This window comes from Heterocephalus glaber, unplaced genomic scaffold (genome assembly GCF_053883595.1).
Source record: "Heterocephalus glaber isolate CG9 unplaced genomic scaffold, H.glaber_assembly_v1.0 deba00000331, whole genome shotgun sequence".
NCBI classification, from domain to species: domain Eukaryota; kingdom Metazoa; phylum Chordata; class Mammalia; order Rodentia; family Bathyergidae; genus Heterocephalus; species Heterocephalus glaber.
The window spans coordinates 12520048-12664226 of NW_028258142.1; the positions used below are offsets into that span (position 1 = coordinate 12520048).

Here is a 144179-nt window from a genome sequence, read left to right on the forward strand (position 1 = left end):
ACCATGAGCTGAGCAGCTTTGCTTTGCCATGAGCTTCTGCCATGATTACTGCCTTCCAACAGGCCTGTGAGCTACTGAGCCAAATGACTATGGGCTGACATCTCTGAAACTTCAAGCCAAAATAAACTTTTCCCCTCTTATGTTAATATTTCTCAGATATTTTATCACAGCGATGGAAATCTGCCTAACACAGTATTTGAAATAGTTGAATTTTATATTCTATAAAAGTTTGGGAGTAAAATTTTTATTGTAGAGGTAGTTGTAAAATATCATGCATACATCTTGGGTTGCCAGATAAAATACTGGAGCCCTAATAATGATAAATGAATTACACAAATGTAAGATGTCTTAAATTAAGTTCTACCTGAGCATTCTGTATTTTCATTTACTAACTGTGGCAACTTTACTTACCATTCCTATTATTTGTGATTTGTAGACTAGTCCTTGTTGATCTTCTAAATGATCTTTTAAATTTTCCGTGAATATTTGTAAGGAAATTGAATTCTCAAATCTTGGCTTTAAAATTTGATTTATATCCATCAATACACTTTTGTTACTAATAGTTTTCAAATGTTTTTGTGTTAAATCATCATGGATCAATTACACTGATATGTTACATCTTCCATTTCAGGCACTTTTCTGAAAATTTTGTTGGTTCTTGCTTTGCACATTTCATATAATGTTAAGCAAAATCAAAAAGGTTACTTTTCAATTTGTATTTTACATTGCAATTTTTGTAAATATAAAGCATCTCTATTCTATTTCCTACAATGAAAGTATTGCAGAGGAAAACAAGTTTCTTTCACATTTATAAAGAGGAAAAAAAGAATTTTTTCACTTGAAGTATGTAATATTTCAGATTCTACATTGTTGTGTTTATGTTATTATTATTCAGAGCTTCCAGAGACTTCCATGAAGCTCTGCTCACACCAGGTACAGAGGGATCTCTTTGGCCTCCAAGTCCAGAGGTTCTTGAATGAGAGCAGTTTTGATTCTTTCTTCATCTCTAGGTTCTGTGATTGTGTCTTTCAGTTACTTGCATTTTGAGATGAATCCAGGTCAAAGAATGGAAAAGAAACCTGAAGTAGTTGACTTGATACAGTGTATTTGGGTTCCTATAACAGAACACCATACATTGGTTAGCTTCTGAATAACATAAATTTGTTTCTTACACTTCGAGTGGCTAGAAGTTCAAGATTAAGGGCACTGGCAGATTCAGTGTCTCTTTAGGGGCTACCTCCTATGTTATAGACTTTCACCTGCTCCCTGCATCTTCACATGGCAAAAGAGGACTAAAGACTCTTGTGCATCTTTTATGAAGCATAATCCCATGAACAAAGACTCTTTCCTCATGACCAAACCATGTATCAGAAGCTCTATTTTCTAATACCATCATATTATAATTGACAGTGGGGCATTCAGTCTGTTATAATCTCTGTAGCCCATCTCGGCTTCTATATTTTTCCCCCCATATCTTGATTATTCACAGTATACACCCACCACTTCCATCTGCACATACTTAGCAAAGAGAAAGGGATTTTTCACTGAAATTTTATACAGCCTTATTCAACTAGGTTAAATCCACACTAAATTTAGCAGAAGTTCCTCTGGTCCCCTAAAATGAAAATTATATCAACTTTTCACTAATATTCTAGTGAACATCTAGAGCTCTCTTTTCTTTCGTAATCTGCTGAATGTTTGATTAGGACTACAAAAGACAGAGAAAGTTACTTGTGTTTGTTCCATTTTGCCAAGTTTTGCTTTTATTGTCATTGTCATTTTGGTCATAAACCTCCTTAAATTCTTTCTAGAATAAATAATTTATAACCAAGTGAACAATACATGGTAAAATCGCTTTAAGATAATAAATATTTTTATGCTCTCTAGAGGATGAAACTGCCACACAGCAATATTAAAAGATTTGTCTATAATCACAATGATTTAAGCAAGACAGGAGGGAATTCAGTTTTAAGCAATTTGAGTTTTAAGCAAGGTTTTCTTACAACTCATTCCTAGTACTTAAAACATAGACAGAATATTGGAATAATGTTTTATAATTTTAAAAAGAACAAGGAATTCATTTGTTTTTATAAAACTCTGGGGTGCACATATTTATATTACCCATACTTAAAGAGACTTATGTAATTCTTTGTGCATGTGTGTGTGTGTGCTTGTATGTATGCCTATGTGTGTAGGGATGTCATTGAGACTATCTGTAATAAGATGATTAACTGACACTTCCCTTCTTATCCGCTAGACAGAAAAATCCTAGAATCTAGATGACATTAACTGAAGACATCACTTTTGCTTTAGCTGGACAAGCACACCCCAAAGCCCAAAGGCTATCCAGTCATATTATTTAAGAAAATTATTTTATATACAAAAAGTATAAGTATTGATATAATGAATACCCTAGTACTCACAAATCATTTAAGAAATTAAGACTAAAGAAAAATATTATGAAGCTATGTGTATTCCCCAATGTTATTTCATCATCCTTCCTGGATGCTTTTCTCTTTCCATCACACTGATACTTGTAATGTTTGTAACATGTAAACTTACTTTGAGGAAGAACTTTGGAGCAGATTAGTAAATCACAGTTCGGGGTTTGTCTGTAGATGACTCACATATGTGCCCAAAACTAAGCGGGCCAGACCCATCCCAGATGAGCATGGCACCCACCAGGCTTGTATCCTGGATAGAATAAAAAAGGAAATATGGAGTTGTTCCCTCTTTGGAGAAGCTTCAGTCTTCGCTACTGCCTTGGAAGATTGGTCTCTAGTTTTTTCAGCTGCTGATCACAGACTCTTCAGCCTTTCAATGTGGACTCTTCCACTTCCCCCTCCCCCTATTAAGTTTATTGGTACATTTTAGGTATAAAATACAGTTACATTCATCATTAGGATCATGTACCTTTACATGATGTATCTTGGTTCTTATTTTTTCCCCTTCCTCTGCCCTCCCTTCACCCCCTCCACCCTTCTCTATTTGCAAAGACTTTGTTTCCATTTTTTCCTTTTCTCATATTTTTTCTTTTCCTTTTCTTCCTTTCCCCTACCCCTCCCACTTCCCCTACTCCTTTAAACCTTCTCTTCTTATTACACAATATCAATTATACATTTTTAAAATTACAATATCAAGATTTAGAGGACATTACCACAGATTTTACAGAATTTAAAAGGATAAAGAAAGCATATTACAAAAATATTTTTTGAAATAAATTTGACAACTTCTATGAAGTACATTGGAAGACAAATTAATGAAACTAACTCTGGAGGAAATACAAAATTTGAATAGCACCTATTTAAAGAAAGCATATTCCTAGCTGGAATACCTACCTATATGACAACTGCAGGCTCATATACATTTTAACTGATAAATTATATCAAACATTTAAAGCAGAAAAAAGAAGGAACACTTCTCCCCTCATTTTAGGAAATCAACATTGTGCTAATACTAAAACTGGATAAAGATAATAGAAGAAAAAAGTATGAACATAGATAGAAACTTGTTTAACAAAACAAACTATTAGAAGTCAGATCTGGCAGGATGTAGAAAGTGGTTTTATTATAGGGATGGCAGTGTTGGTTCAGCATTGGAAGATCCACCCCTAAAAGTCATCATTTTAACAGAGGAAAAGAAAAAGCCATATGATCCTATCACTAGTTGGAGAAAAAGTATTGTACTAAATTCTACAGCTGTTCATGGTAAAAGCTATCAGGAGACTAGAAGTAGAACAGAACCTTCTCAACAGATCAAAGACATGTACTCCATACTTCCAGCAAAAATGCCTTATATGAATGGAGAAGATAAAATGCTTTCTCCCTAAGGTGGGGAACAAGGCCAGATATGCCTACTCTTCATCTGTCCATTAAACTTTGAAACATAGTTCTAAACCAAAATATTCTGGCAATAAAATGGCACATTAGGATTGTATTGGCACAGCAAAAGCAAAATCTTTATATGTGGATGAAATGATCATCTACAGAGAAAATACTAAGAAATCTCTAGGAGCCCCTAGAACTTGTATTTGAATTTAGCAGGATTAGAAAACACAAGGTATATATAAAAATTCAGGTCTATATATACTTGCTGTAAATGAAGAATTGGCTATTGAAATTTGAAAGTTATGTGGGAGTACAAAGGACCTAGAAAAGTAAAAAGGAAAAAAAAAAACAGTGTTGATTGGAAGACATTTAGTACCTAATTTTAAGGCTTCCTCTAAATCTACAGTAATCAAGGCAGGGTTGGTGTAAGGAAAGACATATATAAAACAGAGAATTTAGAAATAGAACAACACATATATTGTCCACTGAGTTTTGAAAGATTATTTAACAGTAACATTTTATAGAACATAAACTCAATTCAAGAGCAGAGGAAAAAATAGTGTTTTCAGGAAATGGCACTAGAACACCTGGTATCTGTATATAAAAAATTAACCTCAACCCTTTATTTCCATACATACAAATAACTTGAAAGGATCTATGAACCTAAATATGAAAGACTAAAACTATAAAACTTTAAGAAGAAATTATAAGGGAAAATGTTTATGAACTTAGGGTAGGCAAGAATTTCCTAAGATATAGAAAACATGATGTATAAAAGAAAAAAATTGATAAATGAGATTCCATCAAAATTTAGAACTTTAAATGACATCATTAAGAAAATGAAAATTAGTCCTTAAACAGACCATATTTATAATGCATATAACCTATGACCAGAATATGTAAAGAACTCTTATAGCTCATTAATAGACAACCTAATTAAAAAGTAGACACAAGAAGATGATAAATAGCCAGTACAGCACAAGAAAAGGTGTGGAACAATAGAATCAGAAAAATACTAATCAGTACAATAACAAGATTGAGTTATACACTCACTAGGGAGATGAAGTTAAAAATTTTAAAAGAATAAATGTCAGCTTAGGTGTGAACCACTTAAAACTTTCTAATACTGCTAATGTGAATGTAAAATGACAAAACTATTCTGGAAAACAATATAGAAATTTCTTGTATTACTGTTAAGAATCAACATTCCTGTTCTTAAGTTTTTACTTGAGAGGAAAACACATGTTCACAATAGATTTGTACATACAAGTTGACTATCCCTTATCTGAAATTCTTGGGTCCAGAGTGTTTCAGACTTTTGTTTGAAATCCACTTCATCTGCAAAGTGGTTAGCTACTCCTGCTTTTTTGGGGGGGAGGGGGGAGCGGGGGGGTTCCTGTCACACGGCGTATTGTTTTCCACCCTTTAACTTTCAGACTATGAGTTTCTTTTTGAATTAAATGTGTTTCTTGTACGCAGGCTATTGTTGGATCTTGCTTCTTGACCCATTCTGCCAGTCTATTTCTTTTGATTGGTGAATTGAGACCATTATTAACATTGATGGTTATAACTCATACATACTGACCTACCATTGTCATGACTTTTTCTGTTTGTTGGATTCTCCCCCTTTGCTTTTTTTTTTTTTTTCGTACCTGGGAAACCACTGAGCTAAATCCCCGGCCCGCTCCCCTTTTGCTTTATTTTTATTTTTTATTTTTTTGGTACCGGGGATCAAACTCGGGTCCTTACGCTTGCTCAGCAGGTGGCGAAACCACTGAGCAAAATACCTGGCCTCCTTTGCTTTTAATTTGTCCCACCTGACGGATTCATTCTGCTGTGCTTCCTGGGGTTGTGGTACTCGTTGTCTTTTCCTAGGATATTGTCTAAAATTTTTTGGAGTGTTGGTTTGATATTCATGAAGTTCCTAAGGTGCTCTTTGTCATGAAAGTACCTTACTTCTCTATCAGTTTTGAAAGATAATTTTGCAGGGTACATCAGTCTGGGTTGGAGGTTGTTTTCTTTTAGGGCTTGAAATACATCACTCCAAGTTATTCTTGCCTTGAGGGTTTGCACTGAGAAGTCTACTGTGATTCTGATGAGCTTTCCTTTGTATGTGATTTGTTTCTTTTCTCTAACTGCTTGTAGAATTTTGTTCTTCTGTTGGGTTTCTGGAATCTTAACTATTATATGCCTATGTGTAGATTTTTTTTTATCACAGCTACTTGGAGTCCTATATGCTTCACTTATCTGTATGTCAAGTTCTTTTCCCCTGCTTGGGAAGTTTTCTGTAAACAGTTGTTTTACATTATCTGCACTTTCTCCTGTTTCTTCATTGACTCCAATCATTCTTATGTTACTCCTCTTTGCATCGTCTATCAGCTGCTGGATTGATTTCTCATGGTCCCTTACAATTTTAAAGAAATTTTTCTTTTCCTGTTCACTAATTGGAATCTTATCTTCTATATCTAAAATTCTGTCCTCACATTTGTTCATTCTGCTGCATAGACTTTCAGTGGAGTTTTTAATCTCCTGGAAATCTGTTTGCATCTGTTTTAGGGATTCCATTTGTTTTCTGTGTTGGGATTCCATCATGTTCCTCAGCTCCTCTATTTTTTTTTTATCTGTGTCCTCTCTAGATTTATTAATCATGTCTTGCACTATGGGTACAATCTCTGTTGTTATCTGAGAAATTATTTCTGATTTCATTTTTTCCAGATCCTCTTCTGCTGCCAGTTCAGGGAGTCCAGGTGGTTGAGTATCAGAGTGTTTCATCTCTTTTCCCTTTGGGGTTGTTTTAGGTGATCTGGAAGTCTGGTTTTGAAACTTGTTTACATGCCTTCTCATTTCAATGGGGAGAGCAGTGATGCTGGCACACGTGCGACTCACCTCCTCTGTGCTCACAGTGGGGGGAGGGGTACAGTGGCCTTGAGACCTCCTCTTGTGCACTAGGAGTGGCTCACCTCCTGTGTGCTCATGGGGGTCCTCTTCCACTTTCTGGCAAATCGGTACTGGTGACTGAAGTGAGCTTCCAGGCCTTCAGTCTTTGATTACTACTGCATCCTCTGGCTCTGCAGCATAGAGATGGCCATTTTGTGTTTCTCATTGGGCAGATGGTCACTGGGACTCCTCCAATTCTGATGCTGTCAGTCTACCTAATAAATCCCTTTGTACAGTGACATATATTTTATGTCGATTATGTTTCTCTAGAGAACTGTAATACAGATTTTGATACCAAGAGTTGATCTAGAAAAGCAAAATTGTATAGAATAATTAGGTACTCAGTTTCATAGTTCCTGGTTTAAGTTCTAATTCAAGGAAACATATAGTTGCCATGACCTCTCCTTCTGATAATGAAGAGAATACTAATAGTTCATGGTGTGAACTATTTAAAGTAAAAGAAAACATAGATCCATTTGATTACCATAATTCTCCACTTGAGAAATGCAAGAAATTTATTGGCTCTATATATAATACTTTTTAACTTTTTTGGAAGAGTAGGATATACAATGATGCTGACTGGTTGTGCTTACCATCTCTGGAAAAATTATTAAAGGGAAATCAAGCTTCAGACATGCACAAGCAATCTAAAGACTTCTAAGTGTGAAGATAGATTAATAAAGGCAAATGAGGACCTCAAAGATTCAAATTCCCAGCTTTGGAAATGTGTAAACAATCTAAGGGTTTCTAAGTGTGTCCTGAAGAAGAACCTTCTCTCCTTTGGCTACAAGACTGAAATTGCTAAAACCCAAACACAAGACCTCTGATTCTTTTTCTTTTATAAATTTTGTGAAAAAATAAAACAAAATTTTATAACAAAATAAGAGAATGCCAATAGTTAATATACTGTGTATCATTACCTTCAAAGTAGTTTCTCAGACTGCAAGATATAAACAAAAAGTATAAATTAGTGTGTTTCTGTTTGTATGCAAAATAGTTTTAATATATTACATAGGTGTAATTATAAATTTAATCATATATTTCGAGCTCTGGGTCTCTAGTGTGCAGATGGCCATTTTGGACTCTTTCCCCCTCTGCTCACAAAGATGGCTATTGTGAGTCTTCTGCTTCTGATCCTGTTAGCCCACCTAATTAATGAATCCTTTTATAATATTATATATATTTTACATCAATCATATATATATGTATACACACACACACACACACACACACACACATATATATATATATATATATAAAACATCAATTCTATTCCTCTTAGAGAAACCTAGCTAATACACCAGGGAAACCACTATCCTGAGTTGGAATTTATTATTCCTACATGTGTTTTTATGCTTTCACTACATACAGAATTTACCAGTTAGGGTTCCATTACAGAAATCACATACCCTTCCTATGTTCTTGCTAGGTTAAAGGTATTTACTACTATTCATTTTATAGCTTTTATTCATTTTATAAGCTATGCCTCTCTAACCTTTGGTTATCTGCTGTCACTGTTGCCAGTAGCTGCTGATACAGGGACTCCTACCACTGCTACTGATAAAAGAACTCAATTATTCAGTGGAGAAAACAGTTGTATGAAGTTGCCAAATTAGGAAATTCTGGTCTCCATTGTTGACTACAGAACTCCCGGTCACTAAAATGGATGCCTACCACATGCCCCAGTTCTCATGCTTAAGCTTCAGTGTTAAACTACAGTCTCATTTAGATACACACAAGTGGAAAACAGTCTTATCTGAATCTTTACTTCAGGGACACAAATAAGCAGTTAATATCCAAAATATAATTTTACAATTGAATAACAAACACCCTAAGTAACCTAATTTTTAAAATGTGTAATTTACTTAAACATTTCTCCAAAACATAAAAATGGCTATCAGATATAAGAAAAGGTGCTCAATATCATAAATCATCAATGAAATGCAAACTTTAACTACAGTGAAATATTGTCTCATGTTTTTGGAGTACTATCAAACACAAAAAAGATAAGTTTTGATGAAGATTTGGTGAAATTAGAACCCCTATATAATGTTGCTGTAAATGTAACATGGTAAAAACATTATGAAAAATACCATAAAATCTCTTCAAAAAAGAAAAGTAGAACTACCTACCATGTTGTCTAACAATCCCACCTCTACTTATAAATACAACAGAATTTAAATTGGGACTTTGAAAAGTTATCTGCATTCTCATGGTCATTTCCGTAATGTCCATCAATAGTTAAAGGGATAAAGAAAATGTGATATAATATATAATTGTAGTTAGGATCTTGACTATCCTCAAGGGTCAATGTGTGAGACTTGATGCCAAGCTGTGGCACCACCAGGGAGTGGTAGAACTATTAAGATACGGGCCTTCCTGGAAGAAGGTTACATCACTGAGTGTGTATACTTGAAGGGAATATTGGGCCCATGGTCCCTTTCCACATCCCTCATTGTTTCCCATTTGCCACGAAGTGAGCAATTTCCTCTACCACATATTCCCACCACTATGTCCTGCCTTGCAACAGGCTCAAAAGCAACAGGACCAACTGACCATGACCCAAAAACTCAGAAACTGTCAGCCAAAATAAATTTTCCTCCTTATAAGTTAATTATTTCAGGTATTACATCACTGTGAAGAAAGTAGCCTAAAACATACAATGGAATTTTATTTGGTGTTGATAAAGAAGAAACCCTGTCATATGTGACAACTTTAACCCTGAGGACATTATGTCAAGTAAAATAAGCTCATCAGAGATCAAATGCTGCATTAATTCCACTTATATTCTGCACTTAAAATAGTCAAAATCATAGAAGTGGAGAATAGAATGGTGGTTACCAGGAGCTGGAGGAAAAAGGAGAAATGGAAAGTTTCTCTATGGGTATAAATTGTCAGTTAGCCAAGATAAATATGTTCTAAAGACCCTCTGTACAACCCAAAGCTTACAGTTATGAATAGGGTATTTACCTGAAAATTTTGTTGAGAGAGTAGCTAGCACATTTAGTGTACCTTAAAAGGGAAGAGGGGAGTGTGAGGTAATGGGTTTGTTTTCATCTTGATTGTGGTGATGGTTTCATTGTTGTATGCGTATGTTCAAACTCATCAAGTTACATACAATGAATGTGTACAGTTTTTCAATTTAACAATTATATTTCAATAAAACCATTAATGTCTTAAAAAAACAATAACCCACTAATGGTATAGAATCTGTGTAGCTAAAGAGAAAAAAAGTAAGTAACTAATGTAGGAGCAAATATTTATAGCAAAGACATAGAACTAAATACTAAAAATAAGAAATCAGAACTAAACTTTTGTTTGTGAAGGTAATGTTATAAGATGTAAATTTTCTTATGATCAAAAACCACCACTAGGAATTCTGACTGGAGTCTTTGTTCTTCGTGCAACCTTAGTGTGGTTTAGATTATGAAAGAAGAACAACACATTGGGTAACTGTTTAAAATTCCTTCTGAGAAAAGTTAATAAATCTTCCAACAGTCCTTTGAAATTTCTTTTTGATAGAAAAAGGATTCACATTTGAAGACATTTGAGCTTTTTTTTTTTGGTAATCTGAAAATGTTTTCTCACCTGTTCAGACAATGAGCTCTATTCAGAAGTAACTGAAGTAAGGGTAACTTTAAGTGTCTAGAAGTTATGCAAAGTTCAGCTCTTTTGTAACAGGCTTTTAATATGATAGTGATATATTGACAAATTGGTTTCCAAGCGTACATCTGGAGTCCATTTCTAAGGATTAGGACAAGATGTCATATAGTGTATGTATTTTTAATACACTATAATCTATAAGTAACATTAACAGTCTAGGCTGTCTTGTGGTCATATAATTCACATGACAATGTAAAAATATGATTGATTGTCTAATATAAATAGAAGAATTTTCTTGTCATCCTGAGAAAGCTAAATATTCTCATCCATTTTGTGTTGCTAAAACAGATTTTCTGAGACTGAGTAGTTAATAAAGAACAGAGATTGCTTATAGTTCATGAGGATGGGAAGACCAAAGCCCAGAGGTGTGGACTTGATGAGACCTTTTTTGCTACACCGTCCCATGGCAGAGGCAGAAAGGAGAGAGAAGGAAGAAATGAGAGCGCAAGAAAGGTCTTCATTTGTCTTTAATAACAACTCTATTTCTCTTACAATAACCAACTCATTCCTGCAGTAAGGACATAAATCATTTCACGAGTGCACTAGAGATTAAATTTCCAACTCATGAACTTTAGGTACACTCAAATCATAACACACAATAAGTGGTATCTATTATCCTCAGCTGAGTTTCAAAAATAATGAAAACTAGGTTAAGAATGAGATTATTGGAGGGCAAAGCATCTCTTTCATTCCTAAACTGAGTTGTAGAAAGTAACATACAGTGGATTTTGGGGGGAAGGTAGCTGACTTAGAGCCTTAGTTCTAAAAACAGAAGAATCTGGAGCACCATATGCTTTTCCTACGTGAAAAAGCATGGGCCCACTTTGCATATAACATGGTCAAATGAAAAAGAAAATGCTTCTTGCCTGTAGTTAGAGTGGCTCCCACAAATGAAAACAGAAGTGAGTTTATCCACACATTTCCCCAATTTCTAACAAGCACATCACTTCCACTACCTTCTTTCCCACCCTTTGGGAAGTGACTCAGATTTTAAAAAACTAGGGGTATTTAAGAAAAGTCTCTCCTCCTGATTCCGAAAGTGGGGAAGAATAAGTCTGTCCTAACACTGTTTAGCTTTTCACTGTTCTGTGCTAATCCCATGGCCAATCGAGGATAAAGCTATTCTCCTAGAGGAAGCAAACACAGTGTCATCTGGGAAGTCCGGTTTCAACCTCCACTGGATTTTACCAACAATCACTTTATGGATAGACTGCAGACTGTACTCTGGTTACAAATGCTCCATAACTAATCAGTCAGTGATGGACAACAGTTGTTGAATGCACACAAAATGATGCAATATGAATGCCTTGTTTCTTCTTCACTGTCTCTGGATCCTCGGCCAGAGTGATTCAACAGCTGGCAGTAACTAGATATGTAGGAGGGGAATCATTTGGAGATGTCTGCAGGCACATGTCCAGCGATTGATTCCAGGAGGTTAAATCTGTCAGATGGGACCTAGCGCTAGTGCTAGCAGCTAGTGCTGCTGCCAAAACACCTACACACGGCCCATGTGTGTGGCCTAGGATTTCTTAACAGCCTTAAGATCTCAATGTAGTTGGGCTGCTTATGTCAAGTCTTCAAAAAAGTGCCCCAAGAGAACTAGAAGGAAGTTATATAGCATTTTCTGACCTAGCTCCAAGAGTTAGCCACTTCAAATGCAATTGTTCTTTATAAACAAGTCACTAAAAGGGCCTAGATTCAAGGGGAAGAGCCATAAGCTCCTAAATCATAAAAGCAATATCAAAAGATTTTCAGACTTGTTTTCAAACCTACACAGTCTAATAGCTGTTAGCGTTTATCTTGTCCCTTAAGTATCTGAAATTGAGCAGAATAATGTATTAATAGTCTCCAAGACAAGTCTGCTATCAAGCTGAAAATTAGCTCTTGCTCTGTATTCTATCCAAATTGTGTCCATTTAAGAATTTTAACAGAGCAAATCTGAAGATACTTGATAAAACAAAATGGCAATATATTCAAATAGTAAGTTGCCTAAATAGCCAAATAAAAACTTACAAAAACATAGAAATGTCTCATGCAATGAATATAGTTTTTCATTAATATTTCTCCCTGTGAGAAATTAAATGCAAGTGGCAAATGTGTCCAAATCTAAAAACTTTACAATCCAAAAGAATTAAATCCAAAATAACTTTATTGCCTTTGTTATTAAAAGTTCAAAGAAATGAATTCTTCCCCAATTTCTTTTTCTGTTCAGTCCCAGCTATATATATGTATATATCTCAGCATATATATATATATATATATATATATATGAATGATGAATTTGGGAGTTTTTTCAGTAGTTTCAAGCTGAGGAATCTTTCACTTCCTGAACTAACGTAAGTATCAGTAGGCTTTAAGTTATATTACTTTGTTCCTTGGTTTTGTACCAGCCTTTGCAAAGCTTTCACAGGTTCAGAAATGTTAACAGATAAGAGCCCACAGGGTTCTATTCACAGAATGATTTTATTTAATTGCAACAGATTTGATCCCTTCAGAGATGGATAACAGAACTCAGTAAACATTGGCGGGGTGGGATGGGGATCCAGGTGCTAACTCCCCAGGTTTCTATTCACATGCTCTCTGGATTGAGTGACCAAGATGTATGCAATGAATCTAGGCTTCCAGAAAGTTTAAGGCAGAAGTTGTAAGACAAAATGTTAATATATCTCTGCACCATAGGGAGACCAAGTTGTCTAACCCAGAATGTCAGTTAAAAATTGTGAGTTTAAAAAATTGGCTATAAGCAATTCACAATAACTAAGCCCAGATGCTGTCAATCCCAGAATGAATAAAAAAATATAGTGTGTGTACAAAATGAAATATTATTCAGCCATAAAGAATGAAATCATGTCATTTGCAAAAAAATAAATAGACAGAACTGGATACCATCATGTTAAATGAAATAAGCAAGACTCAGATCCTGCAAGTTTTCTCTTACATAAGAAACCAAGGAGAGAGAGAGAGAGAGGGGGAGAGAGAGAGAGAGAGAGAGAGAGAGGCTGATGTCAGGAAATTAAGAGGTAGACTTTTGGGGATGGGGAAGGGATCAGAGGGAGGGGGGATGGGACAAAAAAGATCAAGATTTGTTAAATTGATGTAGCAATTTACTGAAATGAACCTCATAATTCTGTATTGCCAAGAAGCACTAATTTTAAAAATAGCCATAAGAACCACAACACTATAATTTCCGTAACCTTATGTTGGCCAAGAGTCAATGCCAGTTATCCAGGAATCCCTAGAAAGAAAGAACTCTTAAAAACCAGCTATAAATTATGTTAGTTAGTTTCTTTCTTACGGAAATGGTCAATACAATGTCCTTGTATTCATCAAATTTAGAAAACAAAGTAATCTGTATCTGCTAAACCTGGTAATGAAAACATTTTTATCCTTATCACCCAGTACATAAAGATGACAAAGACACAGAAATTCTATGGCATTGAAGGAAGGAGGGTAGCTGAAAATTATTGTTCTCAGCTCTTACCAGAATACCACTAATCTATGCTAGCGCTTCATGAAAAAAACGTACAGTAAGAAAAATTAACCATTAAGAAATTATTTCTGCCATTATATTTACCCTTTATTAGTGGTGGCGAACTTACTGCATGTGTGCTGCAGTGGGCTATTTGTTATCACTGAAAGCTCTAAAAGTTTCATCATCACTGCCATAAATGAATGCTTTCAGCTCTCAAAGAGTGGCATTTAGAATTTAATAGTGCCATGTGAGCCGAATCCCTCTGTCCGGTCCTCATCCTCCAGTGCTCTTCTCCTCTGAGGCCATTCTCTCACTAAATGAACAAATGTCCACCACCACCGGCTCTGCTAGGAACCAAACGTAAAATATTTGATGTTTTGTATAAGTTTTGTCTTCAGTTCTCTATAGTTAACTACATATGAGGTAAATCATTAAAAACATGAGAAAATGTATCACAAACATAATTATTACCATGGTTGCATCAAGAAAATGTTCGAGAACTTTATGCTTGACTCCTGGTATTAGATGACAGTGATAGAAGGATGTGCATGGTGGTGCAGTAACATTCATAATGGGCTAACCAAGACGTTAGAAAACAAACATTTGACATTAACTCACTGTCAATTTGGAGAAAGACTTCTGTTCTTCAAAGAGCTATTCTTGGGCTTAATTTTTAAGATTGCGCTCATTGATGATAAAGGACAAAAAATATTTCACACTTTTGAAAAATGTGGGACCTCATGGCGTAAGACTCGACTAATAGTCAAATGTTGAATGACATTAAATTTAAGTTATTCTCAAAATGGCGTTCATTAGGGAGTTTTGCACTTTGATCAGTGCATGATGAACTCCTTTGGAATTGTTACTCTATTTATTTGCGAAAACATGTTTACAAAAATACTAAATGTTTTTCTTAGTATCAGTAAATGAACCTATTATTCAGTAAAACTTTTGTTTTGGTATTTGGCATAAGAAAACTTACAAACATCCAATGACCAGAGTAGTTGCAAGAAAAGGGATCAACTAGTAAAGCCAGGGAAAAACCTGCCTGTATAACCTTATACGTCCACAAGATGTCGCTCCAGTGCAACGTTCTAGGGATGGAAAAATCCTTCAGGAGAAAGCCGAAAGACACTGCAAATAAAAATTTTCAGAATAACACAGCAAAATGTATCTCTCAGCGTGAGGCGTTTCTAACTGATGAGTTTATACGAGTTCTTATGTATCATTTATCATAAATGGACCTCTGGTCGAGAAGTTCTGGACAATTTGGTAAAGACATCCGGCAAGAAGTGTGAGCAGTTCAGGGAAAGGCCCACGTACACGTGGGTTTGCTTGCCAGACTTGCCTTCCTGCGAAGCAGGATATGCAAAGAAAAACCCATGCCTGGAAATGCCATCGTGAAATTGAGAATATAAAAGACACAGCCATTTTTAACATAGCATGTCACAGTCTTGTTTCTTTACAGAACATCGGCAAAGAAACAAAGGCCAGGACATCAGAGCTGACAATGAAAATGGATGTAAGAAAGCAAAGAATAACATTCTTTTAATATTGAGGGAAAACAAGGTTGGTTATGAAATTGTATATATGTAAACAAATGCCCTTTTAAATGTTATAATCAAAATGCGTATTTTGACAATATAAGGTTTCAGAATTTTTTCAAAATAAAGAAGTCTTCTATAGACATTCAGGAAGGAAATATTAAAATGAGTTGCTACAAGAGCGGTGGGAAGTAAAACTGACCAAACGACATCATTAAGTTGTTTTGCAGTCTAAAAAGCCAGTTGTTAAAGAAATTCAGAAGAAAGACTTTCTATAAATTCTGTCTAAACTTTTAGAAAATATCCTCAGGAGCAGGTTGAGAAGGGAGAAGATAAAAGAACTATTCATACCCATTCGCACACTTTGTCTTCACCCTGCCAAGTTGCAGAAAATATGATGGAAATTATCAAGAAAATGGTAACTAAAATTATCCAATGTTTCTTTCAAGCAATGTATTTTAATGGTTTTGATCTTTAGCCTAAAAAATTTTTGAAAAGGTTGACATTTATAAAAGTATGAAATGGAATAAATAAGTGTACTCATTTTCAGAATACTAAATTAGGAGGCTTTGCTTTAAATCTGAAATACACTTAAACTTGTGACATTTGAATCACTATACGTAAAACCCTTGGCATTTATGGATTTCTATTTGTGGTTTAAATATATGTGATGAATAAAATTTGTCCCTAGGGAAGGTGATGACAGTAATCCCTGGCTATTGTCATACTGTGGTATTGACAGCACACTGCATCATGCTGACTATAAAATGTAGCTTGGATTTTAAAATAGTATATATATCGGTACCCTGCTGTCTGTGCTAATCTCTACTACCTAATGGTAATAAAAGCACTTAGAGACACCCACTTCTGTGTTTTGTCTTTGCAGAACTACACATCTCCTGTCACCAGTGTCTCTTAATGAGCCCTAAAACCAGCTTCCCTGGGGCCAGTGAACTATTCTCTTCTGTTCTCCGCAGAGGACAGGTTTACATTTGCTACTATAGCAACCACTGCTGCCTGCTTTCTGACTTTTTAAGCTTAGGAGTTTAGGTTTCTTTGCAAATGTATTATCCTAGAACCATTTAGGTCCCAAAATCTTGGATTAAAGAGCTTGGTTTTGTCCATTATAAATCTTTATTCTAATTAAAGCATGGGCTTTGTTATTTTCTTCGTGTGCAGGTATGTGTATATCCCTTCCTGAGAAATGCAGGCCTGATTTGGATCTAGTAAGTTGTTCCAAGTTTCCAACAGATATCACCCTTCTTTTCTTCTCTTCCTTTTCTTCTCTCTCCTCTCCCTCCCCCTCACTCCTATTCTCACCCTCACTCTCTTACAAAGACTTGAACTCAGAGCATAGCTGCGAGTGCTCTGCCACAGTTACACCCCAACACTTAATTTTATTATTTATTTTAAGACAGGGTCTCATAAAATCACCCAGGTGGGTCTCAAATTTGTAATCCCCCTACCTGAGGCTCTGGAGGAGCCAAAAATATGGGTGTAACACCATGCCTGTCCAGATGTTGCCATTCTTATAACAAGAAAAAAATGGAACTTGAATGTGTCTCCAGGCTAATAAAAGAAATTTTAAATTTAATGAGGCAAAAATTATCACAAAGTGAAATGAGAAAACTCAGGCATTAAAGTGTGAAATTTCTTTTTTTAACAGAATTTATGAAGGAGGTTGGAAGGCCTCATATGCAAATTCTCATTTTGGTAAGCTTTTGGTAGTTAATTTCCTAAACTTCAGTTTATGCATCCATAAGAAGGGCTGCCAGTTCATAATAACTGAGGAGATTTTGAGGTTGTTATAACATATGTAAGGTATCCAGTGCAACAGAATCTGCTGCAGAAGTGCAAGAGTTTCTTTGGCAAAGCCAAACTGTGAAGAAGTCATCCTCTAAATATTAAGGTTGTCAGTATGTTCAACAAGAAAGTCTCAACCATATGACAGATTCTTAATATTTTATTAGGAAAACTCTATGGCCACATTGAAATCTGTATTTTAGTCCCTATTTTAAAAAGCTATTTAAAGCTTTCTAATTTCTGGCTCTCAGGTCACACTTCCTTTCCCAGCTTCTTTCCTGTCAGCTACAAGGAAATTCTCAGAGGTCCTTAAACAAGATTTGTAAATTTGAAATATTAAAGAATCAAGGTGTGATTCTCATTGCTCCCCTCTCCTTCCTTTTCCTTCTTTAAAAGAAAATATGGCTTTTAGTAAACACTGACTATTTTTAATTGTGAAAATGTGGTCTTATATTCCAGAAAAAAGGAGAGTGTGTGAAAGGCATGGGTCTTTGATGTTTTATTTCCAGACTCCTATCACTTGCCTTTCCTGCCTGGAGCTCATCTGGCTGGCTTTGATTCCGTCACTGGACTGTCCTCATTCATGAACATAAGTGCATTCTGTGAACACTTGTGAAGTCTGTTTAGCCTCAGATTCTTTTAACCTTCTGTATAATTTGCTCCCAACTCCTGTATCTTCTTTATACAGTTCTGGTTATAGATTGGCAGTCTTCCATTTGTCCCTAGTTTAAATCCATCTATGATAGATTTCTATTCCAGAGATCAGAAAGGGGGGTCCATTCATTTCTGGGTGATGTTAAATCAGTATGGAGCCTCTCCTGTGAACTTGTAACTGATTTGGCAAGATGATTCAGAATTAATTTTCTATACATAATTTAGGAAACCACGATATTTTGAAATATTTAAGAGAAACCTAGAAAACTGAAGAGATGTTATGTTACCTGTAGTCAGGTGAGGGTTATAACTATAAAAATTCTCCAAGAAATGGAAAATGTCCATTTAGAAGAGTAAGACTTCAAGATATAATTACCACTCCCTGAGTTCTTTGTGAAGTCTATCATAGAAATATTAACAAAACTTAAATACATAAAGCCCTGTCAGTGCTGCCTGGCCCACATAAAAGATTCAAGATTCTTTCCCTGGAGCTCTATATTTTACTGAAGTTAATTCTTCCACTTTCTTAATTTTAACATTGTTTGTAGTGGAAAATGTATCAAAATAGAGAAAGCTTCTCAAAGTGATCTTAGAATACTAAAGCCAGAAAATTGAGAAATTATTTAAAAAAAAATAACAATGGAGTATTTATTTAAAAACCTCAAGAATAGCCTGTTTGAAAAGTGTCCTTTCAACTGCATTTAACAATTTATACTTACATGAATTAGCAGAATTCAGATATGAATTATGTAAAACAGTGGATAGCAAATGTGTATCATATGTTCTATCATATATATTCCTATTTCTGCTGACTGAAACAGCTTAAAGGCAATGGCATTTTAGATTAAACAAACCTAATATGCACAACACACAGGTCAGACTATAATTCCTAAAACCAATTTTCCATGAAAGGGAGCCAGAGATTTTTTTGAAGGATAACTGAGTCCAGATCTAGGGAGGGAAATTTAGAAGAGTATATGAAAACTTTTATACATGTAGCTGAAGTTTCATTCGACTGTTGATCCACTGAGATCAAATGAACACAGGAACCAAATTATAGCACTGAACTGTGACAAAATGGGCATGAAAAAAGGAAATGATTGGGTGATTCAAATACATTGTATCTATTAAAGTTTTAAGTCTATTATATACGAAATGATAAATGTTGGTTTGAAAACACCAAAGAAATCCAGGCGTGGTGATGCATACCTATAATTTCAGAACTCAGAAGGATAAGGAAGGGGGATTTCTGAAAGTTGAGGCCGGTCTGAACTACATAGGGAGATCCTGTCTTAAAAAATAAAATGAACAATCAAAAGCAAACAAAAAAAGATCAGAATATCTTTCTGATGGATCTCATTTCTCAGTTCTTTTAGTATTGTTGAAGCATTTATTACACTGATGAATAAAGAATCAAGTTTAGTGTTAAATCTTTTTTTTTTTTTTTTTTTTTGGTACCAGGATCAAACTCGGGACCTTGTGCTTGTGAGGCAGGCGGTGGAACCACTGAACTAAATCCCTGGCCCAAGTTTAGTGTTAAATGTACCCTTTAAAAGATATTTTCTGATTTAAGGGACTGACTCCATCAATGTGATGTCCAGTCAGATGAAGACATATGTATGATTCATAATCTATCTACCATCATTTTAAAAATCAGCAAGATTTACAAAACTATTAAGAATATGAATAAGAGATTGTATGTTTAAAAGTTTTTAAAATTCAGAGGAAATGATGATTATAGGTTGTAAGTTTATAATTGATTGATTGCTTATCTTGTAAGGTGAACAGTTCTAGGAAGAGAGAGAAGTATCACTATGTGAGTGCATCACTCTTAAAATTATGAAAACAAAAGGCAAAATAACTAAAAATAATGCTTAAAATGTTTCTTTTAGGGTAATGGACAATAATCTAAATGATTCTCCTGAGCAAACTCTCTAAAAGAGAATAACCTAATTTGCTGGAGTATCAACTAACTTCCATAATGGGTTTGGCACCTTTGAAACTCAGGAAGACTTAGAAATAAATATAGAAATTTTTATGAGAAAGAAAATAATGTTACTATTTTTGTACTTTTATAGTTGGGATGGGTAAGAGACTCTGACTTATTGTAATGAGAGCCTGAAATCTAAACTGAAATATATAATCAGAAATTTCTTTAGATAAAATCTTAAATAGCTCAGGCAGGCCTTGAACTCACTGTGATCCTCTGCACCACCACACCCAGCCTTAAATGAAAGTTTACATTTTGTATTTAGTATTAAAATTTAAGAGGAACTGAATAATAAATTTTTATTATTTTAACTATGGCAAAAGAAAACTAATACATTGCTTGAGTGTTAAAGGCAGGCATTTTGGAATTCAATTATGGAGGCTCAGGAGGGCATTACTCAATCTGAAATTTTTCTCTCTATGACAAGTCAAGCATATCTGCTTTTACAGTTTTACATCTTGGCAAGATTGAGGCAGTTTTGTTTCCACGGCTTTCTATAAATTTCCATCATGATTTTGGAGGACACTGCAAATTTTTCCCTTTTACATGCCAATTTAAATTAACCACCTAAAAACTTTCACACCATTCAGACTTAAATTTCTTGTCCTTTTTCAAAAAATGTTCTTACATTTGTAAAACCAAAACCTTTTTATTACCTTGAAATCTGATGGTGGAAGCTAGGTTAAAGATCCAAAACTGCCTCCTTTATACCCGCTTTGGTTCCAAGAACCAAATCAGACATGGAATCATTATGGGTTTTTGTTTTTTTTTTAATCACAACAGCAGTCACAACCTAGGTGAAATGCACCCCACAGGGTCTTGTTTCATTGTCATATTGTTAGTCCAGTAGTATCTGCACGGACAGCATTTTTACAGCTCTAGCAAACAATTTAAATGACACCAGTGTGGGACAATTACTCTTCTCTGGGAATGACTATCATGTCTCTTAGTTCAAGTCAACATAGACTTCTCATTGAATCATCCCTATGAAGATAGCAGCCAAAGTAGGAACCAGAATGGTGCACACATTCCCCTCCATTCCAGAGTTTCAAGTTAGAAACAATGCTACTTGTCTAAAATTCTCAGGAATGATTTTTAGCAAAGTTTCATCAAGACAATCCTTGTGACATTCCACAAAATCCCTCCTGAGCAACCCATTATTTCAATGGTTTCTTGCTTTTCATTAGCAACTTGTTCCATTTGGGTGATCTTGTTCCTAGTGAGTCTCCCAGGTTTAGGTGACTCATCCAAAGCTATAGAGCCCGGTTCCTTTGGTTGAATTCCATTTGGCAGCCAGTGAATGCAAAGTTCAGCTGAAGGAGATCCAGAACTTATTTTCACTTCTGTTAATGCTGAAAGCAGCAGGAAGAATTGAATTTTTAGTCAACCTGCCACCAGTTTGTCCTTTTCTCTAGCTCCTGGAATTTATATTCCATCATTTCTAGATTGCACTGGAAAGTCTTATTAGCAGCAACTGATTTCAAAGTTTATGCTACTACTTCATATTAAGGATATTTTGTAAACAACTATGCAATTTTTATCCACCACTAGGCATCAGTAGTTGATTTTATCAACTTTTTTCCTAAATAATACCTAAATTATATATTTAGTAAAAAATGACTCAGGAATCTTTTACGTAAACTGACTTCTAATAGCAATTTTACAAAAACAGAGGTCAATTACTCAAAAAAAACCTCAGACCCCCCCAAGTAACTTTGAAATATCAACTTTTTTTTCAGGAAAAGTATACAATACAACAACAGTGCTGAAAAAAGAAAATGAATATAGATAAATGCTGTCTCACTGCAGGGTTTCTGGAAAAGGGTGAACTTTCCACTTTCTTCTTTTTATAAAGTCATGGGTGTGTGTATAGGCTACTTTGGAACTAAGAGAGCTCAAAGTGGAGTCCAGGTGGGTTTTTAAACATCATGTAGCTCATATATGGATATTCTCCCTGCAAAATGAGCCACAAGTCTCAGGTTCTCACTGTGAACAAACATAAATCATCAATCTTCCTTAATAAAAAATGCTGACAGTTGCAAGAATTCCCCGGAAATTCCTCAGATTCATGATTATAAAAGCAACCTTATTAATCAGCATATTTTGATGTTGCCTAGAGATCAGTGCCACTCAGGAAATTTAGTAGCATAGTCCCAGAACTGGTAGAAATTAACCTTCACAGCATGGCATGTTAACTTCCTTTCCTACTTTACTGTTGATTGGAGGCTAAAATATATAAAATTATTTTGCTGCATTTAAGTGATTACATATTTTTCATCTTTTGTGTGTTACTGTGGAAAATTACAGTACATTAAAAATGTCCCCCAATGCTAAATCATGCTTGTATTTCTGTAAAAAAATGGTTATGATGCATTATCTTTTTGGGTACACTGTTAGATCTGGTTTGATAGTTTATTGAGAACATTTTCTATTTTCATTCATGAGTGAAACTGGCCTGTATAATTTCTTCACACATGCCTACTCTTGTTTTGGTACCAAATTTATACTAGCCTCACTGAATGAACTGGTGAATGTCCCTGATTTTTTTTCTCTCATGAAGTTTATAACAACAATATGATAGGGCCGGGGATTTAGCTCACTGGTTCTGCCACCTGCCTTGAAAACAACAATATGATGGTTAATTATATGCCTCAAATTGATTGGGTTAAAGGATTCCCAGACAGACACTTTGTAACATATTTTGCGTCAATCTGTGAGAATGTTTCTGGAAGAGGATAGCATTTGAATCAGGAATTGAGTAAAGCAGATGGCCTTGTCCAATGTGGGTGGAAATCATCTACATCCACCTTCAATAGAGCAAAAAGGTGGAAGGAGGGTGAACTCACTCTCTCTGCTTGAGCCCAGATAGCCATCTTTTCCCACCATTCTGCCTGCTCCTGGTTTGGGTTGCTGGAACTCACACTGACACTCAGTACTCAGGTTTTGGGCTGGGACTAAATTATACCATCAGCTTTCCCGGTTCCCCAGCTTGCAGATTGCTGGTTGTGAGACTTCTCAGTCTTCATAACTATGTGGGGCAATTCCAATTATAATTCTGTTTCTATTGGTCTACTTCTCTGAATAATCATGACTAATTCCAACTGATTTGTTTTTTCTCAAAAGAGAGGTGTCACATTTTAGACATTGGGCCTAATAATTTGTGAGAAATCCCAAACTTCTGACTCAATTTTTAATGACTTTATATTTAAGTCTTTTTCATTCTGAAATTGGTTTTCATTATATTTTAAGATTTGACTTCAGGCTTTCATATATATTTTCATAATGTTATCGCTTTAACTTCTGCTATATATGTAGAGTATGATACAAAAATTTGAGAAGCATTGTGTGACCCTGCATAATATATTTCCTTTAAAAAACATAAATATATACAGCTTTACTTATTTAGTTTTTTTTCTGAAATCAAACACAAATACTTTTTTATTTATGGGATATCATTTCACACCAATTCCATTAAAAACTAAAACCAGTATGCTGTACTCATTAAGTGGCATAACAGTATTTTAGTTAAGCTGGGAGTCATAGGACTTGCACACTTTTATAAATGTAATGCAAATATGACATGAAGCATTCACAGGTATAGGTTACCTGCTGTTCATTTAACAGTAACCCCCAATAAAATTTATTTTATGAAAAAAAGCAACCCACATTTTGGTCTCATTTACAGATAACCAACATTTTAGTTGGTCAATGAATTCTATACACTTATATAACTTATGAAAGAATAAAGGATAAGGCTTACAGAGATATCTTAGCAGTTGTAAAAATAAAAACTGAGGGCACAAACTAATTTTTAAAGCCTTCTGTATAAATTTCAAAAGCACTGTCAGAATGGGGACCAAGAGGAAACAAAAATCTGTAGTTAAACCAGAATCTAGAAGTCTGTTTTGTTAGATTTTTTAAAAACTTAATTCAAAGTTCATGGTTCAAAAAAGGGGCACTTAACATTACAGTGTTTATGGAAAATCAAACAAAGAAATTTCTGACCTAAAAAGTTGTATTCCTCACAACAGAGCATTGTAAAATAGACTTCAAACACAAGTCAAGAGAGAAAGGATGCAGACTCGAGTACTAAAGAAAAACCAGAAGAAGGCATCCTAATTTATTAGATATTAGCTTACACAAATAAGTGCTTGATGAATTGTTCAATATTGTGCAATTTAGGCAAATTTTCAAAAAAAGTGCTTTATTACTTTCTCTTAAAAATACACAAAATGAAGAAAACCAAGGGTAAGCACACTGCGACCAGCAGTTACAGAGGCTTATTTTTCAGGGTAGTTTAGAGATCTGTTTTCTATTTAGAAATCTCAAGATTATCACACTGAAATACTTTCATATCATATATCATAAAGTTGGTTTTACTTGGGTTTTCTCTTATCAAAATGTTTACTGTAGATGAAATGTACCATTTCCCCCTTATTACAATCCTTTTATTTTAGGATTAACTGTGCTTAGTATTTAAATAATTCTCCAGATTCTATCGTTTAAAAGAATTTCATCTATGATTTATATTTGCTTTCAGGAAAACAGAAGTTATCAAATTTAAGACCTGTTGCCTTTAAACTGTGATTTTTAAACATTTCACTGGCATATATCTGAAAATAATTCAACTCTCCACAGATCCAAACCTGCCAATGGCCAAACCCCACTATGCTAACATGAATCAGACTGCCTTTCTCAGTAGCTGTTGTATTCTACTGACATTTCCTTTTCTTTTTAGATATTAATTTACACAAACTCATATAAATTTGAAAGGTTAAAAGTGAGACTATAAACAAGGAATGGTTAAGTATGCTTAATAACTACTGTTTTTAAAACTTCTGGTTTATTTCAAAGCAAACCAAAACTTATTGTTCAGAAGAAAAAGGAAACAGCTGTATTCTACCATATCATGATTTTGTATATGCACATACACTATATACACAAAATTTCTGTCCTTGGTAGTTCAGTTAGGGAAAAAATAATATGAAAATCAGAACACCATTTGCAAAAAAACTGTACAACAATGGTTAAGAGTAGCATTGTCTGTGTGCTTTACTCATTTAACATCATCTAAAGGTTCACAATCTAAAAAAACTTTTTGGCTAATACTTCAAATCCTTACATGCTCAAGCATGGATTTTGCTCACAACCACAGCGATCACTTGCTCAAATGCACCTTGGCGCTTTACTTGGTTAAATCATTAGACCATTGTATGTTCACAAAACTTTAGGGAATAGGTTAGTCATTCAATAGCTCTAGATAGGTGGGGTGAAAATGTACCCTGTACATTTTCTGAAGGCCAATAAAAAGACATAAAATACAAATCTAAACATACCATCCTTGTTTCCTTATACACATAAATAATGGTTATCACTCTTCTGTACAAACGATTCAGGTAATGACAAGTGGCCCCTCCAGGAAAAGGTCCTAAGTGTGATAAGGGTTAGCTCGATGGTGGTGATTTCGTGTCCACTGCCTGCAATGAACACGTTGCCAGGAAAAGCCTAGCATGAAATAAACAAGGGAAACAAAACAAAACACCTCTCATTTACAGTTTCTTTTCCAAAAAAACTAGGAAATTAGACATCATGAAATCTAACTAAAAAAATTCAAACTAAAAGTGCTCTGCAGTTATAAATTGCCAGGAAGCCAGTAGATTTTCATGGAGGTGGCAAAATAAACTTTAGTCATAATGGTATAAAGAGCATCAGCAGGCCAAACACTGGCTGGAGGAAGGTAAAAGGGCAAAAAAGAAAAAGAATGTAAAAGGGCAAAAAAGGGCAAAAAAAAAAACATTGCACCTTTAAAAAGGTGCAATTTCAATTTGTTCATTTGTACTTATATTCCAGCTACTACAGTTTTAACATTACAAACAGAAAACTATATCTTGCATGGTGAAAATCATTTGTGGCATGTTACATGTCTACATGGTCAATAATTACAATTTCCATCATTTTAAAACGCTAATATTATTAAATAAAACAAATGATATTTGGCATGAGGCATTGAAAAGTTATCACTATTACCTCCTCTTCCAGAAATTGGCCTCTTAAATAGTAAGGTTAATTCTGGCAACATTTGCTTATGGAAACAGTTGTTTTGTCTTGTTTTCTGAAATGCTACATTTGAGACCAAATAAAATATAACTGGTTCATTTGAAAAAAGGGACTAGAAATATGCCACAATTATTTTTACAATACATTTTTGCAGAAATAATCTCTAGGTGAAGCTTTTATACACATATACAAAATTTAAACAGCAATATACACATAATCACAGTGAGGACATTGGCAAACTCACCAATCTGTAGTGTAAATACAAACTAGAAAGCAGCTTTCCAAGAGAACAATGCTACACAGCAAGCAGAGCTGGCCCATTCAACAGCAAACACCAAAACATCCCTGCAAAAGGGAGACAGTGCAAGAAAAGCAGCATGCGTTTTGATACAACCAGCAACTTATGGCTAATGGGTGACATAACTGTGGTAACAGTGACTCGCGCTGCTATGCATATAGTCCTAGGACATCTGTTTGTCTTTATACCACTCCACAAACTCATCCAACAAGACTGGCCATGCTCCATCTTCATCGTGGTTGCCAAGGTCAAGATTAATTGTTCTGCTGAATTCAAGTACATTACACCACTGGTCTTTCTTAATCACTTTTTATTTTGATTTCGCTAAGAATTGGTGAAAAACTGGAAAAAGGGGCCAGATTTTTCCTAATAACAGTCCCAACAAGCACTTGGCAGTGTTTATGCCTAGGCTGCACTGGTCCTTTTCCCGTGCAAAGTCAAATGGATATCTATAAATAAGGTTAACATTTGTAGAATCATTTAATAACGATCTCAAGCAATCCAAAAAATTTCTGAGTTTTTCTGTTGTATCACATTGCAAAGAAGTCATTCCTATTAACCATTCTTGTAGAGTAAAGTAACCCATGTTTTGTGCATCCAATTTCCAAGCTAGGACAAGCATAACTAGGTTTTCAGGTTCTACACCAATGTCTTCACAAAATTCTCCATTACTTCAGGACCCACAACTTCCTCAGTACCTGCATATTCATAGAACCACTCTAAGCACCGCTTGCTTGAGAAGCCCTCTTCTTCAGTCTTAATTCTAGTTGAATCGTATTTTCAATACATGCTATCATGTCTACTCTTCTTGGCAGATCAGTCACCTCCAGAGGTAGGTCTTCTCCTTTTCCTTGGGGGTATCACTGTACTAAAGCAGTCCGAAGAACTGCAAGATCCCAGGCTTCCTGTTTGGTGATCGTCTTAGCCAACAACTTCTGTTAGATTTAGCTTATTAAGGGTGTGGTAGAGCTTATGAATATTTGCCAATGTTGAGAGATGAGAGCTGAGCTGAAAGTTGACAGCTGCAGCACCTGAGTGCATTTTCGGGCAGCTCACTTGCTGCCTAGGCCCCCGCGTTCGCCTCGCGGTCTCCCCGCAGGCTCACCGCACCTCTGCTGGGAGCTGAAGAGCCGCCGCAAGGCACTCGGGGTCCCTATGTATTTACTTTTAAATGTTCTTCCTATAGCCTACACATGGAAAAGTACACAGATTCTAAAAGTTCAATGAATTTTCACAAAGTAAATACATCTTTGTAAGTGGCGTCCAGATTAGGAAATAAGGCGTTTTACCTGTACTTGCTGACTTTGAGAACTATTGCTTAATTTTACTATTTTTGAGCTTATGTAAATAAGGTCATATAGTGAATAACTTTCCTTGAATTCTGCCTTATTTTGCTTAACATTTCATTTATGAAATGTATCCATGTAAGTTCTCTATACAAAAGTTCATCCCTTTTGTTGCCATAATGCATTCTACTGTGGAAAAACAACATAATTTATCCATTCTACTATTAGAAAATTGAATTCTTCGGTTTTTCAGTTACAAACAGTTCTACAGACATCCTTATATATGCCTTTTTTTTTAAAGATGTGTGATTTAGTCTCTTTCTGATGCTATAAAAAATACTATACACTGAGTAATTTGTAAATGATAGAAATTTATTTTTCACAGTTCTGGAAGTAGGAAAATTCCATGTCAAGACATCAGCAGATTCAGTATCTTGTTTTCTTGCTCTGTTCTTTCAAGATGTCACTTTCTGGCTGAACTGTGGCATGATAGAAAGCAGAATGGAAGAGGGAATAAGGTGTTGCTTTAAGCCTTTTTTTTATAAGGACACTAAAGCTATTGCTGAGGACTTCAATATCATAACTTAATTACCCAAAGGTCAATCTCTTAATATTATCACATGAGTGATTAAGTTTCAATACAGGATCTTTTTTGGGGGGATGCCAGGGATCAAACTCAGGACCTTGAGCTTGCAAGGCAGGCGGTGGCACCACTGGGCTAAATCCCTGGGCCAGTACAGGAATTTTTGGAGCATATATTTAGACCTTAGCTATATGTATGAAAAATATACAAAGCATGTATCTGTATTTAAACTGAAAGTTAAAAAAAAACCTCGTCATAGTTATGAAATAGAATCTTTTAAATATTAAGGAAATCTGTCGCCCCATGAGACAGATACAAGATACACTCAAAATTTGCACTGGTTAAAAATACCTTTCTATATTTATATTAGTCAGCTTTCCTGTTACTAAGACACAATGCCCAACAGTCACAACTTAAGGAAGGAGAGATTTAATTTGGCTATGTTTTCAGGGGATTGAGTCCAGAGTTGACTGGCTCCAAAGCAGAAACAGGGCAGACGGGCATGTCAGAGCAAAACTGCTTAGTAAATGGCAGCCAGGAAACTGCAGGGGAACAGTGTCAGAGAGACAGTGGGAAACAACCAGATATAGTACTCAAGGTTACGCCTCTAAGGTCCACCCAGACACACCCACATGTGCTTCACTAATCCTCTTCGTGGCTCTTAAACCAATTTCACAAAATCAAGTTTAACCATATTTCACCCCATGTCAACTTGACAGCCAAACATATCTACTTGTCATGCTTAAATCCTCAAAATTCACAATAATGAATTAATAATTGTCCCTAACATGTTACCACTATCCTGAGTACAACTAAAAGTATAATAATCCTATTTCCCAAACTGAGCAGTTTCAATATATTTAAAAATCAGAGTCAGTGTCCCTTCTTTTTTTTTTTTGGTACTGGGGATCGAACTCGGGTCCTTGAGCTTGCAAGGCAGGCGGTGGAACCACTGAGCTAAATCCCTGGCCCCCAGTGTCCCTTCTGAGACTCAAGGGAAATTCTTAGCTGTGAAGTTCTGTAAAAATGAAAATCAAGTTACATAACCACAAGATACAATGGTGCAAGGTAAACATTCTCATTCCAAAAGGGACAAACAAGGGCCAAGAAAATAATCAGTTTTAAGCAAGACTGAAACCCAGCAGAAGAGACATTAAGTCTTGTAGCTCCTTATCTAAAATCCAGAGCACATAGTAGTGAGATGTGAGTTGCAGAGGGCTTGGGTGGCCTCACCCTGTCCTTGGTGATTGCAGCCCACAGTTTCTCTCTTGGGCAGGTTCCACTCATGGCCTTAAATTTTCCTCCACAAGCTTTCCATGTTCATAGCATCTCCAACTTCCTAGTGTCTCCAGTGTACCTTTGGCTTCTCACTTTAGTCACTGCACTCTGAGGGGCGCCTTGCCTGGCATCTCAGGATTCCTCTGAAATCTAGGTGGGTGCCTCCTTAACCCCACAACTCTTGCATTTTGTTTGCATGCTAGTAAAACCAGCATCACATAGATGATGATAAGGTCTGCTGTGAAGGAATGCAGTAGCCAGGCCCCATTGAACCATGGTTGCAGTGTCCCTTGCATGCCTGGATGGGTGAACATAGTGAAATGAATTCTACGGAGCCACTTCCCTAGGAGACCTTTCTCAAGAAGGGTCCAAGTGATTCAATTCTCAAATGAAAAGATTACACTACTTTTTAAATTTTTTCTGGTACTGGGGATTGAACTCATGACCTTGCACTTGTGAGGCAGGCACAGTGCCACTGAGCTAAATCCCAACCCGAAAGGATTATACTTTGCATCCTTCAAAACCTGCAATTTGTGGGCATCTCATTGATTCCTGAAACACCATCAAGACATCTTGCTTCTTGCCTCTGTTACAAAGTGCTTGGTTTCTTTCTCTCTTTTTTGGTACCAGGGATCAAACTTGGGACCTTGAGCTTGCAAGGCAAGTGGTGGCATCACTGAGCTAAATCCCTGGTCTGCTTGGTTTCTTTTTGATGGTAGTAATTTCTTTAGCAACCACACCTAATTTGGCCCCAGTTTCATTTGATGGTTCCTTTGTGGGCAATTTTAACTTTTTCTAATTGTTCTGCTCTGAGTTTTGTCCATGACTCTCATTATAAATATTAGGTTACCTTGAAATTTTCTCCACTTGAAGAATCAGTCCATGCCCCCTCTTAGTCTTTTGCAAAGTTCTAGGCCACTAGAAAAATGTAGACAAATTTTCTAACATCATAACATACATGGGCTCTAGTCAAATTGCCAATGGAGTCCTTGTTACTAACTGAAACCTTTGGAGTATGGCCTTTGCCATATACATTCCTATCAGCCTTCTGGTTCCCTAAGAATCATCTATTAATTGCTACTTACAGCGTTCTATAGTTTTTTTTGCTTGCATCTGAAAGCTTTTCCAAACTGTTCCCATTAACCAGTTCAAGTGGCTTCTGAATCACCCAAGTAGTCATAGAAACTTCCCCACTCCTTGTACCAATTTTCTGTGTTAGTTTTCCTGTTCTTGATACACAATACCTGACGCTCACAAGTCAAAGGAGGAGAGATTTAATTTTATTCACATTTTCAGAGGATGTAATCAATGGCTGGCCAGCTCTAAGGCAGAGACATCATGATGGAAAGGGAGGGCAAAGCTGCTTAGTTCACGGCAGCCAGGAAACAGAGCAGGGGAACAGCACCAGAGAGGAAGGGGTAAAGGACCAGATATGGACCCAAAGGTTAGGCCTTCATAACCTATCCAGACACACCCAGAAGAGTGCTTTATTAATCCTTCAGTGGCTTGTAAGCCAATCAAGTTCACACAATGAACCTTAATTACCACAATATTGTAGTATACACTTGCCTAACACAAACTGTAGTATGTAGAGATGCAGTCTGTTTTCTGTACAAAGATCTTCAAAATTCGTTTTGATTATCATCACATCAATGCATTATTTTTATTATCTTCAGATTATCTAGGTCAGTGATGTGCAATAAAAATATGCTACCCATATGTGTAGTTTTAAATTCTTTAGTATCTACATTGAAAAATGAAAACCAGGTGAGAAAAGTTTAATATCTTTTATTAACTCAATATTCCAAAATTATTCAATATTCCATCAATACTGACATTACATTTTTATAATACCTTTTAATTTCAGCTTTACATTTCATTAGATTCTAAAACTTCATTAAAAATCTGTTTAGATTTCAAAATTTTACAGTTGCAACAGTAGATTCATATACTACAGTTGTTCCAACCATACTTCTTGTGTTAGTTTACCTTTATTAAAATTTAGTAAAATTAAATATTCAAGTATTTGTCATACTAGCCACATCTTAAGCTTGCAATAGTCACATTTGGCTAATGGCTATAGTACTGGAAAGTACAGGTCTCAGAGGAGCAGTTTTTGTTGCTCTGTACTTGCTAATTTAAGCTGTAAAACAAAGTGCAATAGAAATTATTTTCTCGTAATAGGTTGGGGGAGACAGAAAACTCTGATGAGAATGAAGAATGAAATAGGGCCCTTCAGCAATATTAAGTCTACCATATAAAATAGAAAGCTGTTGTACCACTATTGACAAATTCCCATCCCTATTTTGTAGACTACTTTTTATTTTAAAAATATTGAAGTCTCCAGAGGACCTGCCTTGCCTACCATGCTGTTTGCACAAAAAGGGTGAAAGTTAGGGCTTGCTCTCAATTTGACTGTAATTTATAATCTTCTAGTCACTACGAACAGCATTTAAAAGTTTAATGAGATTTTTCTTGGAATGTTGAACCTACAGTAAATCAGGTGATAAAATCCCTGTTTTGTCCTCCTAACATATGTTTTCAAAAACTGGTTTAATCTAAACCCTTTGGTACCTTATGTTTTATAAAAATTTCATGTAACCTGGGCGCACACCTCTCAGTACTCCGGAGACTGAAGGAGTACTGCCACATGTTCTCTCAAAAAATGAAAACAGACGAGATCGGGCGCGTTCTGGGTTGTATTTTCTTTTTTCTTTATTCCCCTAATAGGGGAACAGAAGAAATAAAAATAAAGCCTTTATGCGCAACTTCAATTTTTCAGGATTCAAGAGAAACAATTTTTACAGAGGGACTCCTTTATTGTCAAAAATGCATTAACGATAACTGGCAGTAAGTCTCCATTTTGCAAACAGGTTCAAAGAAGACTCCACATACATCTTGGAAATACAGGAAAGTGGCACAGCTCAGCAATCCACAGCCTTACACTTTCCATTCACTGCTAACGCACAATAATCCAGGAGTTTGACCCACCACCAACACGCGCAGGAGCGCTCACTGCGTAAGAGGAGAAAGTAAAAGCTCTAAGAAGATTCAACTTCGAATTGATTTGTCGTAGCTTACCTCGCCCAGAGCAGTAAGTTTAACAAGTGTTCTGGTATTTAGCTCCCCATAAAGGAGAATAAGCACACTGCTCCGCCCTCACAGGAAACACACCCTACCCCGACTTTCCGTGTTCCCGGAGGTAGTCTAGACGCTTTTCGAGAAGATGACACTGCGCATGAGCTGAAATTCGCGCATGCGTCGCTCAACGCGCATGCTCAGAGATAGAGGCTGCCAGAGCCTTGGGAGAACGGAATCTGGCTTGCCCGCCCACGGCCTCAGCGCGGAACGTTCCCACCGTCCCGCCCGTGCCGACTTCCCTTTCCCGGCGGGCTAGGGGTGCCCTTGTTTCTCTGCAGTTGACCTTTCTGCTGATGCAGCTCACCATGGCGAGCGTGGCAGGTCGGTGGAGCCGGGCCGTCGGGCTCTGCACCACAGGTAATAAGTGCGCAGAGGCTTCCCTGCGCGCTCGGAGCAGAGTGGGAGCCTGGTGGGATCGCTGGCTGTCCTGCGCGGCTTTCTCTGGTTATGGAGGTCGCGCTGCGTCCCGCCCACCCCAGACCTCTGAGTGAGCGGACGCCTTTGGATGCTTCCCTCGGGGGGGGGGGGGGGCTGGAAAACCCTAGTGCCAGACTTGGAGAGGCAGGGCTTGCCTTGGGCTCTGAGTCCTGTCACGTTTGAAGGATTTTTACCACCGGGGCTAAGAGAGGGATGTTCAAGGATCCGACCCAAAAATGAATGTGTTAGCGTTTCTCAGCTCCTCCTGTCACCCTGCGATGCCCTGGTGCTCTTTATGGTCTCCTCAGTCAGCCACCATTGAGACCTCACTGTGTGTCAGGTACTGTCCTGTAATGAGTGCCAGGGGTGTAGCTCAACTTTGTTTTTGGGCTTTTGGGTTTTTTTTTTTTTGTTTTTTTGGTTTTTTTTGTCTTTTGGGAGAAAAAAGGATACTATCGTGAATGACCTTTCAAGTTTTTACTGAAAAGATAATAGCTGCTACAGAAAAAACTAGAGAAAGGATTTATCTGATTTATCTCTACTTCCAAACAATAGTGAAAAGGAAGCTTGTGTGAAGATATGTAGAAAAAGGAGCTGTTTATTAGGTAAACGGTATGATTACTCGCTGAGGAAATATTTATTAAATGAAGTGCTTATGTTTTTGCATCACTCATAACCAGGAATAGATTGGTAATGAGTTTTTGGAAAAGTGTAAAGAAAAAGAAAAGTATTTTTTAGGTAACTAAGCATACAATAAGAGTCAAGTAGTAAATTACCATTTATTTTCTATAATTTTCTTTTTCTCTTTTTTTTCCCCCAGTTCTTTTACTTGATATGGCTTTCTGTAAAGGATTTGTAGAAGATTTAGATGAATCGTGAGTATTCATATATTTGCAATATTTTAATTTTGTCCGTTTCTGATATTATCAAAATATTTGCATGTGAATCTAATCTTTCAGTGATACAGACTATAATGACCAGTGTGTGTATAATGCTAAATTTGTTTTAGGGGTAGAGAGCCGGGGATTTAACTCTGGTATTTCTGCCACCTGCCTTGCAAGCACAAGTTCCCAAGTTCGATCCCCAGTACCAAAAAAAAAAAAGCCTAATGTTTTAGGGGTTGTTCTAGGTCATGATGAGGAACGTTTTAGAGACCAGGTGCCAAACTGCAACCCCAAACCCACTATTTATCACAAAGTGCCAACACTGCTGTTAAACCTGAATACTCAAGTTTTAGTTTAGAAAGAAATAACTTATCCATTATCATCTTTTGTCTTAAGAAAAAATACAATAATACACGTGCCATTTGTTCACTGCCACTGTTCTAGGTAATAGATATAAAATGAGAGTGTGCCCCGAAGAATTTTACTAGTTGTTACAAGATGAAAAAACTGGCACACTTTTCCATTCTTTATCATTTTGTATATGTTGTTTTTTTTTTGCTTTAACCACACAGAGTAGATACTGGAATTCAGTATTTATATTCATTGTGTCACGCAGTCGCAAGGCCTTCTGTAGAATAGGTGAGGAGTCTACCTCCAGACCAGAATCCTGTGTGTCATATTCTGGGCAGTAATGGTGCTTTTTCTGGCCGGGTACATGAGAGAAGGTGCCCCTTCCACGCCATAGCCATATTTGGTGCACAACAAGTGCATTGCAGTCTCTGGAGGGACTTGTAGTCAAGGACTCAGGCCTCCCAGGCCAGCCATGTTCATATGTATATCTGTATTCCTAGCTCAGTTGCCTCTGTTTAAATAAAGGCTCCTGATTGGGGGACTCACCTGAGGCATCTCCCAGACACCTTTGCAAAAACCTTATTGAAGGTCTTACCTGTGGGCCTTTCCCACTCAAAGCAACAATACTGTTCAGCAGGCAGATGAATTTTCCATCTGTGTTACATCCACTTGACCTGGCTGGTGCTTTTTCATGGGGGGAAATGGACCACTGAAGAGTTGGCACCTCTTTTGTGTCTTGGTTTGCAGTGTCACAGTAAGTGAATAAGGACTTGATTGTTACTTTAAGTTTAGCTTGACCTAATTGACCACATGACATCTGATTGCATGACACAGTCTATTGAGTAGGGTGATTGGGTTAATACAGTGCTGTTCTTAAAGTGGCCCAGTCATGATGGTGGGTCTTGGAGAGTGCTTGCAGATTATTGACAGAAACTTTCTGATTCTGAGGCAAGCCACTCTTAACACATAACTTTTTGAATTTAGTGGTGCCCTATGAGGTGTGTTACTTCAGGTCTCCTGTTTCAGATTGCCCTAACTTATGAGAGGGAGGAAGCAGTTCTCTTCCTAATAATTACTTGATTAAGTGAATGTGCACCAGAAAGACCCCTATGCTGAGGAACATTACCAACAGCATACCATACTTGTTCCTAAATTTGGGAGTTGAGTTATTCTTAAGAACTTCAATGGGTTGGATAAAATTTAGAGTCACTGAGTAAAAATTTATTGAAAGAATTTCTTCCATAGTCCTATTTTTTTAATTGGTTTATTATCTGTACCTATACTACACATTTTGAAAGTGAATACAAAACATAAAATCAGAGATTTGACTTTCTTTTTTTAGGTTTAAAGACAATCGAAAAGATGACATTTGGCTTGTAGATGTGAGTATGTAAGTTTTATATGTTAAATACCCATTTCTACCATTATAACTATTTTCTATTCTCATCCACACAAAGTGGGCAATGTATAGTTAGTGGTTATGTATCTTCTCTGTTTTGTCAGGCATTACTGTTTGAGTTTTTATATTAAAGTAAATCAGCTTTAAGATGTCTAGCAAGAAATTTTTGATGAAATTTGGTGGTGAGGACATTAAGAAGGGGAAATTGTAACCCTTATAATGTGATAAATCTGTGAATTAATTCTTAGGGATATTATGGCATGAGTTTATTGTAGAATTCTCTCTTGTTTTAAATATTCCCAAGAGGTTGAGTATATTAGTATTATTAGTAGTCACTATCATACTTTCATCATAATAATAAACAATTAAATTTTCATCATTCTTTCCTCACTTTCAGGTTTGGAATGTATTTAAACTTCATAATATTTGGAGTTTACTATAATATACCTCATTGACAAGTGGGGTAGCAGCGAAAGAAATGATACAAGAATGGCAGAATTGATGATTAGTAAATTTAGGCAATGGGACATAAGAACTCATTATTTAATTCTTCCTCCTTTTGTATATGTTTGAACATTTCCGTAACATAAAGTTGAAAATAAGTTTTATTTCATGAGAATATAGTAAACAGTTTGTTATAGCAATAGAAGTAGATTGGTATTTATCATTAACACCTAGTGGGCTGCATATAGTATGGTATGTGTCTTTGTGAGTACCTTTTATATAGAATATGAATACATTCACTTGGAAGCAGAAGCATTTTCATTGTAAATTGAATATCTTTTAAGTGTCTATTAATAATCATTTAAAATAGTGTTAAGAGTTGAGGCATATGCTGTGTTAACCTATATAGATGTATGTGTGTATTATCTTGGGTTATGGAACCACTTGAAAACTTTAAGTTTTTGTCTGAAACATTATTAGCAGGTTATTTAGTCAGAGAGAGTTTTTAAATATTAAGATTAATGTTCACAATAGCATTAAAGCTTTAGTTTTTGTTTTTTTTTCTTTTTCCTTTTGGATAGTTTTATGCACCATGGTGTGGCCATTGTAAAAAACTGGAACCAATCTGGAATGAAGTTGGTCTTGAGATGAAGAACATTGGCTCTCCAGTGAAAGTTGGAAAGATGGATGCTACCTCCTATGCCAGTAAGCCTTTACTTTATTATTTACTCTTCTCTTAATGAAAATATTTGAATTGTATGCAACAGTATTCATGAAAGGAGGAAATTTTTTTGGCCATGTAAAACTATCTTAGTAATTTAAGACTGTATACTTTACAAGTTAAATGAATTAGCAATTGAGTAGTAAATATAGAGCATGTGTTAATTTTAGGCACCTGCTATGACATATAAGCCACCATTTGTTCCTACTTGAACCCACCTTAGATAATCAATTTACCTGAGGTACTTACAGAAAGTTGAATGTTAAGCTGTTGATAATTGGTATTTGTATGTGAGTTAAACTAATGAAAATTTGTTGTCTGTTTGAGAACCATGAGATGATATGATAAATAGGAACTTTTAAAATGAGTTTAGTTAGGATGAATATAAGTGAGGATGAGGAAGGTTGAAGAGAATATTAGAGCAAAATTCGTAGAGTTGAAAATGAACTTAAAGAATGTGTACAGAGAATGGAATGAAGTAGAGATGGACAAACTGTGGCCCATAGGCCAAATTTGTCCTGCTGCCAATTTTTGTCAGTGAACTTACTGGAAAACAGCAACACTCATTTTCACTCATTTTCCTGTTCCATTGTCAAAATTGAGTAATTGTGATTGAAATTTCATGTCCTCCAAAGCCTAATGTATTATTGAAAAAGTTTACCAACTATTTTAGAGCATTTTGAAAGAGAAGAATTAAGTTTAAAGAAGAATAAAGTATCAGAAATTTGGAAAGAGCATGGCTTCAAACTGTAGCTATGGCTTTGCCTGCTGCTTTTACTGTCTAGCACTAGAAAGCCTTCTGAAGTACCCCAAGCTTTGGTTTCCATATTGTTAAATATCTAATTGTAATGCTTCTTTGATTGGTAATTTAGAAATTTGAATGGTATAGCAGGTTCCCTTTTTTTTAAATTAATAAAGAGGTATATAATGTATATTTCTTCTTAGGAAGTCAGCTTTATATTCTGGATTGTACTTTTGCAGCAAGATACCTATTTAATTTCAACTCTCTCATGTCCTACTTTTTTGGATTTAGGATACTACTTAACTTCTGTTAATTTTAGTTTCCATGTCTGTAAGTGAAAGTGATAATCTTCAAGGTTGTGAGGATTATATTAATATTTTAGATTCCGAAGTCTCCGCCTAGCACATGTGTGTTGCTACTGGCAGAATCCAGATTGTTAAGAGCTTCCTAAGTAAAGCAAAGTATTTTGCATTTTTAGGTAGTATTCTACATTTTATCAGAAGTATTACATACTTTGACAAAGCAAATGATTTAATAAAATATGTTTTGGGTATTAACTTGTAGGATAAAGAGACAATCAGGTAGAGACAGGACACTTTTGTATGTGTCCTGGTGTAGGGAGCTAGAGCTCAGGCTTGCATGTAAGCAGTAGAGGGAAGTGGAAAAGTACTGTCATTTTTCAGGGCTGAAATCATAGATGAGATAGGTTGGGACTATGGTATAAAGAAGGACAACGAAACATAATACCATAAGGCAATGATGGCAAACCTTTTAGATCTTTCAGTGATACAAACACCCCAGTGTGGCATACCTGCCATAGGTTCATCACTGCTGCCATAAAGTTTTTAGAGTAATTATTGAGCTGTACTACCACTGTTGCATAGAAGTTTAGTGTGTATTTTCAAATTATCAGCTTGTTCGACTTGCTGGTCTTTTGGTTCATTTATGTTTGGGAATTAGGGAAGTAGAATGCAGGATGGTTGTTAGAGCTGTTATTGCTGAGTGACAAATTAATTTTTGAAATGTTGAAAGGAGAAAAGATGAATGGCAGAACAGTATTAGAGAGAGAATAACATGCTTAAGTTGACGTTTCTAGAACTATGCCTTTAATGATGTCAAAGAAGCTACTGCTTTCTGTGGTTGCTTGTGAAAATAAGTTCTGTGTCTAAACATATGATTAGATATGCATAATGAATATATATATATATATATATTTACTTATGGATGCAGTCATTCATTTATTCACTCAGTCAGTATTCATTCATTTACTAACTACTGCTTGTGACACTCCATGCTGCTCTCTAGGGATTAAAGGAAGACCTAAACAAATCCTGCTTGTTAGCAAATGCTTACTGCCTAATAGGAAGAGAAAAGTGGACAAACTGTTGAGTACAACATTGTCTTAAAAATGGCAAATTTTCTGTAATCACTTGACTCTCTCAGTGGAGTAGTTACTTATAGAGGAAAAACAGTATGAAGAAAAGCAGTCATTGAGAAAAATAATGCATATAAATTAGTAAAAATCTTAATGGTAAACTGTTCATTTTATGCTTCTGTGATAATTTACAATGTACATTAAGTCAAAATTTATTATTTACTATTTAGTATTGAGTTTCCCCATGTACTAATATTTAAGTGTCATGGTGATCAGGAGAAAAACACTCAATATAAGCACTGGTGATATAGCTGAGTAGTAGAGGGTTTGCATAGCATTGGTGAGACCCTGGGTTCCATCCTCAGCACAGATAAAAAAAAAAAAAAAAAAAAAAAAAATAGTAGTTTTTCCAAGTAGGTTAGACCCGTGTTTTCGAGTCCATGACTAAAAAACAATATTCTCATTTTTTTACTTTTAATTTTTAGTAATGTTTTACTTCACGCTGACTTTATTTCGTTTATTATAAACCTTTCAATGGTTTAACTTTTGTCTGTAATGGCTTGACTCTTACAGATTTTATTTCCCATTCACTTAGCACTGTATTGTTACATTGAATCAATAGAAAAAATTTTTTTTTTTTTGTTACGGAGGATTGAACTCAGGTCCTTGCACTTACGCAGCAGGCAGCGAAACCACTGAGCTAAATCCCCGGCCCCGAAAAAATTTTTTATGGCAGCTGCTATGTAGGAGACATACATATATGAGCGCACACGGGCCCCATAACTTTGGGAAAGTGAAACTGACATACTGTACACCAAAGACCATCATCTGCCAGGTATTACGATAAAGTTTTTTGCACTTTACATGATGTCCTCCTTGAATATGGACTGCTACGTCTCCACACCCTCATCCTTGCCAACTTGCACTCTGCCTGCATAGTGATAGATTCTTGTGAATCCTCATGGCTGTTTGAATGATCCAAATATGGTTTATTGAAACACTCATTTCTTTATAGAACAGTTGTAGAGTCAGCATCCATTCATGTAGTAGATATTTATTTAACAATTGCTTACCTTAGATGAAGCTACACCAGGCGTTAATAACATATCAGTGAGTAAAATAGGAATTCCCATTCTCTTGGAACTTTCATTGTTATGGGAGAGACAAACAGTAGCCAATAAACATATGTAAATATTTTACTGTTTCATGTTACTGATAGATGCATTATCCTCTGTACTATGGAGAAAAGAATATTGTCTTCCTACTTTTAAAAAAGTTGATAAGGGTCAGAAATCACTGTCTAGAGATTACAAATAGATTGTTGGCTTAGAATTCTCAGTTTTCATTAAATATTTCAGAGCACTCAAATATAGCCATTTTATTAGAATTTATAGTTGAATAGGTAAAGAAATTGAATTTTTTTCCCCAAGCCGTCTCAATGTTCTATATTTTAACCACAGAATGCTAAAGATTTAGCTGTTTCATAGATATCTCTTCCCTCCCTGTAGGTTGCTTCTGCTTGTTCTGTAGTCTGTAGTCTGACCACTTCTGTTAGGATTATTTGAATGCTGTCTGTTCAAAGTCTAAAAGCTTACATTAGCACTGCTAAATGAAAATCTTTCAGATTGGGTCATAAAACTTTTTAACATTCATGACAGATGACTTTTCTACACACTTAAGTGGAGAACCACAAGGTAGAATATTACTATGATGGATAAATAGTTTTATAAGATTTAATTTGGAATGGAAAGGATTATTCAAAATGATCAAGTGTGAAGAAAGTCTCTTAAGATTCTTTAATGTAGCCTATCTGTCAATCATGTAGTTGTAGTAGTTGAAAGCAAATATCAGATTAAATCCACCACATCTCTCTGTATAGAAATTTTGAACTAGATAAATTTGAACTATTGAGATATGTTCTCTGTGTGTTTGGAATTGGACCAAAATTTTTGATGCAGTTTTAACTAATAGTACAGTAATTGAATAACACTAAAAAGGTGTGTAAAGACCACAATAAATTCAAATTATATTTTAGCCTCTCTTTCCCTTCACAAATGAGTACTTAAAATGTTTCTCATTCAGAAGTTAAATTATGATATAATGGTATGCTGATTTCTCTTGTGGAACCACTGGAATTTCATTTACTCCTCAACCTAAGTGTGATATTGTTTTGTGGTACACATATTTATGCATAAGCTTACAGTAGCATTTGTCCAATAATATTCTTGTTTTGACTTCTTGTTTATGGATTATATTTATACATTAGTTTTACTTTCTAAATTGTAAGCTATTTCTGATTGGTGACTCTACTTTGGGATTTCTCAACCTTGTATTATTGACATTTTGAACCAGATAGTTCTGAGGTCTTTTTGAGGGACTGTGAGAGGTAGTTTTCTGTGCATTGAAAGCTTTTAGCAACGTCTCTAGCTCCTACTTTCTAGGTACTCATTCGTCACCCACCCATACACACATTGTGTCAACCAAAAATGTCTCCCTCCATTTAACTGAGAACCAACTACTTTATTTTATACTCTTTTCATGTTGGTCAGAGAGTGATAGCAAATACCAGTACTTTACAGATTTAAGGGCTTCAGAGATTGGGTCTTTTTCCCTTTTCAGCTTATAGATCAAGCAACAGAAAGTAAATAAATGTGAGATGATTAATTTCACAAACAGAAGTTAGAGACAGAATTAGTCCTAGAATCCAAGATCACCATAATTCATCGCTTCACCTATTTCTACAATCAAGTTGTTTGAAGTGGAAAACAAATGAAGGAGAGAGCTTCATGTTTAACCTCACTTCACAAGCATTTAAGATTATAAAATTTGAAGTTACTCATGTTGTAAACAGATCTTTCCACTTGTGAAGGAATTGATCTGCCTTAAAGTCAGTTAGACTGAGTTTCAGTTTCAGCCTTGCTACCAAATTTCTGTTTCCTCTCAAACAACTTGTCAGGTATTCCTAAGTTTTATTTTTAATGTGAATTTTATTTTATGTGAATTTGCACTGTTTTTTCCTCCACAAAAAGTTGTTTGAGATACAGTTGAGGAATATTAGCCATTTGTAAAATATTGTTGCACACATTATATTTGTATTGTAGTACAGTATTTACCATATCTGTACATTGATATATCAGCACATAATTACTTAACAGTGAGATCTGGATCAAGAGTAGAAAAGAACTAGTTATGTATATCTAGCATTTAAGGATCTTGTTTATACTAGACTCAGTTAGGTTCTTTACTACATATTTTCTCACTTAAAAATCTCACCCGTAGACTTACAGTGTGAGAGGTGTCCCCAGAAGGGAAAACAGAATCAGAAATATGAAAAAACTCATCTAATTTTGCACAAATAGTAAAGGGAGAAATTAGAACCCTGATGTGGGTCTTTATGCTCTTATATCTGTAACCCAGCCTGTCTGTACTTTTTATGATGCCATCATTCCACTTTAGGGAAAGATAAGGATGGTGAAGTTTTTAGGCCTGGTTGTCAATTAAAATTTTGTAACAAATGTTGGTTAATGGTTAAGAGGCCAGGGAGTCTGGCTGGGTGATATCACCATCTTCTAGATATGATAACTGAGATCAAGGAATGACAAGGGGGCAGGCAAGATTTTCACTGTGAAGCCTATTATGAGGTCCACCTCATCACACTATGAAATGCCACCACTATATTTTCCATTGATTTTTTTTTTATTTCATTACATTTTTACATGAATTATAAAATAATTTAAATTATATGGAGGTATTACTAGTAGAGTATAAGTCCCTTCCCTATCAGTTGTATTTTTCTTTATGAGCAGTTTTTAATGGGTTTTCACTGAAGATAATAAGGACTTGTATTTACTTGCCTGTGTAATTTGGAATGGGGGCCATAAAGACTGGCTTTACTCACATAATCTCCCCAAAGTCATTTCTGCATTTTTGCTTTGAAGAATGCAATCTTGATAACCATGGTCATAGTCAGTTAGAAAATACATTACAGAATTAAGTTTTAAGTCACAGTTGGGCACAAGTAAATTGTATAATTGCTATAGATTCACATGCACATTTAGAGGTAGGACCTGAATCTTTGGAACTTGAATTTTTGTTATTCCTACTGTCAGTGGTGCCTCTAAAAAAAATAAGTGTTGGTCACTGTGCAGACCCTTTTAGTCACCTCTCTCCATATGTCTGAAGTAGAAAGTTGAGAAAGGAAGGAGAGATTCTGGAGATTATTTTTCACTGATTTACATTGTCATTGTGAATTGGGAAGCAGTGATGAGAAGCTAAAAATTAATGAAGTTCCTGAGGTAATTGTTAACAACCCAGGACTAGGAGTAGTTTCTTTGTCTCAAACTGCTATATATAAATATCCTGGAAATGAAGAAAATTGGAGAGGGAGAAATTATGTGAGTAAAATGTAGCATATTTTGCACTAGTATACTTTTGTAAATGTTTTGTATTGTATCGTATCCATTAATTGAAAGTAATTTTTCTTTCCTTGTCCTGGTTTCCTTGAGTCTGAAAAATAATATAGTATTAATTTGATCAATTATTTTATTTTCCTATTGACATTTGCTTTTACTTCTATTTCTTCTTTCATCACTTCTTTGCTACCATTGTAGCAAATATTTCTCATTTTAATGTATGTGAAGCTTTCAGAATAATATCTGAGATAATTGCAGTTATTTTAGGTTATTACAAAAGTGCAGAAATTTATGAAGTGTACATAAAAGTACTTTTTGAACATACATTGACTGTAGTATTTAAACAATTTTGCAAATGCAATTTATGTTTTTAAAATTAAAACACAATACAGTTTTCTGAATGCTCAGGAAACAGTAAAGAAAAAGATGGGCCTTTCTTTTTGCAGGGATGGGTGAGATTTGGGGAAGAAATTGTCCTGGAAATGAAGTGAAATGAAAAGTACTTTATGTACTGGTATTTTTTCCCACCAAAATATCTTTTAAAATTAATACTCAAGGAATAAATTTTTAACTATTCTTTTGACATTTATTTTTTATTTTGTCATAGTATTTTTGCAGCCTATTGGTTGTATTATTAAGTAATTATTTTGTATGAAAATGTCATGTTTTTGTCTTTTTCTGTGTGAGTTTATTTTCTTTTTTAACATTTCAAAACAACATATCTACATCAGTTTGTATAAATATGTCTTTTTTTAAAATAAAAGGCTCATTTGTTACCTAGTTTCTCCTTTTTAAAAAAATTTAGAATTATTTATTCTTTTTCTTATCAAGGCATTGCTTCAGAGTTTGGAGTTCGAGGTTATCCAACAATTAAGCTGTAAGTTGAGAGTTGTATGTTTATATGTGTATTTTTATAGTTCATCCTGGTTACATTTTACATTTATTTCTAGTAATGTTTTTGGAGGGTCAAAGATTTGAGTTCAGCCATTTTTTTTCAGGTGATCCAAGGAGAGGACTATACCTTTGTGCTTTTCTCCATATTTAAAGAGTTGTGTTGTTAATGGCTAATTCAGTAATGTGTTTAGAGTTTACTGTGGCGTGTACTGTGCAGACAAAGTTATACAGTCATAAATTATGATAGCTCTCTTATTCTTATGGGAGCTCGTGTATGTGTTCTGCTTTGTCATTGTAAAATTCTGTTTCCTAACAGATTTAACTTTTGTATAATTTGACTTATTTATTTCATTAGTGATAGGAAAAGTTAAAATTTTGGTTGTTAATTCTAATCTATAGTTGTTGAGCAAGTCTTACAGAGTGTACAAGTTGGAAGAACTGATATGATGATTCTAAAGGACTTTTTAAATAATTGTGACCTTATTGAATTTTCTCATAATTTTCACTACCCTTATTTTGGTGATAGAGTTGAGGAATTGTTTTGAACATAGTTTTTATAAGAAAAGTCATTTTTTTCAGTGTTTCTAATTCTCAAATTTCAAATTTTGAGTAATGTAAATTTATTATTTCTTGGGTTTTGTGTTAACCTCCCTCCTTCCTCTACTTTAAAAACAATGTGTGCTAAGCCTCTTTTGTGTTGAATTATTTTTTACTTTTCTGTTTAATTATAGTTATGCTTCCTGATTTTTTATTTTTATAATTTTAGTTAATTAGACACATAACTCATTGGCAGGCTTTTGGAGACTTGTCTAGGGTTTTAAAAGAGTTGTTTTTACCAATTGGTTATGGTGGATGTTGCAGCATCTGTCAAGTAATTATAATATTGTTTTGAAGTTGTATAGATTATTTACTTTTCAGTAGTATAGACATAACACAGCTATCAAATATAACATAAAATATTTTTCTGTAATTGTAATAGAAAACAGCTTATTTCTATGTATTGTGACTTGCTGATTCTGTGAAGCCAATTGCCTATATTTTACATGAGTGTGCTACCTCTGAAACTTTTCTGCATTTACTAGTTTATGTACTGTAAGTTTATGGTACAATAGAGACTCATTAACGTAAAATATTAAGGCACAAAATAATTCAAGTTCTTACCTTTTTTTTTCTTTCTAAGATTAAAGGGTGACTTGGCATATAATTACAGAGGACCACGAACTAAAGATGATATTATTGAGTTTGCTCATAGAGTATCTGGGTAAGTTTTCTTAGTAAAAACCTTTGCTATATGGTATCAATATTTGAAGGTTAGATTTTTTTTTTAATTTTTGGAGACAAGATCTCATTGTATTGTCCAGTCTGGCCTCGAACTCAGTACAAAGCCCACAACTGGCTTTTGACTCGTGATGCTTTTGCCTCCGCCTTTTGAGTGCTGAGATTAGAGGCATGGATCACCACACTCAGCTGAAAATTAAATATATTTTAATAGACCATATAGAATGCACATGTTTTATGGGCTTATCTTTATGTACTTCTTTATGAGAAAAAATAGGGTTATGTAATACAACACAAAGACATTTTAAATAGAGACTGTGTTTTGTATTGTATATTTGTTAATCTCACATTTAAATTCACTTACATAGAAGAATTTTCTCAGTGAATTTTTGATTGTTTTTTTTTGAGACAGAGCCCCCTTATGTAATTCAGTCTGGCCTTGAACTTGAGGCCATCCTCTTGATTATAGTGAGAAAAAAACAGTGAAAATTATGTTATAATCTTGGGATTATAGGCGTGTGCCACCAACCCTGGCTCCTGTGGTGAATTTTAAGACTTTTTCAAAATTTTGATTACCTATACTGTTCCCCCTTATTCATAAGAGACACCATTCCATTGGTGCCTAAAACCATGGATGGTACCAAGCCCTCTATATACTATTTTTTTATCTATACCTATGCAAATTTTGAATTTATGAATTAAGCACAATAAGGGATTAACAGTAACTATAGAATAGTTATAATAATATACTGTAATAAAAGTTATGTGAATAGTGTCTTTTTTTCTTTTTTTTTCTCAAAATATCTTCTGGTACTTACATGAAAAAAATCCATGGATTCTCTTTGGTATCCAAGTTTCCAGTATCCCTGCTCTTGTAGCTGGTGTTACTTGAACACAAGCACTGCAGTGTCTCCACAGTGGATCAGCTAACTGAGGGAGTCCCTAAGTGACTGTTGGGCAGGTAGTATGCACGGCTTGCATAGCGGGACAGTGGGATGATTCACATCCCTGGGCAGAGCGGACTGGGATGCATGTGATTTCATTACACTACTCAGAACAGTGCAGAAGGTAAAATTTATAAACTGTTTATTCTGGAATTTTCCATGTAATATTTTTGGACTATGGTTGACATGGGTAATTAAAACCATGGAAAATGGAACTGTGGAACAGAGGCATCACTGTAGTAATGTTTATTTTATTATAATTTTGTTTCTGTAGTGCCAGTTTTACATCAATTTATATTCCTTATACCCAGATTTTAGAGTTTTCAGAGAAGGCCTAGAATATTGTTGTGATAGACTTAGGATTTTCTTCCTAGCCTGTGAAGCTGGAGAATGCATTTTAGATACAGCTGAAATACTTCTTTTTTTACATATCCTCATGTTCTTTTTACTGGCTGTGATATATTCTTGCATTTTTTGCCTATTAGATAACGTAGTTAAAATCTGAGTTGAATTAAACATTTTTGAGGTTTTACTGTGAAAACAGATTTTTTCCATAAGCATTTTCTGTTGGTTTGAATGTGATTTTATTTAAATGTATATCTTACTAAGGTATAAAAAAAATCAGTGTTTATAATTATTTAACATGATTATGTGAAACTTCTTAAAGAGTATTTACCAAGTTAAGTTAATCGATGTTGGCTTTGAAGTACAGGCACTTTCTTAAAACCTTGTCAGAATATACTGACAGTCTTATGTAAGTAACCTTTAGATTAAAACAGGATGGATTTGTTGTGTGGCATGATACTGTCTCAGATTGAGAAAATTCACAGAATTAGGATCGATACTTATAAAGTTTCTGATTGTTGCTAACATAATGTTCACTTTTTTTCTCACTATTAGCACATTTCATTTTCTTTATTTGCTTTGTGAATAAGCATATGAGGAAAGGGCTAGCAGGAAGTACTTTAGTCCCCATGGTTGATATTAGTCTTTATGTTTTGATAGTTTTTAATGAATTTTAGTTCAAGCTTAGGGATTCTACTGATGTAATTAGAGGTGACACTGTTACAAATGAAATTTCAAGAGCCAGTTCTCGAGTTGCATCACTTACTGGTTAATTACTAAGTATTAAAATAGAGAAGAGTAGAGAGTGATGCAATGCATCCTGAGAATTGGAGCACTGGAATATGTTTTCCTTTGCAAAACATGTCTTGTTCTTATGCAGATTTTTTGGAGGGGAAATTTGATAATATATACCATATTTAAGACAGCCGCCTCTTTTAGTTTCCTAAATGATATTTTACAAGTGATACGTTGATAAAATTTGAGTCTTCAAATGTTTGTGTAATGAAACTCTTTGTAGTGTTGTTTTCTCTTTTTGAGATTCTTGTGCATTATCATGCTGATGTTTTCATTTTATTTTTCCCCAGAATAATTAATGACATATTTTGAAACTTGTTTTAACCTCCATAGGATACTTTAAAACTACAAAACATTCAAATTGACGATATATTATAAAAATGTTCTTAAGTACTGTATACTCCTGGGATAGCATGTCACAGTGTTTTTGTGTGAATGTTCTTTTGAAAGGGGAAAAATAATTCTCATGTGATTTATTTTTTTGGCCAAGGACTGTAAGTGGATGATAGTTCTGTTTTTATCTGTCAAAATATTGGCAATGATGATCCTCCCTACAGGGATGCATTTAGAACTCATTTATTTGGTAACTGATAGATTAAATTGTGGGTATTACATAAATTGTTAATATGTGGTATAAAAGTTATGGGTTGGAGTTTTATTAGGTTTATGTGGATTTGGTGATACATTTAAGATGCAGTTAATACATTACTAAAACTTAACTTTATACATGATTGGCAACTACATAAGTGAAAGTAAATTTTGTATTATCCTTAGTTCATGTATGTTTATTTTCTTCTCAAACAGGGCTTTAATTCGGCCACTTCCAAGCCAGCAAATGTTTGAACATGTACAGAAGAGACATCGTGTATTTTTTGTTTACATAGGTGGAGAATCACCATTGAAAGTATGAAATAATTTTTTAATGCACAGAAACAGACATTATCATAATTTAATTTTCTGAATAGCCAAAACTTTACTAAAACTTCAAAACTTACACTCTTACCTGGAAATATTTCAGTTTGCTCAAAATATTTTTTGTTATAAATATTTGAGTATTTTTAATAAACCATTTTAGTGTATACACTCGTATTTGCTGATATGAAACGGGTCAGTAAAAAAGTGTGTAGATATTTAGTAATTCTCCTATTACTGACTTAAATTCTGTATTGCTTTTTTATCATTTTAAGTCTTTAGGGCTGCAAGCTGCAGTGTGAATGTCAACTTTTGGGGAGGGGGTATATGGGAGTGGAACACAGGGCCTCACACTTGCCAGGAAGGCGCTGTGTCACAGAGCTACCCTGGCCCTTTTTTCTTAACTTTGTGTGTGTGTGTGTGTGAGTGTGTGTGTGTGTGTGTGAACTTTTTAAAAGCAGAAGACCTTTGACTTAAATTTATTGTATACGGACACATGTATGCACACTTATCTTCCCTGTAATCATCATTCATATTCATCATTGTTAATGCAACTTTAAATTAATAAATATGAAACTACCTTGTTTAGTGAACTTAGAGTAGAATAAAAATTAGTTGCAATGGTCTTTTGCCTCAGAAAAAAAAATTATTTGGTTTGTTTACTTTTTATCTTTTTACCAAAAAGGGCACATGGTAGGTAATAAATTATAATGCTATTGATTACCCCATACTGTAGATCTGTTTAATGAATAAATTTTGGTATTTAATATTTTTAAATGATCTTTTTTTGTATCATCATAGGAGAAATACATAGATGCTGCTTCAGAATTGATTGTATATACATACTTCTTTTCTGCCTTAGAAGAAGTCATTCCTGAGGTAATACTGGATTTTAATACATGATTATATTTTTTAAAACTATTACTTGATATTTTTCTATCAGATTTATTTTTTGTGGCACCAGAAGAGTAACATGTGAACTGACTACTACTGGTATCACACTGGTTATAAATAAGCAAATATCACCAGATTTATGGTATTGAAAGATTATGATTGTGACATTAGTGATATTTTACCTTTAAAACCATAGCACTGGTGATAATGATACCTCAGACCCTTAAGTTATTTATAAATAGTGGATGGACATATGTGTATGTGTGTGTACATGGTTGTATGTGTTGCAGGTAAAGTCTTCTGTTGGGACCTCAGATTGAGATGTAGGCATTCTGGGCAAATCTTTTAAACAGGATCTCATATGTGCTATGAAGGAAAAAAATAAAAGAGGTGTCCTGATAATTGGGACATACAGGTGGGAAAACTGGTGTAGATTGATTGATTAAGAAATGCCTTTATGACAAGTAAATAGATGAACTGGGATTTACATGACAAGAAATAGCCAGGCAGAGACATATCAGAAACAGGAAACAGAAATACAAATGCCCAAGATGAGAAAACACTTGGAATATTTGAGAAGCAGAACAGTAACCTGATGTGACTAGTGCAGTCAAAGAGAGATCAGTTAACTTTTGCAATAATTTGGGAGTTTGAGTTTGGCAATTAATAAGAGAATTGAGGAGAAGCTAAAAGATTGTTGTGTTTTAAAAGATAGTATTGTCAAATTTTGATAGTTGAAGGTGAAGGAAAAGGGATGAACTGAGAATGACCTCTTTATGGTTGAACATTTGGGGGTTTGGTGGTGTTACTAATAAGCACGGGGAATATTGTAGAAGGAACTAATTGCAAAGAAAGGGAGGATCAGAAGTTTGGCTTGTTCACTTTGCTGTGGCATGGCTTACTAGGCAACTAATTGAATGCTTCAAATAAGTGTTGGATGTAGTAGTCTACAGTGAGATCAAGGCTTCTTGAATAAACTTAAACATGGGTTGCAACTTTTTAAGAAAATAAAGAGGGCCCAGAACTTGAAGACAGCAAAGAATAATGAGAAGAAATAATGAGTAAGAAAACAAGATGAGTGGAAAGCCAAAAGTATTTTAAAAGAAATGGGAAAAAATAAAATATAAAAAAAGATATAGGCAATTGTATCATATGTTTATGAAGTACTCAAAGTGAGAAAGACAAAAGTAATTGTGATGTTTGTCCACATGGAGGTTGCTGGTGGTTTTGAGATGGAAATGAGGACCAGTACTTGAAGATGTCACCTGAAAAACAGAAGTGGCAGGAAAGAGAAAGTAGAGACCACAATGTAGACTTCTCTTTAGAAAGGGGACCTGAGAAATGTGACAGTAACTCAACGGGAATCAAGGGAGCTTTTCTTTCTTTTTTTTTTTTTTAATTCCTAATCTGTATGAGTTATAAAAATGGAAAAATTTTTTCACAAATGTAAGTCCTATTATACATGTGATTCTTAAGTTTTTAATGTTTAAATATGTTATATAGACATACTTAGACTATATGCATGTAGATATTTTTATATAAATTATATTCTGAAATGATTTTAAACTCCTTTAGAAGCTTTGGACAATTTTTGTTCAACCTAAATCCATTTTGGCTTACTTGGTTTGGTCTAATAGAAGTTATTTTGCACAATATCTTAAGTTTGTGTATTTACTTTTGGCAGGGAGGGAAAGATGAACTGGAAGTAGGGCCTTGCTTGCTATCACATTGTCGAGCAGGTGCCCTAAAAGGTTATAGACCTCTGTTAGGAAATGCCAACATATAAGTAATCCTTAAAGTGGACTACATCTAGAACTTCTAGTACTGTATCTTCCCATATCCATTGTACTGCATTTTAATATTAGAAATGAGACTTTATGTTGGACCAACCCTCATCTGCAAAGCCTTGCAAGCAGTTTTACTTGAAGTACATCTGAAGTTTGCCCAGGTTGTAGTGCTGACACTGTCTTAATTTAAGACATCACAGGTCCATTAGCTTTACGACTTTGTTTGTGGAAACTCCAGTAGGTTTAGTAAGAGGGTGTAAGGGTGAATCAGGACACTTTCTGGCTTCAGAATACTTAAAAGATGACTGGAGAAGAATGATATATAGACAAATCTAAGATAGTTTAAAGGAACACAAGAGAGAAGCAAGAAAAGGAAAGATTGTGAATGTTGTAGAGCTATGTGTCTCCACGTTTTCAGACTTTTAATGGTATTCTATGAAAGACTATGAAAAATATCTAGGATATTTTTGAGAGACATACTGAACATTGAAAAATATTTCCCAGGCATCATTGTGGATGAGTTGACAAGAGCCGGTAAATAGAGGCATGCTTGATCATAGAGCCTTACTATGGGCTTTCTGACTGCCACGGTTCTTTTCATGGTGATACATCATTGTTTAGTAGTAATATAATGAAATAACTTTGTATATTCTTCTATGTCCTGAGATGTGCCTGCTTCCCTTTATTTGTTATTTTCATTATTCCCGTACCCATGTAATAATTTTTAGTGGCTTACCCAAGGCCAAGTGGTTTGTCTTCTGATACGATACTAATTATAATATTACTCTTTTGAATTAAGTATAACATGGCTATAAGAAACAGGTGCTTTCTGAATAAATCCCTTACTACTAACGACCATTGTTGTTTAAAAAGCAGTTTATAATTTAAACAGTGCTCTCCCTTATATAAAATAACACAGCTGCCCTCTGAGTTAAGTGGGCTCAGCATCCTCATTTCACAGAGGAGGAAGCATACTCCCTTAGGTAAAGTGTTTGACTCTATCACACAGCTAGTGAGGCGTAGGAAGGGTCAGCCCTAGGAATGCCAATTGACACATTAGCTTTGATGTTCTCCCTCCAGAGTGCCTTCATCTTTTACTTCCCATAATGTTATCTTTGAGTCTGTTAGCAGCTCTAAAAATAATCCCTGGTTTTTGCCATGGCAAATAGGACGTTGTTCATAGGGGTATATAAAGGCATTTAGATCCAATCTTTAGGATTTTCTGTACTCTTTTTAACTATTAGTAAGCTTTTTTTCTTTTGTTATTGTTAGGGTGTGTTTGGATATCTTTCAATACTTTTAAAATCATAGCTACCAATTAAAATTTAAACTGTTGATGTTTTGCAGTATGTGACACTTAAAGAGATGCCTGCTGTGCTTGTTTTCAAAGATGAAACTTACTTTGTTTATGATGGTAAGTTCCACAGTTTTAATTCCTATAAAACATTTTAAAATTAATATCTATCTATTATAGAAGGAGTTGATAAAAGATTTAGTAAGTGCTACTACTGCTTGTCTACTACTGCTTATATTTCTCTTCACTTCAATGACTGAGATTTTATTTTGACCTTTCAATTTTAGTTTTTCCATCTAGTATACTTTTATTCTGAGTTTTGCTTATAATAAGGTTTGGGTTTTTGGTCCAAATATTTGCCTTTTTGAGATGTAATCTGTATGTGATTTATACATTGTCTTAAAATATTCAGAATTAATTTTTTAACAAATTGACATTTCACACACCCAAGATGATGAAAAAAACACCTTCAGTAGTGTGAGGTCCATGTACCTTTCTCTGGTTGCATCTCTCTCTTTTGTTTTTGCTACCGGAGATCGAACTCGGATCCTTATGCTTGCGCAGCAGGTGGCGAAACCACTGAGCTAAATCCCAGGCCTCTGGTTGCATCTCTTTATCCCTGTCACAACCAGTTAGTTCATTGAAACAAGTACTTGACCTTTTTAAAATTTTTATTTTGATAACAAATGTATATCATAAAGGGAATAACATAATAAAAGCCTATATGTCTTATCACAAAGATTAAGGAGTAACTAAGATCTTAACCATATTTTCTTCTGCACTTTTTTGAAATATTTTAAAGCAAATCCCATAGAATTTCACCACTACTAGTATGTGTTTTAGAACTCTTCAAAAGGATGGACTTTACTTTTTAGATAACTGTGACCTACTTTAACACCTAAGGTAATTAACAACTCCCTAACATCTTCAAATACCTACTCTTCTGGTTCCCAAAATGTACCCCAGGGCAGTACAGAAAAGTTACAGGGACACCAGCAGATACTTTAAGTTTCAGAGGAAACAGTGAAACTTGACATCTCTTGGAAACCACACAGCCACTCAAAGGTGAGAGTGTCTTAGTAACATTTGAAGTTACAAGTTAGTGAAAAATTCAACTTCTCATTCTTACTAGCCAGTGATAAGGCTTATTGTTAATACTTTGGAGAGTGTAGATGAGGAACATTCCATTCACTTCAGGAATATCCTAGAGTACAGTTCTTTTTCTCCTTGAATTCCATATAATAGAAAGGAAACAGGAACTAGTTGAGAGCCATTTATTTTGAATTACTTAAATCAAATGAACAAAAGAACATTTGATTGCTTTGATTTAGTATTTTGATTGTTTTATTTTAGTAGAAGGAGCGTTTTATTTATTTTGACAGTTGTAAAACTTAAGCATTTCCAATCTTTATGTTTAAATATTTGAACTGAAGTTAATTTCATGCTATGGATTAGTTAACTACATTTTATACTCATTATATAGTGGGTGTACTGTATACTTCACATTGTCATTTTTTTCTCACAGTAATCTGGGTGAGAAATAATAAGGCAGATAGATAAATGCTGTAAAGGAGATAACTGAAAATGTTAGATAAGGAGTCATGAATAATAAAATATCGGGCTTACTCATTTGTTCATTTCGGTGTTCATTCACTGATTGTTGAATATCTATATTAGACATTGATCTCAAGATCTTAGAAGTATTTGTGTGTATAAAAGTAAGGAAAATAATCCATCTATTCTATCCTGCTGCTCTTTAATTACCATATTCCTTATATGATAAGCATTTAGTATATATTATCAATCATTGAAATGATCCTTTTAGATCTGGATTCTTACTGTTTTATGAAAAAAAAAAAAGGAATGAAGACCTTGTTTTCAAGTTATACTCCCACCTTATTATGAGTTTAACAACTGAAGAGAGCCACTTTGTTTTGTTTTTTTTTGAGAAAAACCTAAACACATCCATTTAGATTTAAGTGCTTTCTTTGATCCTGCCTTGAAAGTTCCCCCTCATCTCCATGTTTCAAGTGTGGTTTCTAGTGCTTGAGACAGGAGTAAAATGTAAGATTCTTTAGTTATTTTAAGGACCAGCTTTTCTAACATGCAGTAGACAGTATTTAGAGGCTGATTGGCATTTTCATATACTAGAGGCTTTACCTTGAATGTTTATTTTAACACTTAAATTGTTAATAATTTTGGAAGCACAATTGGCTAAAAGCACAGGATGGTAGAGATAGTATATTTTCTACTGAGTTTCAAGTTTGTCACTTGGTGTAATCTTTAGAGAATTTGGTTTTGACATGTTGTGAATATTGTAGCCCAGAAATCAATTTAGTCTAGTTTTATGTTTATTTTTCTAATTGGAAAGTCAAAACGCATAAATACTTTTAGATTTGCTTTGCATTACATTACTGATTTTATAGGCTTGATAACTTGAAAATGTTTTGTTTAGCATTACAAGTGACAGAAAAATCATGTCTTTTGAAAAATCAGGATTTGTTCAGTGTATGTACCAATTCCCCAGAATGACTGGAATCACTGTATACTGTAAACACGTACTAATAAGAAATGAAGAGGTCAATGCGATCCAGTCTTCAACCAGACATATCTCTAGTCTTTAAAGACATTCACTTTCCATTGGCTTCTTTTCATGGAACCTGTTAATTTTTAAAAATTATTTTAGCATTATATTTCTAATCAAGATACTTCTTTTAAATACTGCATTTTCTGTGTGATTAGCAGAGGAAATGTTTGATTTTGAAAAAAGCTAATGTACTATGGCTTTATATGTGTGATTAAGTTGTACATAGGAGAAAAAGTTATAAACTGTCTTAGTTATTTTCTCATTTCTGGACAAATACCCGACAACCTACAAGTTAAAGGAAGGGTTTTATTTTGGCTCACAGTTTGTGCAAGTTTCAGTCTGTAGCTGGCTGACTCCAAGGTAAGGCAGCATGACAAAGGGACTTGATGGAGGAGTTCCAGGTTGAGGTGGCATGTCACATATGAACCAGAGAGCTATCAAAAGAGGAAGAAGGGATGTAGCCCCTTCCAAGCCACACCCCAGCGACCCAACTCCTCTAACCAGTTTCGCCTCCCAAATCACAGTTAGCTATAAACTCATCAGTGGGCCAATCCATTGATAAGTGTCATGGCCCCACGATCCAGTCACCTTCCAGAGCCCTACCTATGAGTGCATGAGGCTTTGGGGATACATGTAGATTTAAAGCAGAACATAAACTAAGAAAAAAGTGTCATAAGGTAGAGAAAAGTAAAGATATTGTAATAAATATTACCCATAGTACCATTATCCAGGTAAAACCATCAATCTGGTTTAGCTGTTATTTTACGATTAGCTATTATTTCATTATTTTGTCACTACCTTTTCATACTAATTTTCACAAAGTTATAGTCATATTATAATATTGATTGTATTACAATTTAATTATTTCTAACAATTTTTTAAAAATTTGTAAATCATCTTTCTGAACTTGTGCCAAAATCTGCTTTTTCTTACTTAGCACATTTCAGTTATTTTCTTTCAAATTGTTTTTTGCTATTTTTAATGATGTTATAGTGAAGATTTGCTTTACACAGTAATTCTTACGTATATCTGTTTATTTGCTTTATTGGGACATCATGGCAATTTTGTGTTGAAGGAGCATACTAAAGGGTGTACAAAACTCGTCTATTCTTTAGAAGTATTTCTGTTGAATTATTAATTTTAATTTTATGAGTCTTATTATATTAAATAATAAGTACTTAACAGGAAAAAAATCAAAAAATAAAATAAAAAATAAACAGAAAAAATCAAAAAGTATTAAATTTTTAATACTGTTTATGAAAAAGCATCTTAATTTTCAACATTGGCTGTTTTGGGGTTTGCAAAGTCTAAAAAATAACAACAAATAAATTCCTACATGAACTACAATGAAAGTACTAATAGAACTGTATAACAAAAAAAGTCTTTACTTCAGTTATCACGCCTAAGGCACAAGTCAGCAGCACATTCCATACACACTTATGATTTACACTGATAGCACATGTCCTTTGCTTTCTTGTCTTTTATGTAGAACATACTTAACATCTCACTGGTCTTGCTGTTTTGTCAGGAGGCTCTTATGATATTACACAATATGTAGTTAATAGGAACATAAAATATCCATAAAAATAAAATATTAAATTCTTAATACTTATTGTGTGTTTCAAATAAACATCACCATTTTCACATTGACTGTGTACTTGGTTACAGAAGCTAAAAGATAACACCAGAAATGAATACCTACGTGATCTACAATGTAAATACAAATAAAAGTCCACCACAGAAATAATCTTTACTTCAACTGTCACACCCAAGGCAGTCTTCACACATGAAAACTGCATGTTCCATGCACAAGTATCATCCACACTTATAGCACATATGTTCTTTTTTCCTGTCTTTTTTTGTAGGGCACAACTGACAACTTTTTAGTTTTCCTATCGCAGTAGGTCTTTGTGATGTTGCACCTATTCACCTGTGAGCTCACCAATGTGACCCACATTTTTTTAGCATAGTTCTCTGGCCAAAAACATTTTGTTTTTCCTCTGTTGTGAATGATCTCTTATGAGTTCCATTCCCAATCCCCTAAGAAAAATTTTCCATGGTGTTTTGTACTTGTAATTTTCTGTGTAAACTATCAAACATTTCATGCCACACATGTTAAGGATTGAGTAAAACACAATCATTGGCCAATGCTTTGTTTCAAATAACATCATAGTTTTTGCATAACTCATCAACAACATCTATTCCACTTTTGGTTTTGTTGCAAAAGTTACCATCTCAGCCTTCAGTTTTGTCAAGATTTCTCTGTCAATTTTTCCATCATGGTGCAGTGTTGCCATCAGCAGTACCTGTTTGGTTTTTTTGTGTGTGTCGTTTACGAGGCCAGTGTTATATCTTTCTGAAATCCAATGATTGTACTATACAGTTCTCTGTTTTGAAATTTCATTGGTGACATTTCATTTGGAATTTCTGCTTCGTTCTTGCGTGTAGTTCCTACCTGGTCAACTTATGGTGTGTTTGCAAATATAACATTAATTGGAAACTGGCAAACCAATTGTCGAATGTCACATTCTGATTAGTTTAGGAGATGGGAGCAACAAGTCTCTTCACGACATCATTTGATTCATTGCTATACTAATAAAGACCTGTGGCTGAATTTGAGGATAAATTTCTCACTTGAAAGTATATGTCTTTGGGGCCGGGGATTTAACTCAGTGGTTCCACTGGCTGCCTCACAAGCGCAGAGTCCTGAGTTTGATCCCTGGTACCAAAACAAAAAAGTATTTTGAAGGGTTTTTTGGCATATACTGCCTAAAGCTTCAGCAACCAGGGTTTTCATATGCCATTGTACTGAATTGGGCTACTTTTACCAGAAAAATCAAAAGAAAACTTTAAAAAAATAAATCCTAAATGCAAGAAATTCAACAATGACCATTTCATGGATAAAACTTACCTGTTACTGCTTTGGATCTCCTGTACACACCTTGCTGTTTGTCTGCCAAGTGGATGTATGCTCAGATAGGTTCCTGCTGTCCCCAGGCACACTTGTGAGCCACTCTTGGATTCCATTATGGCAAATTAGATGTTTGCAGAACAGAAGAATGATAGGGGTGTATTTTACCTGCCGTGAAGCTCAGGGATAGATACGCAATGCACAGAGCATTATGTGGGTAAAAATTTCGATTTGACACTTGCACAGGTGTACACATCTTGCTGTTTGTCATACCAAGTAGGTAAACACAAGGATTACTTTCTGTATCCCTCAGGTGCAGCTACTGAGGCACATAGCCAGCTATCATTATGCTAAAGTACATAATTTCATTAGAAAAGTGTGATGGTAACCCACAATAATGCCCTTAATTAAAATAAACTTTAAAATTAAAATGTTTTATTTTGAGGATTTAAGATTATTACCCTGTATTAGGTATTTTATATATATTGTCATGTTAAAATATAACCCTCTTAAAGTCATATCTTTCATCTGATATGATAAATCTGATAATCATTTTACAGTCCTAATTTATTCACTTTGTTTTGTTTTTAAGAGTATGAAGATGGCGATCTGTCATCATGGATCAGTAGGGAAAGGTTTCAGAATTATCTTACTATGGATGGCTTCCTCTTATATGAACTTGGAGACACAGGTAACGAGCCTATGTACAACACCCAATACTTTACAGAATTTTCCTTTGATTACTTAAATCTGTTTCTGTAGGAAATGGATCTTAAGCTTTTATTTCATTATTAAAGGAGACCTGAATTCTAGTTGTTCTTTATAAGAATAGAGAATATTATTACCAAAAAAATATATCCCTGTATATGGGTCAAAGCTTAGCTGAAGAGAGAATTTACAAATAGAACTGATGATGAGAAGGAAGGCAAGGCACCTCGATAATAAATGAGAAAAAATTGTCCACCAAGAAACTATACGCTGGTGGCTGATTTTGTAATAGGAATTGAAATTATTCAGCTTCTCACAACCTAAGGCCTGTTTTTCCTTGGGGGGTGAATTGAATCGATTGGTAGTTTCTTAAAGTTACATGATTAAAAATGTGGATATGAATATGAATGTAAAAGTAGAAGGTATAAGAAGTCAATTACATGGTTTCATTCATGCAGATAGCAAAAGTTATATCAGTGGGGGTGAACTTATGCTGCAGCAGGCATGAATAGCCTCTCTGTCCTCAGGCAGCAACAGCTGAGCATCAGATAACAGTTGTTTTCTCTAAATTAAAACTTCAGAATTCAAGTTTAATTACAGTATTGGTCTTTCAGATAAATGAGTTTGAGGCTGCAGTTTAGGCAGTCTCTGAAAGGTTTGCCATCACTGTTATATAAGCTAAGTTTTAGGAGGAAGTTTTATAAATATAGAGCAAAATCCTGATTATTATTGCCATGTTTATTTCCCTTTACAATGTTATAAGTAGAATGGATGTATAGTTTTAGAGTAGAGGAAGGAAAACTACAAACTCTAGAGTTTTATGACAATTAATGAACATAGGGTTTCCTCTTCATAATTCTCTGCTTTCAAAACTTGTAGCATATGCAGATTAGAAATGTTCCTACATGTTTTCCTATTACTAAGAATTCTATCTTCGGCTTGCATTTGTTCTGGTTCCTGAGCCTGCTTTTGGCATTCTATGTCTGATGAGCTGAGTTGTTGTTCTCTAGTGGAAGTTGCCATGGTACTGTCAATGATTATGGAATTATTTTCTGATTATTTAAGGAAAGAAAGAAAAATGTAAGAACATACAAGTTTTTTCTTTAATACATAACCATAGGAGATGGCGTAGCATCAACATAATTGAACTAGTCATCTTAGGCAACACTCAGTTTCTTTTCCCAGATTAATTTGATATCAGAAATTTACTGTTGCAGTATTCCTTTGGTGTCTGACATAATTGCTGGTAGTACCCGTGGCTGTGCCCCTGCTTATTGCAAACCTGTGCCCTTAAGCAAGTATCACAGTGTTCTTCCAGCTCTCTGTGGCTTCACACGTAGTAACTTATCAGCAGCTTTGTGAGTATAGATCCTTGTGTGCTGTGACTGCTGCTTAAGTATCCATCCTCATTTCTCTCTGATCTCTCCCCTACATTCTCCCTTTTCCAGCCACACTGACCATCAAGTTGTTTAAAATGGCTGTACCACTTGTACTAAAGCACCTTTGTATATTTTAGTTTTGCTTAGAAGATGTTTTAAATTTATTTTCATCTGTTAAACTCAGACCAAATAATGATTCCTTAGGCAAATCTTCACCAACACCTTCAAACTACATTAACTTACTCTACTTACTCTTTTATAGCAACATATTCCTTTCTTTTTCATTTTTTATTAGTACATGTTTACAGTACATGCAGTTTCCAATCTTGGGGAGTAGGTGCATGTACATAATACAGCTTATTTTTTAAATTCCTTTCCTCTTCCCTCCCTTCTCCCTTCCCTCCTCTAAATCCCTTTTTCCATGTATCTTTCAGAACTCTTCTTAGTTTTAACTTAACTCGTATGTGGTACAAATTAGACTGCATTCCCAAGTGAAGAGCTGGATCTACATTTACTCATGACTTTGTCTCTGTAACTGGCCCAGTGTGTGCCATATTATTTGGCACTCAGTAATTGTTAAATTGGTATGTAAAAACTGTGCCTGTGTTTCTTGAAATCCTGTAACCCCTGGGAAGATGCTCTATGTGTTGTTATTCTGGAAAAAAACAAGAACAACTCACGAGTCACTTGAAAATTGAATAAGCACATAATAAAAACTAAACTGAATAGTGTATGAAATATTTTAGGAGGGAAAATAATCATTGCAAACTTGTTGTTTTCACCAGAGGATTAAAAGTAGAGTCAGGATTGTGCAGAATTTAGAGATGTATTAATAAGCAGGATAGAATTTGAGGAAGCACCATTACAATGTGGGGATGCTGGTGAAAGATAGTTAATTTAATCCTACATTTTTGTACCTATTCTGAGCCAGGTATCCCATATTATTGTTCATATAATCTCATTTAGCTGTCCTCATAACTCTATGAAATAGTTATTCATTTCGTAAAATAAATTGGAGTTTACTGAGGTTAAGTTACATAGCTAATAAATGATGGTGCTTCACTGTTCTCCAAGGGTTGGGTTCAGTTCCTAGAATATAACATGCATCATCTGGCTTTCTGACCCCACATAACTATTTTGCTTGTTCCATTATGCTACTTCCCAACAGCATTTCAGAAGTGCATGATTTGTGTTCTATTTAGGGTAAAGGAGGTGTGAGTTTTAATTCTTACTAGTTGTGGTTTTAATTTTAACAAAGTACTTATCTAAGTGAATTTGTGAGTTGTTTGAAAATAAAAAATTGTTATAATTTACTTTTATTTGTGTATTGGGGTGGAAGATGGGAGGAATTATCACTTGCGCATGACTAATTCACTGATTCACTCTACAAATGTATAGTATAATGTCTTCATTTAAATAAGTAGAAATGAGTAGGATAACTGGCAATAAATTCCAGAAACTTAAAATTTTTCCTGGTTCACAACAAAACTGGTAGTAGAAAAGTTTATATAATGAGGTTATTGAATTTAGATGTCATTCTTAATTTCAGGAAAGCTTGTGGCTATCGCAGTTATTGATGAGAAAAATACATCCATTGAACATACCAGGTATAGTTCCCTTGAAATAGTTTTAAAGTTAAATATTGTTCAATTCAGACTTTACGTGACTAAATAAACTTTTTTAAAAATTTTATTGGTACATTTTAGGTATACAGTATAATGACATTCATCATTGGAAATTTGCACCTGTACATAATCCATCTTGGTTCTTATTTTTTCCCGATTCCCCTACTCACCCTTCAACACTTCCAACCCTCCTTATCTACAAAGACTTTGTTTCCATTTTTTTCTTTTTCTGCTATTAATTCCATTCCCTTCTTTGTTTTCCCCTACCCCTTCCATTTACTCTTCCCTTTTGCACATTTTCTTCCTATTTCACATTATGTATTAATACCTTTTAGTCCTTATTTATGCTTTCAGTTTCTCACACTAGAGACACTATTTGGTATTTACACATTTGTCCTATTTAATTAAGAGTATCACCTCAAAGTGCATCCATTTAGCTATAAATGTCTCTAGTTTCTCATTCTTTATGGCTGAGTAATACTCCATTTTACAAAAAAAACCCTACATTTTCTTTATTCAGTCTCCAGTTGATGGGGATTGTTTCCAAGTTTTAGCTATTACAAATTGTGCTGCTATGAACATGAGTGCACATATATCACTGTGGCATGATTCTTTTAATGCCTTGGGGAAGACACTCACCAGGGGAATAGCTGGGTCAAGTGATATTTCCATTCCTACTTCTTTGAGGTATCTCCATACTGATTTCCACAGTGGTTGCACCAGTCTACACTCCCAACACCAGTGGAATAGGGTTCCTCTTTCCCCACATCCCCGCCATCATTTCTTATTTGTTGATTTCATGATGGCAGCCATTCTTTCTGGGGTGAGGTAGAATATCAGCCTTGTCATTTGGATCTCTCAAATGACCAGTGAAGTTGAACATTTTTTCATATGTTTATTTACTATTTCCACTTCTTTGCCTGAGAAATGTCTGTTTATTTCAGTTGCCCATTTTTGGATTGGGTCTATAAATTTGGGAGGTCTAATTTTTTTAAGTTCTTTATAGATTCGAGATAGTAGACCTTTGTCTGAGGAACAGCAGGTGAAAATTTTTTCCTACATTGTGGGTTGTCTCTTCACACTGCTGGTGGTTTCTCTTGCTGTGCAGAAGCCTTTGAATAAGAAGAGATCCCACTTGTTGATTATTTGTGCTAGTTTAGGGGCAACTGAGGTTTTGTTCATAAAATCTTTTCCTACACACGGTGTCTTCAAGAGTTCTACCTAACCTCTGTTACAGCCGGTTCAGAGTTTCTGTTTTAATATTTAGAACTTTAATCCATTTCGATTTTATGGTAGTGCATGGTAAGAAATATAGGTCTAGTTTTAGTCTTTGGCAAGTTGAAACCCAATTTCTCCATCACCATTTATTAAAGAGGCTATCTTTCCTCTAGTGAGGATTTTTGGCTTCTTTGTCGAAGATGAGGTGGCTGAGTATGTCTGGAGTTGTTTCTGCATCTTCTCATCTGTTCCACTGGTCCTCAGGCCTATTTCTTTGCCAGTACCATGCTGTTTTTATCACAGTAGCTTTGTAGTATAGTTTCAAGTTTGGAGTTGTTATACCACCTTCCATGTCTCTGTTGCCTAGAATTGCTTTTGCTATTCTGGGTCTCTTCTTGTTCCAAATGAATTTTTGGATTGTTTTCTCCAGATCCGTGAAGTATGCTGCTGGAATTGCAATTGGGATTGCATTGAATCTATATAGCAGTTTTGGAAGTATGGCCATTTTTACTGTGTTGGTTCTTCCTACCCGGGAGCAAGGGACATCTTTCCATTTTATGATATCGTCTTCAATCTCTCTTTTCAGAGTGCTATAGTTTTCAGAGAAGATGTCTTTGATTTCTTTTGTTAGGTTGATTCCTAGATATATCAGTTTTTTGCATGTTATTGTGAAATGAATTGTTTGCCCTATTTCTCTCAGTGAGTCTGTTGTTCATATAGAGGAAACCTGTTGATATTTGTGTGTTGACCTTGTATCCAGCTACTTTACTAAATTTGGTCATTAAGTCTAGAAGACTTTTGGTGGGAGTTCTTGGGGTCTTCTACATAGAGTATCATGTCATTTGCAAATAATGACAATTTGATTTCTTTATTTCCTATCTTTATTCCATTTATTTCTTTCTCTTGTCTAATTGTTGTGGCTAATTTTTCCAAAACTAGATTGAGCAGGAGTGGTGATAGTGGACATCCTTGTCTTGTTCCTGATTTTAGTGTGAAGGATTTCAGTTTTTGACCATTTAGTATGATGTTGGCTATTGGCTTTTCATAGATGGCTTTCATCAGATTGAGGTAGAGACTGTCTATTCCAATGTTCTGTAGGGTTTTTTTTTTTATCATAAATGCATGTTGGATTTAGTCAAGTACTTTTTCTGCATCTACTGAGATGATCATATGGTTTTTGTCCTTGGCTCTGTTGATATAGTATATTACATTGATTGATTTGCATATCTTGAACCTTCCCTGCATGCCTGGGATGAATTCTACTTGGTCAGGGTGTATGATCTTCTTGATGATCTTCTGCATTCTATTTGCCAGTATCTTAGTAAGGATTTTTGCATCTACGTTCATTAGTAAGGTTGGCCTATAGTTCTCTTTCTGGGTTTGGTCTTTGTCTGCTTTGGAGATCAAGGTGATGCTTGCTTCCAGGAATGAATTTGGGAGTATTGCCTCCCTTTCAATTTCATTGAAGAGTTTAAACAGTAGTGGCATTAGTTCCTCTAAATGTCATGGAGAATTCAGCAGTGAAGCCATCAGGACGTGAGCTTTTCTTAGTTGGTAAGTTTTGAATTATTCAGTTTCATTGGATGATATTGGGTTGTTTAGAATTTTTAGGTCTTCTTTGTTCAACTTTGGTAATTCATACATATCTAGGAATCTGTCCATTTCTTCTGTGTTTTCCACCTTATTGGAGTATAGGTTCTGGAAGTAGGTATTGATGATCCTCTGGATTTCTGCTGGGTCTGTTGTAATTTCACCCTTTTCATTCCTAATTGCATGGATTTGGGCCTTTTTTTTTTTTCTGATAAAGTTGGCTAAGGGTTTGTCAATTTTGTTGATTCTTTCAAAGAACCAACTCTTAGCTTCATTGATTGTTTTGTATCATTCTCTTAGTCTCCATTGCATTGATTTCTGCTGTGATCTTTATATTTTCCTCCCTTGTATGAGCTTTGGGTTTGTCCTGCTCTTCTTTTTTCTAGAAGCTTGAGGTTCAGCATCAGGTTGTTTAATTGGATTGCTCTGTTTTCCTAATATGAGTATTCACTGCTATGAATTTCCCTCTTAAGACTGCTTTCATTGTGTCCCATAGATTCTGCTATGTTGTATTGTCATTGTCATTTAATTGTAGGAACTGTCTGATTTCTTCTTTAATTTCCTCTGTGACCCATTGGTTATTCAGAAGTGTGTTGTTCAATTTCCATGTGTTTATGAAATTCTGGCGGTTTCTTTTGCTGTTGATCTCCAATTTCCTCGCAGTATGGTCTGATAATATACAGAGGATAACTTTGATTCCTTTGCACTTATATAAACATGTACTATGAGTGAGTATGTGGTCTATTTTGGAGATAGACCTGTGTGCAGTTTAAAAGACTATATTCTGATTTTTTGGTGTGGAACACTCTGTAAACGTCTGTTAAATTCATTTGTTCAGGAATTTGATTGAATTCTAGTATTTTGTTGCTCATTTTTTTTTGTCTAGTTGATCTGTTTGTGACAGTGGGATATTAAGGGCCCCACTATGGTTTTGTTAGTGCTTATTTGATTTTTCTTGTCCAGTTCTATTTGTTTTCTATAGTTTGGCGCACTAGTGTTTGGTACATATATGTTTATGACTGTCATCTCTTCCTCTTGGATTGTTCCCTTTACAAGGATATAGTGTCCTTCTTTGTCTCTCTTAATCAGTGCTGGTTTGAAATCCAGTTGATCTGCAAAGAAAATAGCTACTCTTGTTTTGGGGGGGTTCCTGTTAATGGATTATTGTTTCCTACCCTTTACCTTTCAGTCTATGAGTTTCTTTTTGAATTAAGTGTGTTTCTTGTATGCAGCATATGTTTGGATCTTGCTTCTTAACCCCTTCTGACAGTCTCTTTCTTTTGACTGGTGAATTGAGACCATTAACATTGATGGTTATAACTAATAGGTATTGACTTATCATTGTCATGACTCTTTTTGTTGCATTCTCCCCTTTTGTCTTTAATTTCTTGTCATGCCTGATTTATTCATTCTGCTGGGCTTCCTGGGATTGTAATCCTCATCATCCCTTCCTAGGATGTTGTGTAAAATTTTTTGGAGTGCCAGTTTGGTATTCATGAAGTTCCTACAGTGCTCTTTGTCGTGAAAGTGTCTTATTTCTCCATCAATTTTGAAAGATCATTTTCCAGAGTACATTATTTTGTGTTGGAGGCTAATTTCCTTTAGGGCTTGGAATACGTCACTCCAAGCTCTGCTTGCCTTGAGGGTTTGCGTTGAGAAGTCTCCTGTGATTCTGATGGGGTTTCCTTTGTATGTGTTTCTTTTTTTCTAACTGCTTGTAGAACTTTGTTCTTCTGTTGGGTTTCTGGAATCTTAACTATTATATGCCTATGTGTAGATTTTTTTTGATCAAGGCTAGTTAGAGTCCCATATGCCTCACTTATCTGTATGTCAAGTTCTTTTCCCCTGCTTGTGAAGCTTTCTGCCATCACTTCTGTGAAGAGTTTTTTTGTGTCATCTGCACTTTCTCCTGTTTCTTCGTTGACTCCAGTCTTATATTATTCTTCTTTGCATCGTCTAGCAGCTGCTGGGTTGATTTCTCATGGTCCCTTACAATTTTCAAGCAATTTTTCTTTTCCTGGTCACTAATTCCTATCTTTTCTTCTATATCTGAAATTCTGTCCTCCCATTGGCTCATTCTGCTGCGTAAACTTTCCATGGAATTTTTAATCTCCTGGAAATCTGTTTGCATCTGTTTTATGGATTCCATTTGTTTCCCATGTTGGGATTCCATCATGTTCCTCAGCTCCTGTATTTCTTTATCTGTGTCCTCTCTAGATTTTTTAATCATGTCTTGCGCTATGGGCACAATCTCTGCTGTTATCTGAGACACTATTTCTGATTTCATTTTTTCTCGATCCTCAAAGTTTCCAGTTCAGGGAGTCCAGGTGGTTGACTATCAGATTCTTCCATCTCTTTTCCCATTGGGGTTGCTTTTGGAGATCTAAAAGTCTGGTTTTGAGACTTGTTTAAGTTTCTTCTCATTTCATTGGTGGGGGGGGGGGTGTGCTGCTGGTGCCTTTGCAGCTCACCTCTTTGGCACTGGACGCAGTGGTATGACCGCTCGGAAGGTTCACGTATGGCTGGGGGCAGCTCTGCTCCTTGGCACTGGGGGCTGTGGTGTGGCAGCCTGGAATGTTCACCTGCTCTGGCCTGAGAGCAGCTCTGCTCCTCCGACTGTAAGTAAACTTGATGTGGTGTCTTTTCCTACAGCACTTAGATAAGATAGCATGTATCATAACCAAATAATTCTGTTATTTCAAGTGAAGAATTTAAGTATTTATGTGTTTATTCTACAGATTAAAGTCAATTATTCAAGAAGTGGCTAAAGATTACAGAGACCACTTTCATAAGTATGTGCTTACATTCTGGAAGATTATTTTTGTTGTTGTTGTTATATTTTATAATAAAGCAAATGTAGTATTTGTTGTGTATCCTTAATCTGAAATTCAGAATGCTCTTAAATCTAAATCTTTTTGAGCTCTGACATGACATGAATACATGCTTCCACAGCTGACCTCATGTGGCAGGTACCAGTCAAAACACAGGCACACTTAAAATATTGTATGAAGTGATCTTCAAACTATGTGTATTAGGTGTTTATATTTCAGATAAGAGATGCTCAGTATGTATTTCATGTTCTGAAAGGTGAATCAAGGAAATGAAGTACATGTTGGTGTCTTGCAGTCTATCATGAATTATCTGGGTCTTGAAGTTCAGAGAAAAAAATAATACACTTTTATCTATAATTTGTATCATTCCTCATTCCTGCTTCTTGATAGGATTCCAGACAAGTTTTATAAAAAAATTTTATTCAGAAATTTTCAGATTAAGTTAAATGAGGATCAGAAGTCAGAGATAAATGTTTGTAATGAGAACTCAAAGAATAACTAAATATAAAAATAACATTAGAAAGCCTGGGATTTAGCTCAGTGATACTACGCCTGCCTCCCAAGTGGAAGGTCGTGAGTTCAATCCTCGGTACCAAATAAATAAATAAATAAATAAATACTTTTGCTGTATGCTAAAGCATTTTTAGTTGCTGTCAGGAAGGACAGTTGTATATGTTTGTTATATTGTTTAATTATTATCTTATTGCAAATCTTCTAAGGAAAGGTCAGTGTGCAGTTGTCATGATATACAGTGTGTGACCTTTTTTGAGTAATCCTATTTTTTAATAAATGGGTAGTTGTCCTTAAGCATGTTTCTAATGTAAAAGCTTCTATTTCCCTGCATTATAAACATTTGTAAATGAAGTAGAACTGAGGATTTGTTAATACTGCACATGTGTATTTTTATCTCTTAAAGCCAGTAGAGTTCACACTCTTCTCTATTGTTATATATTTTATGTAATTTACATGTTAAGTGCTTATGAACTTACCAAGCCCTGAAGTTCAGTTTGTTGTATTATTTACCTTTTTTAAAACTTAATGTTGTCCTCTTCCCTCCCTTGCCCTACCATGATTTGTTAGGGATTTTCAGTTTGGCCATATGGATGGAAATGACTACATAAATACCTTGCTGATGGAGTAAGTAAAGTCCTGAATTATTTTGCTATCAACTTTTATCAATTTTTCTGAAAGATGGACAGAAGCATTAAATAGTGGGTATATTCTGTGGCATACATTTTTCCCTAAATATTTTACTTTACTTTTGGATGTATTTGAAGCTTACTGAATTTTAATAATGTTGTATATTAAGAATTATTTCCTGATTCAATGTGGTAACATACAGTGTTCTGAAAGCCCATCATTTAAAAACTTGCAAATTTTCTAGATTCTGCTCAGTGATACTTTTTTCAGTGGTAATCATAACTATTAAATAGAACATTTTCAGGCTTCAAAAACTCGTTATTTTAGAAGAATTTATTTTAATAGACAAAAATACGTACATCAGAAATATATGTAACTTCAGAAAAATTCATTGTATTTATGATATAAAGTAATATTACCTCTCTCATTCTAATAAGAATTTTAGAGTATTTGGAGTACCAGCTCTAGTATATTATGGTCAAGAAAAAGGAAAAAAACCAAATCAAATATCTATATAATTATTAAAAGTATTGAAAATATTTAGCCTTTATTTTGTTGTTCGCTTCCTTTGATACTAAGGATTGAACCTAACACCTTTGTACTAAGTTACATCCCCAGTAGTTTTATATTTTTTATTTTGAGATAGGGTCTCATTAAGTCACTAAATTGCCCAAGGTAGGTTCAAACTTGTAATCTTCCTGCCTCACCCTCCCAGAGTGCTGAGATTACAAACTAAATTTTTAATACTCAAAACGAAGTGGGAAAATCATTGTTAACACAATTCCTCTCCATTGCCCCTGGAATTACATTGTTTATATGTATAAGGTATGTGTCTGGCCTACAATAAGCCTAAGAGAAATAGATATTCTATATAATCTCATAACAAGGACTCTGTAATGAATGAATTCTTTTTTTGGGGGGGGCGGGTACCGGAGATTGAATTTAGGATCTTGTGCTTGCAAGGCCAGGTGTGTTGCCACTGAGCTAAATCCCTGGCCCTAGAATGCATTCTTTTTTTTCTTTTTTGGTACTGGGGATCCAATTCAGGTCCTTGCACTTGTGAGGCAGGCTGCACAACCATTGAGCTAAGTCTCTGGCCCCTAGAATGCATTCTGAATAGAAGTTTTACAGTGTATATGATAAGGACTTTGATGCAGCCATTTATTATGTCTTTCATAAAATACTGTCAGTATATTGATTCAGTAAAACACCATTTGCAAGAGGCCAAATCCATTTTGGTTCAATGAATAATTCAAGATATTCAGAATGTGTCCTGATAGATGAACTTTCCTTTGTTAATGTTACTATAATTTGAGTGATGATATTGTAAAAAGTTTGAGGTAAAATTAGGGTGAGAGGATACCCTTTATTTAAATGATTAGTTTGGAAGGGGTTTTAATGTCCTAGAATGTGATCTATTTGGTAAATGTTCTAAGCATACTTGAAAATTTGTATATATTTTGCTGTCATTGGCTACAGTGTCTATAAAGTGTGACAGTAGTGTATGGGGAATTTAAAGTATTTATTGAACCTGTGCTCTGGACATAGTACTATAATGGATATTTAGGTGGAATTTTCTCATGTGGATTTTATACTAAGTACCTTTGCCCTCCTCTTTATAAAGGAAAAGTTGTTATGTGTAAGAAGCTAAATTACTTGCTTAATAGCATCCTGCAATACTTGAGAGCAATTCCCAGATTTAAACTAAAGCAGTATGATTCTAGCAACCATGTTCTTTCCTGATCTGTTACATGAAGTGGGATTCTATATGATTAACAGTGATGATATTTAAAGATTTGTGACAAGGAATAGTATTACCTAAGAAATTAATACTTTATTATATTGTAATTTCTATGTTTAACTCCATGATTTCTTAGCTATCTTATTTGACTGTATATTAGAATATTATCATTAATTTAACTAGTTTTAAAATCAGTATGAAATAAGTGTCAGAATTTTACTGTCTCTGTATGTAATGTATATTTTGATTTCTTTGTTTTTATATTTTCAGTGAATTAACAGTTCCCACTGTGGTTGTACTGAATACTTCAAACCAACAGTATTATTTGTTAGACAGACAAATTAACAATGCCAAAGACATGGTCCAATTCATTAATAACATTTTGGATGGCACAGTAGAAGTGAGTATTTCATTTCCATTTCAGAAGAATAGTAGGGAGAATGAAAGAAAAGCTAGTTGCTTCTTGATTCTGAGAGCAGTAGTCAGCCATCACCCATTAGTTCTTTACTGTCATAGAAGTCCCCTTATCCCACACACAGAAGGTTCTATGGCACAAGTTGCTAAGGAGTTCTTGAAAGGCATTTATGGTTGATAAATGATGGTGGAGGTGGTACTACACTTAGAATTGAGTAGGGATGAGAGGCTTACGCTGTCTTAGCTGATCTCCATAGTGAACTTTCCTAGCACTTAATACATTTCTAGGCCCAACAAGGCTTTGAATTAAGTTATCAGGATTGGTTTTCTAAGAAAATCTGCAAACACAATTTCTTAAGAGATTAAGGACATACATTGAGAATCAGAGCGGTGGTAGAGAATTCTGAACAGTCCCAGAGGTGTGACCAGAAGATACAGTGATTATCTTTAATAAAGAATTGATTACAGTAAAAGACACACTGCCATTAATCTCCCTCAAAATGTTCCCCTTTCCTTTGAACATACTTATCATACTTTGTTGCCACATTTTTTTTGTTGCCACTTTTTTTTTTTTGAGATTTATTTCTGGGCTCTTTATTTCTCCATTTTTTTTTTTGAAATATTTTAAACACAGAGGAAAATGGAAATAGTACTACATGAACACCTAGATTGTCATTGAACATTTTGTTGCATTTACTTTCTCACTGTTGCCACCTTCTAAAGCAGTTCTGGAAGTTCTTTTTTATGAGTGTCTTTAGTTGAGCTGTCCTAGCTACCTCAGTCTCCTGAATTGATTGAAAATGTTTACCTGTCGTGGTCATTTTGACTTTGAGAAAGAGCCAGAAGGCGCATGGTGCCAGATCCAGTGAATAAGTCGGGTGAACATATAGTATAATGTTTTCATGAGCCTGCCTTTTCCTTAGGCAGGCCATATTAGCAACATTCACCCTATTTGTGATCACATCTCACAAAGGCATTCACAAAAGAGGACTTCCAGAAGTACTTCAGAAAGTGGCAAAAATGATGGGATATGTGTGTTTTTGAAGGAAGGGGAGAGTATTTTCAGGGGCATTAATGGTAATTTAAATACTGTATATTTTGGTCACACCTCACAAAATATCAGAAGTAAGTTAACAGATACCATTAATTTTCTGTTTTTTCCCCTATAAACTTGAGTAGGGTTTTTCAAACTGAGTTGCAACAATATAAGAGTCATGCAATCCCTTCAGGTCACATTTAAGTTATGTAACCTGGCACATATGTTAATTCAGTAAAATAAAATAAAATTTAAAAAGAAAATAAGAGACTTTCACAAAGTTTAACTATTTTTGTGTGTGTGTGGTACTTGGGACTGAATGTACTGAGCTACATACATTTCCAGCTTTCTTTTATTTTTTCATTTTGAGACAGGCTCTCCCTAAGTTGCCTAGACAAGGCTCAAACTTACTATCCCCCTGCCTCAGCCTCACAGTATTACTGATTTGTGAGACTTGGTTCAGATTTATATAAACTTCATTTGAAAGAGTAACAAGCACATCTACCTACGTTCAAAGTCAAGTTTGATAATCTTAATCACATAATGCCTATTTTATATTTTTGGAAATAATGTTTTGGTTCAAACTAAACACCTGTGTGATTGAGAACTCTTCTGTTTTGTTAATTACTAAAACTTGACTCAAAACTTTAATATCAAAGACATTCTATTGGTCCCTATAGCTTGGGGATTCAGGCTTTAAATGAAAGCTGATTTGACTGACTTTCATGGGGAATTTTTCTTTCTGCCTTTCAGCACTTCTTATTGACCTTCATCTTCAGGTAGACTCTCCCTACTACACAATAGTAAAGGTACCCTATACCCTGCAGAAGCTATGGCTTAATCCCAGCTAAGCTCAAAAATTCTGCAGGCCTCAACTCAGGGTGGGTCAGTTTCTTCCAAGCTGCTTGTATTATGAGTAAGAGAAAAGGAATTCTTCATTAGAGGAAAATCAAAGAAATGTGGGACAGAAGAAAAAACAGTAAATGTTGAACATGGCTTTTTTGGGTGATTAATGTAATACTTTTTAGTCAACCTTTTTATCCCCAGTAATAAAATTATATAACCTAGAAAAATGAAGTGATAGTACTTAACAGTTTCCTTTTCTTATTACATTGAAGGCCCAAGGAGGTGATAGCATTTTGCAGAGATTGAAAAGAATAGTATTTGATGCCAAATCTACTGTTGTGGTAAGTTGTGACAGTTTGTTTAGTGTAATTGGTAATTAAGAAAGTATAGAATTCCTTATTCTAACTTAATGATGATAAAATCTAGGTCAGTGATGGTGAACCTTTTAGAGACTCAGTGCCAAACTGCAATTCAAAACCCAGTTACTTACCATAAAATCCCAGCACTGCGATTAAATCTGGGGTTTTAATGCTGAGGTCTTAGTTTAGAAAAAATAACTCTACATTAACATCTTTTGTCTTAAAAGAACACAGTGACATGGGTGTCATAGTTTTGCCACAAATTATCTAGACTTCAATGGATAAGGTCAAAATAGATCTTTAATTTGAAAGATATGAACTAATCACTCCTTAAGAAAACATATTCATCAGGTAGAAATTGTTTCTATTTCTGTATGATTGATGAATTATTGAAATCAGAATCTTTTAACTTGATAGTATGACTTAAAAAACAACTTTATGTCTTTAATCTCTCTGTATGAAGTGTTATTTAATTCTGTAATTTGATGAAAGTACAGAATAAAAAAAATTTAGTACCACTGAGTTGGTCTTTTTTGTTTAGGGAAATGATCTATCTTGGGAAATTATTCTGTTTTTCAGTAGTCAAAGTAAAATTTTAGATCTCAGCTTTATACATCCCTGTGAATTCTATGCTTTCCCCTTGTGGTAAATAAATAAGATCATTTACAGATTTATTCTTTCCTCCTTCCCTTCTTCCCTACCCTTTTTTCTCTCTTGTTCTTCTTCTTCTCTTTTTTCTTTAAAAAGCAAACTTTAAATGTAGAATTAAAATATGATGGGCCAAACGCTTTCCAACAATATTTTATCTTATTTGCTCATCTCAGAGTTTATTCATAGTTGTTATTATAGGAAAGTATAGTATAGTGGCACATTTGCTTCTGACTATACTGTTGCTTTTCCTTTTATAATTTATACTTTCTAAATATGTTTCCTGAGCTTTCTTCACCCACCCTTCACTTTAATATCTCTGCCATTCTCATTTCCCGTTACTACTCAGGCTCACTAACAAACTACAGATTAAGTCTGTTAGTATAGACTTGGGTGCTATCACCTCTGGGTGCCTTCCGAGGATACTGTTTTCTGCTGCTGTGATAATCACTACTACTCCCCTTGCCCTGCCCCATTTCACGTGTTTTTCATTGTCTTTTTTCTCCTTTTGCCCTTTTAGACTTGGATATGAATATTCTTACTTGGGACTATATTCTTTTTTTTGTACATATTTGTAGTACATGAAGTTTACAGTCATTGTGGGGAGTGGGCACATATACGTAATACAACTTCATTCCTTTTTTAATCCCCTTTCCCTTCTCTTCTGCTTCTCTCCCATCTCCTGTAAATCCCCTTCCCCTTTTTTTTAATATTATTAAGCTTATGTTTATGACATATAATGTTTAGGTTCATTTAGGTTATTAGGTTCCTGTACATGGCTTATGTTTATTCTACTTATTTCCCCTTCCCTTCTCTCTCTCCTCTCGCCCATGTTCTCTTGAACCCTTTCCCATTTGCAAGAGATATATCCCCTTGTGTCCTATCCATCCTTTATTATGATCTTTGTTTGTACTTGCCTTACTCAAATGAGAGATACTATACAATATTTATGATTGTATGTCTGATTTATTTCACTCAAAATTATATTTTCTAGATGTATCCATTTTCCTGCATATGTGTCCAATTTGTCCTTCTTTATAGATGATTAGTATTCCATTATGTACAGATACTACTTTTTCTTTATCCAGTCATCTTTTGATATAACACAGAGGCTGCTTTCAGGATTTAGGTATTATGAATTGCACTGCTGTAAACATTGTTATACGTGCATCACTGTAGTATGATGTCTTTAACTTTTGGGGAAGATACCTAGGAGAGGGATAGCTGGATCATACAGAATTTTTAATTTTAGAGTTGAAACTGTATTCTGAGCAATTATTCTTAATCTTCCAGCTTCAGCTGTCAAACACCTTGACAATAGAGGCACTCTTAAATTTATCTGAGCCCTAAGTTCCAGTGTTTATCATGAGCTACCCTATCAGCATTTTTGTTTCTTGTGGCTGAAAGCAATCATGATAATATAGCTAGTTTTCTTAATTGATGAGAAGTAAATAATAATCTTTGATTTATCCCATGTAAAGAATCCTTTAATTTATCAGTGCTGTTTGTGTTCCTGTTGCCAACAACATGGATTGAGCCCTTACCACAAATCATGTGTACTTGCTACTCTCCCTATTACTTGATTTCCATGCTTCCTCTTGCCAGGTCTCCAGTTGATTCTGTATTCCACACAATTAATGTTACTAAAGTTACCAGTTTTGCTCTCTCTCCTTTGCTTTTCCAGTGATGCACGTCAGAATACTCTATCCATCAAAAAATGTTTTTCATTGTTTTTAAGTATTGCATTAGAATTCCTGAAACTAATTGCTAGTGCTTATATTATATCTTGTTCTACCTCTTGCTTACTAATTTCTAAATTTCCACCTCGGGCTATACCATTGTTTTGTGAAGCTAAAATGTCTTTTTATCCTTTGAACTTATTTATATTGATCTCAGAAGTTGTAGGCACAATAGCATATAAAAATGATTGAAATTAGTGGGCTTTACTACCAACAAATAAAAACATTTTTTAAATGCTGTGAAGAGAATATGTATATATAACCCAGTCTTCTCCATGAATGAATTCCTGTACTTTTCCAAATGATCAAAAGCTGTTGGGCACATAATAACCATCTGAAGAGAGTCAGTGGTTAGTGTGAGAAAAATAAATGACTTTAGAAAAGAGTTTCTCTTTTTCTGCTGAAAATGGCTGGTTCTGTACACACATACACACAAGTGCATGTACACAATTGCACTCACGGATACAGAGTTTGTAGCTCTTACACTGTCTTTTTCAACATGGTAGTTATGGCTCATATATTAACATACACTGGATGGAACTAAAAAAATTAAATATCAAGAAGAATAAATCTGTAGTGATTTTAAATATATTGCATGCTTTTTATATCAAAATTACTTTGAGGGTAACTGAATTTTAATTATCTGTCCACAGTCTATATTTAAGAGCTCACCACTTATGGGCTGCTTTCTCTTTGGTTTGCCATTGGGTGTCATCAGTATCATGTGCTATGGAATCTACACAGCTGACACCGATGGAGGTTACATAGAAGAGCGATACGAAATAGTATCTAAAAGTGAAATGGAAGGTCAAGAACAGATAGAAGAGAGCAAAGAGCAACAGGAGCCAAACAAGGGAGGATCTCTATTGCCTACCATGCAACAGCCCAAGGATGTACTAGAAAAGAAGACAGACTGACACTTTACAAGTATAAAATATTTGATAGGGTTTCAAATTATTGAAGAGTCTATTTATTGAATTTGAGAGATTTAATTATAATCTTTACAGAAGAGAACATGTTATTTGTATTTTGCTAGTATCAACTGCATGGATTAAAGTAGTCTTTCCATAAATGTGGAGATGTTTGGAGCAAAGAGATTAATGGTTTGTGTGAAACAAACGAAACCAAATCAGTCCATCAGAGTTTCCCTTATAGATGTTATTATGCCAGATTAATTCTATTTGCATGTTTCCCTGTGAATATTCTGTGGCGTAGTTAATATTTTGAGGCAGAATATTTAAATTGGCCATTCAGGTAGAAGATACATGTTTGATAGAGAAAAACAATTTCCACTTTCCATTCTCATATATTTTGGCTAATATTTATATGGAAAAAATTAAGTCTTTAAAATTTAGGCACTTTAAGGAAAAGTTGTCACTTTTTCTATGTATCACAGTAAGATTATGAGGTTCAAATACTGTAATGTGGTTTTATATAGAATAGTGACTTTATTTTGTTATTTTTGAAACAGAGGAAGTGTTACTTTTTAACTTTATACTCAGTTGCATTACTATAAAATTTTCATATGGGCCTATGTAATGGGGGAAGAAGTTTTGTTATTGACCTTTGTAAATAACCAGGATGTACTGGGAACAGTGGTTTCAACCCATGTTCTGAAATACTCTTTAGCCAGGCATCTCATCAATCGTTGCAGGAAGGAAATGTCTCTGTTAATCCTACCTTGCTTTAGCCGAAGCAGCCTAGTTCTTTTTGTTTCATTTTTGGTTTATATATTGAAATTTCTTCTAAAATTTCCCTTGAAAGCATCTACATTTTGAAAAGTAGTATATATCATGTTTGTTTGTGGTATGTAACTTTGTAGTTTAAATCCAAACCATATGTGTATATACACATATGAAATTTATCGTCACACATCTGTTAACTAATGCCATGGCATGTCTGGGCTCATAGTGAGTGATGGATGAGTGATATAATCAGCACATCAAATGGCAAACATTACATCCAATCAGAAGAACAGTTTGATGTGTTTATTGTGGCTCATTTTTTTTTAAGTTTTCATATTAGCTAAGTGTAGATTTTTTATTTGATTAGCTATTATTTGGGTAACTATTCCTTGAGTAATTTAGTTACCCATTGTAAAGAATTTTTATTGAGTATTTAAAAATGTTTAGTCATTTTAAAAATATATAATTTATGGTCCTGACACTGAAGTTATTTAGGGCTTGGTTGCCCAGGGCAGCTTTTGGTTCTTTCTGATGCCATACTAATTAGGACAAACCTGAAACTATTATATCTTAAGTGCTAAAAAATTACTAATAATTATTTTATCATGCCCATGTACTCTTTTCTTTATATCTGTTCTTAATGCTTGAACCCTCCCCATTATTAACTTTAAATAATGAAACAAATATGAAGGGAAATTGAGGATAGTAGAATGAAATGTTCTCAAATGAAAACTGGAAGGTAAATGTGGTCAATTTAACAGGTAGATTTCTCTACAAAGAGTAACAAGGGATTTGGGAAGATAAATATGGTATTAATGTTCCAGGTGGTCAAGCTTGTCTTGCAGTAGGAAGAAGCTTGGATAGATACAGATTCTTCATTTAAGACTTCATTTTTCTTTGTAAAAGAAAAGCCCAGGCATCAAAAGATTAATGGGCACATGCTGAGAAGAGATAGAAAATGCAACTGATTTTTTCCCTTCATGTTTATCACTATCAATTTTTACTCTGCATATTTTGTCTTGTCAGTCATAACCTATAAATAAGACTTCATTGGGAAAAAAAAGTAAAACTCAGTGCGTTCAGTAAAAAACTCAGCAGTCAGCCTTTGTATTCTTTGATACTGTTCTAAATAAATGAATGCCTTAGTTCTTGGTTAACATTTGCACAATTCTGTACTCTTGCCTCATGTTCTCTTTTTACTTTTAAAATATGTTTCTTGGGAAAATAAAATGTATAGATGGTTTGTAAGTGAATAATTTTATTTCTTTCTGTATTAAAATTTTGCTTTATAATTGTTTCTATTTTAGAATTTTCTGTTTTGTTTTTTTTTTTACATTGTCAGATTGCTCACCAAACACACTTCTACAATCTGTTCACTATTATGCTTTTCCCTTCAGTGCACTATCAGAGCTGTACTCCAAATGCAGTTTATATTTCAGGGAAAATTACTTCAAAATAAAAGCAGAGATCACTTAATAATTTAGTACTTTAGAATGACATTCTAAGGTAGTGATGAAGCTTAAGATTACATATCAATATTGGGATCTTTCAGTAAATTCAAGTTCCAGTCTCTTTTTCAGTTGCAGCAAAGTTCTCTGGTTTCTAAAACTCAGAATTCTAGATCTTAACTGTTGCTGAATGTGGTGCTCAGACAATATTTAAGGATATTTCACAGAGAAAGTACATGTTTTTATCAGTTATGCTTTGTAATAATTTACAGTACTTTTCGTTTCATTGTATATATGTCAGTATTTTTCTAGCTATTATTTTAAACTTGTTTGAGACATATTAGACATAAATTTTTCATTTTCTTTCTCAAATGTAGCTTTCTAGTATCTGGTTTGGAAATAACATTAAGATGCCAAATGTTTAGAGGTTGAACTAATGGTCAGTATGAGTAGTTAACACATTTACCTGCATTGTTTCTATTTGTTGAATTTTATTGTTAATGATATTTCTTGGATTTGGGAGCTGTTTTGGTTTTGGTTTTACAAAAGATAATTTAGTTACATAATTGTTTCAAATGACATGAAGGTAGGACGGGGAAAAAATCAATTGTTATTCAGAAATTGTTCAAAGAAACTTCTGAGGAATATTGAGCCTATTGATTGATGGAAGTAGGTATGCCATTTTTATTTTTACAAATATATATTTTTTTCAAATATGTATGAGTCCAGGTGTGGGCAAAAAATAATTTTATAGTTTGGGCTAATGTATAAAAGTTTTTAAAAGTCTGTATTACTCACTTGTTGAATTCATGATACCCTGCCGTGGGCATCAATTGTAAACCTTTGTTTTTCTAAAATAAAGTAATTGAAAATGTAATAAGTATATGTTATCTTTGGTATGTATATATTTTAGTAGTTGGCTATATGAATAATACTCTCTGCAAGCAAAAACAATAGCTAAGACTGATCTACAAAAAGTTTTCTATTAAAGTCAGTTATTCATAATTAGAATTTTCGAGCTTAAGTAGACTTGAGAGAGATCAGCTTGTAACTTAATTCCTTTATAGATTAAGAATGTGAGATTAATAGCCTTGGTAGATTTTGTATTTGTAAAATTTGATATTAATTTTTCTGAAAGTGTAAAAAAGTCAGAAGAATGGAACTTGAGTCCTTAAATCAGCTGTTAAATATGATCCTGGACATAATACAGCTTTGACTCCTCACCTCATTATCGATAAAGTGGGAAATTAAAGCCTTGACATTCAGGCGCAGTGGTAACTCAGTGGAAGGCACTTCTGTGAGGCCTATATTTGATGCCCAGCATTGCCAATAAATCAGTTTGTTTAAGTGGATCAAATGGTAAGAGTATATAATGAAAACACAAAGGTTTATTCAATGTAAATTTTTAAATTTATACTGAGATCATGTGTCCTGATGGAAATAACTAGCACAAGAATAATAGCCCAAGCAAGAAATAAACATACAAACTTAGGACCTTGTGCTGACTTGCTGGTTACAATAAGCCTCTTCTGACGTGAATAATAAAGCATATTCAGCTGTTCACAAACCCTGGGAGCATGTCAGAGGCTCGCTGTCTGTAGGTGGCCACATCACACTATGGGTCAGACTGTGGTGTCACTGCCCAGTTGAAATTCTTGATCCATCATTTACCCCTGTGAGATTGGGTAAACCACTTTAACCAGAGTTATCTATGATGGGAGGACAATAACACTGACTGGATTGCATTTTAAAGATTAAGACATACTTGGAACAGTGACTGGCACATAGTCGCAGATTAAATATTGACAGCAGATTTCATTTAGAATTAATACTGCTTACCACAGAAATACCATTAGGAATATGAAATCCTAATGTGTAAATTTGCTTGGTTACTTTCTGCAAGTTCTAATATTTGGACAGAAATTTTTAAAAAATTACTTCTTTGACCTTGAAATTATAAATATTTAGACATTTCTGAAAATTCTCCATTTTTTCTGCTTTTAGTGAAAATGAATAAAGGGCATAAGTATACAGTAGAATTATTAATTGATATGTATGAATAGGTATATGTCTGTTTTAGACAGATTTGGGATACTGAGTAGAGATGATAAAATTATTTTCCTGCAACCACTACTGAACAAACAGCTTTCTCTAAACTCATTTTCTATAAATTGCAATGGCATTTTAATCAACTGCTGAAAAAGTGGCATTTTCTTGTGGTTTGTTTTTTCAACAAATGTGGCTTTTTTGCACTAGTGTTACAGCAGTAAAAGAAGTATACCTCAGAGTTTTTAAGCTACTGCACATTAATTGATAAATCAATTTTTACTTACAATGCTCAATTGATAAGTTTCATTTTTTGTTTGTTTCTTAGTTTCCCTTGTCATACAATCTATTTGTTCAACATAAAAAGCATTATTGTTAGGTCTTTGGGACAGAGGATTGGTGACCAGAACACAACGGAACACATCAGCTTTCATCAAATAATGAAGTGGTCAGATTACCTGTACATGTCTGCAATGCTGGCAGCACCAAAGATGAAGATAAGAGGGAAATCTAAGGTGGTTTGCAGTGAGGAAGCACTCAAGAAAAGAAATACCTGAAGAGCCAGTGAACTGTTTGCTGGGCTCCCACATTGAAAACGTTTAAACTTTAGCCAGATGGCCTGGTACTGTTACCTCTCAGACTATTCTGAGTTTATCAGTGTAAGCACTAAAGCCACCCTCTCTGCCAGGGATGGTGAAGCTTTCAGAGACAAATGCTCATTCTGCAACTGAAAACCCACATTTATTACAAAGTGCCAACACTTGCAATTAAACCTGAATATATTAACATCTTTTGTCTTTAAAAAAAAAAAATGTGCCTCAAGTTCACCACCTTGGCTCTATGCCTGTGTACAAAACAGTTTGAAAAAGTTTTTAGCCAACTCTGATATATTCAGTTTTAGTTGTGTGGGTAATCAGTCCAGTGAAGCTGAAACAGTTGCAGTAGAAACTCAGAATATGTCTCAATATTTTTCACATGATTCTTTTTCACTTTTGTCTTCATAAGTGATCATGGTCACAGTGATTTATGTAACTGGTTTTCATCCATCAGTGTTATTTGATATACCACAATTTCTGAACATGTGTTTGATACTATCACTGGAAATTCTTTTCCTAACCAAAGAACACAGTCAAAAATACAATAAATAGATTATAATGAGTCATCATGGAAATAGTTAAAATTGTGATATTCTACACACAAATAATCTTTGTAAGTAATAAATCTGTGTTAATTCCTTTGTCTTTTTCTTTTCTTAAATTGATCATCAGAGGATCCTCATAAGCACTCTGTATTGGCATTTTGAGGTTTTAAAACTATATGATTTCTCCAACCAGTACATTAAAATAACAAATCAAATTAAGAGAGAATAACTTAAAATCTGAAAGAATTTTGTAAGAACTTAATAAAAGATGACTCCTTTTTCCCCCCCAAGGAATAATTCTGGAAAGACAAAATTCACCTTAAATTTGGACATAGAGATTAATTTACATTTTCAGTATATATTAATTCACATTTCAGTAGGCTAAATTGATAGCTTTCTATGGTTGTTGTATAGACTTTGACCCAAATTATTCAGCATGTCTGATATAATTGAAACTTGAAGTGATAGAATTACTATGAAAACACCATGGATAATGTTTGAATTAAAGACTTTTTGGTTGTTTTGTTTTGTCTTTGAGACAGGGTCTCTATGTAATTCATGCTGGCCTTGAACTCACTATGTAGCTCATGCTGGCCTCAGACTCTACGTGATATTCGTGATTCAGCCTCCTGAGTGCTGGGATTACAGGCTTGCACCACCATGTCCAGTACATTAAAGACTTTCTTTAACAGCTGCACAGTATTTTGTGCATGGAAATATTTTGAAGGCCCATGTTTTGGTGATGGTGCTGCTGCACAAGTTCCTTGATTTTGGAGGAAAAATACGAATTTCACAATCTAAATTCTAGCATATAATGGAATTACTTAAAATTCACTATGTAAAACATTTGGATGGACCACTGTTTAGCATTGATTTGACCTATACTGTATAAGTAATATTCATATGTGGTTGACATTGATTGCATATATGAAAATGCATAGAGATAACATGAAAATTTAAAAAATTTGTTTTGCTTATTTCTCATGGCATATTACCATACTTAGTGCTAACTGTACAGTTGCTGGTAGCTTAACCCCAAATACTAAGTTGCTAACCTTGAAATTTATAAGATTTTCTCGAGTCCTTAAGATTATGCAAAGGATCAGTACAATAGTAGTGAGTGAAGCCTGTCAGTAATTTTCATGGGAAACAGCCAAAAGGAGAGTATTTTGGGAACCTTTTTTCCCAAATAATACTGCTCTACTTCATAGAAATTTTGTTTCCCTCCTCTCATACTGAGTTTCTATCACAGTCGTTTATGAGGTTATGATGCATTATTCAAATGGATTATGGAGAAAAACTGAGGCTTAGTTTTTAAATTTTATAGTATGAAGTATAATTTTTAAAAACCCCTTGGGGGATAAACTGAGGTTGAGATCTGAGTAGAATGACTAAATCATTGTTTCATTCTGAACACTTAAACTTTCTTACTCATTATCTCATTGGCTGAGTCCAAAGTGGGGTAGGGACAATGTCATTTTCCCATTTCCTTCACAGCAGTAAAGTTGGAAATGTTCAACTGTTGATCTATGTTCATACAAACATTAGGGTTTTCTGGTGCTTGCTAGAAAAATGTTAGGATATTAGAGTGTGTTGGCCACTTTCTATGACCTTCAGAAAGGCCTGTTCAAGAAAGACATGACAAAGGAAACCAAGAAGGAAGTGTACTGATTGGCTGACAGTCTTCTGCCTGGTGACAACAGTGTAACATTACTGAGAGGTACCATTTTCTTTTTTTACTTGCAAACAAATTTCTTCCTCCAAACTCAATTTAAATTATGAAAGAAAGGAAATTCAATGGCATAAGTAATAATTACTGTATTTTGTGTCAGGGATTCTTAATTGATAGTGCTCATCAGAATAAGAGCTCCTCAGATGATTTATAAAAATACATAGGAACCTTAGAAAATCTATGTAGTCTTGTTTGAATTTCAGCTTGAATCTTGAACAGGAAAAAAAACCCTCCCATTGATTGTGATGTTTTCTCCAAATTGTGAGCCCATAGTTTAAATAATTATTAGGAGGAGCCAAAGTGTCAGTGCCTTTGAAAGAAGTGTGTTTTTGTGATTTCCTTCTGAGCACTCTGAGGTCAAATATAGTACAAGAAAGTGAAATGCTTCAGCAGCCACATCATGACACATTAACCTCGGCCGGGTGAGCAAACAGGCAAGCACAATCATAGAGCTACAGGAAAGCAATTTTTATGCCTGTAAACAAGAAAGTAGGTTTTGCCCAGCTGGGATTATTTACCTGTCTTTTCATTCTTCCATCTTTCCTCTAGAGATGAGCAGCTGCTCAACTGACCTCAATCAGCCTTTGCTGCTGGGATCATGCATGATAGAAGAACCCTGTGTCTTTGTTACCATCTCTAACTTTCTGACTTCATCTTCATGAGTCATTTGTATAGAAAATGAAATTTAAATATAAACGTGCATTCCCAGTTTTTTTCTTTCTTCTATAGTATTAATGTAAAATGTGTTCTTATATGACCAATGCCACATCTCAAATATAAATTGGACTTTGTGATCAAAATCAGTTTTTCCTAGGAATTGGATTGAACAAGTTCAGAATGGAGAAGGAAAAAAAAGAAATGGAATAAAATTTCCAGCCTCTCATGGGATTCTACTATTGTAAAGTGAGAGGAAAAGATGCTATGGCTTTGGCCCCAGCTGTTCTGCTTTTAGTAAATTTACCCCTTGGTATCCAGGACTCCCCAAAATATCAAAATTGATGAGTGCTCAAGTCCCTTATATGAAATGCCACAGTATGTGCATAAAACCTGTCTGCATCCTCCTTTATACTTTATGTCTAGATTACTTTTGCAGATAGCTAATACAATGTAAATGCTATACAAATAAAGTAGATGCTATACTTGTATTGCTTAGGGAATGACAAGGGCAAAAGTCTGTACATGTTCCAGTACAGATGCAATTTTTTTTCTGTCTCTGATTTAATCCACAGACATGGGACCTATGAATACAGAGGACCACTGTATATGTGCTAGTTTAATAAAAACACAACATAAGCTTTTATTTGCATATTTAGAGAGAGAAATTGGCAAAGGAATTGTGGCTATGCATTTCCAATACCTGTGCACCCTTTATCTACAGTACTTATATACCTTTCTCCTGGAGTCTTCAATCACTCTTGGAGCTTTTATGTGGCTTTGAAGCATTTCAGAATAAATGTGGAAGAAAATTAAATACAATAAGCAGTACGTTATTTTTTCATGTCTTGAATATGCATTCAGATTTTTTTGATATCAAATGTGGTAGAAATACACATATGCATACATTGGATAAAATATATTTATATACTCTTCTGGTCCCGTATGAATTTTAGGATTTGTTTCCTATTTCTGTGAAAAAGGATGTTGATATTTTGATTGGGATTGCATCAAACCTATATATTAGTTTTGGTAATATGACCATTTTGACAGTATTGGCTCTGCCTGTGCAGAACCTGGGAATATCTTCTCATTTTCTTATGACCTCTTCAATCTCCTTTTTTAGAAGTTTCCAGTTTTAATGATAGACTTCTTTCACTTCCTTCATTACTTTAATTCTTAAATGCAATTTTTTGGTAAATGTTTTTGAATTATGTTGTTTTCCTAATTTCTTTTTTGGTGGATTCAGTATTAGTGTTAAGAAACTCTGTTGATTTTTGTGTGTTCATATTGTATCTTGCTACATTGCTGGATTTGATTATTCTAGGAATCTTTTGGTGGAAATTTTTGGATCTAAAGGATCATATCATCTGCAAATAAGGATAATGATTTCTTATTTTCCTATATGTAATCCTTTTTTTTCCTTATTTTGCCCGATTGCTCTAGCTAAAGTTTCACAGACTTTATTGTGCAAGAAATGATGATAGTCAATATCTTTTTCTTGTTTCTCATTTTAGAAAAGTTTTCATTTTTTCTCTAATATGATGTTGGCAGTAGATTTGTCATAAAGGATGTTTATCAGGTAGGTTCTGCTATATCAATTTTCTTAAGTTTTTTATCATAAAGGATGTCATGTTTTATCAAATGCTTTGTCTGCATCTATGGAGATGAATATGTGATGTTTGTTGTTGCTTTTGCTTATGAGGTACATTACCTTTATTAATTTTCTTATGTTGAACCATCCTTGAATCCCTAGTAAGAAGACTACTTGATATGATATATAATCTTTTTGATAATTTGTTGCATTCTGCTTATTAATATCTTGTTAAGGATTTTTGCCTCTATGTTCATTAAAGAGATTGGCCTGGGCAGGGTTTTATTTTGGTGTCTTGTTTGTTTGTTAAGTCCTTATCTAGTTTCAGAATAATTTCTAGGAATGAGTGTGGCAGTACTATTGTTATGGCTTGTATCTAGATGTCTCCCAAAAGCCTCATGCACTCATAAGTGGGGCTTTTTTAAGATGGCTGGATGAGAATATATGATACTGGGATTAAGGGTGTGTGGTATTCAGTCCACTGCTTGGCGTAGTATAGTTCTTGGTGTGGATAATGGGAAGGCCCACCATGGGTGTGGGTGGAACCACCCAAAAGCAGGTATCCTGGATGGGATAAAAGGGAAGGAGAGACTTGCTTCTCTGTTTGCTGCTTCACTGCCTTCTATCTACCCTGCCATGGACTGTTTCTCCTCTGCCATTCCCCTCTGCTATGGCCCCCTATCTTGGAGCCAGGGGACTATGTACTGAAACCTCTACAAACTGTGAGCTGAAATAAACCTTTGCTTCTTTACCTTTGGATGTTGGATATTTTGTCTCAGCAATGAAAAAAGTAACCAAAACAATGCCTTGCCTTTCAGTATTCTCAAAGAGTTTGATGAGTGTTGGTGTTAGATTTTCCTTGAGGTTCTTGTAGAATTCAGCAATAAATCCACTGGGTCTCAGACTTTTCTTTGTTGCAAGGCTTTTTAATACTGCCTTAAATTTTGTTGCCTTTAAATGGACTTGGGAATTTTTAAATTTTGTTTCATTTTTTGATAACTTATATGTGTCTAATAATCTACCCATTTCATCTAGAGTCTCCAAATTATTGGAGTATAGGTTTTCAAAGTAGTTGCTAATAATCTGGATTTTCGTGCTGTCCATTATATCCTTTTTCATTTCTAATTGCTTTGATATGGGTCTTTCTTGTTTTTTTGAAAAATAAGTTTGGCTAGCTGGGGATTTAGCTCAGTGGTTCCACTGTCTGCTTGCAAGCACAAGGTCCCAAGTTCGACCTCCAGTACCAATAAATAAATAAATAAATAAATATTTTAAAAAATAAGTTTGGCTAATGCTCTATTTTGTTTATTCTTCTGACAAACCAGCTCTTCAATGCACTGATTTAAAAAAAAATTTGTTTCAGTTTAATTAATTTCCACTCTAATCTTTATAATTTCCTGCCTTTTACTATCTTTGTATTTAGATTGTCTTGTTTTTCTAGGACCTTGAGGTGCATAATTAGGTTGTTTATTTGGGCTCACTCTGTTTTTCTAATGTGGACATTCACAGCTATAAAGTTTGCCCTTAGGACCGCTTTCATGATGTCCCAAAGATTCTGGCTTGTTATATTAATATTATCAGTTGATTCTAGAAAGTGTTTAATTTGTTTCTTGATTTCTCTTGGGAACTACTGATTATTCAAGAATGTGTTTTTTAATCTCCATGTGTTTGCAGAATTTCTGTGTTTTTTTGGTCATTTATTTCTAGTTTCATTGCACTGTAACTATTGAATAATATGTATGTCATAATTTGGTTTTTTTTGTATTTATTTAAGCATGCTTTCTGTACTTATATTTGGTCTATTTTCCTGAAAGTTACATGTATTTCTGAGGAGAATATGTATTCTTTTGTTGTTGAGTGGAACACTTTGTAGATATCTATTAAGTCCATTGTGTTCAAAGGTGTGATTCAATTTTATTATTTCTTTGTTGATTTTTTTTGCTATTTATTTGTGGTAGTGAGATATTTAATTTTGATTGTGTTGATGTTTATCTGATATTTTATTTCATAGTGTTTGTTTTATGAAGTAGGGTGTGACAGTATATAATATATATATATAATTATTTATCAATTGTTATCTCTTCCTGATGAATTGTTCTCCTAACTAATATATAGTCACCTTCTTTGCCTCTTCTGATCAGTTTTGGCTTGAAGTACATTCCATGTGTCTGAAGGTAGGATAGCTAGTATTTCTTGATTTCAGGTCCCTGTTGCATGGGATATTGTTTTCATCCATTGGTTTTTAGTCCCTTAATTTCTTTTTGGATTAAATGTTTCTCTTGTGTACTGCATACCATTATGTTTTGTTTCTTGATCCAGTCTGCCTATTGATGTCTTTTGATTGGGTAGATGAAACCATTTACATTGAGAGTTATTGATGAAAGGTATTTACTTATTTCTATAATTATGTTGCTTTCCTGTTGCTGATTTCTTTATTTTTCTCTTTTGCTTAACTGTTCACCCTGACTGATGCTTAGACTCTTTGGCATCATTGGTTTCATTATCTTTGTCTAGGGTAGCCTTGAGAATTTTTTGGTGTGTCCCTTTGCCTCCCCTCCTTTTTTCCTCCCTCCATTTCTTGATCCTCTTTCCATTTGAACAAAATTTATCCTCCTATTTTTATTATCTTTTTTAATTTTCCTTTTTATATTTTGAGTTTCTTATATGAGAAAAAGCATATTATATTTAAGCTTGTATGTCTGATTTATTTCATTTCTGTTATGGTCTCAAGGTGCATGTCTTTTCCTACTAATGAATCAATTTTATCTTTCTCTATGGCAGAGTAGTACTCCTTTATTTACAAATACCATATTTTCTTTATTCACTCACTTTTTATTGAAGGAGAGAATCCTTATAATTATCACTTCAACAGATCTAACCATATATTTCTTATGTACATTAGAAATTATTTTAAAATTTCACCCTTTTATTATTGCCCTTTGGACTATAATATACTTTTAATTACAGATAGGCTGGAATATATAGTGGGTGGAAGGAAGGAAAAAGGAACAGAAAGAGGAAAGGTGTCAAACAGAGAGAAGAAAAAGGAAATGACAATAATTTGGGGAAAAAGGAGAGGTCAATATCTATTAATTCTATTTTTATATCTTGAATACAAGGCTGATATAAAGGTCATTTGAGAAAATATTTGTGAGAATGGGAAAAATGATACAGCAGGAGGGAAGTATAATTGGAGATTGAGGGAAGCCATGAGAAGGCTGGATCCTGCTTATATGCTGATACTTAGCTTGTGTTTTGATCCTCTATACAATTCTTGTGAGAGTTACCCTGTCTTGTCCATTAAAGGTACTATTTATATTAAAGCACTAGTTAATTCTTATTATCTTTTTCACATTTATAGGGCTCCAGTTGATCATGATGTGTTTTGTCCTACAGCTAAACAGAGTGTCTGTGAGTCTTCCTCCAGGTCTCCTTCTTTGCCCCCTGCAAAGATGTCATATACCCATGTGTAATCTCTATGGCATCTAGAGCTCTTGGGCACTCGAAGTTCCCTTGATGGCATCAAACAGTGGGTGGTGGGCAAACTGTCAGGAGGACACAATACTCCTCAGTGTTTTGGAGGTCAATAGTGGAGTACCTGGTCTAGGCTGGCACTGTGTCTCTCTGGTTGCAGCCCAAGGCTCACTACCTGTGAGTTCTGTGGCACCTAGGGCTCCAGCTCTTGCTGTGGGGACTCAGTGGCCCCCCACTGGGGCTCAATAGGCTCCCCTGCCAGAAATAGCTTGTGGGCATTGGACAGGATGTCATGCTGACACCAAACTTTCAGGGTTTGGGAAAATAATAGGGGAGTTCCTGGTCTGTGGTGGCGCTTTCCTAAAAGGTTCTACTTTTACTGTATTGCATAGTTTTCCACTAACTATACTTACAAAATATTCGAATGCTCAAAGGAACCTTAGGGGACATCTTACATTCCAGACACATTCTTCACCCCTGGTTCAGGAAGACACCAATTTCTTTTTAATAGTTTGGCAATAAAGTAACCCCTTCTTGTTGATTCAGTGGCATAAAGAGCCTCAAATGGCCAGGTAGCCCATAGGGAAGGATTCCTCTCTTTCGAGTCACTTCTCCTCAAGCACAGCCTAAACTTGTAGGGCTAAGAAAGAAGAATTTTATTCATGGATCACAAGGGATAGTAAAGAAAGGTGCCCTCTTCTGATTTCCACCCTTAATTCTTAGATGCAGAAATCCTTACTGTAAAAGAAACAGCACTTCTTATTAGATCCTGATATACCTTGTCCTGCAGCATTGTATCCAAGGCTCACAAGTTGTTTCCACCCAGCCTTACAGGGCCTCGTCTAGCCTGAGGATATAACTGTGTCTTCAGAATGCCATTTCACTGTTCTGTCAAGCCAGCTGATTTAGGCTGTGGGGGACATGGTAAGGTTAATAAATTACATTACAAGCCAGCTACTATATTTCATCTGAGGAGAAATGAATTCCATGGTCAGAAATGGTACTTGATGAAGCATTCTATAAATCTGCAATGATAGTTTTGGCAGAAGCATTTCAGGGAGGGAAGGTTATATTACATTCAAAATCTCTAACAATGTTCTTCTTTAAGTGTAGCTCTTTCTGTGATACAAATGGTTCAATATAAAACTGCCAGCATTCCAAACATTGGATGATTCCCCCAAGGAATGGTGTCATATTGAAGGCATATTGTTGGCATTTTCTATGGACTGGTGGAACATATAGTATTAAGTACAATTGGAATGGGGCTAAGTGAAGGAAAATCCATGATTAAATGCATAACTCCATACTTGTCACCTGTTGTTCCAGTTGACAGAAGCAACTCAGACACTGTTGTACTCTGAATAGATTCTATTATCTACCTGATTGTTTTTGTTTCCTGAAATCATCCTTTGCTTACCATTCTAATGAAAAATCTTCTCACTTTGTGAATATTGGAGAATTCTGACCTCATTCCGCTTCCCCAGATCTCCTTGACACAGTTTTCCAGTCATTTCCTTCATTGTGATGAAACATCCTGCCACACTGTTGCCAGATGTTCACAATTCAAATCTGAAATGATTCCAGGCAAAATGAACAACCCAACTTACTTCTTGAAGTTCTGCTCACTGGAAGGTTTTCTTTTCATCATTCTCCTGAGGAACAGGAAAGACTGGGCAGTGGCGTTACAGCTGCCCACTTGTGAGTGGTATCTACATGGTGGACATAACCATCTGTAGACCACACCCAAGTTTTTTCTCTGCTGCATAACTTGTCATCAAGTTGCCATGCAGAGAGGGAAGGTAATGCAGAAGTACAGATCAGAACCCTCTAGTGTTTTTCCTTATGCAATTTTCATGTACCCTCAAGGGCTACTCACATCTCATCCTATATATACCATTTCCTTTCAATGACAAAGTGTTGGCATGCCTATCCAAATTAATGGCCTGCTGAATCAGCCAACACCTAGTCAATGATGAAAAGGTTAGTTCATATGGCAAATTGGTAGGCCAGGTTCAAGCATTCAGCACTAATGCCTAGGAACAAGCTGAAAACTGTTTCTCAGAAGATGAAGACATATCAATAGATGGTGTAGCTTTGTTCCAAACTCCTGAGTTTGCACTATCATTCACTGTTAAACTTGCCAAAAGCTCTAAAGAACATCTCTATTTGCCACTGAGAAAAATACCATCACATCTTCCAGATCTTGCTGAAAGTAATAGCCTATACTGTTTTAGGACCTTCTTTTGATATAAGACCCATTCAAAGCTCGCAAGTGTCAGGGTCTCGGTAAAAGGTCATAGTAGTGTTCATAAATGAGCTATGTGTTGATTTTGCCATTCAATGAAATGCACTAAACACTGGTTCAACTTTCTTAGTGTTAAGAGCTGGAGGCCACAACTTTACCTTCATATTGGGAGCTATATCTTTACATGCCCCAGACCACTGAACCATTTCATCAAGATGAAACCTACATTCTCATGGATTTTATTTTCTACCTTCAGACACACAGACACAGTGTTTAAGGTAGTTACTATTTTCTGCTCACAAAGTGTGCTCACAAGTTCAACCTGTGTTATGGACAATGCCCCTTCCCCCAGCCATTTATATGTTGACTTCTAACTCCTTAATACCTCAGAATGCGATTATTTTGGAGCTATGTCTTTTAAAGAGGTAATTAAGTTAAAATGAAGTCATCAACATAGGACATAACTAAATATGATTAGTGTCCGTGTAGCAGAAAAAATTTATACACATATTTACAGAGAGAATAATATAGTATTCTGAAGTCACAGGGAGAAGGTGGCATCTATGAGGCAATGAAAGTTTTATATGGAATCAACTGTAAAATTCTTGATCTTAGACTTTCAGCCTTCAGAACTGTGAGAAAATAAATTTCTATTGCTTAAGCCACCCAATCTGTTGACTTTCTTATGGCAGCCCTAGAAACTGATATAATCAGCATGACATCAATGTCATATGCCAATGTGATGTCCTGAGAAGAAAAAGATTTTCTTAGGCTAGATTGTAGTAGAGGACCGGAAAACTGATAAATTCCTGAAGGAAGATAATGAGAAAATATTGCTGACTTTGCCAGCCTAGACAAACATTTGCTTAAAGTCTCCAATAACATGTATATAATAGGAGTCTGAACCTTTTATATAAATATAAATATTTATTAAAGTTTATCCTGATGTTTCCAAGAGGTCCTGAAGCAGAATGGATTAGTCATTATTTACTTCACATCAAACAAAATTTCATGGTTGCTTTGTGCCCAGATTTTCATCCTTGTGGCAACATGATGAAAGTATGATGCCATCTTTCACGTATGGAACTTGTACTACAGGCAAGAAACCTGCAAAAATGAATCTAAGTGCTTATACATGTTGTCTAGATCTTGCCTAAAAGGAAGGAGAAAATGTATCCTCCTTAAGGAGTTATCCAGAGCTCCTATTCTAACCCTGCAGAATGTATATACCTCTCACCAGGGGAAAGACAGCACCTTTCTCTTCAGATCTACAACCCAGTGATTTCTTAAACTTCCCAGGCCCCAACAACCCTTGAAATGAAGACAAACATCTCCAGGAAGTAAAACTCTCTGACATACTATGTAATTCATTAAAAATTATTTCCCATGGTTTGCTTTTATTCCAAGTCCCAAGTTTCATTAAAATTTACACAGTTTTCCCAGTGTAAAACATACCATAGAAATATTTTCCTTAATGTGCCACCAGGGGTCAGCAACTTTTTTCTGTAAAGGGCCAGACAATAAATAACAAAAATCTTTGGAGACCACATATGGATTTGTGTCCATATTATTTGTTTGTATTAACTCTTTAAAAATGGAATAACTTTTCTTAGCCTAAGGCCCCTTCATAAGCAGGCTACAAGCTGAATTCTACCTGCAAGCTTGCCTAGCATGGAGATAAAATATACTCACTAGATCATAACTACATACCAGATACAAGGGGATATGCTAATTTGCTCTAGCAAAGAAATCACGTCTGGACCAGCAGCTGCAATTGGAGTAACTACCTGATTGAATTTCAATATTTTGCTTTCATTCTCCAATATGCATCTGTTTTCTATGCAGGCAAAATAGGTTAGAAGAATAGAATCACCATCTCTGTATCTTTCAACTCCTTGGTGGTGGCAATAACCTCTGGAGTTCTTTCAGAAAAGTGGTATTCTTTTGAGTTTCTATTTTCACACATACAGGCAGTTCCAGTGGCTTCCAGCTTGTTCCCAGTCATAGCCCTTACTCACTCTAGGGTCAGATAACACATGAATTCTAACTAATTTAACTAGTTAGTGTACATACATATGTTTAAATTATCCATCGTGGCCCTAGGAAAATACACATAGGTTGGGCACATTGCCAGATATTTCAGCCAAGACAACATGGACTATCCAATCTCAGTAATTTCTCAATCTGGTGACCAGAGCAAGTACAGTTTGGATGCAATGTCTACAAATACTCCATATATGAATATTTTTCTTTACCCCTACCTGTCATCATGTGAATACTTTGCATGAAGGCAAAGAGGGTCATTTACTGGTATACATTATTTTCTTTCGCTGTCTTGCAATGACTTTCTCAATGGGTTCTGCCCCTTTCGTTCAAATGCCACCATAATATACTGCTTTTTCTATTTGTTAGAGTCCACTTCAGTGTAGCAATTCCCTTGGAATTCCTGACTTACGGAGGAGAGAGACACATGAATCTTCAAAGATGCTGGAACTCCTCTCATGATTGCTTTTTCAATGAGCTGTGATAAAAAGATTTTCCTTTTCAGCCTTTCCAGAACACATCTTACAAGATAAATCCACACTCGCATTCTAATGTTTCTAAACCTTCTGTTTGGGCAGCTTTATCAACATATAATTTATATACCATAAAATTCATTGTTTTGAAGTTGCACAGTTCATGTGTATTCATTTAGTTTATGCTACTCTCATTACTATCTATTTTTGGGTATTTTTCTAACACCGGAAAAAAACCTGAACCCATTAGCAATCACTCCCCATTCCACCAACCTCATCTGCCACACCACTACCAGCCCCAGCCTACCACTAACCTACTTTCTATATGAAGGTTCTAATGTCTTCAAGTCATTGCCAACACTCATTATTATTTGACTTTTAGGCATCTTATGATGTAGTATCTCATTTCCTTAGGGATGAATAATATTGAGTATCTTCCCATGTGCTTGTTTACCACTTGTGTATTTTCTTTGGATAAATATCTCTTCATATACTTTGACTATTTTTAAAGATTAGGCTATGTGTCTTTTAATTATTGGGTTTTGATAATCACTTATATATTCTGATATGAGTCCACTGACTTCAGTTAGTATAAATTGGTGACACAGTACCATCCTTTCAACTTGTATTGCCACTTTTCAGGGATCACATTTAGTTTCTCATGATTGGGGCCTTATTGGCCATTTCAGGTCCTTTGTAAAAAGGGGGACCAAGTTTCTCACAATATTGTAAGAATTGTTTCTACTGGCAAAGATGGTTCAAATGATTTTTGGGAGTTGAAGTATGCTGTTTCCTCAAAATCTGGTCACATATTCCCATGAAATTTTTAGAATTTCATTTACTACCAATTGACATCTTACCTTCAGTAAAAGTAACTACAAGTTTGAAGATGCATTTTGTGTGGCAATCCATGCATGTGCAAGGTAGCATCTTGGCTTGCTTTTCATAAATCTCAGTTCTGTAGCTCCAGAAGACAAGAATTTATTTCAGATCAGCCATAAAAGCTTTTCCATCCTTAATGCAGATACTGAGCTGGGAATTTAAGGCTCTGAGTTCATTATTTTATTTTCTCAAGATCTCTGAAACTGTTGAGCAATAAATCAACCCCTTATAACCATTATTTTAACTAAAATATTCTAAGAAAGTAAACATAGTCAACAGGAGCCTTGCCTTTTGTAGGCATTTGATTAAAGGTATTGAAATGATTCTGCTACTACATATCATGAGTTACTAAAGCCTCAACACTATTAGGTCATTTAGGCCTTTAAATCTAATTAGATCAAAGAACCAATTCTGGAAAACCCAGAACTAAGGTAAATAAGTTATCCTAAAGATTCTGTTCCTCTGAAACCACTCTCAGTACCAAATTGTGTATCAGCAGATTTCAATCAGCAAAGCAAAGCAGAAGCATATGTACACACACACACACACACACACACACACACACACACATGTATATGTATATTTACAAACACACAAGCATACCATATACACAAAGATTTGTTTCAGAGGTTTATTGGAGCTGGTCAAGCAGTTAGCTCTAAGGCTGTTGACTTCAAAGTTGATGCTTTTAATTCTGGAACTGGAAGTTCTATGAAGCTCAAAGAGTAAGCAAATTGAAGATACACATGGATGTAATGTGGTAGAGCCTACAGCTCCGGATGAAGCCCATAATGACTGACTGGCATATGTGTGAGTTCTTGTTGTGCTGAATTTGTGATATGAGTGTTGTTTAGAAGCCATGAACCTTCACTGAGAAATTTATTAAGAACCATAGAACCAGGAATGTCCAGAGACTAGGGAGCATTTCCAGGTCCAACTCCTGCCTCATTTCAACAGGTTAAGTCACCAGATCAGTAATACATTTGTGAGTAATAAATGTCTGCTACTTTGCTTCTATTCCTCAGATCTCACTCAAAATATTTTTTCTTATGTCCCATCCTAATAGAAAACATAGGAAAAGGCATTCTGGAAAATATTATTCATCCTAGCCTAGGGGGAACATGACAAAGCTACCTGATGTGGTTGTATAATATTTTAAAAATTGTTTTATTGAGATATAATTGATAAACAAATTATCTAACATATTTGGACATATGAATGCACCTGTGACACTTAACTACAATCCAGGCAACAAATGTATCTATCACCTTGAAAAAGTCAAATTTTTTTGTGTATGTGTATATGGTGTGTGTGTGTGTCATAAAACCACTAACATGAACACTATAGTTCACACTAAGGTGCCCACTGCAATGTCTTACGTGTTCTCTCTCTCTCTCTCTTCCTCTCTTCCCCTCTCTCTCTCCCCATCTGCCTCTCACTCTCCTTCTTCTTAACTGCCATGGATTGAGCAGCTTTTCTTCTCCAGGCTCTCATGACATGATGTTTCTGCCTTGGAGCTAGCTGACTGTGTACCCCTATCTCTGAACTTATGAGAGAAATAAATCTCTAATCCTTTAAATTGCAGGGCTCAGGCATTTTTGTCACAGGAACAGGAAAGCTGACTAATAAAGAAAGTCAATAACAGAGAAGTGGGGTTATTGATGTGACCATTACTGAACATTTGGTACATAAATACTTAGAAATGCTTTAAAAATAGAGTTGGGAAAAATATGGAGATGAAAGCTAGAAAAGTCCTAGAATGTTGTAAACATAGTTTGATGCATAACATGGATTGGTGCTCAGAAGACCAGAATATTAATTGGAATGTGAATGGTAAAGACCAGGCTCAGCAGGTTTTAGATGTGATAATCTATTAGGACTTGGATCAGAGGCCCTTTATTTTGCATTCTGGTAGAGGATTTTATTTTTCTCAATGTCCTAAGACTTTTCATGAATTTAAGGGCAACTGATAAATTGGTTGTCAGAGAAAATTTCAAGGGCAGCACAATGTTCAGGCAGTGGCATGGATGCAGAAAAGTTCTTTTTTCCACATCTCATTTTTTTTACATCCTCTTCTCTATCCATCCCTTCCCTCTCAACATCTCTTGGTTCCCTTCCCAATTGCCAAAGATCTGTCTATTTCTTAATGTCTATCTTTACTTTTGCTTTTAATTTATTTATATGTTGAATTTCTCATATGAAAGAATCAATACAATTTTAAGCTTGTGTATCTGATTTATTATACTTATAATTATGAATTCAAGGTGCATCCATTTTTTTACACAGGATTCAAATTTATTCTTCTTGGTAGTACAATAATACTCCATATTGTATAAATAGCATATTTTCTTTTTCCATTCATTTGTTGGTGAGCATATAGGCTTCTTCAAAGATGTAGCTATTATGAATTGTGCTGCTATAAATACGGGTATGAGGCCACAGCTCACAGTGCAGAGGAGGCTTCTGGGTCAGCATACCACAGCTCCCAGCACAGAGGAGGCTACCAGGTCAATGTGCCACAGCTCCCAGTGTAGAGGAGCCTTCCGGGCCAATGTGCCACAGCTCCCAGCACAGAGTAGGAGGCTTCTAGGCCAACCTACTACCACTCCCAGCACAAAAGAGGTGATCTGTGCAGGTGTCAGCAGCAACCCCCTCCATCAAAATTAGAGGACATGTAAACAAGTCTCAGAACCAGACTTTCAGATCACCTACAGCAACCCCAAAGGGAAACAAGATGGAACACTCTGATACTCAACAACATGGACTCCTTGAGCTAGCAATGAAAGAGGATCTGGAAAAAATGAAATCAGAAATAATTTCTCAGATAACAGCAGAGGTTGTGCACATAGTGGAAGACATGACTAATAAATCTAGAGAGGACACAGATAAAAAAATAGAGGAGTTAAGGAACATGATAGAATCCAAATATAGGAAACAAATGGAATTCATAAAACAGAAGCAAACAGATTTCCAGGAGATTAAAAACTCCACTGAAAGTCAATGCAGCAGAACAAGCCAATGTGAGGATGGAATTTCAGATATACAAGATAAGATTGCAATTAGCGACCAGGAAAAGAAAAATCATTTTAAAATTTAAGGGACCACAAGAAATCAATCCAGCAGCGTATTGACGATGCAAAGAAGAATAACATAAGACAGATTGGAGTCAATGAAGAAACAGGAAAGAGTGCAGATGACATAAAAAAAAAACTGTTCACAAAAGTGATGGCAGAAAACTTCCCAAGAGGGGGAAAAGAACTTGACATACAGATAAGGGAAGCTTATAGGACTCCAACTAGCCTTGATCAAAAAAAAATTGTACACATAGACATATAATTATTAAGATTCCAAAAACCCAACAGAAGAAAAAAATTCTACAAGGAGTTAAAGAAACAAATCACATACAAAGGCCCATCAGAATCACAGCAGACTTCTCAACGCAAACCCTCAAAGCAAGAAGAGGTTGGAGTTATGTATTTCAAGCACTAAAGGAAAACAACCTCCAACCCAAAGTGATGTACCCTGCAAAATTATCTTTCAAAATTGATGGAGAAATAACATACTTTCATGACAAAGAGCACCTTAGGAACTTTATGAACACCAAACCGGCACTCCCAAAAATTTTAGAGAAAATCCTAGGAAAAGACAATGAGGATCACAATCCCAGGAAGCCCAGGAGAATGAATCCACTGGGCATGACAAGAAATTAAAAGCAAAGAGAGAGAATCCAACAAAAAGAAAAAGTCATGGCAATGATAACTCAATAGTATCAGTTATAACCATCAATGTTAATGGTCTCAACTCACCAATCAAAAGAAATAGACATCAGAAGGGGTCAAGAAGCAAGATCCAACAATATGCTGCATACAAGAAACACACTTAATTCAAAAAGAAATTCATAGACTGAAAGGGAAAGGGTGGAAAACAAAACTCCATGTGACAGGAACCCCCCAAAAAGCAGGAGTAGCTATCCTCTTTGTAAACCAAGTGGATTTCAAACCCACAGTGATTAAGAGAGACAAAGAAGGACACTACATCCTTGTAAAGGGAACAACCAAGAGGAAGAGATGACAATCATGAATATCTATGTACCAAACACTAGTGAGCCCAGCTATATAAAACAAATACTAACGGAAATGAAAAATCATATATGCACTAATACAATTGTAGTGGGGGACCTCAATACCATGTTGTCACAAATAGATTAATTTACTAGACAAAAAACAAATGAAATACTAGAACTCAATCAAACTCTTGAACAAATGAGCTTAACAGGTATTTACAGAGTGTTCTGCCCCACAAAATCAGAATACACATTCTTTTCAGCTGCACATGGGTCATTCTCTAAAATAGACCACATACTCACTCACAGAACATATTTAGGTAAGTACAAAGGAATTGAAGTTATCCCCTGTATATTATCAGACCATAGTGCGATGAAAGTGGAGATCAATAGCAAAAGAAACTCAAAAAATTTCATAAACACTTGGAAATTGAACAACACACTTCTGAATAACCAATGGGTCACAGAGGAAATTAAAGAAGAAATCAGACAGTTCCTTCAATTAAATGACAATGACAATACAACATATTGGAATCTATGGGACACAGTGAAAGCAGTCTTATGAGGGAAATTCATAGCAGTTAATACTCATATTAGGTAAACAGAGCAAGTCCAATTAAACGACCTGATGCTGCACCTCAAACTTCTAGAAAAAGAAGAACAGGACAAACCAAAAGCCCATAGAAAGGAGGAAATTATAAAGATCAGGGCAGAAAATGATACAATGGAGACAGAAAACGATGCAATGGAGACAGAAAACAATACAAAATATCAATGAAGCCAAGTGGTGGTTTTTTGAAAGAATAAACAAAACTGACAAAACCTTAGCCAACCTTATCAGCAAAAGGAAAGAAAAGGCCCAAATCCAAGCAATGAGGAATGAAAAGGATAAAATTACAATGGACTCAGCAGAAATCCAGAGGATCATCAATACCTACTTTGAGAAACTTTAGGCCAATAAGATGGAAAACACAGAAGAAATGGACAGAGTCCTAGATACATATGAATTACCAAAGTTGAATGAAGAAGACCTAAAAATTCTAAACAACCCAATATCATCCAATGAAATTGAAAACATAATTAAAAACTTACCAACTAAGAAAAGCCCACGTCCTGATGGCTTCACTGCTGAATTCTCCATGACATTTAGAGAGGAACTACTGCTACTACTGTTTAAACTCTTCAATGAAATTGAAAGGGAAGCAATACTCCCAAATTTATTCCTGGAGCAAGCATCACCTTGATCCCCAAAGCAGAGAAAGACCCAACAGAAAAAGAGAACTATAGACTAATCTCACTAATTAACACAGATGCAAAATTCCTTATTAAGATACTAGCAAATAGAATGCAGAAGATCATCAAGAAGATCATACACCCTGACCAAGTGGGATTCATCCCAGGGATTCAGGGATGGTTGAACATATGCAAATCAATCAATGTCACACACTATATGAATAGAGATAAGGAGAAAACCATACAATCATCTCAATAGATGCAGAAAAAGCATTTGACAAAATACAACCTACATTTAAGATAAAAACCCTACAAAATATTGGAATAGACAGTCTCTACCTCAATATGATAAAAACCATCTAGAAAATCCAACAGCCAATATCATACTAAATTGTCAAAAACTGAAATCCTTCACACTAAAATCAGGAACAAGACAAGGATGTCCACTATCACAACTCTTGTTCAATATAGCTTTGGAAACAGCCATGGCAATTAGACAAGAGAAAGAAATAGAATAATAAAAATAGGAAATGAAATCAAATTGTGATTATTTGCAAATGACGTGATACTTTATGTAGAAGACCCCAAGTACTCCACCAAAAGTCTTCTAGACCTAATAACCAAATTCAGTAGAGTAGCTGGATACAAGGTCAACACACATAAATCAATAGATTTCCTCTACACGAACAGCAGACTCACTGAGACTGAAATAGGGCAAACAATTCCTTTCACAATAGCATCCAAAAAACTGAAATTCCTAGGAATCAGCATAACAAAAGAAATCACAGATCTCTTCTCTAAAAACTATAGCACTCTGAAAATAGAGATTTAAGACAATATCAAAAAATGAAAGACATCCCTTGCTCCTGGGTAGGAAGGATCAACATAGTGAAAATGGCCATATTTCCAAAACTGCTATATAGATGCAATGCAATCCCACTTGAAATCCCAGCCGCATACTTCATGGACCTTGAAAAAACAATCCAAATATTCATTTGGAACAAGAACTGACCCAGGAAGCAATTCTAGGTAATAGAGACATGGCAGGGGGTATTACAACCCCCAACTTGAAACTAAAAGGTACTGTGATAAAAACAGCATGGTACTGGCAAAGAAACAGACCTGAGAACCAGTGGAGCAGATTAGAAGATGCTGAAACAACTCCAGACACACTCAGCCACCTCATCTTTGACAAAGGAGCCAAACACCCTCACTGGAGGAAAGATAGCCTCTTTAATAAATGGTGCTGGAGAAATTGGGTTTCAACTTGCCAAAGACTAAAACTAGACCTATATGTCTCATCATGCACTAAACTAAAATTGAAATGGATTAAAGATCTAAATATTAAAACAGAAATGCTGAACTGGCAGGAACAGAGGTTAGGTAAAACTCTTGAAGACATTGGTGTAGGAAAAGATTTTATGAACCAAACCTGAGTTGCCTGTGAGCTAGCGCAATCAACAAGTGGGATCTCTTCCTACTAAAAAGCTGCACAGCAAGACAAACCACTAAGCAGTGTGAAGAGACAACCCACAATGTGGGAAAAAATTTTTAGTAGCAGCTCCTCAGACAAGGTCTACTATCTAGAATATATAAAGAACTTAAAAAATCAGACCTCCCAGATTTAAAGACCCAATCCAAAAATGGGCATCTGAAATGAACAGACATTTCTCACACAAAGAAGTAGAAATGGCAAGTAAAGATACGAAAAAATGTTCAACATCCATTGTCATTTGAGAAAGAGATCCAAATGAAAACAATGGTGAGATTCCACCTCACCCTAGAAAGAATGAATGCTATCAAGAAATCAACCAATAACACATGCTGGAGGGGGCTGTGGGGAAAGAGGAACCCTGCTCCACTGCTGGTGGGAGTGTAGCCTGGTACAACCACTGTGGTAATCAGGATGAAGATACCTCAAAGAACTAGGACTAGAAGTCCCATTTGTCCCAGCTATTCCTCTGCTGGGTATCTTCCCCAAAGAATTAAAAGAATCATACCACAGTGACATATGTGCACCCATGTTCATAGCAGCACAGTTTGTAATAGCTAAAACTTGGAAACAGCCCAATTACCCATCAACTGGAGACTGGATCAAGAAAATGTGTGTGTGTGTGTGTGTGTGTGTGTGTGTGTGTGTGTGTGTGTATAAAATGAAGTACTGCTTAGCCATAAAAAATGAGAAATTAGAGACATTTATTGCTAAATGGATGCACATTGAGGCGATACTCTTAAGTGAAATAAATAGGACACACGTGTAAATACAGAATAGTTTCTCTAGTGTGAGATACTGAAAGTTTAAATAAGGACTAAGAGGTATAATAGATAATGTGAAATAGGAAGAAAAGGGGTGAAGGGGAAGGGGTAGGGGAAAGTAAAGAAGGGAATGGAGTTAATATGAGAAAATGAAGAATAGGAAACAAAGTCTCTGTAAATAGGGAAGGATGGAGGGGTTGAAGGGAGGGCAGGGGAAGGGGAAAAAGATAAAAACCAAGAGAGTATGTAAAAAAAATAAGTAAATATGGGTGTGCATGTATCATTGTAATATGATGTCTTTAAATTTTTTGGGAAAATGCCTACAAGTTGAATAGCTGGGTTGAATGAAATTTCTATTTCAAAAATTTTAAGGAAATGCTATAGTAATTTACATAGTAGTTGTATTACTTTACATTCCCACCAACAATATAGAAGGATTCCTTTTTCCCTTGAACTTCGCCAGAGTTTATTTGATTTCTTGATGTTTATCATTCTTTCCAAAGTAAAATGGAATCTCAATTTTATTTAAATTGTATTTCTCTAATGAGCGGCAATTTTGAACATTTGTCATATATTTATTAGCCATTTGTACTTCTTCCTCTGACAAGTTTCTATTCATTCCAGTTGCCAATATTTTGATGGGGTCTTTTTTATTGTGACGGTTCCAATTTGTTTGTGAATTTTTGTACATTCTACGTATGAATCCTCTAGATTTGTAAATGGCAAAAAAATTTTCTATTCTGTAGATTGTATCTTCACTATTGTTTCTTTTGCTGTGCAGAAGCATTTTAATTTAGTATAATCCCATTTGTTGATTTTTCATCTCATTTCTTGTACAATTGCGGTTCTCTTCAGAAAGTCTTTGCCAATACTTATGACTTTAAGGGTTTACCTATCTTATCTTTCAGCAGAATAAGTGTTTCTGTTTTAAATTTAGACCATTGAGCCATTGTGACTTTGATTTTCGTTTTAGAGAGCGAAGAGGTTTAGCTTCAATCTTCTACATGTGGATAGTCTATTTTCTCAGGACCACTTGCTAAATAGGTTGTCTTTACTACTTTGTAAGTTTTTGGCCTCTTTGTCGAGAATAGTTTCTTGAGTGTGAGAAAAAGGAAGTGTAAATAAGGATTAAAACGATTTAAATGAATAATTGATAATTTGAAATAGGAAGAAAAGGTTCAAAGGGGTAGAGGAAGTGGGAGGGAAAGAGGAAAGGAAAGAAGGTAATGGAAAAATTATGAGAAAAGAAAAACATGGAATCAAAGTCTTTGTAAATAGGGAAGGGTGGAGGGGGTGAAGGGTGCACAGGTAATGGGGAAAAAATAAGAACCAAGATACATCGTGTACAGGTACAAGCACCCAATGTTAAATGTAAACATATTGTATACCTAAAATATACCAATAAAAGAATTTAAGCAAAAAAAAAAATCAGAAAGCTGAATATGTCTGGGTTGTTTCTGTGTCATGTATTTTATTACAGTGGTCCACATGTCTGTTTTTGTACCAGTTCCATGCTGTTTTTATCACTGTACCTTTATAGTATAACATAAACTTTGGGTTTGCGATATCTCCTGATTTGCTCTTGTTACCCAGGATTGTTTTTGCTATTCTGGGTCACATCTACTTTCATATGAATTTAAGGATTATTTTCTTTAATTTTATGAGGAATGTTGTTGGTATTTTCCTTGGTATTGCATTAAATCTATGTATTAGTTTTGGGAGTATGATCATTTTGATAATGTTTGTTCTGCCTAATTGGGAATAAGGGATGGCTTTCCATTTTATAATGTCCTCTTCAATCTCCTTTCGAGTACTTTAGTTTTTATTGTAGAGACCTTTCACTTATTTGGTAAGGTTAATTCATAAAATTTTTATTTTAATAAAATTCAAGTAGATATTAACATATAAAATGTTAAAAATTACTCTTACTTCAATAAATAATAAAACAAAATTCCATAACAAAATAATTAGAGAATAATAATAGTTAATATAGCATATTTCATAATCTGAAAAGAATTATTTCTGTTATTGTGAAGGGACTTGTTTTCCTAATTTATTTCTCAGTGGGTTCATTGTTGGTGTACAGGAAGGTTATTGGTTTTTGTGTGTTGATTTTGTATCTTGCTACATATTTGAATTGGTTGTTAATCTAGGAGTCTTTTGGTAAAATTATTTGACTCTTCTACATCTGCAAATAGTGATAATTTTAAAACTTCCTTTCATATACATATTCCTTTTTTATTGCCTTATTTCTTAGGCTAATATTTTGACTAGTATATTGAATAGGAATGGTAATACTAAATATCCATGTCTTGTTCCTGATTTTAGAGAAAAAATTTCAGTTTTTCCTATTTAGTATTATGTTGCAGTAGGTTTTTCACAAATAGCTTTTACCAAATTTGGATGAGGTCACTCTATACCTAATACCTTCAGGGTATTTATCATGAATGGATGTTGGATTTTGTGAAAGGCTGTTTTCTGCATCTATTGGAAAGATTATGTAATTTTAGTCCTTGCTTCTGTTTATGTGATGTATTACACTTATTGATTTGCATATATAGAACTATCCTTGCATCTCTGGGATAAAACTTACTTGGTCAGAGTGTATGACTTCTGTTTGCCAGTATCTTGTTGAGGATTTTTCCAAGGATATTAATTAAACAAATTGGCCACTAGTTTCCTTGTTGTTATTTGTTTGTTTGTTTTAGTTGTGTCCTTATCTGGTTTTAGAATAAGGGTAATGCTACCTTTGAAAAATAAGTTTGGAAGTACTCCTCTTTCAATTTTATTAGAGTTTGAGGAATATTGGCATTTTATCCTCCCTGAAGATCTTGTAGACTTCCTCAATGAATCCTTCCAGTCATGGACTTTTCTTAGTTGGTAAATTTATTTTGTTTTTGTTTTGTTTTGTGTTTTACAATTTCATTACCTGGTATTGGATTGTTCAGGATTTTTATGTCTTTTTGGTTCAGGTGTAATTCATAGGTATCTAGGAATCTATCCATTTCTTCTGAATTTCTATCACACTTGTATGTTGATATATGCATTAGACTGGATACATGCATTAGAGTATAAGAATTAACTAGTGCTATAAATTAAACAGTACCATTTAAGGGCATGTCAGGGTAATCCATAAAATTGAGGATTTTAGAGGATTCAAACAGTTATATATAAACATATTAGGAGACATAAACAATCTCACAGCCTCCCTCAATCACTAAATACATTTCTACTCATCAACATACAGAAATATTTGCCTGCTCACACAAATATTTTCTTAAACTCCAACACTAGCCTTTTACTCCAGCTATAAAATAACTCCAATGGTTTGACATCTTATCTACTTTTTTATCCTATTGATGTTTCTCTTGCCCTTCTCTCTTCCCATTGACATAATCCCTTCCTTTTCCCCTTCTTCTCCACTTCCCACCATCCTCCACATCCCAGAAGAACCACGGAGAGCAGTGCACTATAGTTTGTAAGAGGTGTTGACAAAATGTTGAAATTATAAAAACAAATTTTTATGTTTATAATTGATATATGCTTGGTTCTATTGATGCTGTTACAACCAGTAGAAATTCTTTTCTTACAAAGCAGAGGGTTCAACCCAATTAAATTTAACTTGTTGGAAGGATAAACAATATCACTGAGGAAATAAAGCTAACAACACATCACTGAAACAGAATCTAAAGAGATCCACATATCAACAACAGACTCTTTTCACTCTATTTGACCTCAAACCTCAGTACCTTCCAAAATAGAAACATGAAAAAACAAGGCAATAAAATGTCCCCCAAAGACATCCAACTCTCACCAAGCAGATCCAAGGATCATGGATGTGGAGGAAAGCAAACACCAGATCACCAAGCTATAGGAAATGATTAAAGAAGAAATAAAAAAACTCAGTGACTTCAAAGAGGACATAACACCTCCAAAGTAATAGAACTAACATACAAACTAACCAATGTGGATAGGACAGAAACAAATAAACCACTGGAACCACTGACAAAAATGGTTCAAAACATGAATGACAAATTTATCAAAGATACAGTCTTCATGTAAAGGTGCCAAACAGAAATCTCAGAGATAAGAATTCTATAGAATTCATAAACAGCACAAATGAATGATGTGAAGAAAAGGTTTTAGAAATCAAGAACAAAATGGAAATTCATAACAAATTACTCAGAGAAGCCATAAAAATGCCTTCACACAGTTCTTATAGCATTAGCCCAGAGCTTTTGCATAGCTCCTTCTACACTGGCATTACTCTATGCTTTTGTGTACCCAGGCAGTTTCCCCCTGTTTTCCAGACAATTGCCTGCCTGCAGGCTTGAGGAGTATTCCTCCCATCTAATATGTGTCCTGAATTGAAACTCTGGGTATGTCTCCTGTAGACCTCCATGTATCTGATTACCTTCATTGATTTCGGGGAGATATTATGGATGTCTCCTTGACTTCCCTCCACAGGTTTTCCTTATGTATTGTATGGCCCAAAACCCACTGACACAGGTGTTACTCCCACTTCTGACTGCAAATGGCTGTTTTATCTCTGCCCACAGAAACAGAGGAAGGGGACTCACTCTCTCCTGGATCCACCAAGTTGTTTAGGGACTGTGCTCCACATAATTGCCTTTGAACCTGTTTTCCCTCCTTATTTCCATTCTCAGCTAGGAGTTTCTGGGGCCCTCCCCTGTAGGAGTGCACTAACAGTCGTTGTTAGGGTACTAAACATTCCAGGTACATCCCATTGTTTGTGGCAGGGAAAGGTCATCATCATCATCATCATCATCATCATCATCATCATCATCATCATCCATCATCATCATTCTTGGTGTTCAGGAACTGTTCTTTCTCCCCAGTGTCCTGCTGGCCTCTGGCACTGGAGCACCACCTATGGGCCCTGCAGATGAATGCCTGGTGTGAGGCAGTTAAATTCCAACATGTTCTGTTTCCTGCTTCTTTGATTCCCCAGGTTGGAAGTGCCTCATTTTCTTTGCCTGTGGGGAGGACACCATGGTGGTGAGTCTATTCAATCCACCAGGCAGTCACAGAAGGGCTGACTCACTCTCTCTCTGTCTGATCTTTTCCCAAAATAGCATGTACACTGTGGATATGGGGTCTGGGGGTGAGGCATTGTGATCCAGGAGTGGTCTGCTTTCCCCTCATGCACCCTTTAAATGCTAGATTTTAGTCCACCTGGATTATTTTTTTCATTTATCCTCCCATATCAGACTTTAATTTTCATCCCCACTTAAGGGCAACTGCTTTTGTTCAGCACTGATTCAGAGACACTCATCCTACTTGTCATCCCCTACTCAGTCATCATAGATCTCCCAGTGCTTCTTTTAGTCAGATCTACAGTGAGAATCAGAAACAAAAAACAAACAAAAAAAGCCAAAAAATCTGAGAAAATTGCAGTATTGCCAGAAAGGGAGCATGTATAAAATTGGAACCAAAGAGTATTCTTGTTGAAAAGACTAGTACCATTAAAAAGGAACCAAGTCAATAGGAAAGATGCTGTTGAAGGCATTTAAGGAAATGGTCAGATACCACCAAATAAAAGTTAAGGATATAGAAGGGTAAATTTATTCAAAAGACATTGCTTTGAGAAGAGAGTCTCAGGGTTCTCTGCTCATGTATGGCCACCTTGGGAATTGTATCTTAGAGTTCTGCCATACTCAGAAGTCACTGCAGTCATGCTCCAAGGGGACTAATCTATTGCTTCAACTAGTGGAAAACCATGGCATCATCTACATGTTTCTGGTTTTGTAGGCATGAAGGATGCAAGAGTTGTGTGGTCATGCAGGCTTCTACCAAGATTTCAAAGGAAGGGCTGGAAGGCTAGGCACTTTGTTCCTGAGTGGACTGTGAGAATAAAAGCAAAGGAGCAGTGGAGACCCAAGAAATTGAGATGCCAGAAATGTGGACTGTCTATCAAGGAAATCCACAGAGTGGAGCCAGAACAAAGAAGAGGGCATGTGGTCTGCAAGGAGCAAGACCATAGAAGTGGGGCTGCTCAAACTCTTTGGAGCTCACATCTCAACACTTTATGCTCTGGGTGTTAAACATGGAGCTATAGGATTTAATGCTTGCCTTGCTGGGTATTAGTCTTGCTTTCATTGGATTCTTTTCTATTCCCCTATAGTTTTGTTTGGAATGGGAATGTATGAATTGTATATTGGAAGAATTTTACTTTGTTTTGAATTTTACAAGGACTCAAAGAGGAGACATTGGATTTCAACTTTTTGAGTAATGTTGGAACTAAGACTTCGGTAATTCTTAGAGATGAACGATATATACTTTGCTTAATGAGATGGGTGTGAGCCTTTTGGTGGCCAGGGCCAGAATGCTATGGTTTAGATCTTAAATGTCCCCCAAGAAGTCTCATATGTTCTGAGGTGGGGCATTTAAAAGGAGATTGGATCGTGGGGGTGCTTACTCTTCACTGATGAGTTTATAGCTGAATGTGCTTTTTGCAGGTGGGCCCCTGGTGGGTGAGGCAAGTCACTGGAGTAGTGGCTCTGGAAAGTGTAGCTCTTGCATGTTTCTGTTTCTCTCTCTCTCTCTCTCTCTCTCTCTCTCTCTCTCCTCATTCTTGATTGTCATGGTTCAGCAGCTTTCCTTCATCTTGCCCTTCTGCCATGTTATTTTTGCCTTAGAATCAGCTCACCATAAACTGAACCATTTGAAACCATGACTTAAAGAAACCTCTTGTCTTCTAAGTACTATGTGTTAGGTAGCTTGTCTCAGTGACAAGGAAACTGACTAATCCATAGGAATAACAATCACAGTCAAGAGGATCCTAAGGAGTCATGATTGCTGAGTGTAATATAGTATTCTAGATAGAAATCTGAAATAGAAAAAACATGTTAGATAAAAACTAAGGAAATCTAAATACATTATGAATTTTAGTTAATAATATATCGATCAATATTGGTTCATAGATTGCAGCAGACATACCACACTAATGTGACACATTAATAGTATTGGAAACTAGGTGTGGGATTCATGGAAATTCTCAATGCCTATTGTAACATTTTGATAATCTAAAACTGTTGTAAATTAAAGTGTTTAATTATTTCGTATTGTTGTTGTCATTTTACTTGTTCTTTTTTTCATTATGTTTGGTTTTTCCATTATAGTTTCCATTCTCTTTAAAATCGCTTTAACTATTATAAACATTTATTTGTATTTTATGTTCTTTCATATCTTTTACTTGTTTAGTGTATCACATTAACTTTTCAGTGCACAAATTTTCTCCATGGTGCTTTATTTCCTTCTGTACTTAATAATTTCACAACTACTTATACTTGACAATTATCCTTTATTGAATTTTATATCCCTGGCCTACAGAAGTGTCTTTATAAGAAACTGTCTTTGATTGGCTTTTGTGAAGTTCTAATGAATTTACATGTTGGGTGCTGTTTTTAAAGTAATGGTTTATGATTTCCATATTCTGTCAGTAAATATTCCTATCTGCTAACAACTGATACCTACTATACCTAATTTAAACAAAAGCAAATTTGTTAGGCTACTCACTGAGTACCTAGAAAAGCTAGAGGACCAGCTCTGAGCACAGTAAAGCCATAGCGTCAGCACTATGGTGCACAACTGCCTCCATGGAGACCAGACAACTCCACAAAAACTACAGACACGTTGATGTTTGACAGTGGGTGCTTCTGCTTGATTTGTGATCATTGTTGGCTATGGAAAGTCAATTTACATTGCTGCTGCTATAATCCTTGCCAAAGGGGATTTCACATCCAATTCTTTGATTAGATGTCTAGTCAATTCCAGCATCTCTCTCAAAATAGAAATTAAAATGGGCTGGAAATATAGCTCAGAGTAAAGACTCTGGGTTCAATCCCAAGTACTGTAAAAAAGAAAAAGGGAGAACTCTGGCAGAAAGGCACCTATTTGGGAGAGCTATGTGATATGTTTGCCAATGTTTATATGGAACAGACAGGAAACTGAATTATTTTTATAGGAAAAATATTTACCCTGTATACTATCTACCATGTTCTGTAGGTTCAAACTTTAGGAATAAAATTCACATTCTGTACAACCCAGAACAATACCAAATATCTAAAATACACACAGTATGACAGAGTAGATTAGGTACAGTTGTATAATTTCAATTCTCACAAGAATTTTTTTCCCTTTCTCTATGAGTCTTATATGGCTACAATATATAGTTTTGCATGTATCTTTGTAGGGGAAGGGACTTATAAATAAGATCTACCTACTATGGTTCTGGAAAGTAAATGAATTTTATTATACAATGAGGGCTTAGGCTAAAAGGAGGCCATCACACTTGAGTCCTGTCTACTAGCTAAGAGAAAGAAAGAAAGGTACTTTTACAATATTCAACCATTCTCCTTTCTTACATTTTAACTACTGGATAATGAAGTAGTAAATGTGCGGCTTTTTCTGAACTTTGCAAAAATTTTGATATAGTTCTAGGCTGTAGCCTTCAGTCAGTATACTTAGCTGGGGCTACTGGCACAATTTCCTGGCAAAAGTGGGTGATATAAGCTCAAGTTGTTGACCATGACTCCTCTGGCTTTACTGCTGACCTGCTGTGGGACTCTGACAAGTTTCTTAACATTTCTATTAGTCTCAATTTCCTTATCTGTAAAATGGACATAATTATGCTATCTGTAAAATATAGGCAAATGAATCAATGTAGATTATGCATTATTTATGATATTTTCTACTCTTTGCAAAATAATGCTTTTTCAAAGCCTCTATCAGTTAAGAAACTAACAAAAGAATTGTATCTGTGGATTCTAGAAGATATAGTAGGTCATATTTCATGGAAGTGACTCTTGTTCAATTGTTTCCTAGGCTTATAACTTTGGGAAAATACTTAAACTCTCTAATTCTGTTTCCTTATCTGTAGAAAGGAAGCAATTCAAAGTACTGATTTCAACATTAATTAAGATTTTATTTAGCATTTAGTAGGCACATGTAAAAACATTTAATACATATTAGCCATTAGTATCGCCATCTTAATTAAATGTTCCACAAATATCACCTCCTAGACCTAGGCAGTTTTAACTTGAACAAAGTAATACACTTTAAAATAGTTTCCTAGAGCATGTAAAAGAAAATATAAAAATGGTAATTTAACATGTATTTTTGCATTCCTGTCATTGGTATTTAACATGAAGTTTTTATGTGATTTAGAATTTTAATAATTCACTCTTATTTTTATTAATTGCAGCTTCCTTCCTATTTTTTAACCAGCTTTCTTCATTTGACTTGATTAATTTTGTATTTCAGTTGTGCCTGAAAATAGAATCAACACACTGGAAAAGGAAAGACATTTCGGGGTACCAACTTCTAGTACTGTATTTATTTTTATTGCACCTTGTCATGGAAAAGATAGTGACTACAGATTTAATACTCTATTTTCCCTAAATAATATAGAATTGCAAAGTGATAAGTGATATTATGTATAATCTTGAAGCAGATGATTTTCATTCCCCAAACCTGTATTTTGATAGTATCATCATAGGGAAATTTTTGTTGACCACATTTTCTACAGTCTTAGGAAGTAGACGACAGCTGCTATGTATTTGTGTTTGTGAAGAAATTGAATTTAATTAATGAACATTTCTTTGTTGCTTAACATAGTTATTGTATTTTCAGAGACAAAAAAAGGCTTGTAAATTGAACAACACAAAAGAAAAGGACACATAGAACCAAGAATGAAATTACTCTAAAATCAGTTATTGAAGTTATAATTTTATTTAATTTGTACATAAATCTTAATTGGCTCTCATTTGTGCAAGCATGGGAGACATAAAACAAAGAAAATGTCTAACTGATTTTTCACTTATAACAAGTGTATTAGAATTGGATGGATGCTGCTGTTCAGGCTCATTGATGGGATTGGAACATTTAGGAAAAATAAAAAAACAAAATACCCAGATAAATTTAAAGTTCAGATCATCAACACATAATAGTTTAAGAGATGTGTTATGTAATATTTGAATCTACCAAGTAAAAACAAAGAGTTATATCCCACCTAATGAAAGAGAAAATAAGGTGAATATTACCAGATTAAAATGAGGGGATCTACTAGGGACATAATTATATAATGATATTATTCATTGTTTGCTGAAATGAACATTGCATGAGGCTCCCTGTACTTGTACTGGTGGCCATCATCAGATGCACATGTCCATGCTCGGAAGATTTCACTCCCTCTTTGAAACTTAGAAAGATTAAAATCACAGATGTAGCCCAGAAGTCCCAGGGCAGCTCAGAGATTTTAGTTGATACTTGTTTTATTCATCTTATTTAGCCCATTAGAACATTTAGTGTCATTTATTTTGTATACTAAGTTAATTATTTTATTTCTGCAGTTCAAAATTGTATTGTTAAATTGATAAAACATAAGACTTGTACATATTAATGAGGTACCATGTGATGTCTCAATACATGTATCTGGTTATACCAACCATCTCCTCAAACATTTATATTTCTTTTTTTTTTTTGCTTTTTTTTTGGTACCGGGGATCAAACTGAGGACCTTGCACTTGCGGGGCAGGCTGCGGAACCACTGAGCTAAATCCCTTGCCCAACATTTATATTTCTTTATGGGGAAATATACACATCTTTTTGTCTAGGGTTTTTTAATATGCATCACATTATTTTTATCTGTAGTTGCTTTACTACTGTGCAATATCATGCCAAAGTTTCTTGCTCATATCTAACTGTAACCTTGTACCCATTGATTAAAACATTCCCCATCCCTCTTTCCCCTTCTCCAGTCCCTCTTTCTAATTCATTTTGAAGCTATGTAATACCCCATCCATAAGAATAAATATATGTTACTTGGGAATTTAAAAGCACAGGGAAAAATGAATGCAGTTAAAAAGGAATATAATTAATCTCTACCTGCAAAAGACCTGGAGTATTCCAGTTAACATTAAGTCCTCCCAGAAGGATACTTCTTCACCTTGCTTTGCTACAGCTATCTCATCACTATATCCCCATTCCTTGTTATAAATGACTTATCATGAATGTATATATCCCCACAAAATATTTTAAAGTTTATATGATGATATAATAGTCTATGAAGTGTTCTGCAACTTGACTTGTTCACTCAAAATTCTGTGTCTGAGAATTATTGTCTTAGTTTTGGATCTTCCAGAAGCAGATATGAAAGTAAGAATTTGAATGAAAATAGTTTATGTGGAAAATTCTGAAACTACTAGTAGATAAACGTGAGACTGATACAGAAAACAGAGGCAGCTAATAAAGGGTGCATATTAAAGAATTAAGCACAGTGGGTGACTGAGGCTTAATTGTGCAGGGAAGCTCAGGAATCAAGGCAAAGCACATGGATTGGCATCATCCCACTTAAGGAATAAGGGGCTTACGCCAACTCCTGAGAGTACCTTGTCAAGGGACACAAGATCATGGCAGGAGCTGTGAATTCCCTGGTTCTTCCATCTTGGCAGGACTTCTGCAGTTGCAAGGAGGAGGTCGGCAAGCCCTCCTGCACAAAGTAAAAGATGCTGGCGGTTAGAGATCAACTGAAGCAAAGCACATTGAAAGGTCATCAGAACTTCTTTTGAAGGATCTTAAGTACAAATGACTTAATGTTTATTTCTCCTCAAGTAAAACATAGTGTAATATAAAATTATAAAGTTTTGATTCAAAAATGTTTGATTCCATCGTTCTTCGCTTCATTTGACTATTGAATGTGTCCTGTTTCTCCTATGCAATATGAGTGTACTAATCTGACTTTTTATTGGGTTATTTATTATGAGAGTTAAACCTAGTGATCTAGGTATAACATGTTACATATGTTTCAAAGAGCCCAGCTACATCTGTTTTTTCTTCTTGCTATTACAAAACCAGCCATGCTTTGTCATCAACTGTCAACATACAATTGAATTCCAGCCAAAAAGACATAAGAAAAATGACATGTGCCATTTCCTAGCCTAGTGCATATAACCCTCACATGCTATATGCTGTAGTAAGTTGGCCAGAGGAGAGAGAATCTTTTGGGAGAACTTGGAAATGGAAGGAAGCCAACCATCTGTTTTTTCTGGGTTCAGGAATGACAGCATGAAAATAGCCCACATATCGGAGATTGCACAAGGAATATCTTTAGGCAGGCAAGAATAAACTCTTATTTGTTTCTTTAACATTGTGTATCTAGGGACTAATTGTTACAGTAGCTTGCCTTAGCCTAAATCAAAGACTATTCAGTATTATGAAGTTTATACCTGAAGGCAGGATTCTTATGCAGAACCCTAGAGTATTTCATGAATGCATTATTAAATTACAATACTATGAATTATGAAAAAGTTTATTGTATATTTACTTTGTATATACTTAAAGATACAATGGGATTATCTTCAAAACAAAGAATTTTGGCTTTTAGTATGCAAAGCCAAAAATAAAATAATACATGAAATTAGTGACACAAGGTAAAGAATGATTAAGTGATGTATTTCAATTACTTATTGTAATTTTCTTCTCAGTGCCAGAATTGCAGAACATATTCCTAAGAAAAAATATTGACATATTCTGAAATATACCTTTTCTATGTGTATCACTAAATCAGTCATAGCAAACTCATTTCTCTTTCCCATGACTGATTCAGAAATGGGCATGAGACATATTTTTTCTGTCAAATGTCCCCAAAAGTACTGACACTTAGAACAAAAGACATGTAGGAAGATATTCCATCCCTTTATGGTAACTGTTGTGGAGAGGCATGTAAAGACTAGGAATTTGGCATGTCTCTTGTCACTATGAACAGGAAGCTGAATACCAGGTGAGCAGTGTGAATTGATGATGAGAACCCACGGTTTTGATGGTTGATTTAAGCTTAAGCTACTGCCTCATATAGCTGCAACTGCTCTTTTTAAGGCTTGCTGTCATATGACAGACCACACTGTTCTCATAGTTTAAAGCAGTTACATAGACCTTAAGCCTTCACCATATTAAACAGGTTTATGGAGAACATTCAAGAGCAAATAAAACCCAAACTACTTTTATTGAAATTTCAAAACTGCTTCTCACTTATTCTTTATTTGTTAATGGTTTTATTTAAATAGAAAGGAAGGGAAATCTTTGAATCATAGCATGTTTATGAAAATAAAACTTTTATAGTTATTTCTTAAAGTGATTATTAGCTGTAAAGAAATTCTTTGCAAAATTAAGTTAGAAGCAATCATTGTCGTACTGAATATACTCAGGTATGCATTCAAAGGTATGTTTCTTCTTTTCAGTTTTTCAGGATGAAATGATAAGCTTAGAATTCGTGACAACTGAGTCAAAGCTAGCAATCCTCTGAATTTGCATATGAATATTGAAATTCACTTTTCAGGAAAACACCTAATGCCTAATATACTTATTCAATGTCTAGTAGATCTTTCCAAACAAATGTTGAGGTCTCAGTGGAAGGCAGATATTGAAGTCATCAAGATTTCTCAATGCTTCTTTTGCTTTTCTAAATTTATATATTAATTGGTACATTTTAGGTATACAAAACATTTACATTTATCATTGGGTATTTGTACCTGAACATGATGTATCTTAGTTCTTATTTTTTCCACCGTTACCTGTGCACCCTTCAACCCCACCACCCTTCCCTATTTACATAGACTTTGTTTCCTTTTTTATTTTCTTTCTCATAATTTTTCCTTTCCCTTCTTCCCTTTCCCATTCCCCTCCTGCCACCCCTACACCTTTGGACCTTTTCCTATTTCAAATTATGAGTTATTCATTTTAATCATTTTCATCCTTATTTACACTTTCAATTTCTCGCACTAGAAAAACTATTCAGTATTTGCACATGTGTGTCCTATTTATTTCACTTAAGAGTATGGCCTCAATAGGCATCCATTTAGCTATAAATGACTCTAGTTTCTCATTCTTTATGGCTGAGTAGTACTCCATTTTATAAAAAAAACAAACGAACACATCTTCTTTATCCAGTTTCCAGTTAATGGGCACTTGAGCTGTTTCCAAACTTTAGCATTACAAAATGTGCTGCTATAAACATAGGTGCACATATATTGCTGTGGTATGATTCTTTTAATTCTTTGGGGAAGATACCCATTAGCGGAATAGCTGGGTCATATGAGACCTCTAGTCCTAGTTCTTTGAGGTATCTCCATATTGATTTCCACAGTGGTTGCACCAGTCTGCAATCCCACTAATAATGGAGAAGGGTTCCTTTCTCTCCACACCCCTGCCAGCATTTGTTATTAGTTGATTTCTTGATAGCAGCCATTCTTTGGGGGGTAAGGTGGAATCTCAGTGTTGTTTTCATCTGCATCTCTTGAATGACCAGTGATGTTGAACATTTTTTCATATATTTATTTGCTGTTTTTACTTCTTTGTCTGAGAAATGTCTGTTCATTTTGGATGCCTATTTTTAAATTGGGTCTTTGAATTTAGGGGGTTTGATTTTTTTCAATACTTTATATAGTCTAGATAGCAGACCTTTGTCTGAGGTACATGCTGCTAAAATTTTTTTCCCACATTGTAGGTTGTCTCTTAGCTCTGTTGGTAGTTTCTCTTGCAGTGCAGAAGCTTTTTAATATGATAAGATCCCAGTTGTTGATTCTTTGTGTTAGCTCCCGTGCTGCTGAAGATTTGTTCATAAAGTCTTTTTCTATGCCAATGTCATCAAGAGTTCTACCTAACTTATCTTCCAGCAAGTGTAGTGTTTCTGTCTTGATATTTAGCTCTTTAATCCACTTCAATCTTAGTTTAGTGCATGGTGATAGGTATGGGTCAGATTTTAATCTTTGGCAGGTTGAAATCCAGTTTTTCCAACACCAATTATTGAACAGGCTATCTTTTCTCTAATGAGGGTGGTTGGCTCCTTTGTCAAAGATGAGGTGGCTGAGTATGTCTGGAGTTGTTCCTGCATCTTCTAATCTATTCCACTGATCTTCAGGTCTGTTTCTTTGCCAGTACCATGCTGTTTTTATCACAGTAGCTTTGTAGTATAGTTTCAAGTTGGGGATTGTGATACCCCCAGCCATGTCTTTGTTGCCTAGAATTCCTTTTGGTATTCTAGGTTTCTTCTGCTTCCAAATGAATTTTTGGATTGTTTTCTCTAGTTCTGTGAAGTATATTGTTGGAATTTCAATCGGTATTGCATTAAATCTATATAGTAGTTTTGGAAGTATGGCCATTTTCACTATATTGATTCTTCCTACCCAGGAACAAGGGATATCTTTCCATTTTCTAATATCCTCTTCAATCTCCTTCTTCAGAGTGCTGTAGTTTTCAGTGTAGAGGTCTTTTGCTTCCTTTGTTAGGTTGATTCCTAGATATTTCATTTTTTTAGATGCTATTGTAAAAGGAATTATTTCCTGAATTTCTCTCTCAGTGGGTCTGCTATTTGTGTATAAGAAGGCTATTGTTTTTTGAGTGTTGACCTTATATCCAGCTACTCTACTGAGTTTGTCAATTAGGTCTAGAAGACTTTTGCCTGAGTTTTTTGGGTCTTCTATGTAAAGTATCATATCATCAGCAAATAATGATAGTTTAACTTCTTCCTTTCCTATCTTAATTCGTTTTATTTCTTTCTTTTTCTAATTGCTATGGCTAATGTTTCCAGAACAATATTGAACAGGAGTGGTGATAGTGGGCATCCTTGTCTTGCTCCTGATTTTAGCATGAAAGTTTTCAGCTTTTGACCATTTAGTATGATGTTGGCTGTTGGTTTTTCATAGATAGCCTTAATCAGATTGAGATAAAGACCTTCTATTCCTATTTTCTGTAGTGTTTTTATCATGAATGGGTGCTGGATTTTGTCAAATGCCTTTTCTGCATCTATTGAGATGATTTTGTCCTTGACTCTGTTAATATAGTGTATTAGATTTATTGATTTATGGATGTTGAACCATCCTTGCATCCCTCAGATAAATTTGACTTGGCCAGGGTGTATGATCCTCTTCATGACCCTCTGTATTTTGTTTGCCAGTATCTTGTTGAGGATTTTTGCATCATTAGGGAGATTGGTCTGTACTTCTCTTTTTGGGTTGGGTCTTTCCCTGGTTTTGGAATCAAAGTAACACTTGATTTCAGGAAAGAATTTGGAGACCTTGCTTCCCTTTCAACTTCCTTGATGAGTTTAAAGAGTAATGGTGATAGTTCTTCTTTAAATGTCTTGTAGAATTCAGCAGTGAACCTATCAGGACCTGAGATTTTCTTTGTTGGTAAATTTTTTATTACATTTTCAATTTCACTCATTGTTATTAGGGTGTTTAGAATTTCTATATCTTCTTCATTTAACTTTGGCAATTCATATGTATCTAGGAATCTGTCCATTTCTTCTGTGTTTTACATTTTATTAGAGTACAGGTTCTTGAAGTAGGTATTGATACTCTGAATTTCTGCTGGATCTGTTGTGGCTTCACCTTTTTCATTCTCAATTGCATGGATTTGAGCCTTTTCTTTCCTTTTTTTGATAAGGTTCACTAAAGGTTTATTGATTTTATTTATTCTTCCAAAAAACCAGCTCTTTGATTCATTGACTTTTTTTGTATCGTTCTCTTAGTCTCTATTGCACTGATTTCTGCTGTGATCTGTATAATTTCCTTTTTTGTACAAGCTTTGGGTTTGTTATGCTCTTCTTTTTCTAGGAGCTTGAGGTTCTGCATTGGGATATTTAACTGAGTTCTCTCTGTTCTCCTAATATGGGCATTCATTGCTATGAATTTCCCACTTAGAACTGCTTTCATTGTGTCCCAGAGATTCCTGTATGTTGTACTGGCTTTGTCATTTACTTGTAGAAACTATCTAATTTCTTCTTTAATTTCCTCTGTGACCCATTGGTTGTTCAGGAGGGTGTTATTCAATTTCCATGTGTTTGTGGGTGTTTTGAGGTTTCTTATGTCATTGATCTCCAATTTCATTGCATTATGGTCTGATAATATACAGGGGATAACTTGAATTCTTTTACATTTACTTAGATTTGCCCTATGAGCTAGCATGTGATCTATTTTGGAGAATGACCTGTGTGCAGCTGAAAAGAATGTGTATTCTGATTTTGTTGGGTGGAACACTCTGTAAACATTTATTAAGTCCATTTGTTCAATAGCTTGGTTCAGTTCTAGAATTTCCTTGTTAATTTTTTTCCTAGATGATCTGTCTATTTGTGATAGAGGGGTGTTTAGGTCCCCCACTACAATTGTTATTGTTTATTTGGTTTTTCATGTCCATTAATATTTGTTTTAGTATAGTTGGGGGTATTCGTATTTGGCGCATAAAGATTTAGGATTGTCAACTCTTCCTCTTGGATTGTTCCATTCACACGGATGTAGTGACCATCTTTGTCTCTCTTAATTAGTTTTGGGTTGAAATCTACTTTGTCTACCCCTGCTTTTTTCCAGGATCCTGTTGCATGGAGAACTGTTTTCCATCCTTTTACTTTCAGTCTATGAATTTCCTTTTGAGTTAGGTATGTTTCTTGTATACAGAATATTGCTGGGTTTTGCTTCTTAATCCATTCTGTTGTCTGTTTCTTTTGATTGGTGAATTGAGGCCATTAACATTGATAGTTATAATTGAGAGATATTGAATATATCTGATATTCTGTCGTCAGATTCTCTTAATCTGCTCTGCATGCTTTCAATGGAGTTTTTAATCTCCTGAATATCTGTTTGAATCTGTTTCATGGATTCCATTTCTTTCTTATGTTGGGCAATCATGGTTTCCATTTCTTTCTTATGCTGGGCATTCATGGCTTCCAGCATGTTTCTGATCTCATCTATTTTCTTATCTGTTTCTGCTCTAGAGCCTCTAATCATGTCTTTAACTCTGCTCACCATCTCTGTATTTATCTGGGATGTTATTTCTGCTTTGAATTTTTCTAGAGCCTCATGCATCTGCTTTGTTACTTCCTGTGCTATCAGTTCAGGGTTTCCAGGTGGTTGATTATCAGACTTTTCCACCTCATTTCCCCCAGAATTTCCTTTTTGTGGCATGGAAGCCTGTGTTTGTGCCTTGCTTAAATGTCTTCTCATTTTTGTTTTTGGTACTTGGTTTAATTCCTGGGTTGATATTTCAAAATTGCTTAATGCAGGTATCTTCGTTGCTTGTGTTAAAAACCCTTGTGGAATGATTGCTTTTCAGAGGTGCCTTCCAGATATGGCTTGTGTTTAGGTTTTGAGGCTCTAATGACTCTGAGGCTATTTTATTTTCCTTATACCAGGAAGGAAAACTGATTAGATCAATCACAACATGTTAGACCAAATGATACAATCAACAATACCATAGCATCAAATGCAGCTTAGAAAATGACAATTTGTGGTAGTTATTAATCTATCACATTTAACTATGTGAAGTGTAATCCCCTGTGCCTCTGTAGTGTGGGACCAGGTAGCAGAAGAGCCAGAGGGCGGGTGGGAGGGGGGAGTGGAACTGGGCCTTGCAGGTGCCTGCACGGCTAAGCGGAGCAGTGGATGGGGGCAGGGTTCCAAGCCTCTCCTGGGACCTCATCGTGGCATAGGCAGGAACCCGGATGCAGCAGAGGAGCTTCACGCTGCTTGGCTGACCTGTGGAGAGGAGTACCGGATGGGGGCGGGGCTCCAAGCCGCTCCTTTCCATTGTTGTTTTAATAATTGTTTATAATTATTTTTGGATATGTATAGACACATAATATGAATTATACAGCATATAATTTTCAATTAGTTTTTCAATATATTTTAACAGATTAAAATACACCAAAAAGAGTTACTTATGAAAGTTAAACTCAAATATGGATATCAAAGTAGTTTAAATTTAATCCATTTGAGAAGAAAGTCAGCATAGTCTAAGTACGTCTTTGCCACAGTTTGTTTGGTGGCAAGGGAGTTAGCATGATTTATGCTGCTCTGCTTCTTCAAATTAAACAAAGACAAAACATAGTCAGAATTAAAGCCAGAGCAAGAAGAAAAGAAATTATCATCAATTGGAATCAGGTTAGTATGTGTATGGAGGTAAATAATTTGAGAACTGATTTCAAATGCTTCAAAGAAGGACAGGTTCCAGTAGAAAAAAAATGGGACACAGGACAGTGAAGGCAATAAACAATTTGTATTTACTGATGGAAACTGAGGGACCCTGTGGGACCCTGAGAAGCTGACTGCCTGTAGTCTTGTCTCCTCCATCTGACTCAGGCTCCCACTTTGATTTTTGGTATAATTAGTTTAGCAGTTATCTCAATACTAATAATTCATACTTATTTCTGCCTTTATGGATGCCCTGATACAGTTTTTGAAAAATAAACTTCACCTTTTATAACAGTTTTAGGTTTATAGCTAACTCAAGCAGTAAGCAGAGAGTCCCCATATACTCCATGCCCCAAACATGCACACCCCCATTATTAATTTCCCCTGCCCAAGGGATACTTTGTCATGATCAATGAACCCACATTGACTCATCATTGTAACCCAAAGTCCATAGTTTACATTAGCATCTGTTCTGTGAACATTTTATGGGTCTGGACAAATGTATAACAGCATGAATCTGCTACCACAGAATCAGACAGAAGAGTCTCCTTGTCTGAAAAATCCTGTTCTCTGCCTGTCCTTCTCCCTCCCCACCCTTGCTCTGGCAACTGCTGATCTCTTTACTGTCACCATAGTTTTGCCTTTCCAGAATGTCATATAGTTGAAATCATACAGTATGTAGCTTCTTCTGATTGGGTTCTTTTATGTAGCATTTCAATTTCTTCCACATCTTTTATAGCTTGATAGCTCATTTCTTCTTAGTGCTGAATAATATTCCATTAGATAGGTATATTAGCTTATTTATCCATTCACCTATATGTTGGTTGCTTCCAAATTTGGGCAATTAAGAACTGCTTTGAACTTTTATGCACAGGATTTTATATGGGTATGTTTTGCATGGATATGTTTTGAACTCATTTGTGGAAATACCAAGGGTACTGAATCATATGGTAAGACTGTGTTTGACTTTGTAAGAAACTGCCAAAGTACGCCATCTTGTAACCTCAGCAGCAGTAAATGACAGCTCCTGTTGTTCCACATCCTCACCAGCATTTGGTCTTATTACTATTCTAGTTACTACATTCTGATAGGTGAGTAGTGATCTCTCAATATTGTTTTAATATGTAATTCCCTAGTGACATAATATGAACATCTTTTCATGTGCTTATTTGCTATCTGTATATTTTCTACAATGAAGTGTCTAGATCTTTTGGGCATTTTTTAGCTGGAATTTTATTTTTTTATTGTCTAATCATGTGTTCTTGTATATTTTGGATATCAATCCTTCATCAGATATGTATTTTTACAAATATTTCCTCCTTGTCTATAGCTTTACTATCCTATTGACAGTGTCTGACAGAATAGAAGATCTTACTTTTAATGAAAGCCAGTTTATCAGTTCTTCATTCCATTGGTCATGCTTGGTTTTGTGATATATCTAAAGACTTATGATAAAACTCAAAGTTTGGAGAATTTCTCTTATTTTATCTTTTAGGACTTTTATAGTTCTGCACTTTACATTAGGTCTATGAGCTATGTTGTGCTGATGAGTTTTATGATGAGTTTCTAATAAAGTTTTATAGAAATTTAAAACATTATAACATAATTATTACAGATGATTATAGTTTATTTAGTATTAGTAAACTATTTCTAAGAAGATCTGCTACATAAATAGGATATAAAATTTAGTTTTTAGTCATGAAAAAAGTCAGAATCCTAAGAATCTTTTAAATTATTTCAGTTGATGATCTATTCTGAATTTATTAATGTTTGAAAAAGGAGATTCACCAAAGTTAGAGAAAGAATCAGATCATTTGCTTCCTCATAAAATTAATAAGTGTGAAAATGTATTCTCTACACTTAAGATCTTTTTTTAATTTTATTTTTAAATTTTTTCCCCCATTAACTTTATTGGTACATTTTAGGTATAAAATACAGTTACATTCATCATTGGGATCTTGTACCATTACATGAGTCTCTTGGTTCTTATTTTTTTCCCCTTCCCTTGCCCTCCCTTCACCCCCTCCACCCTTCCCTATTTGCAAAGACCTTGTTTCCATTTTTTTCCTCTTCTTATATTTTTTCTTTTCCCTTTTTTCCCTTCCCCCACCCCTCCCAATTCCCCTGCTCTTTTAGACCTTTTCTTCCTGTTACACAATACCAGTTATACATTTTTAAAATTACAATATTAAGATCTAAGAGACATTGCCACAGATTTTACAGAATTTAGAAGGATATAGAAAGCATATTACAAAAATCTGTTTTGAAATAAATTTGACAACTTCTAAGAAGTACCTTGGAAGAGAAATTAATGAAACTAACTCTGGAGGAAATATGAAATTTGAATAGCACCTATTAAAGAAAGTATATTTCTAGCTTGAAAACCTACCTATATGACAACAGCAGGCTTATAAACATTTTAACTGATAAATTATATCAAACAATTAAAGCAGACAAAAGAAGGAACACTTCTCCCCTCATTTTAGGAACTCAACATTGTGCTAATCCTAAAACTGGATAAAGATAATAGAAGAAAAAAGTATGAACATAGATAGAAATTTGTTTAACAAAACAATTAGAAGTCAGATCTGGCAGTATGTAGAAAGTGGTTTTGTTATAGGGATGGCAATGTTGGTTCAGCATTGGAAGATCCACCCCCAAAAGTCATCATTTTAACAGAGGAAAGGAAAAAGCCATATGATCCTGTCACTAGTTGGAGAAAAAGTATTGGACCAAATTCTACAGCTGTTCATGGTAAAAGCTATCAGGAGACTAGAAGTAGAACAGAAACTTCTCAACAAATTAAAGACACGTACTGCATACTTTCAGCGAGAATGCCTTGTATGAATGGAGAAGACACAATGCTTTCTCCTTAAGGTGGGGAAGAAGGGAAGATATGCTTACTCTTTATCTGTCCATTAAACTTTGAAACCTAGTCCCCACCAAAATAGTCTGGCAATAGAATGATACAACTAGGATAGGATTGGCACGGCAGAAGCAAAATCTTTATATGTAGATGAAATGATCATCTACAGAGAAAATACTAAGAAATCTCCAGGAGCCCCTAGAACTCATACTTGAATTTAGCAGGATTAGAAAACACAAGGTATATATAAAAATTCAGGTCTGTGTATACTTGCTATAAATGAAGAACTGGATATTGAAATTTTAAAGTTATGTAGGAGTACAAAGGACCCAGAAAAGCCAAAAACAAAAACAGTGTTGGAAGACATTTAGCACCCAATTTTAAGACTTCTTCTAAAGCTACAGTAATCAAGGCAGTGTTGGTGTAAGGAAAGACATATAGATCATTTGAATAAAACAGAGAATCTAGAAATAGAACCACAAATATATGGTCCACTGAGTTTTGAAAGATTATTTAACATTAGCATTTTATAGAATATAAACTCTATTCAAGAACCGAGGAAGAGATAGTGTCTTCAGCAATCGCCCTACAACACCTGGTACCGGTATATAAAAAGTTAACCTCAACCCTTTTTTTTCCATATATGAAAATAACTTGAAGGGATCTATGAACCTAAATAAGAAAGCCTAAGAGTATAAAACTTTAAGAAGAAATTATAAGGGAAAATATTTATGAATTCAGGGTAGGCAAGAACTACCTAGGACACAAAAAACATGATGTATAAAAGAAAAAAAAATGATGGGACTCCATCAAAATTTAGAACTTTAAATGACATCATTAAAATGCAAAGTAGTCCTTAAACAGACCATATTTACAATGCATATAACCTATGACCAGAATATATAAAGAATTCTTAGAGCTCATTAATAGACAATCCAATTAAAATGTAGACATAAGAAGATGATAAATAGCCAGTATAGCACAAGGAATGGTGTGCAACTCTAGAATCAGAAAAATACTAATCAGTACAATAATAAGACTGAATTACACACTCATTAGGGAGATGAAATCAAAAGTTTTAAAAGCCTTGTCATGACTTTTTCTTTTTGTTGGATTCTCCCCCTTTGTGTTTAATTTGTCATGCCCAATGGATTCATTCTGCTGGGTTTCCTGGGGTTGTGATTCTCATTGTCTTTTACTAAGGTATTGTCTAAAATTTTTTGGAGTGCCGGTTTGGTATTCATGAAGTTCCTGAGGTGCTCTTTATCATGAAAGTATCTTATTTCTCCAACAATTTTGAAAGATAGTTTTGCAGGGTACATCAATCTGGGTTGGAGGCTGTTTTCCTTTAGGGCTTGAAATACATCACTCCAAGCTCTTCTTGATTGAGGGTTTGCACTGAGAAGTCTGCTGTGATTCTGATGGGCTTTTGTTTGTATGTGATTTGTTTCTTTTCTCTCACTGCTTGTAGAATTTTATTCTTTTTTTGGATTTCTGGAATCCTAACTATTATATGCCTATGTGTAGATTTTTTTTGATTAAGGCTAGCTGGAGTCCTATATGCCTCACTTATCTATATGTCAAGTTCTTTTCCCCTCCTTGGGAAGTTTTCTGCCATCACTTCTGTGAACAGTTTTTTTTTTCATCTGCACTCTCTCCTCTTTCTTCATTGACTCCAATCAGTCTTATATTATTCTTCCTTGCATCATCTAGCAGCTGCTGGATTGATTTCTCGTGTTCCCTTACAGTTTTAAAGCAATTTTTCTTTTCCTCCTCACTAATTGCAATCTTATCTTCTATATCTGAAATTCTATCCTCACATTCGTTCATTCTGCTGTGCAGACTTTCTCTGGAGTTTTTAATCTCTTGGAAATCTGTTTTTATATGTTTTATGGATTCCATTTTTTTCTATGTTGGGATTCCATCATGTTCCTCAGATCCTCTATTTTTTTTTATCTGTGTCCTCTCTAGATTTATTAATCATGTCTTGGACCATGAGCAAACTCTTTGCTGTTATCTGAGTAATTATTTCTGATTTCATTTTTCCCAGATCCTCTTTTATTGCCAGTTCAGAGAGTCCAGGTGATTGAGTATCAGAGTGTTCCATCTTGTTTCCCTTTGGGGTTGCTGTAGGTGATCCAGAAGTCTGTTTTTGAGGCTTGTTTATATGTCTTCTCATTTCAACGGTGGTGGTGGGGTGCTTCTGGCACCCACATGGCTCACCTTCTCTGCCCTAGGAGCCTGGGATAGAGGTGGGGAGCTTCCTTCCTGGTTCTGGGACTGGCTCAGCTTCTCTGCCCTAGGATCCTGGGATAGAGGTGGGGAGCTTCCTTCCGGGTGCTGGGACCGGCTGAGCTTCACTGCCCTAGGAGCCTGGGATGCTGGTGGGGGAGCTTCCTTCTGGGTGCTGGGACCGGCTGAACTTCACTCTATACTTAAGATCTTATGTCCCATTTTATAGATGATGAAGCTTATAATTGGAGCATTTAACTTACTTATCAAAATCTCAAAGCAAGACTGCAATGGTCACCACAGTTTATGGGTCTTTCACAGCTTCCCCTTTCTTCTCAGAGTTTCAGAGATGTGACATTATCTTGGGCAGAACATTTGTAAAGTTGCCTGTCTTCTCTCTTGGTTAACTCCTACTCAGTTTCCATTATTCTCATTGATTCTGTATTTAGTGTTTTTATCCTAAAGCATTGTTTAACAGTCACCACAAAAATATGTGCATTTTATTTATCTCTTTGAGAGCTTTTTTCCAAAAGGAAATTTTCCAACAAATAACACAAATACCTTAATTAATGGTTTTTAAATAAAAAGACAAATGAAATCTATCAAGTTAAATTCATTTAACCTATTTCTCTTAAAATGAGTAAGAGAAAAACCAAAATCTATGTATAATGAAATTTTATTGAGTTTTGAGGTGTGATGTCTGCCCAGCTCTGTGCTGCACACCCTGCAGAGCACTGAACAATTACTGTGCACGTTACTACTGTTCACTCTCACAGTGCTTGCAGTCTATCCTGGGAGTTAAGGCCAACAGCATTTAACACATATTCAGCTGTGAAGTCCACATAGAAGCTTAAAAACAATGTACATGTAATAACTTTTGGTCACTTTTCTTCAAATTACTATATTTGAAAACAGTTGCAAACTTAATAAATAAGTATAATTATCATGTCCTTTTTTTTTTTTTTTTTGCAGTACCAGGCATCAAACTCAGGACCTTGCACTTGCAAGGCAGGTGGGGTGCCCCTGAGCAAATCCCTGGCCCTAACATGTACATTTTACAAGTGAGGAAACTGAAGGTAAGTAAAATAAATAAATAATGCTCATGCTATAGAATTAATAAACAGGTAAACCAAGACTCAAAAGGAAGTCTTTTAATTTTTCATGGCATACTCCTAAAAAGATTTTGTGGGATTATAATAGTTGAGGTAGGTTTATAAAGTATTATATTAATATAATGTTGTATATTAAGTGATTTTGAGTATCTAAATGAACATTGGCAACAGAGAAAGAAATCCAACACAGTAGAGTTAAGGCAGTTAATGAATCCATGTATGCTAACAGTGAGTAGTTAGTCTCCACTAATGGAGGGGTTTCTAATGCAGAGGAATGGTGAAGAGCTGTGGTGTATAAACTGCAATCCATACTAGCTCTTGACTTGTATTTGCAGTTTGTAATAGTATGTCATTTACAGCTTTGGAATTCCTGACAGATATTGATATGCAAACTGAATATATACATGTAATATATACATATATAATATATATATTATATATGTATATATGGTGCTGATAATGCTAAAGGCTTGATTCATAACTGGCATATTTCTGAAACAATGTACTGTTAGAGAGCTCTACTGAGTCTAAACGTGCAGTCTATAACCCCAGGTTTTTATTCTGTCTTTAGTGGAAGATGAAATTTGATTATCTCAAGAGAACAAGTCCACAGTGTGACATAAAAGAAGAAACACAGTGATCAGAACTTTAAAAACCATCAGTGGATCCGTGCTGTGCTGCCAACTCTGACACAGGACTGTAAGCTTTAGAAACCAAGTACCTGAGAACCATGTGCCAGTTTCAGAGGAAAAGTGAATCTAAATTATACTAAATTAATGGTGATGCAACTCACACTATGCTATTTATTCTCAAGTTTTTCAGTTACTTGAGATATTAAAACTGAATAAAACTCTCAGACCAGTATCAGCAAAGACATCCTGCTAGGTCCCCATTTCTCCCACTTAGGCAGGTACAGAAGCAATCATAATATATTAGAAACATGTCTTCTCATCAAAAGTATGATGACCAAGACACTAATCATTATTATAAAGCACATAACCAATCCAAAGTGCTACAGGAATGCTAACTACTGGGACAAAGCTCACAGGTGGGTGAAGTATAATCTGTTAAGTAATTGAGAATATATCTTGTTCTTTAAAGGGGAACCAACTGGCTTTCAATAGTAAAATTCAAAGGAAACCACAGTGATGAAGTGTATGTGTGTGTGTTTGTGTATGTGTGTATATGCCTTTTACTATGAACAGAAAGTTAAAAGATAATTTCAGTTATTTTACAGTATTTAAAAAGTCTGTAACATATAAGGTGAGTAGTTTTGATTTAGTTGAATTCAATTTCACTAGGGTTTCCATGTCATGAACTATGCAATAAATACTATATTTGGTCTCTAGAATAAAAGTATTTAATCACTGCAGCTTCTCTTAGTATTGAGAGAGAATACAGAGGCATAAATGAAAACATTATGATAAAATATGGTTAAGACTGTGCCTCAGTCCATTTTGTGCTGCTATAGCAAAATACCTGACACTGGGAAATTCATAATGAACAGAAAATTTTTTTTCTGCAGTTTTGGAGGCTAGGAAGTCCAAGATTAAGGTGGCATCTGCTAAAGATTTCTTGCTACTTCATCTCATTGCAGAAGAGCTGAGAGAGGTTGGGAGGAGAAACTGAAGTGACTAAATTTGTGCTTTAATAAGGAACACAGTAGCTGGGTGTGGTGGTGCTTGCTTATAATACCAGAACTCTAGAAGGCTGAGGCAGGAAGATCGCAAGTTGAGCCCAATCTGAGCAATTTAGCAACTTAGTGAGACCCATCTAAAAAATGTAAAATATTATTATAAAAGGGTTCAGGATGTATATCAGTGCTTAAGTTCTGTGTTCAATACCCATTACCAAATACATACTACATACATAGATTCATACATACATTCATTCATACATACATATGAACATACATGCAAACTATTTCTACTTCTTCAGTAATGGCATTAACCTATCAGTGAGAGCAAAACCACCCAGGCCTAATCCCTCTCATGAGGTCCTCCTTCCAGTCCTGTTGCACGGGGCACTGGGTTTGTAGCATATGGTTTTTGAGGAACACATTTAAGTCACAGCAGGTTGATAAGACAGCTCTTGTGCTGTGCAGTCACAAACCCCAGTACACATATGCCCCCTCCTCACCTAAACATTGAGGGGAAGGCTTAGGGCTAAATAATGCCTTTGATACATTTTGCTATTCTTGCAGTGCTATTTTAGTGTCCTTTTTGCATTCTTAAATTATCTATAGTTCAGATAGCCAAAACTGCACTTTAGTGATAATTTAGAGTAAGAAAATAGCTTGTCACAATTATTAGAATAAATAATGAATAACTTCCATTTATAAGCCATATGCCTAAATCTAAGAAAATCAAGAATTAAAAATTGTTAGTATTCTGATTGCTTGTGTAATTTAGAGAAGACAGCTTAGCAAAACTAGGCATTTTTGAAAAACCTGTACTCTTATTATATTATTTTGTATTTATTTTAGATGATTTTTATTGTAATATAATAGTTATTTTCCTATTTATACCTTCTGCACATTGGTACACTGATGCATTAGATAACTTGTTATTCTGGCTACTGAAATAACATAAGTAGAATTTTCTCTCCTTTCTAAAGAAGGAAAAATACCTCAGAAGGTAAGTTCTTAATATTTAACTAACAATCTCCTAATTGCTAATAAACAATTTTTTGAGCTTACCGTATTTTTCTGTCTGTGAGCCTGACTTTACTTACTATAAGACTGTCACAATAAATTAGTTATTCAATTTTAATCCTCTTTCAATAAAAATGATCAATATTTATTGCTCTGCCATTGGTTTTAAATTATAAAGAAATTCATTCCGATAATCTTCCCTTATTGTATGTAATTATTTCAGTCTTATCATTTGCCACTCATTTTGATCCTACTTGAAATTTTAGAATCATCTCCTGGAGCCAGATTAATTAAAAACTAGAGATGCAGCTTATGTGATTTTCAAGGGGAAAGAAACTCTCTAGTGTGCTAAAATTTTTCTCCTGTTGTTTATACTTATTTTTAAAAATGGAATTCTGGCAGCAAATCATACCACAATCTGTAAGTAATAACGTGTTGAGATGGCTGGAGGGGCAGCAAATTGACAACAACAATTATAATCAATAGTGTGGGCGTCAGTAACTTTACATGAATTATTTAGTTTTATAGTTCTTCCTTAGGAAAAAAAAGTCCAGCGGTTGAACAAATAAATGTTCTCATTACATCCTGTCACTCATCTCTAACCACACATTATTGGTGGTTATTTAGAGAGAGATTATATCTGGAGGAGCAAGTGCGAACTCTGACTCACCAATAAAACAGCACAAAACTTATAAAGAGCAGGTTTCCAGGGACAAGTAAACCCCCTCACCTCCGCAGCCACCAAGTGAGCCATTCTGAATGGTATTCTTAAGTAAAATGGTGGCTCTGTCCTCCAGATTCTCTTAAGGAAGTACGTAGGTGGAGTCGGAGGACAATATTAAGCTACAGTGTGTTGACTTGTGGAAGGCAAGCTCCACCTAAGATTGAGAATTCACTGTGACTGAGACCCAAACCGTAAATAACCCCCTTCGACTATTCCCCTCTGGCTTTCCTGCCCGGTCAGGGTGAGCAAAGGAAACATGGAGGAGAAATAAGAAAGAGAACTACTTTCCTCTGCTTTTTTCTAACAAGGCTCCGTTCTTACCTGCACTTTACAGGGAATAAAACATAAGACATATAAACAAGTGTGGTGTCAAAGTAGAGAACTGAGTCAAACAAAAGTTTAACAAGTAAGAGTTTTTCTGTTCATCTCTACATCATTATGAAAGAATCAACAAAAACTGTAGTGGGAGAAGATGTTGGGAACCCAAAATGCCAGCAGAAGTAGCTGGATCTAGCTCTGATTTTGCAGAACTACATTCTAAAATACAAGTAAGACTGAACCGAACTCAGAATAATCCAAGACTCTATAAAACAAAACAAAACAAAACCAAACCCAACCAAAAAGATGGTTTCATTTTCAATGTTCATCTCCCTGCCCTACAAAAAGGCTGAAGGAATTTTTACTAGAATCTCCATTACCACCTACAAACTAACGTTGTCATGAAAGAAAAAGTGTAGACACATTCCTTAGCTATTCCATCTACCTGACCTATCCCTCTCAAGAAATCATGGGTCCTAATCCCCTGCATATTAAATACTCTGGAACCACTAATGGTCCAAATTGGATGCTATACTTCAAATTGAAAGGATTCTGTACAGTGCCGTGAGTGTAGAATAGGGATCAACCCACCACAGAAATTATTCAATTTGAAGGTGCAAGTTAAATATAGGTCTCTCTACAGGAGCAGAGTCCAGCTGGAACAAAACACACTGTATGTTTCCTTCTCCTTACCTCATATGTTTGCTAAATTAAAAGTGGGAAAAATTAAAATCAAGGAGGTAATGTAAGGAAAAAGATCACCAAAAAACAGCCTAGTGGATGTTCAAGAAAAGGAAGATGAGCAGGCTGTCTGCTTTGTACTGGGGATTGCATGGTACAGGGTTGCACAAATAGAAATATAGTGTGTTTTGAAGGAGGAGGAAGAGCTAACCAATTGCAGGGTTTCTGTCACGATGTAGAAGAAGAGCTTCTCCTCACCTCCTTCACTGAATTGTCACCCTAGTATCCCCAAAGAGACACAGGTTAGCTTTCCTTTTGCTTGCTCTTGGCCCACTGAATCAAAACATTAGCACTGTCTGCTGAATTGAGAGAAACTGACTAAATTTTGGGTAAAAAGATGGGGTGTGCAACTAAGATTTTTCTGGAGTGGTACAGTTAGCTTTATGGAGCAGTTTTTATTTAATGTTCCTTAGATCATTTTGTTTACTGTAAGAGCATAAAGATGTTCTACATTTCTTCTAAAGGTATCATAGTTTTCCATTTCATGCATAACTCTGTGATCCATTAGTTTAAAAATACAGTGTGAGGTTTAGGTAAGAGTTTTTTGTTTGTTTCCTTGGCATATGGATGTCCACTTGCACCAGCAGCATTAATTAAAAATAATGACATTTAATAATTATATAAAATATACTTTCTCTGCTGCTGCATCTTTGTCAGTTGGACAAATGTGTATGGCTCTGTTTCTCAGTCCTCAATTCTGCTCCTGTGATCTTTGGATCTACCCTTCTGTCAGGACTATGCTGTCTTAATTACTGTAGCAACCATATATTGTAAATTCTAATACTTGGTACAGTGATTTCTCTCTGTTCATTTTTCCATTCCAAGATTGTTTTAACTATTGTAGTTTGTGCCTTTCCACATAAATTTCTGAACAAGTCTATTTCTGTAAATTAGATTATTTTTCTTTCTTTATTTTTATTTATATTCAGGATTATTTCTATGTAATATTATTAATTCAAATTTTCAAGTTGATTCTTTCAGAGGAAGTAGTTTCATATGTTATTTTATCTCTTCTTTCTTGCAATTTGTTCTTTCTGGAAGGCTAACTCAAGCTAATACTTTGGAGGTAGAGATTATCTTCTGTACTCTACTTTAATCACTCTGAACGTTACAGCCAGTTTAATTTCTATTTTCTGCTTTTCATTTTTTCCTCACTTCACCACATTTCTTCCCTCTTCATGTATCTTTTTGAGCCCAATTTATTTTATTTTATTTGTTTGAGTCAGGATCACCCTACATAGTTCAGCCTGGCCTGGAATTCACTTTGTAGCCCAGACTGGCCTTAAACTTGCCGAGATCCTCTTGCCTCAGCCTCCCGAGTGCTGGGATTATAGGCATGCACCACCATCCCCACACTTGAACCTAGTTTAAAAGAAGTAAATGAATAAATGGTGCATAACAACAATAATAAGCATAATAATAAACCACAAACTTTAAAGAGCACTATCCAGGGCCTGAGATGCATCAAATGTCTAAAACATTTACTTAATAATGTTAACATTTGATGCTATTATTATACATAATGAATATTGAATTATTATAAATATACAAATATTGAATTATTTTAAATATACAAATATTGAATGTTAGGATTTTTATTATATTTTAGTAACAAACCCAACTTCCAACTGGCTTAATACACCAAGTTTTGTCTCTGCTTCTGTGCATATCTAGCTTGCATTTGTAGGAACAGAGTTCTGGTATGCATTATCACTCAGTGACTCAGACTGTTGAGGACTCTGCCAACTTGGACTTAGCACGAGGTTTCCTTGGTTGCTAAAGCCACTCATGTTGATAGCTCATTAGGAAGGACCAGTTATGTGGCCCTTCTCAATTTAGTGATAAAGAAAGATAATCTAACCAAATACCATAGTGAGAGGAGAACTGGTATGGATGATTACTAGAAGTTTCTATATACTATTTTACACTTTTAGAAATGAGTTTTAATGAGAATACATACTTTTAGAAGTCTACATATCCAGTATTTTGAGTCACTGGGATTTGAACAGGAGGTATCTAAAAAGACACGAATATTTAATAGGGTTTTAGAACAAATAAATTAGGAAAATTTTCAAGTTATAATTTCTACTAAAGAACTAATGGTTCTACTAATACTTTTAGATTTTGAGAATGACAATGTTCTTACTCTAGAATGAGGCTATCAAATCTACAAGATCCCTATCCAAAGTTTTAAAGTTTTTCTAAATAAAAGCATATTCTCTGGGTCAACAGTAGAACATATCTTGGCATATTTCATGATTCTTTGTAGACAGTATGACATAAGAATCAAGGAAAGGCCACGGCCTTAATTTTTAGTAACTAATTTCATGTAATATATTTCAAGACATTTACAATGTAATGTGGCTAAACAGAGTCATGACTCCTTTTGGGAATAGTAGATTCCTTCTAAAATTATTTTTTGTGTCGGATAACATGATTATAGCCTGTGACTTCATGTATTCAGTTTTCCATTCAACAAGTATTTAATGTGTTCTGATATGTGGCAGTAACATTTCTTGGTTCTGGGGTCCTGGTGGTGAACAAAAGTCCTCGTGTCACTGAATGAATGTGTAGATGGCTGAGACAGGCAATAAAGAATAAGTAAAACAGAATGCTAGTGAAAGCTAAATGTAAAAAGAGTAAGAAATAGGGATGAAAGTGACAAATCACAGGTAGCTATTTATATGTTGAATTTCTTGGTAAAGGAACTGACGTTTTATGCATTTTTTCCCAGATTCAAGTGCAGGAACATGGTCCTTCAGAGCTGATGTAATGATGCAGTTTTATGAAGTCCTTTGCTGAGTTAAAAAAATTTCTGAAGATCTTCGTATTCAATAAAACATACTGATATCATCATATGGTTATTTATTAAAATCCTAGTCTCCAGCAGCAACAGATTAAAAAATTTGTCAATTAATTTCATGTTCTAGTGGATAATTTTATTAAGTCGCAAGCTATTGACATCCCAGTGTCAGTTTGAGTTATACAGCAAAGTATCCCCGGAGGGACAGTGACTGATGTTTATCGTACATAGGATATTGGAGTCAGACATCAACGACAGTTCAATATCACATACCCTAGAAGTTAATGCAAGAGAATGCATTTCTTTCCCAAGAGGTGAATCTATGACTCGGAATTGATTCTTCTAATGAAAATGGACACTATAATAATTGAACAAATTCCTAGAAGCCCTGAGGTTCTAATTCTGTGTTTTATGGTTTTCTTTGAAATGTTCTTTTTTCTGGGTAGGATGGATGTTTATATAATAGATGGATGTTGATATACATAATTTTAAATAATAAACACAAATTCCTTTGAATCTTCACATGGTTCTGTAGGAATAGAAGAAATTTGGAAAAAAAATGCTTTCATGATAAGAGATATTATTTCCTGAGAAATTCCTCTCAAATTGAGAACAAAGATTTTTGAATAACATCAGAGGAGGTTAAAGTCAGATGAGGACTATTAAATTTCGACATGTCTACTGACTTCTTACTATGAAAAATCAAGAAATCAACATACTCTTCCTTCTATATCCATTCTTTTACATTACTGATTTTATATTTTAGTCTACGGCCATACCACCCTGATTGCGCCTGATCTTGTCTGATTTTATATTTTATTTTTAATAAGTTTTGCAATTTGTACATTCTGTTTAGTAGCCACAGTTCCCAGGTTGTTGAAGAATAAATTTATATGTACAACTACGTGAACCTTATCACCAGGCAATTTACTAGAGATTCCTTTCCTGAATCTTTGTTTTATGCTGCCCTGGGTTGACTGGATTTCACTTCAAATAGATTATTTTTTTAAACAGCTCATGAGTCCTGTGGACCCTGAGTTATAGGTGCTAGAAACGTATAACTGGAATATTTCCTTCACACTTTTCAAAAAACAAGTGCAGAAATCAGACAAGCAGAGAGGAACAAGCTAGGAGGATTTTGGTGGGCCAGATCCCAGAGCTCCCTGGTCCCTTCTTCCCAGGCACATTCCACCAGCTGGAGCTCATTTGCATGGCTACACCCACCTGCAGAAGAGAATATTCTTTTCGTAGTAAGTGAAGCTCAGTCTGGTTATAAGTCAACTTCTGCCACATTACACCAGACTTGAGTGAGTGTAGAAAGAGAATATAGAGACTATTGTAGGCAATGAATAGAGCACTCAATAAATATTTCTTTTACAGAAAACTGATCATCTATTATGTTCTCAATTTTCACATAAGACAAGTTGTACATCCTCAGTGTCATAATGGGTTATCCTTGGAGGGTACTTTGCAGTTTATCAAGCAGTTTTTGTTGAACTCTTCAGTCCTGTATAGTAGTTAGGACAATAGCAGTAGTTAATTCATATGAGACTTAGGAAATGGGGGCAGATCTTTCTTTATTGTCATATTTAGGGCTTGTCATATAAACAAATCAGTAATACATTGCATTTTAAAATCAGATTGTATAAGATATTAGAGATAACTTTTATAGTCATATTGTACACATGGAAGAAAAATATATATGTAGGTCATCTTAGGTAATATGCGTTTATTGTAAGCGTATAAAACATTTGGAAATTATCTCAGTTATTCCACGCTCACAAACAGGCCTCGTGTACCCTTTGATACCCGACAATAGCCTTAGAGTTTCAATCATCAGTCTTCCTCAGAACAGGGGACCTGTTGCTTACTCTACTGAACTGTTCTTTTTTCTTGTTTTCTTTTTTAGTTCAGCTTTTTCTCTGATGTTTTATCTTTGTGCCAATTCCTGCTTTTGGTTTTATTAAAAACCGCAACTTTTACTCGCTGCTTCTCTTTCCTATACTGCTCTTGGTATGTCGTGTAAAGTGAATTAATCAGTTTTCAGCACGGAAGGCCATTATCGTGCAGCTCTGTACCGGGCTTATATCCCGTAGTCTAATTAATGCTATGCACCCTGTTGCCGGCGATGGGAAGCGAGGTCGGCGGTGCAATCAGATAACACAGCAAATCATTCACTCACATGCGCGAGGGCTGGAGCGTGGGGCTGCCTCGCAGTCTCACATACTCCTCTGCAAAGGTTGTGTTACACAGCACATAAACTTTGAAATATTTTCTACTCCAGCCCTCGCACTTCTGTTTCCCTAATACCTGTTTTTCCCTTCTTTTTTTCTTTTTTGTCCTACACAATGACCAATAGGGGGCAGCAAACCCTCTCAAAAGGACACCTGAGCCTTGCCATCCCAGGCTTTGGGTTTCTCTGTCCCTTATTTTCTGACGTTTTCATTCTTTTTTTTTTTTTTTTCATTTAGTTTATTGGTACATTTTAGGTATACAATACAGTTACATTCATCATTGGGATCTTGTACCTTTACATAATCTCTCTTGGTTCTTATTTTTTCCCATTCCTCTGCCCTCCCTTCACCCCTTCCACACCCTTCCCTATTTACAAAGACTTTGTTTCTATGTTTTTCCTTTTCTCATATTTTTTGACCTTTTCATTCTTTTCTCCTTATTTTTAAAGAGAAAGTTGGAATTTAAAAATATGAAATATTAAAAAGTGTGTTCCTGTACAGAGGTTGGAGAATTGGCAAATTTGAAATTTCACCAGGATAGAAAACATAGAAGATAATTGTGAAATGATCTTTACTTCAGAAGAGTCATAGTTATGACTCTTAAAATCATAATGCTTTAGTATTATCATATAGATTCGTGATGTAGAATTCCAGAAGAATATTTTAAATTTCAGACAGAAGAGACATTTTTATTAATCAAAAAGAGAAAAGTAATCTAATTTTCATTTTTTCTGCAGCACAGTTTGGTTTGCATACTAGCTTTTATTATTTTATGAAAGGAAAAAGAAGAGGAAGAGAGAGAGAGAGCAACAGAGAGCACAAGAATGAGAAAAAGAGAGGGAAAAGAAAGAAAAATAATGTTTGACAAAGGCTTAAAAGAAGAATTGCCAATATTCTTTCACAGCATAGAATTTGATATTAAAGAACGTAAAGGGATTTCAGAGCGATATTTCACATTGATAGCATCAAATCCAATAAAGAAGTAAAAAAGTCATGAATGTTCATGCATAGTACAAATTTGAAATATCTGAGAAATTGAGGAAATACAGGAATATGGAAACAAATTTAAGTGGGAAATTTAAAATTCTCAGGTAACAGAACACATAAAGAAGAAGTAAGAATGGATGTCGTGGGTTTTGGTGATGCAGTAAGCCTTGAGTATCCATGAAAATAAGAGGAGATTGGAATTTTTAAAGGTAGACGAACAGTTACAGAAATTTACACTGGAACTGGGATTGGCATTGAGCTGTAGACAATTTCATTAAATCTTCCAAGAAGCAGTAATGCAATCATTGTTCTCTGACTACTATGAAATCAATTTGTAATCTACAAGAAACATTAACAAAATAAAGTCTATGTGCTATATTTAAACTACACATCTAAAAAGAGCTTTATAGAGTTTATCAAATTCAAAGCTCCAGGCTTTTAAAAGCACAGACAATAGTGATAAGACTACATGAATCATAGGAAGTGATAAAACTGATACTAAGAAGAAATTATACAGCTGTAATGTTTTGAAAAGAAAACGTAAAAGGAAATAAACTAAGATTCCAATTCAAGTTACAAAAAAATCCAAAGTAACCAGTATATCAAAATTAACTGGAAGAAAAGCAGATATGAATGAAATAGAAAATAGATCGTGCGAATAGAAAACTCACATAATTAAACCAAGAGTTGGCTTTCTGAAGACAAAAAAATCTTGGCACAAACAATGGGGAGGGGAAAGTAGGGTAAATAAATGTAATAACTGGAAAGAGAAAGAGACTATTAAAATATGATTATTTGAAAATATGATTATAGAATATTATCACAAATATTATTCCTGTGATTAAGATTTTTTAGATGAAGTGTATAATGTGTAAGAAAATATAAAGTATCAAAATAGGATAAAAAGATTTCAAACTTAAATTTGACAACCTAAAGAGCCTAAAATTATAGAATATATTTTAAAAATACTTCAAATTTAATCAGTAGTAATATAAATTGCCTCATTTAACTTTAAGGGAAAATTATAATAAACTTTCAAGTAAAAATAGTGCTAATGTTATTTATTCTTCTAGGGATAGAGAAGGGTAAAATTTCCCCAGTTTAATGTCCAATGCTAGATATTCCTAATCATCAAACTCAGCTAACAACAGTTAAAAATACACTCATATTTAGTAATAAATAAAGATGTAAGTTCAGGCACACATTTATAGAATTACACAGCAGCAAATAAACTTTATTTCACTATTTTCTTCTTAGTTCTGGAGTTACCTCACTCTTCTAACTAAAACATTTTATCCAGTTTGTATTCCACCTGCTCATTTAGTTCTCAATCTTCTGTCACATAACTCATACATGTGCTAGTGTTCACATCACTTTGTTTTATATCAGAGTTTTATATCAGTGTATCAGGGAACATGTTTATTATATTTATAACTTATTTCTCACATTTTATAACTTATTTTATTTTATATGATATATATGTACATTTGTCTTCCTGCAAAACTGTATTCTACTTGAGCAAAAAATACTTTTACTTGCTTTTTTTTTTACTTGCTTTTGTATTACTTAAAACACCCAGTATTGAACCTTGTAGTAAATAGCTGAATAAGCAGTTTCTTAAGTTTAACTAAGTTGAATGTTTACGAAGGAAAATAAGAAACCTATGTTAAAAATATGTCGCAGTAAAGAATGAATAGGAAAATAGATAATGATAAATGGATAATGATAAATCTCCTAAGGATAGGCACCACAGGTTTGCATCCTTGGACCCTGAAATTTGATAAATATCTCAGTGAATAAGATAATAGCATACAGAAATTATCTAAAATTATTTTCTTCTCCTCGTCTTCTCTCCTGTCACTGCTTATGAGGAACTTACTATAATATTTTATTTTTCTGTGAATATTTTACTAGAAGACTTTTTCTTCATTATTTCCTAACAGTATGGCAAGAAAGAAACTGGACCAGGCAAAAAATAGTGGCAAAACAAGATATTCTCCTTGATTTTTTAATGCCATCAGTGCTGAAAGCTACTAAATAAAAATGGGTAAGAATTTAGACACAGAACACAGCAAGATTTGTTTGACCTGACACAAGGAGCATGACTCTTGCACTTGGTATCAATATTAAGAAGTGTATTTTTTTCAAGGTGCTAGGATGCTGGGTTAATTTTGTTTTAAATGAATATACTTTATTTTGACCAGTTTTGTCTTTATACAAAAATTATAAAGCAAGTATAGTGATCATATACCAATTTATCTCCTCCAGTTTCCTCTTTTAAATCATGTATAAATGTACATTTTTATCATTAATGAACAGATATTGATACATTAGTATTAATTAAAGGCCATTATGTTTGTCTGTGTTGTGTGTTCTGCAGGTTTTGAGAAATGTATGAGATATATTCACCATTGCAGTATCATACAAAAATATATGAAGCTGTTTCATTGCCCCCCAGAGTCCCGAGTTTGTATATATTCATCCTTAATCTCCTCCCTTTGAACCTTTGGAAATCAGTGTGTTTATTGCACTGACTCTATATGTTTACCTTTTTGAGAATGTCATATAGTGGATGCATACAGTATGTATTTTTTTTCTCACTGACTTCTTTCACTTAGCAATGCACATTTTAATTTCTTCTATATATTTTCAGGGCATAATAAGTCATTTCTTTTTAGAGTGGAATAATATTTCATTGTAGGTGTGATTAGGTGTACTACAATTTATCCATGCACCTACTGAAAGACATCTACTTGAATTGTGGTGATTATGAATAAAGTTGATACAAAAATTCAGTGCAGGTTTTGTGTGAACATAAGTTTCCTATTAATTTGGGAGAGTATTTATAATCATGAATGCTGGGTTATATGGTTAAAAATATGTTTAATTATTGTTAGAAATTGTCAAATTATCTTTGAGTTTCTGTACTATTTTATAGCCCTGCCAGAAAAGAATAACTTTCTGTTACCCCAAATCCTTATTAGCATATGATTTTGTTGACTTTTTTTTACCCACTCTAATAAATATGTAGCAAGAATTCATTATTGCCTTAATTTGCAATATCAATGAAATATCACATTGAGAACTTTTAATACACTTATTTATCATCTGTATATCTTCTTTGGTGAGGTACATATACAGATCCTTGTGCAATTTATATTGGATTGTTCATTTTCTTCTTGAGAATTAAGAGTTCTTTGTTTATTTTATATACTATTCCTTTATCTGACATTTGTTTTGTAAATATTTTCTCCTAGTCTGTGGCTCATCCTTTCCTTCTCTTAACACTGTTTTTTGCAGAATTGCATATTTTTAAATAATGCAATTTAGGAACAGCACCCAGACACAATGTCATATGATGAGGGATTTGATGAGATCAACCAAGCCACCAGGGTGCTTGTCAGAGAAAACTGGCCTCAGACTGGTGCCTGTGTAGACCTCTCTGATTTTCCCGTTTGGATTTTCTTTTGTCAGCAAAATAAACTCATTAGAGGTTTTCTTTACAACTGGCTTCAGGCCCAGTTTGTTACAGATTTTTGCTTGCAAGTTTACTGTTTCTTTTTCTTTTTGGATCAATTCTGAATGAACTTTTTGTGTTCATTAACTCTAGGTATAGCTGGAAGTAGAGAAAACAACATTTAGGAAAAACACTCATTAATTTTCTTACTATCCTGCCATTAGCAGAAAGTATCCTGTCATCAAGCAAACTTGAAAACGTGCATCAAATTACGAGATGAAATTTACCGAGGTGTATCAATTTAATTGCACCTGCATCTTATCAAAGAAACTAAAGATTAAACCATCTAACTCCTCAGTACTAAAAACATGCAAAATAGAACCAGCAACATAAGCTAGTCCTTTCCAGCCGAATACATTTGATTTGCAAAGTGTATAAAATGTTTTCACACTCTGAAATCATTTTCAGATGTTATATTCAACAATCTCCTGAAATGGTTAGCAGTTCCTTTAAATGAGATAATCACCCGCTCTTGAGCTGTAAGGCATGAAAAATATGTATATACAAGGCCTGTTTTCAAAGGGCAGAATACAAATACATTTGCTTGTGCTCCACACATCATCAAACAACTGCCTTCCCCTAATACATATTCTCTTCCTAGGGAAAAGGCCTAGAGCTCTCCTCTGTTCTGTTATGTATTTCAGATGAGTCACTCCAATTTAATGATTCTGAAATGAATAATACATTTGAAAGCACATACAGAAGTAAATATAAATTTGTACCATTTAATTTTAGTTACCAATAACATATTTAGAAGTGGCATAAAATGGTGTCTTTTTTATGCATGCAGTGTAACCATTATATTAGTTGTTTCCTAATATATTGAAGGCAAAAGTCCCTTGCAGTTTCTAGGAGAAAAATGCACCTGATGCTTAGAGAAAATCTATAATATGCAGGGTTGTCACTAAATGGTTTCTCATCTTGTTTTCACATCTATACCTGCCATTTGAAATTAAATCTTTCCTATACCTTATTATCTCATATATTTAATATTTGTTTTAGTCCTTTATGTAGATGTTATTCAAACTAAAACACCAGGAGTTGGTCATGGAATTGTCATTTACACTGAGATTAGGCTCAGCCCTTGTACAAGTCCGTTACGGTTGTGTAAGAAAGTAGCACAGACTGGGTAGCTTAAACAAAAGAAATTCACGTTCTCACAGTTCTACAGGCTGGAAGTTTGAGATCACGGTGTGGTCAGGGCAGATTTCATCGCAGCGCTACCATTGTCTTCTCTTCAATTTATGGATGGCAGTCTTCTCATCTTTGCCCTGTAAGTTCACATCATCTGTGTTGAAATCATCCTCTTGTTATATGGACACCAATTATGTTTGATTAGGGTCTATCATAAAGGCCTCCTATGTAACTTACTTAGATTTACAAAGACAGTGTCTCTGAATGTTGTCATATTCTTAAACACTGAAATTATAATGTAAACACAGGAATCTTACGGAGGCTCAATTTGGTCCATAACAGTTCATTTACAAATACCTTAGAAAATTTACATAATGGAGGGCAATTTTGCATGGTTCTCTCTACTCATTTTTAGAGCAGTTTTAAAAGTTGAGTAGGGCCGTGGATTTAGCTCAGTGGTGCTGCCACCTGCCTCTCAAGGGCAGGGTCCTGAGTCCAATCCCTGGTACAAAAAAAAAAAAAAAAAGTTGAGCAGGTAATACAGTATCAGAAATGGCATGATATTGAAAATAAAGTATTGCATATATTGTCTATAGTTTCCCTTGGAAATCCCATTTCCAGTAGTGAAATAATGGTATTCCCCCAAAACTCAGCTTTTATTCTGAAGGTAAAAAGTTGCTTTACAACACATTCTGATATATATTCATTTAAATTTTTAAATTGATTTTATTGGTACATTTAAGGTATACAATATAATGACATTCATCATTGGTAATTTGCACCTTTACATAATCCATTTTGGTTCTTATTTTTTCCCCATTCCCCTGCCCTCCCTTCAACCCCTCCATCCTTCCCTGTCTACAAAAACTTTGTTTCCATTTTTTCTTTTTCTCATATTAATTTCATTCCCTTCTTTCTTTCCCCCTACCCCTCCCACTTCCCCTCCCCCTTTACACCTTTTCTTCCTATTTCACATTATATATACCTTTCAGTCCTTATTTACACTTTCACTTTCTCACACTAGAGAAACTATTTGGTGTTTACAAGTGTTTCCTATTTATTTCACTTAAGATTATCACCTCAAAGTGCATCCATTTAGCTTAAATGTCTCTTGTTTCTCATTCTTTATGGCTGAGTAATATTCTATTTTACAAAAGAACCACATTTTCTTTATCCAGTCTCCAGCTGATGGGCAATTGGGTTGCTTCCAAGTTTTAGCTATCATGAACTGTGGTGCTATGAACATGGGTGCACATATATCACTGTGGTATGATTTTTTTAATTCTTTGGGGAAGATCCCCAGCAGGGGAATAGTGGGGTCTAATGGGACTTCCAGTCCTAGTCCTTGGAGGTATCTCCATCCTGATTTCCACAGTGGTTGCACCAGTCTACACTCCCACCAGCAGTGGAGCAGGGTTCCTCTTTCCCCACAGCCTCATCAGCATTTGTTATTGGTTGATTTCATGATAGAAACCATTCTTTCTGGGGTGAGGTGGAATCTCAGCATTGTTTTCATTTGTATCTCTTGAATGGCCAATAATGTTGAACATTTTTTCTTATGTTTATTTGCTATTTCTACATCTTTGAGAAATGTCTGTTCATTTTAGATGCTCATTTTTGGAATGGGTCTTTAAATTTGGGAGGTCTGATTTTTTAAAAGTTTTTTACAGATTCTAGATAGTAGACCTTTGCCTGAGGAACAGTTGGTGAAAA

At 35.0% G+C, this 144179-nt stretch overlaps 1 protein-coding gene and 1 pseudogene across 5 annotated transcripts; one reads left to right on the forward strand and one right to left on the reverse strand.

Annotated features, from left to right (window-relative positions):
• Positions 1–237: 237 nt before the first annotated feature.
• On the reverse strand, positions 238–32630 carry LOC147830033 (DCN1-like protein 4 pseudogene; annotated as a pseudogene). Its single transcript, XR_015443160.1, has 3 exons — positions 32474–32630; positions 26192–28010; positions 238–1115 (listed from the first exon to the last, which is right to left on the reverse strand). The product of XR_015443160.1 is annotated as a DCN1-like protein 4 pseudogene (transcript).
• A 41-nt stretch (positions 32631–32671) lies between these two features.
• Positions 32672–79206, forward strand: Tmx3 (thioredoxin related transmembrane protein 3). Of its 4 annotated transcripts, none has more exons than XM_004867670.4 (16): positions 32672–32890; positions 33771–33825; positions 35528–35567; positions 36610–36733; positions 44110–44155; positions 45353–45433; positions 48339–48438; positions 49248–49325; positions 52475–52541; positions 58512–58610; positions 61556–61613; positions 67178–67231; positions 68351–68407; positions 70422–70551; positions 72720–72788; positions 75847–79206. In XM_004867670.4, exons 1-16 carry the CDS (start codon positions 32827–32829, stop codon positions 76108–76110), a joined length of 1386 nt encoding a protein of 461 aa, XP_004867727.1. In that variant the 5' UTR covers positions 32672–32826; the 3' UTR covers positions 76111–79206. The 4 variants fall into 4 exon arrangements, with proteins under 4 accessions (XP_004867727.1, XP_021102353.1, XP_087047605.1 ...); XM_021246694.2 differs by having other exon boundaries at positions 32678–32890; positions 75912–79206; XM_087191479.1 differs by lacking the exon at positions 32672–32890 and having other exon boundaries at positions 33765–33825; positions 35528–35575.
• The last annotated feature ends 64973 nt before the right edge of the window (positions 79207–144179 follow it).

Excerpts from the sequence above, each read along its gene's own strand:
- Tmx3 (XM_004867670.4), top strand. The coding sequence starts at position 32,827 with ATGCAGCTCACCATGGCGAGCGTGGCAGGTCGGTGGAGCCGGGCCGTC. Across the intron at positions 36,734-44,109 it reads GGATGCTACCTCCTATGCCA|GCATTGCTTCAGAGTTTGGA; the intron begins GTAAGCCTTTAC and ends TTTCTTATCAAG. Across the intron at positions 45,434-48,338 it reads TTTGCTCATAGAGTATCTGG|GGCTTTAATTCGGCCACTTC; the intron begins GTAAGTTTTCTT and ends CTTCTCAAACAG.